Source organism: Oncorhynchus mykiss, chromosome 26 (genome assembly GCF_013265735.2).
Source record: "Oncorhynchus mykiss isolate Arlee chromosome 26, USDA_OmykA_1.1, whole genome shotgun sequence".
Classification (NCBI taxonomy): Eukaryota; Metazoa; Chordata; class Actinopteri; order Salmoniformes; family Salmonidae; genus Oncorhynchus; species Oncorhynchus mykiss.
In genome coordinates this window covers 25,838,616-25,968,094 of record NC_048590.1, presented here as the reverse complement: position 1 = coordinate 25,968,094, position 129,479 = coordinate 25,838,616, and the positions used below count along the sequence as shown (strand labels likewise).

The 129,479-nt window shown below is 42.0% G+C and overlaps 1 protein-coding gene and 1 long non-coding RNA gene across 3 annotated transcripts; one reads left to right on the top strand and one right to left on the bottom strand.

Moving 5' to 3' along the window:
• Nucleotides 1-22,093: 22,093 nt before the first annotated feature.
• Nucleotides 22,094-71,793, top strand: LOC118944449. Its single transcript, XR_005039790.1, has 4 exons — nt 22,094-22,329; nt 69,907-70,027; nt 70,950-71,014; nt 71,657-71,793. It is a non-coding gene; the product is annotated as an uncharacterized LOC118944449 (long non-coding RNA).
• On the bottom strand, nt 41,072-127,424 carry LOC110506485 (polypeptide N-acetylgalactosaminyltransferase 18). 2 transcript variants are annotated; one of them, XM_021586128.2, is made up of 11 exons: nt 126,803-127,424; nt 90,689-90,884; nt 89,801-89,967; nt 73,790-73,973; nt 72,341-72,538; nt 71,720-71,834; nt 61,185-61,370; nt 57,644-57,781; nt 55,456-55,551; nt 47,271-47,435; nt 41,072-41,783 (listed from the first exon to the last, which is right to left on the bottom strand). In XM_021586128.2, the coding sequence occupies exons 1-11, from the start codon at nt 127,038-127,040 to the stop codon at nt 41,637-41,639; spliced, it is 1,830 nt and encodes a 609-aa protein (XP_021441803.2). In that variant the 5' UTR covers nt 127,041-127,424; the 3' UTR covers nt 41,072-41,636. The 2 variants fall into 2 exon arrangements, with proteins under 2 accessions (XP_021441803.2, XP_036819750.1); XM_036963855.1 differs by lacking the exon at nt 126,803-127,424 and adding an exon at nt 95,433-96,032.
• Between the last annotated feature and the right edge of the window lie 2,055 nt (nt 127,425-129,479).

The following is a 129,479-nucleotide window of genomic DNA, read 5'->3' as shown; positions in this document are numbered from 1 at the left end:
TGGTAGTTTTTAGCTTATGTCAATGTTCCTTTTATCATATATTGTTTTGTATAATTGATGTTCTGTTCATACTGCATGTCCCCAGCAGGGGACTGAAACAGGTCTCTCACCTCTGCATTGTTTCTCCAAGGCTATGCGAAGCCATACCAGCTATCCTTGCTTTCCCTGAAATCTATAAATGGACCTCTATTTTTCAAGAAATGAGGTCACTAAACTTGTATTTATAATTTGACAAAATAGGATATATTTAGATGGTCTACATCATCTTTAATCATTATATGTGCTACCAAGACAAACACATAGGACATTTACAGAAACTGCAGTGTTAATTAAGATACGACGACTTAGGGATAAAACGATGTATCCCTTTTGAACATGTTAGAATGCTGTGATCAGCCACGAGCTATACGTGTATATCAAAGCTCTCTGGGGCCAGCCAACATCATGTCAAGCCTGCCCTCCTTCCTTCAATGTGTAACTGTTTTGCTCACTGAATTGTCTGATACACAATGTAGATATGTTCCTACATATCCATCCATCGTATAGTGTACATTTGCCATGTTCTGTCTGACTGCTTTGCACAGGTGTTAAGAGAGTCACATTGGGCTCTCTGGGTTATTGTTCACAGAGTGCATGGTAGCCTACATATACTCCAAGAACTAGCAAATGAACTTAAATGCCAAGTAGAGGAATGGCTCAAAGTTTGCATTATGTCCTCCCCTGTCTATACAAACAGTTTCTCTAAACATCACCAATGCCTTTCAAAACATAAATATAACAGTGCACTATCACCGTAAATGTCAAACATGGAGAAGCATTAAGACTCCGTTAATATTTGTGATTCATTATGCCTGTTGACATGATGATTTTCATGCAATTTCAATGAGAAAACAACATCTATTTTAGATTAGGAAAACACAATGAGAGGTGATATTACGGTATGAGGGACAGTAAATATCCACCAGCAAAATGACTCAGACCTTGAGGGACAAGGTCTGGGTCATGTGACCTTGCTTTTGAATTTATACTTTATCATCTGAAAGGAAATGAAGGCTGCTGCTGTGTGCTCATGAGGTACCTAAGGCACTTTTTATAAGTGTGTGTGTGTGTGTAAACATCCCAAATGCCTCTGCAACATCTGAAAAAGGTTTCAATCTGTCCAGTATCCCCCACAATAGCCACCATTAGCCATGGACAGGATATCAAACAGATGCCTGGGGCGATGTCTCTCTGCCATGCCATCCTGTCTGTCTGCTGTTTCTTAGGCACAAAACTTGCTTCCCTTTCCATTTCCACAGACACCACAAGAAGAGTCTAGCATAATTCTCTGCTTTCTATTCTCGGCACATAGTTACTCCCTTCGTTGCTTCCTTGCATTTCAGAGACCACAATTAGATGATGTTAAATTCTGCTTCAGCGGTGAACATTTGAAGAGGCAACAACTAGAACAATGAAAAAGAAAACACTCTAACATTCCAGCACAAATTTGAACGGAAGGGCTATGATCCCAGGGCAGCTTCTCAAAATGTAACACCTTCTGTGGACTTATACAGTTATACCAGCAGCACAGTGTGATCCTACAGAGACTACTGTAAACTCTTGTCAGTGTATCCTACTGTGAAGGAGAAGACAAGCTGTATAGCTAATTGAACTCTGATAACTTATGCAGTGTTAAGATTAGTCCACATCGGTCAAAGTCAGCTTCATAAACACGTTCTGCAGAAACGGAAGGTGCCTGCCTTACTGAAAATAAAACTTGAGAAGTAGTCATTGAGGCAGGGGAACGAAAAAGCATTACTCAAATGTTTTTGCACATGTTTTTGATACAAATTTCATTTGATGGAACAATTAAAAAAACATGAACATTTGGATAACTAAAATAACTAATTAGTGGTGATAAAAAAATAAAGAGGCATGTCTGTGTAAATGTGAGAGAAAGTCAGAGAAATAGAGATTTTCCCTTGATCCTGACTAAGTAATGAATCCAAAGTTAAGACACACTCAATCTTTCATTCAAAATTAACTGCTCCAAAAGGAGTCAAAGCAGGAACAAAGAATCCCAGAGATAAAGGAATGTCCTGTGAGCTGTGTGAGGTTAGCAGAGAGACTGTGGATTAAAAGCTTGAACAAAATGCTAGAAGCTTGACATCACAAGTATTTTTCCTGCATGCGAATCACTACCCAGGACGTGTGGAGGAAAAGGAGGGCAGGGAAAGAGACTAGAGATTTTAATTGCTGCGTGGTTCTGGTGCAACACAATAAAATACGTAACACCATTCTTTAGCCACAAGAGGTCAGTATGCTTCCACACAGTTTAGTGGAATCAAATTCACTGGCAAGTTCCATTATTTGACAACTAACAGTATGTGTTATGTAAGCGATAAACACAGACCAAGATGGAGAGAGAGAGAGAGAGAGAGAGAGAGAGAGAGAGAGAGAGAGAGAGACAGAGAGAGAGAGAGAGAGAGTGTGTGTGTGTGTGTGTGTGCGTGTGCGTGTGCGTGTGCGTGTGTGTGTGTGTGTGTGTGTGTAACAAGCCTGGCTACATCTGTAGGCCATGTGGACCCCAGAAAACACACAAACACATCAACGGGAGAAAACAGGGGTGCGGTTCTCGTGTGTGTGTTGGAAGTCAAGTGTCTTCTCTGCACACTAAAAAAAGCCTCTCTAATATTGGACCTGTAACATTGCACAGATTCTTTATTTGTATTTTTATTTCATCTTTACTTAACCAGCTAGGCCAGTTGAGAACAAGGTCTCATTTACAACTGCGACCTGGCCAAGTTAGCAAAGCAGTGCAACACAAACAACAACACAGAGTTACACATGGAATAAACAAACGTACAGTCGATAACGCAATAGAAAAAAATCTATATACAGTGTGTGCAAATGAGGTAAAATTAGGGAGGTAAGACAAGAAATAGGCCATAGTGGCAAGGTAATTACAATTTAGAAATTTAACACTGGAGTGATAGATGTGCAGAAGATGAATGTGCAAGTAGAGATACTGGCGTGCAAAGGAGCAAAAATAAAATTTAAATAAAAAATCACAATATGAGGATGAGGTAGTTGGGTGGGTTAATTACAGATGGGCTATGTACAGGTCCAATGATCTGTGAGCTGCTCTGACAGCTGATGCTTAAAGTTAGTGAGGGAGATATGAGTCTCCAGCTTCAGTGATTTTTGCAATTCGTTCCAGTCATTGGCAGCAGAGAACTGGAAGGGAAGGCGGCCAAAGGATGAATAGGCTTTGGACGGGTGAAATATACCTGCTGGAGCGTGTGCTACGGGTGGGTGCTGCTATGGTGACCTCGCTTCATACTCATCGCAAAACCCACTGGCTCCAGGTCATCTACAAGACCCTGCTAGGTAAAGTCCCCCCTTATCTCAGCTCGCTGGTCACCATAGCAGCACCCACCTGTAGCACGCGCTCCAACAGGTATATCTCTCTGGTCACCCCCAAAACCAATTCTTCCTTTGGTCGCCTCTCCTTCCAGTTCTCTGCTGCCAATGACTGGAACGAACGACAAAAATCTCTGAAACTGGAAACACTTATCTCCCTCACTAGCTTTAAGCACCAGCTTTCAAAGCAGCTCACAGATTACTGCACCTGTACATAGCCCACCTATAATTTAGCCCAAACAACTACCTCCCCCCCTAATGTATTTATTTATTTATTTTGTTCCTTTGCACCCCATTATTTCTATCTCTACTTTTCACATTCATCCACTGCAAATCTACCATTCCAGTGTTTTACTTGCTATATTGTATTTACTTTGCCACCATGGGCTTTTTTTTGCCTTTACCTCCCTTATCTCACCTCATTTGCTCACATTTTATATAGACATATTTTTCTACTGTATTATTGACTGTATGTTTGTTTTACTCCATGTGTAACTCTGTGTTGTTGTATGTGTCGAACTGCTTTGCTTTATCTTGGCCAGGTCGCAATTGTAAATGGGAACTTGTTCTCAGCTTGCCTACCTGGTTAAATAAAGGTGAAATAAAAATATATATTGTGCAAGAGTACTGTATACTATTTTATGCCTTTTTTTTCGTACTTTGTCACAAGACTATCTCTAAACTGAGAGCCCCAAAAGGAGGGCAGGGAAAGAGACTATGCTGCCCTGTTCTGTTGTTTTATACTGCCCACAACACTTTACATAAAATACGTAACTCCAATCTTTAGCCACAAGAGGTCAGTATGCTTTCACACAGTTTAGTGGAATCAAATTCACTGGCAAGTTCCATTATTTGACATTGATACATCTTATTTCAACAAGATTTTAAATCCTATCTTTTGCAATGCCTTTTTGTCAATATCTAGAATCCTGTCTTAACCACATCCCACATGCTTACAGCATAACTTTGGAGCCCTCTGTCAATGTAATGGGGAGGTACTGGTGATCAATCGGTGTCCAGGAATTGGATTTCTGCAGGCGAGGAAAGTGGTTTCGATTAGGAGTTCAGGCATTATGTTGCTTCAAGAATTATGATCTTATCCCCCCTCTAGAACTTTTCTCATCCCTCCAATGAATTAGCAGTCTTACTGTCTGGTCTGTAGTTAATGTACTGAAGTGGTCCTATAACTAATGAACTATTTCAGCTATGTCACAGCCTATTGGTTTTCATATGAATTTCTGAACGTTACTATTTTCCTTGTTCTACAATGTTGCAGAGCTGGTAAAGTGTAACAGATATAGGCAATGGACTGCAACCGGTGCATCAAAGTGTGTGTACACTTCAAATACACATTTGCGGCTGTGAGAAAGAAAGTTCTGTGGAGAAACTGGTATATTTCTGCACCTCTGGGAGTCTGCTCTGCCCGGGTGATTCCAGTGTGGTTCTTCCAGGATGAAGTGTTGCAGTGTGGTATGCCTGCGGAGGACTGAGGCACACTGGTTGATGACTGATAGGCAGGCTCTCTGACAAGCTGCACTCTGAGAGATGGAGGTCCAGCCTCCACAGTAACGGCCTGTCAACCACCTGACAGCATGACCCACCCTCTTAATATTGGGTCTCATACTCCAAACCAAACCTTGTATCCAAAATACAGTTGTGGGGTAAGTAGAAGGACCCTTCCCACCCTCTCCATAATCTGTACTGTATGGAATCTCTGTCCCTTTCTCTTGCCTCATAAATTACCATGCAGACATTTGTACATGCACACACGCTCATTTCAGAGTGTTACAGTAAGCTCTAAATTACGGTGTATGGTGTATGGGTCAAGGAGTTCAGAAATCATCCATTAGCAAAGGAAGAGTAGAAAAAAACTCTTTAGAATGCACATTTAATTGACTGAACCCTCAGCATGAATGACATGAATTACATTCAGAACAAAGGCTAGCTGTGCTGAATTATTCATATGAATCGGCTTATTGAAGCCCCTCAATTCTGGTCCTTAATAAATTAATTTCAGCTGTCTGAAGCGGCCAAACCTAGCCAATAGAACCATCCACACAGAGTGGTTCCTATAGGAGGTATCTCCAGGGAGTTTCCTATCAGCTCAGCCCAGCACACAGCATGTCTCTCTGGTATTGTGAGAAAGAAAGTGAGACAGCTGTTTATTTTCTGGGAAACCTTGCAGGGCATCTATTTGGCTCTCCTGCAATGAGCAGGGAATTCTCCAAGCATGCTGTTTGGAGCTGTTGGGGTCACGGGGTCAAAGTTGATGGACAGGGGTAGTCCTGACCCAGCTCCAACCGGTTAACATTCCACGCATATACACCTACCCGGATCTGCTGAGACACAGCAATGGCGGACATGAGATCTACAAATTGTGTGGGGGTTCAGGAACCGTCAGAGTCATTGTCCTCTGGCAGATTCCTGTGGCTGATTCCTGTGGTGAGCCCTGTGGTTGATTCCTACTCCACTCACACATCCAGGGCTTCCCACCTGATGAGCAAGCCTGTCTGCAGGAGGAATTTGCTGGCCGCTGGCACATTTTGAGATTAGAGGCGAGGCGAAATCTCTTGCTCTGAGGGGTCTCCGTGGACTGAGGTTCAAATGTTCTGTTTGAAGAGGGATGGAGAAAATGAAAAGAAGAGAAAATATCTTGTATTTTTTTTAAGAGAGAGCCCATATCAAATACTCTAGTTTAACCAACCGAGGCAGTGGGGATATTGTAACAATAAGACACACTTTTACATTGGTATTATGCCATTAATACACACAAAACACATCACATCAGCATGAAAACCAAATACATGGCTGGTATCAACCCTGATAGAGGTGTGCAGAGGCATCATGCACCCCAAAATCGGATGGGGAACAAAATGTGTGAGGATGGCTTCCCCGTCCGGATGTTTTTTTTTCTTCCTGCAATCCAGAGCCATAATCATTCTGCTTAATTCCTTGTAAAAAAATATGTTTATTTTTCTGCATATATAAGCGTACCTCTGACTGGTGGTTATTTTAGGTGGTTATTTTAGGTGGTTATTTTTTTTTTGTAATTAATAAGAAACTGCTTCCCTGCATCTCTGCTAAAATCTGGGGAAAAAGATGTCAAGGAATGTGAGTCTTATTCAGTACATTTAGTAATTGCTTGCCAACAAAGATAGTTAGAAAAGCTTGCTACTCTAACTTGATTTCTAGTTTGAAATCTCTTCTTGGGTAGCTAGTTATGAGGTTGGGAGATTGGGAACCTATCTGGGCTAGCTAAAACCAACTTCATAAAATTGCTAGGTGGCTAGTAGTAATACAGAGAAACAACAACAGCAAATTTAACCAGAAAGTGCTATATCTATTTTTAAAAGAGGACAAATCTGAGGGGGCACCTTCCCCTGTGCCCCTATGGGCGTGACGCCTCTGGAGGTGTGGGTGTATTCCTACTTTCCAACAACAGCATAATTACTCACTGATCAAGTCTATAGTGAAACACACATTTCCCACAGTCACCTCTCTACACAAACTCATAACAACAGAAGTTGTGATCCATCATCCTTTGTAAGAAATCAGTCAATGAAATCATACTCTCTGCCTGCCTTGGGTGGTGAAGGCTTTACTGATACAAACATTCTGTAAGGACAAACAAGTTGTACTGTTCCACTTATCAATAACAGCAGCAGTAAACTATAAGCTACATTTAGAACCTGCACAATAGCAAGAAATAAGGTGCATTATCAAATGTTTAGGATTTATAGATTTAAAGGAAGGCTACGGCCTATTTCCATGAAACGGTTGAATAGAGGTATGGCATTATTTGTGTAAGAGTAGACCTGTGTTATATAGTCCAAGGTTTCACATTCTCTACTGTACTCTATGTGCACCACATACTCTGCAGTCTCTGTGTTCGTTTTATTCCCCAAGCATCTCAATCTGTGAGGAGGCTGGAGAGAGAAAGATTTACCCTGTGCTAAAGCCACAGCCCATGACATTTAGCACATCCTTGAGCACTTTATGTATCAGGCCTTAAACGACTCTGTCTCCTCAGTATTTCATCCTCTCCACAGGTGTAAGGTGTAATGGGATTTAGCTCTGACAGCCTGATCATGTTATTGACCTCCATGAAGTGAGTCATTACTACCAGAGTCAAGATTTTCAACAGTGCAATTCACATACAGTACCAGTCAAAAGTTTGGACACATGTACTCATTCAAGGGTTTTTCTTCATTTTTAACATTTTCTACATATGGAATCATGTAGTAACCAAAAAAGTGTTAAACAAATCAAAATATATTTTATATTTGAGATTCTTCAAAGTAGCCACCTTTTTCCTTGATGACAGCTTTGCACACTCTTGGCATTCTTTCAACCAGCTTCATGATGTAGTCACCTGGAATGCATTTCAATTAACAGATGTGCCTTGTTATTGTGGAATTTCTGTGTTGTGACAAGGTAAGGGTGGTATACAGAAGATAGCCCTATATGGTTAAAGACCAAGTCCATATGTATTTTTTTAACCTTTATTTAACTACGCAAGTCAGTAAAGAAAACATTTTTATTTTCATTGACAGCCTAGGAACAGTGGGTTAACTACCTTGTTCAGGGGCAGAAAGACACATTTTTACCTTGTCAGCTCAGAATTCGATCATGCAATCTTTCGGTTACTAGTCCAACGCTCTAACCCCTAGGCTACCTGCCACCCCACATTATGGCAAGAACAGCTCAAATAAGCAAAAAGAAACAACATTCCATCATTACTTTAAGACATGAAGGTCAGTCAATCCAGAAAATGTCAAGAACTTTGAACGTTTCTTCAATGCAGTCGCAAAAAGCATTAAGCGCTATGATGAAACGGGCTCTTATGAGGACCGCCACAGGAAAGGAAGACCCAGTGTTACTTCTGCTGCAGAGGATACGTTCATTAGAGTTACCAGTCTCAGATTGCAGCCCAAATAAATGCTTCACAGAGTTCAAGTAACAGACACATCTCAACATCAACTTTTCAGAGCAGACTATGTGAATCAGTCCTTCATGGTCAAGTTGCTGCAAAGAAACCACTACTAAATGACTCCAATAAGAAGAAGATGCATGGGCCAAGAAACACGAGCAATGGACATTAGACCGAGTCCAAAGTGGAGATTTTTGGTTCCAACCACTGTGTCTTTGTGAGACACAGAGTACGTGAATGGATGATCTCCGCACGCGTGGTTCCCACCATGAAGCATGGAAGAGGAGGTGAGATGGTGTGGGGGTGCTTTGATGGTGATTTATTTCGATTTCAAGGCACACAACCAGCATGGCTACCATAGCACTCTGCAGCGATACGCCATCCCATCTGGTTTGCGCTTAGTGGGACTATCATTTTTTTTTGTACAGGACAATGATCCAGCACACCTCCAGGCTGTGTAAGGGCTATTTGACCAAGAAGGAGAGTGATGGAGTGCTGCATCAGATAACCTGGCCTCCACAATCACCAATTGAATAACCAATTGAGATGGTTTGGGACGAGTTGGACAGCAGAGTGAAGGAAAAGCAGCCAACAAGTGCTCAGCACATGTGGGAACTCCTTCATGACTGTTGGAAAAGCATTTCAGGTGAAGCTGGTTGAGAGAATGCCAAGAGTGTGCAAAGCTGTCATCAAGGCAAAGGGTGGCTACTTTGAAGAATATAAAATATAAAATATATTTTGATATGTTTATCACTTTTTTGGTTACTACATGATTCCATATGTGTTATTTCATAGTTTTGATTTCTTCACTATTATTCTACAATGTAGAAAATATAACAAATAAAGAAAACCCTTTAATGAGTAGGTGTGTCCAAACTTTTGACTGGTACTGTATGTTTTCCTAGAAACAATGATGACTCAACTTGCCCCACTCTCCCCTACGTTATAAATACTATTTTCCTTCCAGTCTTTCAAATGAATGTTGATGTAGATGTAAACACAATGTTGATGTAAACAAAATTAAGTTCAACTAAATTGGTTGAAAATGTGTCATTTAATGAGTATGAATGCAATACATATTATAGTATTTATGAGTGAATGAGGTTGTGAGGAGGTTGTGCCTTGGAAAATAACTATGATATTAACTTTGCCGCAGTGGGCGAAATCAGAGTGTTTCTTGGTAGTCTTAAACAGATTTACTTTGAAACAAAAGTATACACCCCACACACATGGTTACGGGCTTAATTAAAAGAAGACACCTGTACCATGTCAGACATAGAGTTGAAATGTATTACATTTTGAGTTTGATCCCAATATTTCTATCAGTTTTGAAGGTAAGCCCCAGGTGCAGACAGTGTCGAAGTAACAAAAATGTATTAAATTGTACACAGCAGGCAAAGGTATAGGACGGCAGGCGGACTCAGGGACAGGTCAGGCAGAGGTCGGTAAACCAGAGTGGTGGGGCAAAGGTACAGGACGGCAGGCAGGGTCAGGCAGGCAGAAAGGGAAAAGACTGGAAAATACACAGGGGATAATGGGGAGGATGGGCAACACCTGGAGGAGGGTGGAGACAATCACAAAGACAGGTGAAACAGATCAGTGTGTGACAATTTCACTGTATATACATCCCAGAAGACTGGAATATAACGAAACCGTTTGACATAGAAACACCAGATTGTAAGCATAAAAAAAATATAAATGTTTATTCATTATGAAATTATGAAAAATATGAATAACATTCCACCCTTACAATCATGTTTGGCTGGTAACTTATTCTTTATATGTTTGGGGCTGCTGGTGAACCATGATGTGAAGGCATAATCAAAGTTACACTGGACTAGCACACTTGCCAGAGTCTTTAGGATGTCTATGGCCAGGTTTCCATCCAATTGGCAACAGATTTTTCACGTGAATATTTAAAAATCTTCATAAAAACCAAATGCAATTTCAAAGTTTACTTCAGGACAATTTGTTGCCGATCAACATGACAGGGGAACATTTTAATTTACCAGACATTTGAGAAATTTAACGAACATCCACATGCATTCAGAGCCAACCTTGCGCAGCCAGCACCATCAATAAATGAGGGATGTGGGCCAAATGAGCAACAATTACGTATCCTTAAATATAGCCTTTAACAAATTACAAAAACACTATTCATTGCATTTTGATGTGTAGCATATGCAAATCTTTCTAGACAATTTTTTTAGGGGGGGGGGGGGTTAAGCTCCTTTGCTACTGTCCATCTCACGGTTCAGCTGTCAGAGATTTGAGTACAAAATGTATCAGGGCATTGCATGCAAAGTCTTAGGTGTCCACCGAATGCACTGTATATAAGGGAAAATAAGCTTAGCCTAACCCCAGAGAGATACATATACCGGTGGCATGCTATGACACCGACATGCACTTCTTTATGTCAGATGACTACTGCGTCTGCTATACAGATATAGACATACAGAAAGAGGGTAATTATTACATTTTCGATTAGAATATTTCATATAAAGTTAAGCATTGTATTGTTAGATTATAGGAGTCACTCTGGTAGGCCTGAAACAGTCTTCCTCACCACAAGGTCAACTGTCTCAGTCAACTGCACTGCCTTCATATCATAGGCCTGCTATAGCTAAAGCTTAATAATAGCCACAACACACCAAACCTTCAAAGGTAAGTCAAGCCATTGTTTATAGGGAAAATACGAGTAGAAGAGCTATGGTCTTGCCATAGCTTTTCAAGACGATTTAAGTCAAAACTGTAACTAGACCACTCAGCAATGTTCAATATCATCTTGTTATTTATATATTTTTTTATATTTAACCTTTATTTGGTAAGTAACTCCAGTGTATATTTGGCCTTGCGTTTTAGGTTATTACCCTGCTGAAAGGTGAATTTGTCTCCTAGTGTCTGTTGGAAAGCAGACTGAACCAGGTTTTCCTCTATAGTTTTGCCTGTGCTTAGCTCTATTCCGTTTATTTTTATCCTAAAAGACTCCCTAGTCCTTGCCGATGACAAGCATACCCATATCAAGATGCAGCCACCAACATGCTTGAAAATATAAAGAGTGGTACTCAGTGATGTGTTGCATTGGATTTGCGTCAAACATAACGCTTTGTATTAAGGACATAAAATACTCTTCTTTGCCACATTTTTTGCAGTTTTACTGTAGTGCCTTATCGCAAACAGGATCCATGTTTTGGAATATTTGTAATTCTGTACAGGCAAAAACCGGAGAAAAAATCCAACCAGGAAGTGGGAAATCTGAGGTTGGTTGTTTTTCAACTCATTCCCTATTGAAGATACAGTGGGATATTGGTCATGTTGCACTTCCTAAGACTTCCACTAGATGTCAACAGTCTTTAGAACCTTGTTTGATGCTTCTACTGTAAAGGAGGGAGGAATGAGGGCTCTTTGAGTCATTGGTCTGGCAGAGTGCCAGAAGCTCGTGACGCTCGTTCACGTGAGAGTTAGCTCGCTTGCATTTCTGAAGACAAAGGAATTATCCGGTTGGAACATTATTGAAGATTTATGTTAAAAACATCCTAAAGATTGATTCTATACATCGTTTGACATGTTTCTACGGACTGTAACGAACATTTTTGACATTTCGTCTGCTCCTAGTAAATGTGCTTCGTGAGTTTGGATTTGTTTACAAAACACGCTAACAAAATTAGCTATTTGGACATAAATGATGGACATTATCGAAACAAAACAAACATTTATTGGTGAACAGGGATTCCTGGGAGTGCATTCTGATGAAGATCATCAAAGGTAAGTGAATATTTATAATGTTATTTCTGACTTCTTATGACTGCACAATATGGCGGATATCTTTTTGGCTTGTTTGGTCTTTGCGCGCCGTACTCAGATTATTGCATGGTTTGCATTAAGGAGAAGTGTATCTAAAGTTCCATGTATAACACTTGTATTTTCATCAACATTTATTATAAGTATTTCTGTAAATTGATGTGACTCTCTTAAAAATCACTGGATGTTTTTGAAACTACTGAACATAACGCGCCAATGAATACAGAGATTTTTTGATATAAATATGAACTTTATCGAACCAAACATACATGTATTGTGTAACGTGAAGTCCTATGAGTGTCATCTGATGAACACTATCAAAGGTTAGTGATTCATCTGATCCCTATTTCAGATTTTTGTGACTCCTCTCTTTGGCTGGAAAAAATGGCTGTGTTTTTCTGTGACTTGGCTCTGACCTAACATAATCGTTTGTGGTGCTTTCGCTGTAAAGCCTATTTGAAATCGGATGTGGTGGGAAAAACAAGAAGTGTATCTTTAAAATGGTGTTAAATACTTCTATGTTTGAGGAATTTTAATTATGGGATTTCTGTTGTTTTGAATTTGGCGCCCTGCACTTTCACTGGCTGTTGTCATATCAATCCCGTTAGCGGGATCTAAGCCCTAAGAAGTTTTAAGCACATTCTTACTCCTGAACGTATTTAGGCTTGTCATAAGAAAGCGGTTAATACATATTGACTCAAGACATTTCAGCTTTTAATTTTAAATTAATTTGAAAACATTTCTAAAAACATAAGTCCACTTTGACATTGTGTGTAGGCCAGTGACACGAAATCTAAATTGAATATATTTTTAATTCAGGCTGTAACACAACAAAATGTGGAAAAAGTCAAGGTTCGTGAATACTCTCTGAAGGCACTCTATTTCACTAAGGGACTAAACCACTCAGGCTGAACTAATCTTGATGGGGGCATACATTTTCCACCCTTTCTCTCTCTCACTTCTGAGTTGATGGTCTCATCCTCCATGGTCGCGTCTCCCAATTACAGAATATTAATCTTCCACACTGTACATATAAAAATTGCACTGTACTGCAGCGCCAGCTGTGCCATCAGAGTCCCTGGGTTCGCGCCCAGGCTCTGTCGTAACCGGCCGTGACCGGGAGGTCCGTGGGGCGACGCACAATTGGCCTAGCGTCGTCCGGGTTAGGGAGGGCTTGGTCGGTAGGGATGTCCTTGTCTCATTGCGCACCAGCGACTCCTGTGGCGGGCCGGGCGCAGTGCGCGCTAACCAAGGTTGCCAGGTGCATGGTGTAGCCTCCGACACATTGGTGCGGCTGGCTTCCAGGTTGGATGCGCGCTGTGTTAAGAAGCAGTGCGGCTGGTTGAGTTGTGTATCGGAGGACGCATGACTTTCAACCTTCCTCTCCCGAGCCCGTACGGGAGTTGTAGCGATGAGACAAGATAGTAGCTACTACAACAATTGGATACCACAAAATTGGGGAGAAAAAGGGGTCAAAAATTCAAAAATAAATAAATAAATAAATATTCCAGAATATACTCTGAATTGAAATAGCTTGCATTACATTCTGAGTAATTTGATAAATCAGCATATAACTATTCCCATTTCCAATACCTCTTTCATAGGTTGGTTGCCCTGCCCAGTAATTGACTACTATCTAATACACCTCAAAAAGGGTACAATTAGATTGATTCCATAATCATTAAATAATTTACTTGAAAAAATATATTTTCTTACACTGTGCCATTAAAGCTGGAACTGCCATGTCTGTTTGGAATATTACAACAACGAAGAAATCACTGCAAACAAAAAACACTGTTTTTTCCCTATGTACAGAATTTATTAAAACATGCTGTTCACTTCCGTTAGGATGCTCCTAACCTCTGTTTAGTAAAAAAAAAATGTTTTTTACAAAAGCGCCTTGGGCGACCAGCGACACTGTTTCCACTTTTGCAGATCCCAGCTTTAAAAAGTTATGTATATATTCAGTATTGATCATAACACCCAGAGATTTACAGTGTTGGGCACGCATGTTTATCAAGGTTATCTGAATGAGCTGAAGTTTATTCATCGTAATTATCCAGAATCAGTAAGCACTGCATAAATTCTCTTCGGCATAAATTCACACCGCATCTCAAAGACCTGGCAAGCAGAACTGTCTGTCTGTCTCTCAAAACATAAACTTCATAATAACGTTTTACATTTCCTAATTAGTCTATTCAAACATGTTGATCCCATTCTCGTCTCAAAGTTCAGAGTTTGAATTAGTAGGCTAGAGTACCCTCTGACCTTGTTGTAAAGGCACCACTTCAGATAGCAATGCCTGCCAAATACTCAGAGGAAAACTAAGCAGTTTAGCTTAATTCCTTTTCTTTTTATCCTAAAAGTGCTTTATTGGCATGGGAAAAGCAAGTGAAATGGATAATAAACAAAAGTGAAAATGTCTAGTTAAATTAAGGTCAAATAAAATAAACAATAAAACATTTACAGTAAACATTACACTTACAAAAGATCCAAAGAATAAAGACATTCCAAATCTGTGCAGAAGTTCTAGGTGCTGCTGCAGGTCTTCTTTGGTTGGGGACAGAAGCACCAGATCATCAGCAAACAGGTGACGTTTCACTTCAGATTATAGTAGGCTGCATCCCTGTCTCACCCCCCGACCCTGTGGAAAGAAATGTGTTTTTTTCCAATTTGTTGTTTGCGTACATGGATTTTATAATGTCGTATATTTTCCAAAGCACCACTTTCCATCAATTTGTATAGCATGCCCTCATGCCAAATTGAGTCAAAAGCTTTATTGAAATCAACAAAGCATGAGAAGACTTTGCCTTTGTTTTGGTTTGTTTGTTTGTCAATTAGGGTGTTCAGGGTGAATACGTGGTCTGTCGTACGGTAATTTGTTAAAAAGCCAATTTGACATTTGCTCAGTACATTGTTTTCGCTGTGGAAATGTATGAGTCTGCTGTGAATGGTAATGCAGATGATTTCCCAAGGTTGCTGTTGATGCATATCCCATGGTAGTTATTGGGATCAAATTTGTCTCCACTTTTGTGGATTGGGGTGATCAGTCCTTGGTTCCAAATATTGGGGAATATGCCAGAGCTGAGGATGATGTTAAAGAGTTTTAGTGTAGCCAATTGGAATTTGTGGTCTGTATATTTTATCATTTCATTGAGGATACCATCAACACCACAGGCCTTTTTGGGTTGGTTTGTATTTTTTGTCCTGTAGTTCATTCAATGTAATTGGAGAATCCAGTGGGTTCTGGTAGTCTTTAATAGTTGATTCTAAGATTTGTATTTTATCATGTATAAGTTTCTACTGTTTGTTCTTTGTTATAGAGCCAAAAAGATTGGAGAAAGGGTTTATCCATACACCCCCATTTTGGATAGATCTCTTCGTGTTGTTTGTTTAGATTTTTCCAATTTTCCCAGAAGTGGTTGGATTCTATGGATTCTTCAATTACATTGAGCTGATTTCTGTTCCTTCTTTATCCATAGTGTATTTCTGTATTGTTTTAGTGATTCACCATAGTGAAGGCGTAGGCCCAGGTATTCTGGATCTCTATGTTTTTGTTTGGATGGGTTTCTCAATTTCTTTCTTAGGTTTTTGCATTCTTCATCAAACCATTTGCCATTGTTGTTCATTTTTTAGGTTGTCTGCTAGACATGTTTAGATTTGATAGGGAAGCTGAGAGGTCAAATATACTGTTTAGGTTTTCTACTGCCAAGTTTACACCTTGTCCAGGAAATTGTCTAGAATGGATTGAATTTGTTGTTGCCTAATTGTTTTTTGGTAGATTTCCACACTACTTTCCTTCTATCTATAGCATGTATTAATATTATTAAGTTCCTTTGGCTTTGATGCCTCATGATTAAGCAAAGCTCTGTTCAAGTAGTGTGATTTTGCTGTGATCTGATAGGGGTGTCAGTGGACTGACTGTGAACGCTCTAAGAGACTCTGGGTTGAGGTCAGTGAAAAAGTAGTCTACAGTACTACTGCCAAGAGATGAGCTATAAGTGTACCTACCATAGGGGTCCCCTCAAAGCCTACCATGTACATACCCAGCTTCGGACAGAGCTGCAGGAGTTGTGACCCGCTTTTGTTGGTTATGTTGTCGTAGTTGTGTCTAGGGGAGCATATAGGGGAGGGAATGCTGTCACCTCCACGTAGGTGTTTGTCCCCCTGTGTGCTGAGGGTGTCAGGTTCTTGTCCAGTTCTGGCATTTAGGTCACCACAAACTAGTACATGTCCCTGGGCCTGGAAATTGTTGATCTCTCCCTCTAGGATGGAGAAGCTGTCATCATTAAGGTATTGGAATTCTACTGGGGGGGATATAGGTGGCACACATGAGATAATTTCCTTATTAATTTCTAGCCAGATGTTCCTGTTTTGACTAATTTAATAGAGTGGGTTAGGTTAGCATACCCCTGAGTCTCTTCCCTGTTTCACACCTGGTAGTTTGGTGGATGGGACTACCAGCTCTCTATAACCTAGAGGGCAACCAGTGGGTCCGCCTCTTTTATAACATGTTTCTTGTAGGATGACAATGTCTGTATTTCCAATTTCTTTGATGAAGTTTGGGTTCCTGCACTTTAGGCCAAAGGCAGATGACCTCAGGCCTTGTATATTCCAGGATGAGATAGTAAAAGCTTTGTGTTCCATAGTGTCTAGTGTTGTTTTGTGTAGGTTAGACCCGGACAATCACAGTTGGTGTGAGCAGGGCACGTTGAGCATCTGATACATACAGTTGAAGTCGGAAGTTTACATACACTTGGGTTGGAGTCTAAAAACAAGTTTTAATAACCACTCCACACATTTCTTGTTAACATACTATAGTTTTAGCAAATTGATTGGGACTCCGGTTTGCAAATGCACATGGGGACAAAGATCATACTTTTTGGAGAAATGTCCTCTGGTCTGATGAAACAAAAATATAACTGTAACTGGCCATAATGAACATCGTTATGTTTGAAGGGAAAAGGGAGAGGCTTGCAAGTCAAAGAACATAATCCCAACCATGAAGCACAGGGGTGGCAGCATCATGTTGTGGGGATGCTTTGCTGCAGGAGGGACTGGTGGACTTCACAAAGTAGATGGTATCATGAGGAGGAAAATTATGTGGATATATTGAAGCAACATCTCAAGACATCAGTCTTGAGTTAAAGCTTGGTCGCAAATGGGTCTTCCAAATGAACAATGACCCCAAGCATACTTCCGAAGTTGTAGCAAAATGGCTTAAGGACAACAAAGTCAAGGTATTGGTGTGGCCATCACAAAGCCCTGACCTCAATCCTATAGAACATTTGTGAGCAGAACTGAAAAGCGTGTGCGAGCAAGGAGGCCTACACCTAAGGTGTATGTAAACTTATGACTTCAACTGTACCTCTTCGGTTGCATGACGGAGCTTGGACGGGTGTAATAGTGAGGGTTGGGCCTGTTGCTCTGCTCATGGCCTGGACATATGTTCTGCTGTCATCTTGAGGTCCTTACTACAGGGGCGGGGGGGCATGGGGTGGGCAGAAGGGGCATAGGTCTGATGTGGGGGAGGTGGCTATATAGAGTTTGGCCAGGGTATGCTTGAGGTGGTCTTAGCTGGTTAGGGTGTGGCTGGTGATGCTCTTTCTCGCTCTCATCGCCCTCTCGCTCTCATCGCCGTGTCCTGGCAGGCCTGTCTGGTTGAACTGCATTGACAATGACATTGATAGCTTGCTCCCTCATGGCATGCAGCTAAGTTTTGTTCCAGGAGTTTGCTACACATGCCGACAGATGTCACACAGCATAGGCACAGAAAGGGATACATCCCCACAGTAGCTGGGTGAGGGATCAGCTGAGCGACTTGGGGACAGGTTCCAGTTGAGTTACAGTAATGTGACTGTGTTTCAGACCTTCTGCTCAGAACAAGGAATGTCAGACATCCAGTAGACATGCCTGTGTGCCTGTGTGTTCAGCTCCCTCAGTCTGTTGCAGAGATTGTACACTGTATAGCCCTGCCTGCTATTGTAGACTGTCAGGAGAAATCAGACTCAAACATGCCCTGAATCTCTGACGCTCACTCACTAATTCAGCAAAGCGACTACATCCCTACAGGCAACCTGACCTGCCTCACATCATAAGAGTGAAGTCAAATTCACTTTTTTCTACCCAACAATACCAAACAACGACTGCTTTAAAGGCTAAGAAGCAGAAAAACTATAATGATTGTCACGTGCTCATACTCCGGCCTGAAGGTCACCAGGCTGCTCGTTATGGCGCACACCTGTCACTATCATTACGCGCATGTAACGGTTTTCTTTATGTGAAGGAGAGTCGGACCAAAATGCGGCGTGTCTATTGCAATCCATGTTTAATGAAGTAACACACTAAACACAAACACTATCAAAACAATAAACTTAACGAAAACCGAAACAGCCTATACTTGTGTAACCTAACACAGAACAATGACATCAGGACACTAAGGACAATCACCCACGACAAACTCAAAGAATATGGCTGCCTAAATATGGTTCCCAATCAGAGACAACGATAAACACCTGCCTCTGATTGAGAACCACTTCAGACAGCCATAGACTTAGCTAGAACACCCCACTAGCTACAATCCCCATACATACACACCACCTACAAAAACCCATGCCACACCCTGGCCTGACCAAATAAATAAAGATAAACACAAAATACTTCGACCAGGGTGTGACAGAACCCCCCCCCTAAGGTGCGGACTCCCGAACGCACCTCAAAACAATAGGGAGGGTCCGGGTGGGCGTCTGTCCATGGTGGCGGCTCCGGCGCGGGACGTGGACCCCACTCAATCAATGTCTTAGTCCCTTCTCCTCGCGTCCCTGGATAGTCCACCCTCGCCGCCGACCATGGCCTAGTAGTCCTCACCCAGAACCCCACTGGACTGAGGAGCAGATCGGGACTGAGGGGCAGCTCAGGACTGAGGCAGCTCGGGACTGAGGGGAAGCTCAGGAGTGAGAGGAAGCTCAGGAGTGAGAGGAAGCTCAGGAGTGAGAGGAAGCTCAGGCAGGTTGATGAATCTACCAGATCCTGGCTGGCTGGTGGTTTCGGCAGATCCTGGCTGACTGGCAGATCCTGGCTGACTGGCAGATCTGGCAGATCCTGGTCGACTGGCAGATCCTGGTCGACTGGCAGATCTGGCAGATCCTGGTTGACTGGCAGATCTGGCAGATCCTGGTCGACTGGCAGATCTGGAAGAGTCTGGTCGACTGGCAGATCTGGAAGAGTCTGGTCGACTGGCAGATCTGGAAGAGTCTGGTCGACTGGCAGATCTGGAAGAGTCTGGTCGACTGGCAGATCTGGAAGAGTCTGGTCGACTGGCAGATCTGGAAGAGTCTGGTCGACTGGCAGATCTGGAAGAGTCTGGTCGACTGGCAGATCTGGCAGATCCTGGTCGACTGGCAGATCCTGGTCGACTGGCAGATCTGGCAGATCCTGGTCGACTGGCAGATCTGGAAGAGTCTGGTCGACTGGCAGATCTGGAAGAGTCTGGTCGACTGGCAGATCTGGAAGAGTCTGGTCGACTGGCAGATCTGGAAGAGTCTGGTCGACTGGCAGATCTGGAAGAGTCTGGTCGACTGGCAGATCTGGAAGAGTCTGGTCGACTGGCAGATCTGGAAGAGTCTGGTCGACTGGCAGATCTGGAAGAGTCTGGTCGACTGGCAGCTCTGGCTGCTCCATGCTGACTGGCTGCTCCATGCTGACTGACAGCTCTGGCTGCTCCATGCTGACTGGCAGCTCTGGCTGCTCCATGCTGACTGGCTGCTCCATGCTGACTGGCAGCTCTGGCTGCTCCATGCTGACTGGCTGCTCCATGCTGACTGGCAGCTCTGGCTGCTCCATGCTGACTGGCTGCTCCATGCTGACTGGCTGCTCCATGCTGACTGGCTGCTCCATGCTGACTGGCTGCTCCATGCTGACTGGCTGCTCCATGCTGACTGGCGGCCCTGGCTGCTCCATGCTGACTGGCGGCCCTGGCTGCTCCATGCTGACTGGCGGCCCTGGCTGCTCCATGCTGACTGGCGGCCCTGGCTGCTCCATGCTGACTGGCGGCCCTGGCTGCTCCATGCTAACTGGCAGCTCTGGCGGCTCCTTGCAGACTGGCAGCTCTATGCAGACTGGCAGCTCTATGCTAACTGGCAGCTCTATGCTAACTGGCAGCTCTATGCTAACTGGCAGCTCTATGCTAACTGGCAGCTCTATGCTAACTGGCAGTTCTGAACAGGCGGGAGACTCCGGCAGCGCTGTAGAGAAGGAAGGCTCTAACAGCGCTAAACAGGCGGGAGACTCCGACAGCGCTGGAGAGGAGGGCTCCGACAGCGCTGGACAGGCGAGGCGCACTGTAGGCCTGATGCGTGGTGCTGGCACTGGTGGTACTGGGCCGAGGACACGCACAGGAAGCCTGGTGCGGGGAGCTGCTACCGGAGGGCTGGGGTGTGGAGGTGGCACAGGATGGGTTAAACCGTGAAGGCGTACTGGAGATCTTGAGAGCGGTGCTGGCACAGGACGTGCAAGGCTAGGGAGGTGCACAGGAGGCCTGGTACGTGAGACTGGCACCATCTTCACCAGCCGACTAACACGCACCTCAGGACGAGTATGGAGCGCTGACCCAGGTGCCATCAAATCCCCGACACGCTCCGTCGGGCGAATTCCATGTTTAAAACACCAACACAGCAACTCCCTCATTTCTCTCTCCTCCAATTTCCCCATTAACTCCTTCACAGTCTCTGTTTTGTTCACCTCCAACACCGGCTCTGGTTCTGGTCTCCTCCTTGGCTCCTCACGATAAACAGGGAGAGTTGGCTCAGGTCTGGCTCCTGACTCTGCCACACTCTCCCTGAGCCCCCCCCCCAAGAAATTTTTGGGGCTGACTATGGGGCCTCCGTCCGCGCCGCCTTGCTTGCTTCGCAAACTCCATTCTCCTATATCCTTCCGCGCACTGCTCCATCGAATCCCAGGCGGGCTCCGGCACTCTCCCTGGGTCGACCGCCCACCTGTCTATCTCCTCCCAAGAAGTATAGTCCATACTGTACTCCACTTTGGGCTGTTCTTGCCTGTTGACACGCTGCTTGGTCCCTTTGTGGTGGGTGATTCTGTAACAGTTTTCTTTATGTGAAGGAGAGTCAGACCAAAATGCGCCGTGTCTATTGCAATCCATGTTTAATGAAGTAACACACTAAACACAAACACTATCAAAACAATAAACTTAACGAAAACCGAAACAGCCTATACTTGTGTAACCTAACACAGAACAATGACATCAGGACACTAAGGACAATCACCCACAACAAACTCAAAGAATATGGCTGCCTAAATATGGTTCCCAATCAGAGACAACGATAAACACCTGCCTCTGATTGAGAACCACTTCAGACAGCCATAGACTTAGCTAGAACACCCCACTAGCTACAATCCCCATACATACACACCACCTACAAAAACCCATGCCACACCCTGGCCTGACCAAATAAATAAAGATAAACACAAAATACTTCGACCAGGGTGTGACAGCGCATCTGAAGCATCATCAGACTCACCTGGACTACATCTCCCTGATTACCATCCCTATATATTTCACTCCTTTTGGTTCCTTCCCCAGATGTTATTTTTTCTGTTCAAGTGTTAAGTCTGTGCGTTGTTTGTTTCTTGCTGTGTTTATTTAAAAAAAACACTCATTCCCTGAACTTGCTTCCCGACTCTCAGCGCACATCGTTACGATGATGTACCCTGATGATTTAAGAAGTTACAAAAATAAAAACTAAATCAAGGGAAAGTCTGGTAAGACTTCTTTCAGTTTGATGGAATTCATCTCCGGTCGAGCTGTAATGACATATAGATATCAGAAATGTTTACTCCCCATGCTATTCCTTTAAGGCTATGACAGCTCTGTGTCAAATTATTTCCTGTCATCATTAATTGGTTGAGTCATCAAGGCCAAACACAGCTTGAGTGGTGGATAATCAAAGAGATGGGGAGGCTCTGACAATCAAATCAAACCCACATCTTCAGATACTGAGACGGAGGTTCCACTCCCTGCCTGCTGGAAAAGGCTCCTTTGATGTTCACTGTGGTTGGGCTGTGCCGATTCAATATCCGGGAATGAGAAGTAGAGGAGAGGTGCTTGCTTAATTATTTCCTTTAGTACCATAACTCACTGCCGAGACAGGAGAGCAGAAGCTCCAGTCAAACATCGCCTGGTGAGAGAAACATTATATTAAATCACAGGTGGTGTTAACACAAAGTATGAGACTTGAGTATGAGAGAACACAAATGCAATTGCTCTGTTGGATGTTCAGTGTCAACCTTTTTTAAACAGATGAGGCAAAACAAGGTTTTGTCAAGTACCCCTCGCTCTGTGTGGGATTCCATTGCCTCTGTACTCTGAGACTCTGAGAGCTCCTGTCAGGCTGGGCCGGTGATATTCTTCAAATACAATGCCTATTTATCTCCTGCTTTCAACCCCCCCCCCCCCCCCCCCCCCCCCCTCCAGTTGGCTGGATTTAGGACCTTGCAGACACCACAGAGTGTGTGAACAGAGGCAGCTGTTTTCTGTGTATGTGTGGTGCTTTTTCTCCGAGATGTAAAACCAAGCAGAGCAGAAGCTGGCTACTCTTTATTTGACTGATGTAGCTGGCAAGGTAACTGCTGTTTGATTTAACAGAAAAAAAAGTATTTATTCCCAGTGCTGAGCTAGTAGTGTAACTGACATGTAACTACCAATCTCTCCGATTTGGTCCTGCCATACATACCAACAGTGGCTTGCAAAAGTATTCACCCCCCTTGGCATTTTTTCTATTTTGTTGCCTTACAACCTTGAATCACCCTCTCCCAAAGTCAATACTTTGTAGAGGCACCTTTTGCAGCAAATACAGCTACAAGTATCTTGGAGTATGTCTCTATAAGCTTGGCACATGTAGCCACTGGGATTTTTGCCAATTCTTCAAGGCAAAACTGCTCCAGCTTCTTCAAGTTGGATGGGTTCCGCTGGTGTACAGCAATCTTTAAGTCTTACCACAGATTCTCAATTGGATTGAGGTCTGGGCTTTGACTAGGCCATTCCAAGACATTTAAATATTTCCCCTTAGAACACTCAAGTGTTGCTTTAGCAGTATTCTTAGGGTCATTGTCCTGCTGGAAGGTGAATCTCCATCCCAGTCTCAAATCTCTGGAAGACTGAAACAGGTTTCTGGGCACGATAGCATAGATTCAAGGCATAGTGTACAGACAAAGGTAAGGTAGGATGTGAGTACATTGGAGGTAAACCTAGGCATTGAGTAATGAAGAGAGAGATATAGTCTCTAGAGATGTTTAAACCAGGTGGTGTCATCGCATATGTAGGAGGTGGAATAACATGGTTGGTTAAGGCACATTGAGCAGGGCTAGAGGCTCTACAGTGAAATAAGACAGTAATCACTGGGGACACGGCGATTCAGACAGTTAGCAGGCTAACAAGCTAACAGTTAGTAGGCCGGGGCTAAATAAGCTAGCAGCTAGTGGCCTGGGGCAAGCTAGCAGTTAGCAGGCCGGGTTAGCAAGCAAGCAGTTAGCATGGGCCACCAGTTACAGACCGGGCAGGTAAGCTGGCAGTTAGCAGGCCGGGGCCAGCAGCTAGCAGTTAGTAGACAGGGGCAAGCTTGCTGTTAGCAGGCCGTGTTAGCAAGCAGTTAGCAGGGGCTAGCAGTTAGCAGACCAGGCAGGTAAGCTAGCAGTTAGCAGACCGGGCCCGGCAAGCTAGCAGTTAACAAACCGGGTTAGCAAGCAAGTAGATAGCAGGGGCTAGAAACTTAGCCTTTGGGGGACGTCGCGATGGGGGTAAGTCTGTTTTTTGCCTCTTTGTGCGGTGACGTCGATAGACCAGTCATGGAATTAGTAGGGTTCCAAGTAGCTCTAGGTAGCTAGCAGGCCTAGCTGGTTAGCATAATGGGTCTTCAGCGGGCGTCGCGCCTGAGGGGCCTGTTGTAGTCCTTTGGCATATTATATCGGTATTCCGGTCGTAGGGGATCTGCGGGGTTCCATGCCCCCTACCGGCTGTAGAAGGGGTCCGGATATTGTAGCCCATGAGTATACTTCGGTGGTAGCACAGGGGCCCTGGCCGGGCTAGCTTCAAGCTAATTGGTGCTTGCTCTGGGATGGAAATGCTAGCCAGGAGTAGTCATCTGGGATTGCGGTTAGCTAGTTGTGAAGATCCAGATGAAAATGTTCAGTTTGCGGTAGGAATCCGGGGATAAAAATAACAGGTCTGTTATGCTCTGGTTACAGTCACGTTGTTCGAACTGACAAGAGCTTTCCGAGCTGAAGGTTAGCTGATGACCGCTGGCAATGGTTTGCTGACTGATAGCTGGTAGTTACCTGGCTAGCTTGTAGTTAGCTGGCTAGCTTCAGTTGAGGGATTCCGGATCCGAAGTAAATATAAATACTTTAGGAAAAAAAAGCAGATCCACGCCACATTGGGTGAGGCGGGTTGCAGGGGAGTATTTAGATGTTGAGGTTGAAAAAGATGTAAAACAATATACAAGGGACACGACAGGACAAAGACGTCTGACTGCTACGCCATCTTGGAAAAAGTAATTAATATAACGTTTACACATTCCTCTCACAATTCGTATCCTTTGTACGCTTGACAGATTTGAACTTTTTAACACAATTATATGAATGTTATCAATCTCTATCAACTAATTCTGAATGCATGATCTTTTTAACCTTATATGTTTTAAGATCCTCACATACTATGAACTTACTAATACTTTTTAATGTATAACAGGCTATGAGTATTTCCTTTAACCTGTCACACTACCTTGTCCCAGACCTGCTGTTTTCAACTCTCTCTCTCTCTACCGCACCTGCTGTCTCGAACTCTGAATGCTTGGCCAACTGACATTTACTCCTGAGGTTGTGTGTTGCACCCTCTACAACCACTGTGATTATTATTATTATTTCCGTTCATAGATGACCCTGCTGAGAGCCTGGTTCCTCTCTAGGTTTCTTCCTAGGTTCCTGCCTTTCTAGAGAGTTTTTCCTAGCCACCGTGCTTCTACATCTGCATTGCTTGCTGTTTGGGACTTTAGACTGGGTTTCTTTACGATGTAAAAAAGGTAATGTAAAAAGGTATTTTTATAAACATATTTAATTGGTTAGCTAATGTTTAATCCCCTCTCGACTGAAGTTCTGTCTGAAGTGAATGAACTCGCTAGCTAGTAGCTACCACAGCCAGTTCATTTCTTGGCTCTAGCTACCTATCAGGTAGCAGTATGTAGCAGCCTTTATTTTGTCCCTGTTACATCTGCTTCTGCCACGCCCTCTACTTCTTATCCTGTGTCTCTCTAACCTGCCTCCACTGCCCCAGTGCTCCCTCCCTCTTCAGTGAAACTGAATAACATGCAGTCAGAAATGTCATTCCTCTGCTGGAGGTGTAAAACACAAAAGGGGACATATTAGCATATGTTGTGTTCTTGTGAAGGATGGCCTAATTCTGGCAAAGAGTATGTAGTTTTATCTCAGCATGTCTACAGATCCTCCCTTCTCCCTGTTTTTGTTTGTTTGGAAATGTTGATACTGGAGACTGTTATCAGAAGAAAATGTGTAACCTAGCATTTAAAGTGGCTAAGAAATGCATTGCCATTAATTGGAAGGTTGTTAATCCTCCCACAATGTCACAATGGATGGCAGAAATGTCAAGTTATGTTTCACTAGGTTTTATATATTGCAAGATTAAGGGCATACTGTGCAACTTTCATAAGGTATGGATGCCTTTAATGGAATACTGTATGACAAAAAGAGTCTGCATTGAAAACATGCTCACATCTGGGGAGATTTTTTTATTTTTTATTTCACCTTTATTTAACCAGGTAGGCTAGTTGAGAACAAGTTCTCATTTGCAACTGTGACCTGGCCAAGATAAAGCATAGCAGTGTGAACAGACAACACAGAGTTACACGTGGAGCTTGTGCTGCAGGTGGGTGTTGCCATCGTGACCAGTGAACTGAGATAAGGCGGAGCTTTACCTAGCATGGACTTGTAGATGACCTGGAGCCAGTGGGACTGGCGACGAATATGTAGCGAGGGCCAGCCGACTAGAGCATACAGGTCGCAGGGGTGGGTGGTATAAGGTGCTTTAGTTACAAAACGGATGGCACTGTGATAAACTGCATCCAGTTTGCTGAGTAGAGTGTTGGAAGCTATTTTGTAGATGACATCGCCGAAGTCGAGGATCGGTAGGATAGTCAGTTTTACTAGGGTAAGTTTGGCGGCGTGAGTGAAGGAGGCTTTGTTGCGGAATAGAAAGCCGACTCTAGATTGGATTTTAGATTGGAGATGTTTGATATGAGTCTGGAAGGAGAGTTTACAGTCTAGCCAGACACCTAGGTATTTATAGATGTCCACATATTCTAGGTCGGAACCATCCAGGGTGGTGATGCTAGTCGGGCGTGCGGGTGCTGGCAGCGAACGGTTGAAAAGCATGCATTTGGTTTTACTAGCGTTTAAGAGCAGTTGGAGGCCACGGAAGGAGTGTTGTATGGCATTGAAGCTCGTTTGGTGGTTAGATAGCACAGTGTCCAAGGAAGGGCCGGAAGTATACAGAATGGTGTCATCTGCGTAGAGGTGGATCAGGGAATTGCCCGCAGCAAGAGCAACATCATTGATATATACAGAGAAAAGAGTCGGCCCGAGAATTGAACCCTGTGGCACCCCCATAGAGACTGCCAGAGGACCAGGCAGCATGCCCTCCGATTTGACACACTGAACTCTGTCTGCAAAGTAGTTGGTGAACCAGGCAAGGCAGTCATCAGAAAAACCGAGATACCTACAGTATTTAGGCAATCCATAGCTGCTGGGCTCCTCAGTCCTCGCCATGGGGGCCTGTCATATCGGTGGTTGTCACTCTGGCCTTGGCCAAACACACCTGAAACCATAATGAATGTTTCACTTAGATCATAAAGCTGAGTGAGGTGTGTTGGGTTGGGGCACTGCAGGGTGGTGACCACTAGGGTGCAGGACGGAGCGATCCAGCTATAGTGTGTTCAAGTAAAATAAGCTCTACATGTACAGTACTATTAGGTCTATGGTATGAATTACAGTGCCCTCAGTAATTATTGGGACAGTGAAGTATTGAAATCAAAGAATGACTACGACGTTAAAGTGCAGACTGTCAGCTTTCTTTTGAGGGTATTTTCATTCATATTGGGTGAACCGTTTAGAATTTACAGCTCTTTTTGTACATATTCCCCCCATTTTAGGGGAGCAACAGTATTAAGACATATTAACTTATACAGTGCCTTGCGAAAGTATTCGGCCCCCTTGAACTTTGCGACATTTTGCCACATTTCAGGCTTCAAACATAAAGATACAAAACTCTATTTTTTTGTGAAGAATCAAGAACTAGTGGGACACAATCATGAAGTGGAACGACATTTATTGGATATTTCAAACTTTTTTAACATATCAAAAACGGAAAAATTGGGCGTGCAAAATTATTCAGCCCCCTTAAGTTAATACTTTGTAGCGCCACCTTTTTCTGCGATTACAGCTGTAAGTCGCTTGGGGTATGTCTCTGTCAGTTTTGCACATCGAGAGACTGAAATGTTTTCCCATTCCTCCTTGCAAAACAGCTCGAGCTCAGTGAGGTTGGATGGAGAGCATTTGTGAACAGCAGTTGTCAGTTCTTTCCACAGATTCTCGATTGGATTGAGGTCTGGACTTTGACTTGGCCATTCTAACACCTGGATATGTTTATTTTTGAACCATTCCATTGTAGATTTTGCTTTATGTTTTGGATCATTGTCTTGTTGGAAGACAAATCTCCGTCCCAGTCTCAGGTCTTTTGTAGACTCCATCAGGTTTTCTTCCAGAATGGTCCTGTATTTGGCTCCATCCATCTTCCCATCAATTTTAACCATCTTCCCTGTCCCTGCTGAAGAAAAGCAGGCCCAAACCATGATGCTGCCACCACCATGTTTGACAGTGGGGATGGTGTGTTCAGGGAGATGAGCTGTGTTGCTTTTACGCCAAACATAACGTTTTGCATTGTTGCCAAAAAGTTCAATTTTGGTTTCATCTGACCAGAGCACCTTCTTCCACATGTTTGGTGTGTCTCCCAGGTGGCTTGTGGCAAACTTTAAACAACACTTTTTATGGATATCTTTAAGAAATGGCTTTCTTCTTGCCACTCTTCCATAAAGACCAGATTTGTGCAATTAACGACTGATTGTTGTCCTATGGACAGAGTCTCCCACCTCAGCTGTAGATCTCTGCAGTTCATCCAGAGTGATCATGGGCCTCTTGGCTGCATCTCTGATCAGTCTTCTCCTTGTATGAGCTGAAAGTTTAGAGGGACGGCCAGGTCTTGGTAGATTTGCAGTGGTCTGATACTCCTTCCATTTCAATATTATCGCTTGCACAGTGCTCCTTGGGATGTTTAAAGCTTGGGAAATATTTTTGTATCAATATCCGGCTTTAAATTTCTTCACAACAGTATCTCGGACCTGCCTGGTGTGTTCCTTGTTCTTCATGATGCTCTCTGCGCTTTTAATGGACCTCTGAGACTATCACAGTGCAGGTGCATTTATACGGAGACTTGATTACACACAGGTGGATTGTATTTATCATCATTAGTCATTTAGGTCAACATTGGATCATTCAGAGATCCTCACTGAACTTCTGGAGAGAGTTTGCTGCACTGAAAGTAAAGGGGCTGAATAAATTTGTTTGAAATATCCAATAAATGTCGTTCCACTTCATGATTGTGTCCCACTTGTTGTTGATTCTTCACAAAAAAATACAGTTTTATATCTTTATGTTTGAAGCCTGAAATGTCGCAAAGTTCAAGGGGGCCGAATACTTTCACAAGGCACTGTATGTGCATTAAAGAAGTATAAAGTAAAGTATTTGGTCCGACATTCATAGCACGCAATGACTACATCAAGCTTGTGACTCTACACGTGTTGGATGCATTTACTGTTTATTTTGTTTGTGTTTCAGATTATTTTGTGCCCAATAGAAATTAATGGTAAATAATGTATTGTGTCATTTTGGAGTCACTTTTATTGTAAATAAGAATATAATGTGTCTATAAACACTTCTACATTAATGTGGATGCTACCATGATTACGGACAATCCTGAAAGAATCGTTAATAATGATGAGTGAGAAAGTTAGAGACGCACAAATATCATACCCCAAAGACATGATAACCTCTCATGATTACAACTGCAGGGGGGTGGAGGAGGAGGGGGGGTTGATATTTGTGTGTTTAAAACGTTCTCACTCATCATTATTCACGATTCATTCAGGATTATCATCCACATTCTTGTAGAAGTGTTGAAAATAACCCCAAAAGGGTCATATTAAATTGTGTAGAAATGCAGGAAACCCCCAGACTCTCTGACAGGATATGTCCCCCCCCACTTCTAAAACCAAAGTTGCGCCCCTGGTTGCCAATAATGTTTTTCATTGAACGGGAATTGTTTGCTTCACAGTGAGACATTCACAAGAAGCTGCTATTCAGCATTGTACTGAGCCTCACAACAACTATAAAAGTCAATCAGAGCAGTTGCAACACAAAGAAAACACTCCTGTGGCCACATGCCCACTGTTATCACTGCAACCCCTCTATTGACCACTATCTCTGTCCTGTCAGGGAGCTTTCATCCTCCTGCGAACTCTACCCAGCCATGCTCCTCTCCCTCGTTATCTGACTGCCACGGAGGTGTGACTATCACGGATGACTGATTGTCTTTTGGGGGCGAGTTGTCCTTCAGTCCCATAGCAGCATCTAATCTTGTCCTTGTCCCTTGCTAAACTGCACTAGCAGTCAAGTGCATGAATACTTTTATTACAAATTGTTTACGATAGGCTGATCCACAGCTATAATTAACTGTATTTCTGGGTAAAATCAAACTCTCTCACCTTTCCTACTGTCTCATCAAGGACAAGGTCACTTTTATATTGTGATAGCTACTGACATGTACTTGTACTTGGAATCAGAATGCTACTCTCCCCTCCAACTGTATATGGGCTTTCTATGTCAAAACAAGGTACATTTTGCATATAGGGGAAGATGCTCTATGTTCCATGCCTTTATTGGTGGGCTTACAAGTTGTTACTTTTTAACATCTGATTCCATTGAGGAAAACATATAGGCTTCTTTATGGAAGATTATATGCATAAACAGAATGCAAATTATTTAGTATCCCCTCCAAGTAGGTACCTGAACAATCAGAGCAATGGTTGCCAAGGGACCATAGACAGCTGCCCAGCATAGTAGGCACCCAGAAGGCTAAGCTTGATTGGTGCATCTAAACACTGGCTATCCTTTTTCTGTGTTAGAGAGTTACATTGTATTTCAAATCAATATATTGGTTTTAGATCATTAAAAGGGTGGATTGTTTCTCTTAGCTCTTGCCGATTATACAGTGATGTGCTCCCAGCCACTTTACTGATGAACACTTAAAGTACAGTACTTTGTAGTGGTTTTTTTGTTAGTTTATTATAATCTCTCAAGGACAGATTCTCGTGGACAGATGAAACGGTGATAATCTGTCATGGCTCACGTTGAATTAAACTGGTACAGTGATGTTCAAGCCTGGGTGTGGATGATAAATGTTTCCCACTAAATTCCATAGCCACAAAGTCAAAATTGGCTATATCGTAAAAATTCATGAAAACAAACATGTCCTTTTTGACCATGATACATACAGTGAAATTAGTGGAAGGGAGGGGTTTGGCCGGGAGTTTCCGTTTGTGAGGGAGGAGACTACGCTTCCTTCCTTAGCACAAAGGTAATCACAATTGTTAATGGCATTCCCTCCAGAAGTAAAACAGGAAATGACAAACTTTTGCGAGAGAATATTAGGTTTATTCCAATTCTGCTCTCATGTTTATCTTTTCATTAACATGTTTCTCCCCCTGTTGCCTGAGTAATAAAGTGATCCCAATATTCCCTCATCTCACAAAGCTGGGGTAACATAGACATCAGTAGCTTAATCCAATTATAATGAAGAATACACAGACTGTGTAATGGAAAATTAGTAAAAATAATAATCTAGTGGATAACTCCTGCATTTAGTGTCCATCAGTTGACATTTCTGGGATGCATTACAATGAAAATGGAATAAAGTAATTTCTGGGTAGATCAAATATGTTAATTCATATTCCCAATTAGATGTGGAAAACATTTAAGATTTTACCTAATTCCTTATCTAATGAAGTCAATTACAAATCTGCACCCTCCGATTCGGGTACCTTACTCACAGTCAGAGACATCCACAACACTTTAAACACGTATCCAGTTTGGTGAAGTTCTATGTAAGAGAAACAAAGCTTGAAGACAATTTAACACTCCTCTTTCCTCTGGTTCAATTTGCTTTGCCCAGCTCCTATTGATTTTGTTTCCTCGAGATTGAGACTGATGGGCACTAAGGTTACATTTAAATGAGATGTGGAAAGTTTTGTGTACTCATTCCCTGGGTGGCTTGTCTCTCACTTTCTTCTGGGCTCTGTGCAGTCACTGTATAATTCATTTTGCTCAGTGTGTTTGCCTTTAGGAAACAATTTACTGCGGCTTAGGCTTTTCTCTCCAACAAATGAGTGACTTTTCTCGTGTCATTAAATATATTGTTTCAGATACTATTTTGAGTGACTCCAGGATAATTTAAAAAAGATGCATTGCAGTAGGGAACAAATGTTTTAAGCAAATGTGAATTGAACAGGAAGCAAATAATGACAAGACTCATGCTGTTAAACTGAGGAAGAGAGGAGGAGGGATGAATAAAACGTTATAATACACTTTAGTCTAGCCTAATATTTGATACTCTGTGCACTTAGTGATACTGTATGTATGTACCTAACTCTACAACAACAACAAAAACTGAGATGTGTCTGTTACCTTGATTATTACTCAACTCAAAACATTCCAAAACTCACCACCATTTATCGCATATTAGAGTTCATTCAAGTACAACAAACAGATTGTTTGACAGAATAAGACATTTTCAGACGTGGTGTTATGCTGTTGGAGTGGTGTGTCACTGAGCTGTCATCCCCCTGGCAGTGGCCTAATTCTCTGGGTGCTCCATTCCTGTAGACAGACAGGCGGTGTAGCAGGCAGACGCAGAGGGACCACCGTGTCTGCCTGCCTCTTCAAACAGCCACTTCTCTCACACACACACACACACACACACACACACACACACACACACACACACACACACACACACACACACACACACACACACACACACACACACACACACACACACACACACACACACACACACACAGTGTTTGTCAAGGCTGGCGATGCCTGTCACAATATCTATCTCACAATACTACAACAGGCAAAGAAATAATCCTGGCCCATCCAAACGAGCTCTCTCATGAGATGTGGCAAGGACACAATGTGCAGCTCAATGCAGGCTCAGTGATCAATATGTTTGATAAACTGCTGGGTAAAATCAAAGCCCATGCTGTCACTATGACCACCACTCTGAATGACCTCACAGCACTTGGCCTTGCACTTCATCCTTCCCTGGCTGGCAGTCCTTCTGGTCATTCCACAGTCCAAACTCCAAGGGCTTCCATTACTGTGTCTTAGTGCTGATATGAGCACATCATCCCAAATGAATTACAGTAATGACTTCTTCTTTTCTCCCCTCTCTCTCTCTGTGTCACCCAGAGAGACACATTCTTTGTCTCTCTGGGTAAAGTGCTGGCATGGATCAATATTTTGTACTTGCATATTGGTGTGTGTGTGTGTGTGTGTGTGTGTGTGTGTGTGTGTGTGTGTGTGTGTGTGTGTGTGACCTTGCCCACTGTTGTGCAGTAGCAAACACCCTCCTCTGCTTACAGTTTTCTCCTGACAGATATCATTAGCATATCAAACTATCTCAGCATCAGTCGCATCCCTTGTTCCGGCCAAGGAAACAACATCAGAGCTGCTCACTGTTAATGCCTCTGTGTTTCATGCTACTCAGGTCAAATGGTCTCAGTGAGGAAGGAGGAGTGAGAGGCATATTAAATCTATGCCAAGTGTTTGTATGGTTTTGACCTAGAGGCTTCTCCTATTTGACTCTATTCTTCTACCCAACACTAAAATGATCGGCATGTCTGTAAATGAATGTTTAGAGAGTGCCATTTCTGTTTTCTTTAACATTGTCAAACCATAACTCCTTTTCATAATCAATACAATTGCATTGTTAACCCCGAGTACAGCAATGTACAGTCGTATATATATACAATATACACTGTATACTGTATGTTTTGTTCAGCGGAGGTAATAAAACACAATCTCACACACTGAAATCTCAATAGCTATTATATTCTATAATCTAATTGTATTTATGGGTAACAATGGGCAACACATAGTTTAAGACCTGAACCTTCTTTTGTCATATCAAAAGCTATCATCTTCTGGCTTGTGGGCAATTTGCTCCCTGGGAAACTGCTAATCTGAAACAATGTGTCAGAGGGCAGGTTTGTCTGCAGGCAGCCTAATCAGTTCTGCAGCCAGGTTGCATTAGCGGGATGAGGATGATAAAACCTGCACCGCGGAGAGTAATACTGCAGCATCTATGAGGCATGGAGCTTGTTATCACACATAGTTCTATCAGCATATTAATACAAAGGTAACGCTCCGTCCTCCATGCCACAGTTTCCCCTATTGTGTTTTGGATCGCAGCCATCAGACAATCATCGAAAGTCAGGAGAAGCGACGAATGAAAGAGAACCTGGGGTGATCACACTTGAAATTACCCATATAGACACTACCTCATAACACACACCTCCTGGCTCCTACTGAGGCATCTGTCTCTGTGGAATTGTTCATATTGTTTGACAATACAAACCACAATATGAATGTGATTAATGCTGTGGTGAGATTTGGTCCTTGTCTAGTATACACAGTGAGCATGATTACTCAGGTTGCAATATCTGTCCAAGATTAAACCTAAATCAAATCATATCATACATACAGTACACAGGCAGCCAATTTCTATTGTAGGCTAAGTTTCTAACCTCTGTTTAAATCTTTTGGCTCCGGGTCATGTCAGCCTTAGAAGGCCAGCCTAGTAGGAGGCATCATTTAGTGTTGCCTTCTGTTTGTATCTGTTCATCCCATATCACTGTTATGTGATCCCTACTTGACACAAGCATGGGGATGTGCTGACAAATGTATTCCTGACCTATCCAATTAAAGCAAATCTTAGCTCAGCTGTATGAAAACACTGCCTCAGTGATTGAGCTGACCTGCCCCCCTATCTACTCCCACCACTATGAAAACTGTCAGTCTTCTTATGGGGGGTTAGACCTCCCCTGTACTCTGAATGTATAAACGAATGGATTTCTTCGAAGTTGCAGTGTATGGCTTTCAGTTATCATCTATCCATGATAAAGGCCTGTTTTTCTTTCCCTCGTAAATTGCAGGTTGATGTTTACTTTCATGAGTCTTGTCCTGGAACTGAGAAATGACTCAGACATTTACAAATCATTGTGCAAACTAGGACTCTAAACCGTATTGCCAGGAAGCACATTATGAGTTTCAATGCCATAAGCAATGTATTTTATGAAGCTGATAATTGAGTCACAAGGCCTTTCAGAAGTATTGATGGGTTTGCAACTGCAATATACAGAGGATTAGGACTTATTGTATTGTGTGCACAGCCGAGAGAAGTTCACCACCAGGTGGTCATAAAATGGGTCTTTATCCCTGCAAAGTAAATACCATTGAAATATTGAACTCCAACTTGAAAGGTGCCGTTTGCCTAAGAGGTAATCTATGATTAATTTTGAATTTTGGGTCAGTGTATTTGAGATCAAACATTTCAGTACAGCAACAAAGTCTAAAATATTCCTTCACACTAATTTCAATTGATATTTGGTTGTGTTGAGAGGTTTTCTGAGCTGTGTGCATGTCTATTTATTTCAATAAAGATCCACTCACTCTTTATATTGCCTCCCAGGATAGTCTCTCCAAGTGATGAGCTCATACTGAACAGAGAAACGCTGACTCTTTTAAAGATTCTCTCTCCTCTCAGTATGTAACGAATTCAGTTTCCAGACTTGCTCCAAATCTGTCTGCTTCATGACGCCAAGATACCTGGGTAATTTACAGCTTGATTTATTCACACAGAGCTTAACACAAGGTGTGGTTATATACAAGAGAAAAGTAATTTCACAACAGTCCATAGGAGGGTTTGGTGCAATTGGAGGACTGGTACAGTAACTATAGAAATGTATACAGTAAGACTTGGCAAAATAACAAATGCAAAATGCACTGGTATAAAAAGACAAGCCAACCTTTATTTAGAGGATTGGAACTCTTTATTCAAACACCATTCCATTGGGCAATGGCACAATCCATCACTGCAGGCGCCGTCAAACAGCAAAATGGTTGTTAGGCAGTAATTGAGGTGTACAGACATACTGTCTGTGTATTCCTTGTGTAAATGTACACTGTCATCCAACCTTACTGCTGTAATCCATAAGCATAAATAAAGTGTGGCACAGGAAATTAGCCTTATCACTTATCGGGGCTCCCTCTGCCTCTGTGATGATCCAGCAGTCTGACAAATACAGAAAGCCGTAATATTCAGCCTCATTGCTCTGTTTGGAGCAGAGAAACTGACACTGGCTGCTTCAACAACTTGCTGTATCATTCTTCTGATCATGACAGACAATCTGACATTTGCTTTGGAGGAGCTTTGAAGTTGCACTAGTGGATGTCCAATCGAAACGAGCACTGTCAAAACAGTGAGGAAATGGGAAAGGACTAGAAAAATACTTCAGAGTAGTTCATGGATGAGTTGCAAGGCTTCAATTCACTTCAGATATGGTTTGTGTCTGGTCTGAGATGTGCAAGGGGTGCCTAACCTCAAACAAGCTGATAGTACTGCATGCTATTGTGGTTGTCTTTTTAATAATTGTGAACCTCCGGAAAGCTATCCATCAGCGCATAGCACACAGCACGCCTCGTGAATGCTCTTTTACTATCTCCATGTCCCTTTTGTACCACACACAGACCATAGTCTATGCAGATATAAGATGTTTGTCAGTCAGTTGCTGTGCATAGCTCAAGGCATTCAAGCATAATATTAAAAGGTCAGATATTAATCCTGTATCAGCAGGAAATATGGATTTGTTGAGTTTGTATGTTCACCTCTGGTGTGACGGCTTGGGATCTGAAAATAGGTGACTTAAATTAAGCAACGTTACTATGGCAACATGCAGTGGTTGAAAAAGTACCCAATTGTCATACCTGAGTAAAAGTAAAGATACCTTCATAGAAAGTTACTCAAGTAAAAGTGAGTCACCCAGTAAAATATTACTTGAGTAAAAGTCTAAAAGTACTTGGTTTTAAATATACTTAAGTATCAAAAGTAAATGCAATTGCAAAAATATACTTAAGTACCAAATATAGGGCCTCCCAGGTGGCGTAGTGGTTAAGGGCGCTGTACTGCAGCGCCAGCTGTGCCACCAGAGACTCTGGGTTCGTGCCCAGGCTCTGTCGTAACCGGCCGCGAACGGGAGGTCTGTGGGGCGACGCACAATTGGCATATCGTCGTCCGGGTTAGGGAGGGTTTAGCCGGTAGGGATATCCTTGTCTCATCGCACCAGCAACCCATAGACGGGCCGGGCGCAGTGCGCGCTAACCAAGGTTGCCAGGTACACGGTGTTTCCTCCGACACATTGGTGCGGCTGGCTTCCGGGTTGGATGCGCGCTGTGTTAAGAAGCAGTGCGGCTTGGTTGGGTTGTGTATCGGAGGATGCATGACTTTCAACCTTCGTCTCTCCCGAGCCCATACTGGAGTTGTAGCGATGAGACAAGATAGTAGCTACTAACAATTGGATACCAAGAAAAGGGGGTAACAATAAAATTAAATTAAAAAAAAGAAAAAGGATCAAATGTAGAAGTACAAGTACAAATAATTTCAAATTCCTTAAATTAAGCAAACCATTTTCTTGTTTTAAAACTGTACAAGGGCACACTCCAACACTCACACATTATCTACAAAATATGCATTTGTGTTAGTCCACTAGACCATAGGCAGTAGGGAATATCACGTGTTCTCTTGATAAGTGCGTGAATTAGACAATTTTCCTGTCCAGCTAAGCATTCAAAATGTAACGAGTACTTTGGGTTGTCAGGGAAAATGTATGGAGTAAAAAGTATATTTTCTTTAGGACTGTAGTGAAGTAAAAGTAGTCAAAAATATAAATAGCAAAGTAAAGTTCAGATACCCCCAAAAACTACTTAAGTAAAAATATTTTAAAGTACTACTTAAGTACTTTACACCACTGGCAACATGAAACATCCTCGAAGAGATGGTATGGGTAAAATGCACTTTAGATTTGGAAAATAACTAACAGGGACATTTCACTATGTGTTGGATGTAGGGTCACACTAAACCAGAGTAAAGCTATTTGACTATAAATCTGTCTCTTTTACAGCTCAGTAAGCTTATGATATATATGCGAAATAGAGATGACAAAGGACTTTACTTTGAGCAGGATTTAATTGAATTTTCAATTGAAAGTTGGCCCCCCATTACCAGCCCCAGTTCTCGTATCCCCTGGGCCCTCCTGTGGTGGTTCTTCTACTTCACTTAGCCACCTGTACCTTACCTGCAGGATCCACAACTGATAAACTCTCTCCTCCAGTGAGTCCTGTGGGACATTTATTATTTCTCAATTCAGACAAGGCTCCGACTCCTTCCATATGCTACCCAAACCTTTTCTGATTCCCCCATAGTGGGCTTGTTTTGTGCCAAGAATATATCTCTCTCAGTCTGTTTTATTGCGGCTGTGTCAGGGGCAGCAGTAACTGCGAGTGTGCATGATTATCGAGGTGCACTCTCTCATTGCCTTTCTCCCAAGAGGCAGAAACCTGAATTATAAATGTGGGTAAGGGTAATGGGACTGTCTCACGCACACAGACCAAGGACACCACTGCTTTATTGGGTTAGGAATTCTAGATTTCTCAGAAAGCTCTGGTTTTCAGATGAACTAAAAAACAAGGAGCGATGCCATTCATAGAATCATCAAACCCGCATTTTGAGATATTGGAAGAATTTTTCAGTGTTCAAAGCAAGATGGTTATTACTCAGTGACGTATCCAGGAATGCAACCAGTATCTTTATGTAAAGTTTGTACGATATCTGTACGATAACAATACCATTTCTCATATGATGCACGTGTTTTTTTGTCATCTTAGAAACACTGTTACTGGGATTGATTGAACAGGTCCATGTTATTGTCATGTAATAAATCACACTTCCATTTATTTGGCTTTAATTCATGAAATGGTATGTAAATCCTAATGCTTTTACTGTGAGTATGAAGAGGCCATTTCAAAGCAGGTGCTATCTCATCATTATGGTCATCTGAAAGGTTTTAATCATTCATGATTAACATTATGCAAAAAAGCCACCTACTGTATGCGTTAACAAGAAGAGCTCCAGTGTCATAAATAACTCAATGTCACGCTGAGATTTAAAGATTTGAATATCTCACTTGGTGAAATCTGTTTGAAGAGTTCACTGTATGTGGTTCCGCATTAGTTTATGAATTTAGAGCAATACAACTACAATACAACTACTGTGACAAGATTATGGTATTCCAGATATGAGAACGTTTGTGCATATCAACTCCCAACCTTTGGGAAATCAATTCCGTTTTGAATTTGAGAATGCACAAAAATATTTTCCGGATTTAAATCTGTTAGCGAAGGAAGTGGGTTTGCATGTACACTACCGTTCGAATGTTTGGGGCCACATAGAAATGTCCTTGTTTTTGAAAGAAAAGCACATTTTTTGTCCATTAAAATATCAAATTGATCAGAAATACAGTGTAGACATTGTTAATGTTGTAAATGACTATTGCAGCTGGAAACGGCAGATTTTTTTATGGAATATCTACATAGGCATACAGAGGCCCATTATCAGCAACAATCACTCCTGTGTTCCAATCGACGTTGTGTTAGCGAATCCAAGTTTATCATTTTAAAAGGCTAATGGATCATTAGAAAACACTTTTGCAATTGTGTTAGCACAGCTGAAAACTGTTGGTCTGATTAAAGAAACAATAAAATTGGTCTTTAGACTAGTTGAGTATCTAGAGCATCAGCATTTGTGGGTTTGATTACAGGCTCAAAATAGCCAGAAACAAATAACTTTATTCTGAAACTCGTCAGTCTATTCTTCTTCTGAGAAATGAAGGCTATTCCATGCGAGAAATTGACAAGAAACTGAAGATCTCATACAACGCTATGTACTACTCCCTTCACAGCGCAAACTGTCTCTAACCAGAAGCAGTACCCGCAAAACACCAGTCTCAACATCAACAGTTAGGAGGCAACTCCGGGATGCTAGCCTTCTAGGCAGAGTTCCTCTGTCCAGTGTCTGTGTTCTTTTGCCCATCTTAATCTTTTATTTTTATTGGCCAGTCTGAGATATGGCTTTTTTCTTTGCAACTCTGCCTAGGCCAGCATCCCGAAGGTTGCCTCTTCACTGTTGACGTTGAGACTGGTATTTTGTGGGTACTACTTAATGAAGCTGCCAGTTGAGGACTTGTGAGGCGTCTGTTTCTCAAACTAGACACTAATGTACTTGTCCTCTTGCTCAGTTGCGCATCGGGGCCTCCCACTCCTCTTTCTATTCTGGTTAGAGCCAGCATTGTACGAGATCTTCAGTTTCTTGGCAATTTATCTTCATGGAATAGCCTTCATTTCTCAGAACAAGAATAGATTGACGAGTTTCAGAAGAGAGTTCTTTGTTTCTGGCCATTTTGAGCCTGGAATCAAACCCACAAATGATGATGCTCCAGATACTTAACCAGTCTAAAGAAGGACAGTTTTATTGTTTATTTAATCAGCACAACCGTTTTCAGCTGTGCTAACAGAATTGCAAAAGGCTTTTTCTAATGATCAATTAGCCTTTTAAAATTATAAACTTGGATTAGCTAACACAACGTGCTATTGGAACACAGGAGTGATGGTTGCTGATAATGGGCCTCTGTACACCTATGTAGATATTCCATAAAAAAATCTTTAAAAAATCTGTTGTTTCCAGCTACAATAGTCATTTACAACATTAACAATGTCTGCACTGTATTCTTGATCAATTTGATGTTATTTTTATGGACAAAAAAAAAAGAGCTTTTCTTAAATAGAAATAAGGACATTTCTAAGTGACCCCAAACTTTTGAACAGTAGTGTATATTGGCATGACTCCCCTGGCCCAGCATGCATGTGGATGCTAACGAGGACTGGCATGTTGAAAACCGAATGCGCCACTCCTCTCCTCCCCTGGTACACACAACAGTCAGAAGAGAAAGGCTTCGACAGAAACAAGCCCTGATTCTAGACTGCTGTCTGCTTCTGTGAGAAACTGATTAGATGCCAGTTCTCAAATGTTCTCCCTGTGCGTATGTGTGTGCTCGCAAAATGTTGTTACATTACTGCACAAAACCATAAAAAAATGACACATGTAGGATATTCATTTGAAAATAATCCTGCAGCAACAGAAAATGTGAATAGTTAAGTGGATTATTTTTCGTTAGGGCAAATCAAGTCTGACATTTTAGAGAGGCAATTACACACTTCAGAATCTTTTTTAAACCTTGAATACACTACAAGTTCCTGCTGTGCAGGAAAATTCTCAGCAACAAAAGAGTGATCAAATTAAGATCCTACATCTGTATGTGATCATTAATATAATTTGTGTAATCAGCTACCATTAAATAGTGAACATAAATTATTAACTTCTGTATGTTGAGAGAGCTATAACCTTAAAGGCATGAGCTTTAGGGGAAAAACACACATTCATTTTGATAACATGACATTTGCCTTGTGTCACATGGGACCATACGCACATATGGGACAGCTGGTGGCTGTTTACATGGAAAGGGCACACTCAATATTGTACCATTGGAAAAAAAAACACACTACCACACATTCATGTAGTATCAGTTCTTTTACTGGCATATATTATAAATATTTTGAATATTTACACTTAGAAAATAGTATATTATTTTCATATATATATTCCAACATGTTGGCATTTCCCCAAAACTGTACAGCTTAATCGCATAATAAACTTATCCTACAAACCTGAGACACTAGAAGAAAAGAAAACAGCAGAGAACTTTTTGAAATGCTTGCTACACGGTAGCAGTTATGTACCAAGTACAACAATGAACATATAGAACCCAGTACAACCTTCAAGTCAACAGAAAACCAACTACACTCTTCACAAAATATGTTTCATAACGTTGTAGTATCTCATAATGAACAATATCAACCATCTATGGCTGATCCATAGGCAAAAGAAAATGTTTAACATTTATCATGTGATGTCAACTGGTGAACAAAAGACATCATGGTGCTCCAATGACTGTCATTAACCATACACCATTCTCCTTTATCCACAACAGAAAATCCAGAGGAGTAACAGAGTAAGCACCCCATCCAGTCCAGTGTGCTCCAGTATATTTGACCAGTGTTCTCTCAGAGGGGCTCATCATAGGGCACTGCCAGGCAGTGTGTTGGTGATGGACCATTTCTGTCCAGTGCATTTTTGAAGGACAAGCTGGTACCCAAACTCGTTGTCATTGCTGGCCACCAGCTCAAGGCATCGCTTCGATTTCCTGTTCTGAACGGAACCTCCCTGAAAGGAAAAACGGGTAGATCAAATTACAGTGGGATGCTGTCGCATCATTGGTGTGCATGTCGTTGATTGCTGTGTCACCTTAACCCCACAGTGCTATGAATTAATGGATGGGGTTGATGTGTATAGCTTAACAAGCACCCGCAGCTCTGTTTTGTACTGATTTCCCTTCGGCACCAGCACTGGGGCCTTCCCAGATAGCATCAGCATGCTCATGAAGCAAGAACAACACTATCTACCATTATACTCAGTAGCACTCTCAGTAGGAATGCCACGATTATGTGATAACAGAAGAAGATAACATTAGATGGGAAGAAAACATTTTTCACACGTCACCTGAGAAAACAACCCTCACACTTACAGGAAGAAACTCAATCTTTGTCACCTAAGGAATCGTGTGCTTCGAAGTGTCTCTCCATCTCATCTCTCTTTCCCATTTGTTAGAGTGGAGAGTTTCTCACATGTACGTGGAGGCCTTAAAGCTTTGTGTTGGACTCAACTGTTGGGACCAGTGTGATGGGAGTCACTGCACAGATCAGATAAGCTCACTATCTCTAACTTCAGGGCCTGGGATCAGAGAATCTCCCCTGTCACCTCTCAGTCAGGAGAACGAAGACTCAAGCTGGAAAGGCAACCGTTTTAAAATGGCCTTTAATTTTGGATCAAGACTAGATGCTCTATGGGAAATAGGAATGAGAGATGAGATGGAGAGACACTTCGAAGCACACGATTCCTTAGGTGACAAAGATTGAGTTTCTTCCTGTAAGTGTGAGGGTTGTTTTCTCAGGTGACACGTGAAAAATGTTTTCTTCTCATCTTTAAAGAAAGAGGCCAAGGGCATGTTAAGGTTCAGAAATTCAGACCAATACACATCATTAAGATTTGCACTAACCAATTGACAATTAACATAGCTTTTTATGCGGGATTCATCCTTATGTGGAGTCAACAACCACCTGTAAGCAATCTCGTTGTCAACTTGTCATCAATGTTTTGTTGCACATTCAGCATACGGATGATTTGGTCAGGTTAATTAGAAAGTGAATGAATCAAAATGACAAGGAGTCTAGTCGATGTCACTCTGATTCAGGGTATGATAAGTTTTCATTAGAATAGAATAGAATACTGTCTGTTTAGTTAAGAGTGCTTGTCAGGTCTTGCATGCCTAAAAGCTATGGAATGAAACAATTATCTGCTTGAGTGCATTCTGTAAAATACATGGGGGACGGATACAGTTTACATATTCACTAATAGTCTTTCATCAGTAATCAACATCTCCACGTGTAGTAATGGCTGTCAGATGTAGCATGAAATATAACATGGTGGATTCCATATGTTCAACCAAATGAAAGAACCATTAGCCATTAGATACACCTCATTGGCCACATGGTACATATAGCCTGGAAGGAGTCCCAGGAAAACAACATTACCTGCAAATAAGATAAGACAAAGAAAACAAATTGAGCTACACAATGCAGTAGAACCAAAAAGTCCCTATGAACAAAGTTGTACATGTACTTTATGTTATCATTGCTGATGAATTTATTTCAGCTCATCAATTGTTAAGACTATGTATGAAATTGAAGTTGTTTCAAAATATAAAACAATAACACATTTGTTTTTCATTCTGTCATTATCATACTTTGCCAGAGGCGCATCCCAAAATATTTACGAGGCATCTACCAAGCAGCTAAAACACATATTTATTTACAGAAAATATTCATAATTTCATCCTGATTCTATTCATATTTGCAAGATTACCATCTTGCAGCAGGAAGCCTGCCAAGTAACCTCAAGGCTTCGGCATAATGTTCTTAACCTGATGTTTGGGCTATACATGGCTAAATAGCAAACATTTTCTGAGGCAGTTGAATTCCAGTGGGTCACTGAACACTTCAGAACAATTTCACACAATAAAAAATATCAGCATTACTCAGCCTTTCTCTATCTGGGAAGTCAACATCAAAAGATGCTAAAAACCAATAACCATTATAACCTTCAGGGTGCTTAAAAAGCCTGCGTTCTCTCCAGGAGAAGATGCATTACAATACGAGGCCTGAGGTTGAATTCTGTACTGGCAGAAGACCAGTCCTGTTTGCTCCCTGTGCTTGATCCTGTGGGCTGCTGCCAAATCAACATATTGACTTGCTATAGAGAGTGAGCCATTGAGCCAGAATGATAATGGTTCTGGGTTCACAGGCAGCGGTGAAAGGTTAACCAACTCTCCTGTGTTCTTTCATCTAATTGATTATTTTTGAGTTTTTTGAGTGAACAGTTTGGGAGTCTGTGTGTGCATGCATGCATGTGTTTACGTGTTGTGTTACATAAGGAGATATTATGGGCTGTAGTATGGAGACACAGAGGGTTTAGGTGTAAAGAGCCCTGCTTGGGAGACAATCTTAACACGCCGATTAAACACATCTAATTAGCTTTCTGTTCAACCTCAGTGCTTTTACTGACTCGATGACATCACCTTCCCAAGTGCTTCTGGGAAGTGTTTACAGTGTGTAGGCCGACATGAGAGGTAGAAGATACACCATGTAGTAGAAAAGCACAAAGGATAGTAGAAAACAGAAGCACTTGGGAAGGTGATGTCATCGAGTCAGTGAAAGCATTGAGGATGAACAGAAAGCTAATTAGATGTGTTTAATCGGCGTGTCAAGATTGTCTCCCAAGCAGGGCTCTTTACACCTAAACCCTCTGTCTCCATAATACAGCCCACACTACAGCCACCTTAACTGCTGACAAAATCTTTACAAATACAAAACACCCACTTCTTTTCTTCTGCTTCCCAAGATACATAACAATTATTTAACTTGAGGAGAGCATGTTGAATTTCCACTATAAGGCTCTAAAGCGAAGAAAAGTCACAAAATTGTCAGGCACATTCAACCAGAGAGATTCATCGATTGCTGCTCTTCTCCTCCTCTCCACCTCGTAGAATTTAAGTGTGGTAACGCTTAAGCTAGAATGGGAATAGGAACATTCCTCCTCGCTACAGTACTGTACAACCCTATGCTTGAGTTGTATCGATGCATTTCCTTTTGAGGTAAAAAACACATTTCACACTATGTCTAGCAGAAATGTGCTCAATAATCCATGGTGTCTGACTCTATTCCTTCTTAAATTATACAATGCTAAACCAAGAAACCACCTACAGAAGAGCCATGTAGATATGTGAAACGTGAGATCAAGCATTTCAATCCTTTTACACTCCAGAGCTACCTATACTTCACCCCTTTTTCTCCCCAATTTCGTAGTATCCAATTGGTAGTTACAGTCTTGTCTCATCGCTGCAACTCCCGTACGGACTCGGGAGATGCGAAGGTCGAGAGCCGTGCGTCCTCCAAAACACAACCCAACCAAGCCGCACTGCTTCTTGACACAACGCCCGCTTAACCCGGAAGCCAGCCGCACCAATGTGTTGAAGGAAACACCGTACACCTGGCCACCGTGTCAGCGTGCACTGCGCCCAGCCCGCCACAGGAGTCGCTAGTGCACAATGGGACAAGGACATCCCTGCCGACCAAATCCTCCCCTAACCTGGACGACGCTGAGGCAATTGTTAGCCGCCCCATGAGTCTCCTGGTCGTGGCCGGCTGCAATAGAGCCTGGACTCGAACCCAGAATCTCTAGTGGCACAGCTAGCACTGCAGTGCCTTAGAACGCTGCTCCACTCGGGAGGCGCCAACTAAGAATTTTACACAGTTCCATCAACAATGATCTCCCCAACATAACATCCTTCACTCATGCTGCCAAACATATCCTTGTAAAACTGACCATCCTACCAATCCTTGACTTTGGCGATGTCATTTACAAAATAGCCTCCAAAACCCTACTCAACAAATTGGATGCAGTCTATCACAGTGCAATCCGTTTTGTCACCAAAGCCCCATATACTACCCACCATTGCGACCTGTACGCTCTCGTTGGCTGGCCCTCGCTTCATACTTGTCGCCAAACCCACTGGCTCCATGTCATCTACAAGACCCTGCTAGGTAAAGTCCCCCCTTATCTCAGCTCGCTGGTCACCATAGCATCTCCCACCTGTAGCACACGCTCCTGCAGGTATATCTCTCTAGTCACCCCCAAAACCAATTCTTTCTTTGGCCGCCTCTCTTTCCAGTTCTCTGCTGCCAATGACTAGAACAAACTACAAAAATCTCTGAAACTGGAAACACTTATCTCCCTCACTAGCTTTAAGCACCAACTGTCAGAGCAGCTCACAGATTACTGCACCTGTACATAGCCCACCTATAATTTAGCCCAAAAAACTACCTCTTTCCCAACTGTATTTAATTAATTTATTTATTTTGCTCCTTTGCACCCCATTATTTTTATTTCTACTTTGCACATTCTTCCATTGCAAAACTACCATTCCAGTGTTTTACTTGCTACATTGTATTTACTTCGCCACCATGTCCTTTTTTGCCTTTACCTCCCTTCTCACCTCATTTGCTCACATTGTATATAGACTTGTTTATACTGTATGTTTGTTTTACTCCATGTGTAACTCTGTGTCGTTGTATCTGTCGAACTGCTTTGCTTTATCTTGGCCAGGTCGCAATTGTAAATGAGAACTTGTTCTCAACTTGCCTACCTGGTTAAATAAAGGTAAAATAAATAAAAATAAAATAAATAATCAAAGAACAATTGCATTAAGATGTAAAACTGTGCTTGGCAGCATTTCAATAAAAACCTTTGAACGGAACATACGACATGATTTCCTTCTCAGTAAGTTCACAAGGCATCACACTAATGTCAAAGCTATAGAAGCAAATAGGTTGAATCCATCATTGACAATACCTTGACTTTTAGGAGGTTAGTGACAGAGATTCAACCAATCCCGGCATATCATTTTTTGGAGGGGATACGGTACAGAACCTACAAGTTTCTAACTTGTGCGGGCATCCACTCAAAATAAATAAGTGATCCACCAATGGAGAGAAACATACGTCTTTATCTGAAAACAATTCCTAGAAGTTGAATTCAAGGTTAGCACCCCGCCATTTTGAGTGGATATTTTGAGCGCATACATTATGATGACACTGAACATGATCAGAACGGTTTTAATTGCACCTTCAAAACTGGGTGAAGTGGGTGACGCACTCTTCAGACCATGTTGATGTAGCCCTCATTACAGGCCACTGTGCTCAGTGAGCCAGTCCAATAATGGAGACCGAGAGAGTCATTATGATGCATTTACTGTTGTGGAGAGGTCTGTGGACCGTAAAACTCTGTTATATCTGTGACACTCCTTAATGGAGACCAATCCAATCCCACAGAGCACTGAGCCATAGATTTACGCGAATATTACCCCCTAAAATGTACCCAAGATACCTACCTCCACTGGTGCCACATTTACTAATGATCCAACTCCCTTACAACAAAGTATTAATTTAGATCATTGACTTGCCATTTTCTATCGCTTGCTGGTCTATTTTCAGTGAGCAGTCTGAGTGTGTTGGTCAGGTCTGTATGGTTTCTTACCTGAGTAAATAGCCAGTGGAGCTTCATGCGCTTGGCTGTGGCGTAGCTACACTCGATGAGGCGTGGTCGGCTGTTCACATCCACCAGGCACTTGTTGTCATCGTCATCGATGGTGGGACTGAGCACCCCTATATGTAACTGCTGAGTGCTGGTGTAGTACACATTCTGGAATGACAGAAGAGACAGCACATACATAAGCTACTGAGAGCTGGAGGCATTCAAGCATTTCACAAAATGTTGATTTGTTTTAGGCTTTTCACTAGGACTTACTTCACCCATATGGCATGTCTATTCATGCAGCTACCCTCACTGAACTGAAGCACAGGGCAGGAAATGGCATAGTTTGGGAAATGGCTTATTGTTTATTGAGAGGAGCGCTCTCCATAAACAATACAAATCAATCAGCTAGCCCAAACACTTCTAATTGCACTCTCTGTGCGGTCCTTCCAGCCCGTATTTTCTAAGGGCACTTGAGTGCCCATATTTAGCTAACAGGCCGTAAAACACCACTGGAAGGAAAAAGCATCTGTTTGAACTGAGCGGAGCAGCAGAGGTAGTTGTGTGTGCTACAGATGGCAGCTGCATCTGTGCTCGGACTCCATCGGCGTGCATATGAGGGATGAGGAGGCTTGTCTGCACATGTGGGGTAGCTAGACATGTTGGGTAGCTAGAACCCTGGGGGAGGCGGGGGAATGTAACAGCTGGAGGGGAGGGAGGACATCACAGCTGGATAGGGGTGGGGATAAAGGCGGTAGGGAGCACAGGGTTACATTAGGAGGTGTTTAGTGCTACCTTGTCGTTCGCAAACAGTTGTCATAAATACACTGTGTATGTCACCTTAAACTACCCCATCAATCATACAGGTAGAATAAATCTCTTTAGAATGACAAGGCTGCCAATGTTTTTGTATTGTATCTTTTTACATGTCTATTTTCAAAAGGATAAAGCTATGAACATTAACAACTTCATAGTTAAAAAACACTATAACGATATGGAAGAAAATAAAACGGATTTTACAGGATCCAAACCAAACAGACTGAGTGCTCACATCCCTATCATTCAATACATTCGCTTACGCAGGATCTGTAGTACACAGAGTGACTATGACAAACAAGCCGACTGTCTGGACGAGCTTTTCAGACAGCAGGGTTACCCAGAGGAATGGCTGCATGACGCAAGGGATTATAAAAAAAACTATGACCAAGAATGACATCCTCACACCCAAATCACCCCTCCCCCCTGACCAACGAGTTCAGTGTTCCTTCAATACTCCTCACTTGGCAAACAGTTTGACCATATCATAAAAAAACACTGGCACATCTTGAGGCCTGATTCACAAATGGAAAAGACGTTTAAAGAACCCCCGCGGGTCGTCTTTTGACGCGCCCCCAACATCAGTCAAATGGTGGTGACGTCTGATCTTCCACCGGTGCCACGTGACAACTTCCTAGACGATGTGCCGGACGGACGGTAATTACAGATGTGGCCGATGTACCCACTGTAACTTCACGAACAATGCACACAATGTTCAATCACCCTATCATGGGCAAGGCCATTAAGATTAAGGGCATCATTACGTGTTCCACCAAAAATTTGAGACAAGGATAGCATAACACAGGAGTACTATCAGGACTATTGATCAGAGAATCCCTGTGGCTACGGATTTCATGGATTGCTCTCTGAGATACATTGGTATCGAACATGTTAAGACTCTTAGGAGGGGGGAGATACTGATCATCTACTACTAAGAAGAGAATTGTATTGGATTCACCATTTGTCGGCCATGTCTCCTAAAGGTCTAAACCAAGAGATTGATATCAGACCATTCCATGAATATGTCACGTAGATTTGTCCTGCCATATTGGTCTCAACTTGGTCATTTTGTAAATATATTTGATTTTTTGTAACTACTGATACCAAATTATTAGAGGTACACAAGTTGTTTTTGAAATAGGTCACTAATTATATCTATGGCCACTGCGCGTTCCGCATGTAATGGTCATTTGGGCGGGTATTCCAACAGTAATCTAATTACTGTTGCCTAGGTTTGAACTTGGACCCATTTGTATGTATATAATACTTTATGACCATATGTACAGTACTTCTGTGATTAATTATGATTGAATATGCGCAAAAGGGAATATAATTGTTTCCAGATGTAGCCATGTGTTGTGTGTGTCTGTAAGTTGATGATCATATGTATAAGTTTGTTTAAAAAAAGACGTTTTAAAAAAGGGAAAATTAAATATTATAATAAAAAAAGTGTAAACTATCCTCACTATCAGTGGGAGGTAAAACAGGAAGAAAATGACATCAGTAGTGGTATGAAATGAAAACGGATTCTAAAAGGAGTAACAGCACTGTAACCCGACAACTATTCAACAGAGACATCTGAACAGATTTCTAACATTAATGAGTTCTTAAATTAGCCTGCTCTCGGGATGTGAGATTGGGTGTTACAGTATGTTTTCTCTGGAGCTATCTGTTAAGAAAAGTGTGCAAGGCATCTTGGGAAAGATCAGCTCCGACTGGCTTTCTTTCTTGTAAGAGATCACAGGAGATTCCTCCAGAGCTTTAATTTGTAAACCAGCGTAAACATCAATACAGGTGCAATGAGTATGAATGGTTTACCATGGAGATGTTTGAATAGGCAAGGATGACAGTGGATGCAACTTTTTGCTTCACTTTCAAGGATTAAACCACTTTTTACTACACATCTGGCTAAAAGATTACTGTAGCTCTGTTGGAATAACTTTTATAAATAACGTTGACACCTTTTGGAAACAGAAGATACTCTACAGGAATGATGGAGTCCATCTAAATCATGTTGGTACTTGGACCCTGTCCTCCCATTTCAAGGCTGTGTTGAGACAATGACATACCGGTGACCCAAGCCCTGCTCAGATAATCCCTACCATTGTGATGCTGAGTTGTCGTCGTGCTGCTGCAAATGTACAGTTTCCCAAGAGAGTTATCAGTCATAATGTAAGTAACCTAATTTATGTTCCTCTAACTCCCTTGAATGCCTCTGTCAATCCGACAGCTATTGTCAGCAGTAATCATGCGCCTAAACGAACCTGAGTTATGCTGTAAGCACTGATACGGTTTGCCCTAGTAGGAAGCCCACTGGGAGTAGTTCACCTTGCACTATCAGCTCAAATATAAACATCACTGTCATGTCTACTTCTGATAAGCCTCCCAGTAAAGCAATAAAAACAATAACGCAACACAGAAAGGTGCTGAAAATAGCCCACATTACCATACTGTATGTAGCCAAAGAAACAAGGTTGATGAAATCAATACCTTGCTAGTAACAGATAACATTCATATACTGGATCTCTGAATCACACTTGGATAATTATTTGATGATACAGTGGTAGCAATACAAAGCTATAAAATCTGCAGAAGAGACAGGAATACCAATGGGGGAGGTGTTGCTGTTTATATTTAGAGTCATATTCCTTTAAAACTTAGAAAGAATCTCATGTCAAATGCTGTTGAAGTAATATGGCTACAGGTTCAATTGCCTCACCTAATGCCTATTCTTGTGGGAAGTTTCTATAGACCACTAAGTGCTAATCGTCAGTATCTGTATAATATGTGTGAAATGCTTGATGATGTGTGTGATATCAACAGAAAGATATATTTTCTGAGTAACCTAAATATTTGACATCAAGCTGTCAACTGAAAATAAAAGCTTCAAACTAACCAGTGCCTGCAACCTGGTTCAGGTTATCAGTCAACTTACCAGGGTATCTGCTCTAAATGGAATGTAGTGATCTAAGGCGTAGGCATATCTAAGAAAACCAAAGTGTGAGCCTAATATAGCGTTTAAGAGATCATAAGAGGTTTTGTACTGATTCCTATGTTGAAGATGTAAATAATATTTACTGGTCTGTGGTTTTTAATGAGGAGCAACCAGACACTGAACTTTAATAATTTATGAAATTGCTTATTCCATTTACCATTAAGAAATGACTGTAAAAACCGCACTCAAAGAGCTGTATAAGGCCAAAAGCAAACAAGAAAATGCTCATCCAGAAGCAGCTCTTCTAGTGTCCGGGGACTTTAATGCAGGCAAACTTAAATCCGTTTTTACCTCATTTCTACCAGCATGCCACATGTGCAACTAGAGGGGGAAAAAAAACTATAGACCTCCTTTACTCCACACACAGAGACCCATACAAAACTCTCCCTCGCCCTCCATTTGGCAAATCTGATCATAATTATATCCTCCTGCTTACAAGCAAAAACTAAAGCAGGGAGTACCAGTGACTCAATACGGAAGTGGTCAGATGACGCGGATGCTACACTACAGGACTGTTTTGCTAGCACAGACTGGAATATGTCCCGGTATTCATCCAATGACATTGAGGAGTATACCACCTCAGTCACCAGCTTCATCAATAAGTGCATCAACAACATCATCCCCACAGTGACCGTACGTACATATCCCAACCAGAAGCCATGGATTACAGGCAATATCCGCACCGAGCTAAAGGCTAGAGCTGCCGCTTCCAAGTAGTGGCACACTAATCCGGACACTTATGAGAAATTACGCTATGCCATCAGATGAAACGTCAAACAGGCAAAGCGTCAATACAGGACTAAGATTGAATCGTACTAAAACTGGCTCTGATGCTCGTCGGATGTGGCAGGGCTTGCAACCTATTACGGACTACAAAGGGAAACCCAGTCATGAGCTGCCCAGTGACTCGAGCCAACGGGCTAAATGCCTTTTATGCTCGCATCAAGGCAAGTAACACTGAAGCATGTATGAGAGCACCAGCTGTACACACCTCCAAGCTGTGTAAGGGCTATTTGACCAAGAAGGGGAGTGATGGAGTGCTGTATCAGATGAGCTGGCCTCCACAATCACCCGACCGCAACCCAATTGAGATGGTTTGGGATGAGTTGGACTGTAGAATGAAGGAAAAGCAACCAACAAGTCCTCAGCATGTGGAAACTCCTTCAAGACAGTTGGAAAAGCATTCCAGGTGAAGCTGGTTGAGAGAATGCCAAGAGTGTTCAAGGCTGTCATCAAGGCAAAGGGTGGCTACTTTGAAGAATCAAAAATCTAAAATATATTTTGATTTGTTGAACACTTTTCTTGTAACTACATGATTCCATATGTGTTATTTCATAGTTTTGATGTCTTCACTATTATCCTACAATGTAGAAAATAGTACAAATAAAGAAAAACCTTTGAATGAGTAGGTGTGTCCAAAATGTTGACTGGTACTGTATGTGTTATGGCTTTACATCATCTTTAATTAAAGCCTCTCCCACATAGTCCAGGTAGAGTCGCGAATACCCCAGGGCAGCTGTCTAGGCCACTTACCTTTTTCAATTTTCACTAATGACCTGCCACTGGCACTGAGTTAAGCCTGTGTGTCTGCTGATGACTGAACATTATACATGTCAGATACCACAGCAAGTGAAATCACTGCAACACTTAAAGAGCTGCAGCCAGTTTTAGAATGGGTGGCAAGTAATATGCTAGTCATAAATATTTCAAAAACTAAAAGCATTGTATTTGGGACAAATCATTCACTAAACCCTAAACCTCAACTATATCTTGTAATGAATAATGTGGAAATTGAGTAAGTTGAGGAGTCATGGTCAACTGCCATGGTCAAAACATATTGATGCAATGGTAGCTAAGATGGGGAGAGGTCTGTGCTGCTCTGCTTTCTTGACATTGCTATCAACAAAACAAGTCCTACAGGCCCTAGTTTTATCGCACCTGGACTACTGCCCAGTCATATAGTCAAGTTCCACAAAGAGGGAAATAGGCAAATTACAGTTGGCCCGCAACAGAGCAGCACAGCTGGCCCTTTCGTGTTCACAGAGAGCTAACATCAATGACATGCATGTCAATCTCTCCTGGCTCAATGTAGTGGAGAGATGACTGCATCACTACTTGTCTTTGTGAGAGGTATTGACATGTTGAAAGCACCGAGCTGTCTGTTTAAACGACTAGCACATAGCTCAGACACCCATACATACCCCACAAGAGATGCAACCATGGGTCTCTTCACAGTCCCCAAGTCCAGAACAGACTCTATAGAGTCATAACTACATGGAACTCTATTCCACATCAAGTAACTCAAGCGAGTAGTAAAATCCAATTTTAAACGGATAAAACTATCACATGCACTCCACACATGTACAATGTAATGTTGTAATTATGTTGTATTGTGGTATTATACATTTTGTATTGTAGATATGTAGTGGTAGAGTAGTGGTGTAATAATGTGCTGTATGATGTACTGTTTTTTTGTGTGATGTAACTGCCTTAATCTTGTTTGGATCCCATTGGCTCACAGCGAAAACGTTACCTTATTCAAACAAATGTTTTGTTGTCTGTTTTAGTCAAGTACAAAACTACATTTAAGAAAAGTACATGTCTAAAGATGACTTTTCAATATTGCCTGTTCGCTAGTGTTCTCACTACTTAGAAAAACACATTATAAGACTTCCCTCCATCCCCTTTTTATGACGGTGCTAGCAGCCACTAGTGCTAGCTAGCTAGTTACTAATGACCGAAACATTAACCTAGCCAAGACCAACAACACAAAGAAATAGACTATACAGCTATAAGTAGTGAGTGGAGTTACAAACAGACTGTACTTAACAAGTTAAATGTTTTTTTCGATCTTGCCCCTGTAGGTCTACAGACCTAAGTGGAGTCCTGCTGTGCACGAAAAAAAAAGGAAAAAAAAAAAGAAATCAATATAACTTTTCTGATCCAGGCCAAATTATGCAACAATATTATTATCTTGAATATATCCAATTAAATGTCAATACAAAACCTATAAAAAAAAACGAAAAGAATTTAGCATTTGCTGCCCTTCCAGCTGTAGAGTTTGTAGCTTTAGTTGGCTAAGTGAGAAGACATTAGCCAGCCTGCATAGCAACCATTTTTTTAGGCATAGCAACCAAGTATTTTGTTTTTTGTGCTCAGATGGAGGGTTTAAATAGTATGAATTTACTAAATGATGTGCAGAATGCATTAGAGGCATCATCACAAGAATATGTCAATTAGGTGACATTGCAGATTTTGTGATTGGACAGTGAGCATTCCAGGCATTGTCCTTGACCCTGTTTCACACTGGCTATTTTGGCACTGTGTTTTCTGGGGCTAGCCCCGAAAAGTCAATGCTAACCTTAAATGACTGAGCAGGGCCAGCTAGGCCTGGGCTAAGGTTGGTGCTAGCCCACTTTAGGATGTGCAAGTGTAAAGACTTGCTTAAGCCCGGGCTAAAATCTCACCTTCTGCAAACTTGAGAGAAGTCTATTCAGAAACAATAGAACCAAATCTCTAAAAAGAAATGACTGCTGTGCATATTTATGGCCGAAAAATATACAACTAGGTAGCCGTTGTAGAAAGTTATTTTAGTTTCCATTTTGGTTTTGGCTTAACATTTACATAGTCCAAGGTATTTCAGTTTTCAAAACATTATGGAAATTGTTAGAGAAGGTGAGGCTGATAGTGCAGAGGCAGCAGTTGTGCTGAGATAGGACTGTATCAGGCTGCCAGCCTGACCCAGATAGAAACAGTGTCAGGGGATGCTCTCCATCTCAACAGCACTGTAGTGGCTTCCTGGAATTATCTACTAATGCCTGTCTGGAAACCGGGAAAGTATACCTTTTATAAAAAACTATTGGATTCCGTTTTTTTTTTCTCTCTCTCTCTCTCTCTCTCTCTGATGATAACGAATACAAACACAAAGTGAAGAAAGAGACAAGTTTTGTCTAATCTCTGAGGAAGCTTCCTGTAAGTTTACTCCTTCCTGCAGACTTGTCACTTTTGAAGTAGAAACTATCTACAAATGGATTCCACTTTGCATTCTGTCAATACAACACAAATGCAGCTTAGGCTGAAGTTCAGAAACATAAAGCCCATGGTGGATGGGGGCCCTTGGCAGCGAGGTGAATGATAAGTGGAGTCCTGCTGGTCAGCTGGTAGATCATGACGGCTGCTGCCATTACTAAGCCATAAAAGCGACGGGTTGTACTGTAGCAGAGTCGTGGACTGCACTTCATTGATAAGCCTCATGCAAGATAAGAAAGGGTCAAAAGGAGGGATAAGAAAAGGCGGACTATACACGTGGGAGATTTGACAGAGACAGAAATGATGTAGCAGCGATGTGGGCTGAAGAGGGCTCGAGGGGGTTCTAACCTGAGGTGTCATCCCATGACAGAGGTACAGGATGGGGACATTGTCGGTGTCCGGTCCCTGGTCCAGACACAGGTCACTCTTCAGAGAGTTCTTCAGCTGAGGGAGGACATGCACACAAAGGGAGTCATAATTTGATATGTCACTCAATCGTCTAGTTCAGGGAGAGGTTAGCTGTGTGACAGAGAATCAATGAGACCTTGAATTGATTACATTCCCACCTATCACAACGCCATATTTAATCAAACCAGAGAGCAGGTTTCTGGTATAACTTCAAAACAACACATGGAGAGAACACTTTCTGTTCTTAGCAGAACAACATGACATAAAACATAAATGGGATTTTTAATTCAAACATGAAGCCTTGTGTTTGCACAGTTATTTCAATCTGTAGCAACATTTATTTTAAAGATCTAATCAACAAGTTTGTGTGAGGAGAGGGGAGGTACTCTTGAGACTGGGATTGGTGGCTGGGAGGATTAAGATGTGTTTGCCTTGCTGTCCGTGAGGACAGGATTAGGTACGGATATGACATTACAAGGACACAGCCAGAGACTGTGCCTGTCAACTCCCCACTGGCACAGGAAATGTCTCATTCTGTCTGCTGATCATTAAAAAGCCAGGCAGGGAGTGAACATGATGGAATAAAGTCTAACAGACAATGTATTAAAAATTTCACTGACAATTATAACGTGCAAGGTTCATGTATGAGTGAATAAAACCTGGGGCTGCTTGTCAGTGTGGTGTGTAGCATAACCTTTGACCTGAAATGCTGTGCTGAACACAGTCTGCATTCTGGATAACGAATTCTCTGACAAAAATGATTGACAAGTTCATGAAATGCACCTAGCAAATGCAGTGTAATGAGGATATGCTATTTTCGAACCCACTTACTCCTTGAATTAATTTTAATAAGGCTGACCTATTTTCCTCTCTGTATCTTTCTACCTTTCATAATAAATGGAAATACAGAGAAGGAAACCAACCATAAAATGAAGACTGTACTCCAATGAGACCACTTTTTGGGTGTGTCACTGTAGATTCAGGCATATTGCACTGATGCACTGTGGCCACACAGAAATAAAACTGTTTGTGTTGAACATGAATTGCTAATATAAATACCGCCAGCGTGCCCTCATGGCCAGAATACAAATTCAGAAACTTTTGTCTAGCATTGCTGAGAATTCCATTTGCCACACAGGCAGATCTCTGTGAGAGGAGGTGATGTAAAACAAGCTCTGCTCACCAGCCCCACCACTGCACAACAATATGTGCATACTCAGTGGTATACCCTCATGAATACACATTTCACTGTTTCTTACACGACAGTGCACAATGCTCTATTCGTGTGTGCATAGACTACACAATAGACAACCTTTTATATACTATGTATACCAAACAATATTGAGTTGTGTGTGTACCCCCCCTTGCCCTCAGAACAGCCTCAATTTGTCGGGGCATGGACTCTACAAGGTGTCGAAAGCGTTCCACAGGGATGCTGGCCCATGTCGATTCCAATGCTTAACACAGTTGTGTCAAGTTGGCTGGATGTCCTTTGGGTGGTTGACCATTCTTGATACACACAGGAAACTATTGAGCGTCAAAAACCCAGCAGCGTTTCAGTTCTTGACACAAACCGGTGCGCCTGGCACCTACTACCATACCCCGTTCAAAGGCACTTAAATCTTTTGTCTTGCCCATTCATCCTCTGAATGGCACACATACGCAATCTGTCCCAATTGTCTCAAGGCTTAAAAATCATTCTTTAACCTGTCTCATCCTGTTCATCTGCACTGATTGAAGTGGATTTAACAAGTAATATCAATAAGGGATCATAGCTTTCGCCTGGATTCACCTGGTCAGTCCATGTAATGGAAAGAGGCTTCTGTTTTCTCCCAGAGTCTGAGTTCCTGCACCTTTTCCACATCATGCCCACATCATGTACAAGCTTTAGCGTGCCAACCCTGGCAGTGCACACAAAGACTGAGGCTATGGTAGGCATGTCTACATGTTTCAGAGCCAAACTGCCACAGAAATGCATCTCTCTGTGAAATGAATGTATTCCTAACTGCAGTCATCCAAATCGTAACTCAATGGATGATTATTTGTTCAGGCATGGACCGCATGGTTTGTTCTGTGGAGACTTTACTTGACATCGCATTTCCATGTTTGCAGAGGGCATGTTGCTTACCACTCCATATGCAATGGTGTCTGTGTACATCCTCATCTCTGGGTAGATGTTGACCAGGTACCACCGAAACGTCTTACAGTGGAGCCTCTTCCTCAGGGCCTTCCTCTCAGAGATATCTCCAATGTCTATTCCTGAGTCCTGCACACACACACACACACACACACACACACACACACACACACACACATGCAAACACAGAGCTAAACAGTTCGGCAGTGATTGCTGTAAAGATACAAATGCATAAAGGTATCGTGCATAGGAAAGGACATATGTGCCAAGCTCTTAGGTGGAAAAAGGAATCAGATTCCCAGTTTCCCTGATTTCAGAGAGGCAAGACTCACTGAGGAATAGTTAAGTCCGTTTCAATGTGACATAACTCCTGCGAGCCCTTCATGTTCCCTGTATAAAGAACTGCAGGACTAAGTGACTGACTTCAACATCATCTGCCATTTCCTCTGAGTCCTCACGCTGCCACAGTCACACTCTGGTCCAAACTTCCTTCTGCAGCAAGCTGCCGCTCCTGTCCACTCTACCCTAATTATCTTAATTGCTGCCTCGCTGACAAACTTAAAAGCTGAAGCAGACCTGATAGATCCAACATCAACTGCAATGGAGGCAACTTGCAGCCGACTGAGATACGATAAATGGACTGACGAGAGTCTAATAGACAAAACAGCAACAGCTGTGACTTGAAATAAAGTAGGTTTCTAATACGTTTGGACAAAATAAATTCACGAGACTAATCCTGAGACCAAATTTCCCTCCAAGCTTGTTGAGTAGAATTGCAGAACTCAGTTTATCGATATCAATTTAGAGATTTGCCTGCTGATGCTCATCTATTTGAAAGGAGTTTTTACATAATTGTGAGTATTGAGTGCAAACAAGAAAACTATTAAGCATCTAATCAACTCAGCCTTTGTTCAAAGAAACACCAGGCATCCCTGCTAATGTACTACAACATCTATATGTTACACAGTTGAAGTCAGAAGTTTACATACACCTTAGCCAAATACATTTAAACTCAGTTTTTCACAATCCTGACATTTAATCCTGGTAAAAAAAAAATGCCCCGTCTTAGGTCAGTTAGGATCACCACTTTATTTTCTGAATGTTTAATGTCAGAATAATAGTAGAGAGAATTATATTTCATTTTTATTTCTTTCATCACATTCTCAGTGGGTCAGAAGTTTACATATACTCGATTAGTATTTGGTAGCATTGCCTTTAAATTGTTTAACTTGGGTCAAACGTTTTGAGTAGCCTTCCACAAGCTTCCCACAATAAGTTGGGTGAATTTTGGCCCATTCCTCCCAACAGAACTGGTGTAACTGAGTCAGGTTTGTAGGCCTCCTTGCTGACACACACTTTTTCAGTTCTGCCCACAAATTTTCTGTAGGGTTGAGGTCAGGGCTTTGTGATGGCCACTCCAATACCTTGACGTTATTGTCCTTAAGCCATTTTGCCATAACTTCGGAATTATGCTTAGGGTCATTGTCCATTTGGAAGACCCATTTGCGACCAAGCTTTAACTTATGATGTCTTGAGATGTTGCTTCAATATAAACACATAATTTTCCTTCTCATTGTAAAGGCCGTTGTTGGTGGAAGAAGGTGAGGACCAAGGTGCAGCGTGGTATGTATCCATATTTATTAGAATGAACACGGAAATAACCAAAATAACAAAGAGAAACGACCAAAAACAGTTCTGGCTGGTGCAGACACAACAGACAACAGAAAATAATCACCCACGAAACACAATAGAAAACAGGCTACCTAAATATGGTTCTCAATCAGGGACAATGATTGACAGCTGACTCTGATTGAGAACCATACCAGGCCAAACACAGAAATAGCAAATCATAGAAAAACTAACATAGACAACCCACCCAACTCACGCCCTGACCATACTAAAACAAAGACATAACAAAAGAACTAAGGTCAGAACATGACACTCATGATGTCATCTATTTTGTATAGTGCACCATTCCCTCCTGCAGCAAAGCATCCCCACAACATGATGCTGCCACCCCTGTGCTTCATGGTTGGGATGATGTTCTTTGGCTTGCAAGCCTCCCCCTTTTCCTTTAACGATGGTCATTATGGCCAAACATTTCTATTTTTGTTTCATCAGACCAGAGGACATTTCTCCAAAAAGTATGATCTTTGTCCCCATGTGCAGTTGCAAACCGTAGTCTGGCTTTTGTATGGCGGTTTTGGAGCAGTGGCTTCTTCCTTGCAGAGCAGCCTTTCAGGTTGTCAATATAGGACTTGTTTTACTGTGGATATAGATACTTTTTTTACCTGTTTCCTCCAGCATCTTCACAAGGTCCTTTGCTGTTGTTCTAGGATTGAGTTGCACTTTTTGCACCAAAGTACGTTCCTCTCTAGGAGACTGAACGAGTCTCCTTCCTAAGCGGTATGACGGCTGTGTTGTCCCATGGTGTTTATATTTGCATACTATTGTTTGTACATATGAACGTGGTCCCTTCAGGCGTTTGGAAATTGCTCCCAAGGATGAACCAGACTTGTGGAGGTCCACAATTTTTGTCTGAGTTCTTGGCTGATTTCTTTTGATTTTCCCATGATGTCACGCAAATAGGCACTGAGTTTGAAGGTAGGCCTTGAAATACATCCACAGGCACACCTCCAATTGACTGATGATGTCAATTAGCCTATCAGAAGCTTCTAAAGCCATGACATAATTTTCTGGAATTTTCCAAGCTGTTTGAAGGCACAGTCAACTTATTGTGAGTAAACTTCTGACCCACTGGAATTGTGGGTCAGAGTAGATGTCCTAAACGACTTGGCAAAACTATAGTTTGTCCACAACAAATTTGTGGAGTGGTTGAAAAACGAGTTAATGACTCCAACTTAAGTGTTTGTAAACTTCCGACTTCCGTCTTCTTCACAATACAGGTGTAGGATCTTAATTTGAACCAGTTAACTACAGCAGTAAAATAATCCTTCTGCAACAGTTAATTTGAAGAATTTATTTTTTATTTAACTAGGCAAGTCAGTTAATAACACATTCTTATTTACAATGACAGCCTAGGAACAGTGGGTTAACTACCTTGTTCAGGGGCAGAACAACAGATTGTTACCTTGTCAGCTCGGGGATTCAATCTGGTAACTCTTCGGTTACTGTTCCAACAGCTTTAACCACTAGGCTACCTGCCGCCCACAAGGCTACCTGCCGATTTATGTGGTTTATAATTTATAATTTTGTTTAGGGGTTGATACATTTTTGATAAGGGAAAATTAAGTCTGACATTTCAAAGTGGAATTTACAAACTTCGGAAGCCTTTTAAACCTCAAATACTCTACAAGTTTAAAATGTCCTGCATTGTAGGAAAATTCTCCTGGGTGATCAAATTAAGATCCTAAACCTGTACACTAACGCACTACACATCACTCTTTATTTACAAATTACCACTAGCGAGACAATATTCCCCACCCTGACCACTTGCCCACCCTCCATTAGACATGGTTCAGTAGACATGTTTCAGTAGACCACATCCAGTTAGCAGCTGTCAGACTCTCACCTCCTGGGGGATGTTCCAGGCCATGTAGACATGGCTCTTAAACTCATCCATCCAGACCTCCGCCACCCTCAGGGCGTTCCTCCTCACGTGAGACGTCAGATCCTCAGTGTAGGGCTTGTGGGCACGCTCTATATGGGCGATACGGGCACAGGGCAGGACTTCCACACTGCCCCCACACTGCCACACCTGGTGTCACACATAAAAAGACAGAGGGAACAACTTGGTTAATCATCAGTTGTGCTAAAATCATGTTGCCAGGCAAGAAAAGACCCAGAGCAGATCTAGAGCTCTAGAGGGTGCTCCAGGAGATAGACTCAGATCTGAAGCCTCTTACTCTGAGGCTGACAAGGCTACATAAGCGCCACCTCTCTACTTGATCCAAAAAGCCTGTCAGATCCAACCAGGAAGAAAACCTGGAGACACCGCTCCTTGGTCCAGATAATACCTCACAGTACTGAGGGTGCCAGAAGCCTCATCAAAAAGGAGCACCATGTTTTCACTGACATCTGACATGCTGTGTCTGACTTAGTGGGGTAACAGTTTTAATTGCTGATGTGAGATGACATTTGGAGTCCCAGTGCTTTATGCTTAATGTCATGATTAATGGCTGCTAGGAGAGGGAGAGAGATAGAGACACACACAGCAAAAGCGAGAGAGGGAGAAAGAGAGTGTGTGAGAGAATGAGAAAAAGGGAGAAGGAGAATTCAGAGTATGTCAGTAACAACATTCCTACAGTATGGCCATATATCCTGCTCTTTCTTAAATCTAGTGTAATGCTGTGAATCACTGTTGTGATAAAACTGTCTGCTCTTTGTCCCCTGTGGCTCTGTATATCTGTGCTCTGCCTGCTTTTATCTCTCTGCTCCGGCCCTGAAGAGCTCATAGCCTCCAGCCAGGAGCCTCTCTCCTCTCGACTCCCTAACACAGCACAGCACTAACTGACATCCAACCGAGCTCCAACGGGCTAACATTCCATCCTGAGAATTCCTGCACACCGACATTCATTCCACATCTCCTCTTGTCAGGTTCAACGCGCAAAAATTCACTACAAAGCTCTGATGTTCTTCCAGAGTTCTTCCAGAGTTTCTGGAGAGGTAATGCTCATTCCACAATGTTAGCATTTTCCTACATTGCTGCCCACAGCACTGCCTGAACTGGCATGGAGAGTAGATCCGCCTCAGCTGTCTGCAAGGAGTTTTCCTTCCTCTGTCTACCTATAGCACTCAGGGACAGCCACAGAAAGCTCTAAATCAAATCAAATTGTATTTGTCACATACACATGGTTAGCAGATGTTAATGTGAGTGTAGCGAAATGCTTGTGCTTCTAGTTCTGACAATGCAGTAATAACCAACAAGTAATCTAGCTAACAATTCCAAAAACTACTACCTTATAGACACAAGTGTAAGGGGATAAAGAATATGTACATAAAGATATATGAATGAGTGATGGTACAGAGCGGCATAGGCAAGATACAGTAGATGGTATTGAGTACAGTATATACATATGAGATGAGTATGTAAACAAAGCGGCATAGTTAAAGTGGCTAGTGATACATGTATTACATAAAGATGCAGTAGATGATATAGAGTACAGTATATACGTATACATATGAGATGAATAATATAGGGTATGTAAACATTATATTAGGTAGCATTGTTTAAAGTGGCTAGTGATATATTTGACATCATTTCCCATCAATTCCCATTATTAAAGTGGCTGGAGTTGAGTCAGTGTGCTGGCAGCAGCCACTCAATGTTAGTGGTGGCTGTTTAACAGTCTGATGGCCTTGAGATAGAAGCTGTTTTTCAGTCTCTCGGCCCCAGCTTTGATGCACCTGTACTGACCTCGCCTTCTCTAAGTCGTCTATCAGGGGATACGAAGCAGGACACATACATACATGCACACACACAGACAGACCCAGAAAGAGAAACAAGAGCACACAGAACAACACACAATTACAGACCACAACAGTCAGACTACAGCGTTAGAGGAGTGATACAGCTCAATGACGCAAGTCCTGTAATTGATGATGTCTGTGACTGCTGTGCTATGATCTACTTCCAAGGATGAGGCACTCTGTCACATTCTCTCACAGTGGCGTTCAGTCTTGCTTTCCAGAGTTACCTCCTCTCCTCTGTTTGCTGTGCTCATTTCTCCATGGTAAACTAACCAACTGGCAATGTCAACACCCACAGTCCTATTTCCCCATTCAGAGTTTCTACTAAACAAACTGAAGGGGCAAAACAGGCATCTGTGAAAAAGTAATGTACATGTATGTCAATATTTTCCCCTGACCTGAGTGAACCAGGTGAACTGGTGTTAATACACTACAGACAGAGAACAGACAGAAATCTGCATCAGTCTTTGATTGGAGAGGTGCAGTATAGGTCCTCAAGAACATCAAACTGCTCTCATCATCATTATCCTCCAATCTTCTCAGCCCTTATGGCATGGGGCAGAGTATGGACACGCCAGATGATGACCTCAGTGAACCTTCTTCAGGAAAACCATTTCACAACCCACTCATTCTCTCTCCCACATGTCAAGACTGTATTTCATGCTACAGGAGCTGTGCATACCAAGCATCACAGAGAATGTGTTATGACATATTTTTCCAGCCATTGGCTTATTACGTCAACATTGTGAATAGGGTGTTGAACGGAGCAGTTCACAACATACAGAGTACAATTGGCTTTGGAATCTATGGAATATGTCCTGACTACAATAGCTAATATAGTAAAACAGTCTCAAATCCTATGGACCTTAACATTAATAAAAAGTAAATAATTTTCTTTTACCTGACATTTTCAGTAAATTACTTCTGTGTGACACATAGGCTACATTAGTCATTCTATGCAGTATGTGTTAATTTCCATGCAGTCTGCAACTACATTTGCAGTTCCAGCACGTACTTATCAACCAGAGATACCTGTTGCAGAGCATACTGTTAGGTGCATGCTATGTCTCCTGTTTATACACAACATGACTGTATTGTATACTGTTTATATGGATAGGGCTAGGATATAAAGCTAGTTATGTTTTATTATGAAAATGTTCATGCTTTCCATACATATCCATAGTCATTCAAAAACCTTTATTTTAACAGGGAGTCCCATTGGGTTATTCATAAACAGTCTTAGAGAGCGTATAACATTTGCATAACTGATCTATAAGCTTCTTCACAGTGTTCAATGATCCCAATTTCTCCATCCAAAAGAAGTCACAATGGCTACATCTCCAAAATGTGCAGGTGTTATGAAAGAATATGCATACAAAGCCATACATTCTCAATAGGGTTGAATGGCAGGAACCTGGTTACCGGTGAATTATAGTAAATTATTTATATGAACAGCATGGCGTGAAATGGAACTGTTAAATTATATGCAATGTCTAAAACTGGTTTCTCTACGGCCTCAGCATGATGAATCAACGCTCAGGGTGGGGACAGACAGTCCATCTCACAATGCATGTAGACCTATCATTTCTAGGGATGTGCGATATATCGGTGAACATATCAGCAACCAACATCGGTATTGGCCAGATGTCAAATTTAACGCGGATGTGAAAAACCGATGTCAAAAGCTGATGTGCATACCTATATAACGTAGGCACGTGACGTAAAGAAGCTACGTTAAATTCCTCACTGTCTGCTGTGTGGATTGAGCAGTCAACAAGTCAAGCAGTCATTTGAAAGAGTAAGAACATTTCAGCGACACAACTCAAAGGCGAAATCCATTAGCGGCAAGATAATGGAATTCATTGCCCTTGAAAATCAACCATCATTTGTCGTGGTGATGTTGACTTTCGTGACTGGTTGAGCACCGGTACACTTTACCAAGTGCACTATTGTTCAGATGTTGCCCTACCATAGTTACACAGTAATAGTGTCACTGCTATTAGCTTCACGACATACTATGGAACGCCGTTTGGGTCTTTGCGTGTCAAAAAAGATACACGTCAAATAAAAATAAGTTTTTAATTTGACACGTCAAATAACACAGTTCTATTATAGAATGTTGTGTGTCCTGAATTTGCACGTGCAAGCCAAGCGCCACCACGATTATAAGTAGCACTGTTGACAGCAGTACAAAAAAAGTATGCAAAGAACCAAACAACAATGTATTTACAATAACGCGTTGGTAATAAAGCATTATTTGTTTGACCGCAACTTCTGGGGTAGCTAGCTAACTTTAGTTTTGTACCTAGTTAGCACCAATACAACCAGCCTGAAACAATGACCAGTAGAAACTGCAGTCATTTTCACTATTCTTAGCAATGATTTAGGAATCCTTGTGAGTAAGTATTAGATAGGTAGCCACTTGTTGTTCACCTATTGAAACTGAACTTCAGTTCATGAAAATAAATAGCTAGCCAGCTACTTAACCATGTAGCCCAAAGCTAACGTTATAAGCAGCCTGCTAGCGTCATTTGGCTAGTGAGGCTCGACCTGAACGGGGCTGTGTTGTGAAGCTAGCCACAATAAGGACTAGGCGGAATTTGCGGCTTGCCTTCAAATGTACCTCTTTGAAAGTGATGCAGAAGTTTACAATTGGTGGAATCATGCCATATTTAGACTTGATAATGTTAAACAAGATTGGAATGTGAGGCAATGAAATGGGATATCAGTCTACTCGGTGACCCCCATAGAACACAACTGAAGAGATTAAGCAAATATTATCGTTGTAGCTCTTATCAAAAAGGCTTCTCAAAAGTTTTTACCCCCAACCATAAGACTCCTGAACAGGTAATCAAATGGCTTCCCGGACTATTTGCATTGTGTGCCGCCCCCAACCCCTCTTTTTACGCTGCTGCTATACTCTGTTTATCATATATGCATAGTCACTTTAGCTATACATTCATGTGCATACTACCTCAATTGGGCCGACCAACCAGTGCTCCCGCACATTGGCTAACCGGGCTATCTGCATTGTGTCCCGCCACCCGCCACCCGCCAACAACTCTTTTACACTACTGATACTCTCGGTTCATCATATATGCATATGTAGCCGATGTGAAATGGCTAGCTAGTTAGCGGTGGTGCGCACTAGTGGCGTTTCAATCGGTGACGTCACTTGCTCTGAGACCTTGAAGTAGTGGTTCCCCTTGCTCTGCAAGGGCCGCGGCTTTTGTGGAGTGATGGGTAACGATTCTTCGAGGGTGACTGTTGACGTGTGCAGAGCGTCCCTGGTTCGCGCCCAGGTCGGGGCGAGGGGACGAGCGTAAAAAGTCTATACTGTTCCATTGATGCTGTTGACCCGGATCACTGGTTGCTGCGGAAAGAGGAGGAGGTCAAAAGGGGGGTGAGTGTAGCCGATGTGAAATGGCTAGCTAGTTAGCGGTGGTGCGCACTAGTGGCATTTCAAATCGGTGACGTCACTTGCTCTGAGACCTTGAAGTAGTGGTTCCCCTTGTACTGCAAGGGCCGCGGATTTTGTGGAGTGATGGGTAACGATGCTTCGAGGGTGACTGTTGACGTGTGCATAGCGGCACTGGTTCGTGGCGAGGGGACGGACGTAAAAAGTCTATACTGTTGCACACAGTCACTTTAACCATATCTACATATACATACTACCTCAATCAGCCTGACTAACCGGTGTCTGTATGTAGCCTCGCTACTTTTATAGCCTCGCTACTGTATATAGCCTGTCTTTTAACTGTTGTTTAATTTCTTTAACTACCTATTGTTCACCTAACACCTTTTTTTGCACTATTGGTTAGAGCCTGTAAGTAAGCATTTAACTGTTGTATTCGGCGCACGTGACAAATAAACTTTGATTTGATATCGGGTGACTGTAACAAATTCCCTCCCCAGTCAGCCTATTAAGTGTATTGACATTCATATGCACTATACAGATTGCACTTCACCTAAGGATTGGGGTTCAATGAAATGGGGCAACAGTCTACTCAATATATTTTTTCCCAACGTCCTCCTCAGAGTTATCTCCAAAACATCCACGCAGTATTGTTTTTCCTCGGGAATAGTGTTCAATACACATAGGTTGACAATAAATGTGGCTCGATTCACAGTTGTTTCAGAGTCCCCAATAAGAACTACGATGCTAATGTTCTCTGGGTGTCAATGAGTAGACTGATACCCCATGTCATTGATCCACATTCCATAGGTAAGGCTGTACAGTGAAATAAGTATGCCCCCAATGCAATTCTAAAGTATAATACATCCAGTGTGATTTCAACAGATTTTTGTCAAATTAACAAATTATTGTCTTTTGTTGATTTTATATAACAACATTCCAACCTCGTTTAGCATGATCTATTAAATTATGGCATAATTCTACTATTTGTATTAATTTGCATCACTGCTAACCGCAACGCTCACTATTGTGGCTAATCCTTATTGTGGCTAGCTTCACATAGATGGGTCCGACAACCGTTAATCAAATAAGAACTGTGTTATAAATTAGGGTTGTTTTAGATGAAACAGATTGCCATTTTGCTATATTTTTGGGGAAGAACATTGTTTGCATCCTAGAAGGCCAGCATCCTGGAGTCGCCTATTCACTGTTGACATTGAGACTGGTGTTTTGCTGGTACTATTTAATGAAGCTGCCAGTTGAGGACTTGTGAGGCATATGTTTCTTAAACTAGGCACTCTAATGTACTTGTCCTCTTGCTCAATTGTGCACTGGGGCCTCCCACTCCTCTTTCTATTCTGGTTAGGAATACAGGATCTTGAGTTTCTAGCCAATTTCTCACATGGAATAGCCTTAATTTCTCAGAACAAGAAATGACTGATGAGTTTCAGAAGAAAGTTATTTGTTTCTGGCTATTTTGAGCCTGTAATCGAACCCACAAATGCTGATGCTCCAGATACTCAACTAGTTTACATAAAAGTATTCAGACCCTTTGCTATGAGAATCGAAATTGAGCTCAGGTGCATCCTGTTTCCATTGATCATCCTTGAGATGTTTCTACAACTAAATTCAATTGATTGGACATGATTTGTTAAGGCCCACACATGTCTATATAAGGTCCCACAGTTGACAGTGCGTGTCAGAGCAAAAACCAAGCCATTATGTTGAAGGAATTGTCTGTAGAGCTCCGAGACAGGATTGCGTCGAGGCATAGATCTGGGGAAGGGCACCAAAAATGTCTGAAGCATTGAAGGTCCCCAAGAACACAGTGGCCTCCATCCTTCTTAAATGGAAGACGTTTGGAACCACCAAGACTCTTCCTAGAGCTGGCCACCCAGACAAACTGATTGAAAAAATAATTTAAGCAATTTTAGGACAAGGCTGTAACCTAACTAAATGTGGAAAAAGTCAAGGGGTCTGAATATTTTCCGTAGATGAAATAACCTACATCTTCAGGTCATAAATGAAATGCAGTATTAGCTTTATATTTTGAATGATGGGTTATGCATAATAAGCTTCTAACTTATAGCGTCTGTCTCTTGTGATATACACACGCACCTGTGCTCCGCTGTCCTCTCTCCTTAAAAAACGCTCCTTAGCTCTTGGAGTCCCATGCAGGAAAATCTAGACTCGAATAGTTTGCTGGATTAGCATTTCTTATACCAATAGACTACTCGAAGAGGGACGGTAGCTCTTGTTTGCTGAGTTGAATAGAGCAGCCAGAAGAGTGAACGTGATATGGCGGTAGGCTATAGCAGTTATTTATTCAGACCCACAATCATTCAATCTTCGTGAAGAGAAGTGAAAGCCTTCTGTATCTAATTCTAGTCCTATATTATTCATGGGCGTCATTAGAATGACGAAGGTAAGGACAACAAAGCTTATTTAATTTAACTGTTAAACTTTAGGAAGGAATGAAGCAACAATAGAGAGAGAAAGAGGAGGCAGGCTAATAACATTAGGGAAAATATAATGAAAGGTATATGTGCCAGCCTAGTAATTTGAAAAATCAAATTCTTTAGCTTATACTTGTAACTTTGTAGGCCGCATGTGCTACACCAGAATTGGATGTTCTGTCCATGCTTTATCATGGTTTGATGTGCGTAAAATAGGCTACAATATAATAGGCTACAGTATAATACAATACAGTAATACAGTTCACAATCAAAAGGATTAACCTACTGGAGCTAGTTTCATTTATTTACCTAAGAGAGCATATAGCTAGCTACATCTATGGGCTTTTATGTTTTTCTGTCTTGAGTAATGTGCAGTAGCTTATATAATATCTATTGAATAACGGCACAATCATTAGGGCTTTTTGGGGGCTTGGGCTCATTAAATGTCTAATGTAGGGCCCATAAAATTGATTTAATGGCTCAGGCTTGAATTTTTCGATAAAAGCTATAATCAAATCCAGACATAGGCCTATTTATATACTTTATAATGGCACTCCCGGTTTTGGCGGGAAATACTCAGGATGCAACATTTGTAAAATACCAGGAAAATATTCAAACCTAATTCTCACCCTCTAGCAAAACATTTCTGCTTGTGTTTTATTACCGAATTAGCCTTGAGGGATTATCTTTCAGAAATATAATTTAGATTTGGCCGTCGTCTACAGCTGGGTTTTCATCAGAAAGGACAGAAACATGTTGTGCCCTCTAGCTCCAACAGCAGCCAGTCAGCACTACTGTATACTTCCATTCCCTAGCAACACATTCTGCAAGCTAAAGCAGCACACAGGGGACGGTTATGTTAAATCTCTAACACATACAATAAATAAATGAACACCATTCATTGTAAATGCCCTTCACATGACATTTCATGATCCTTGTATATTTTCTTCCAGTGAAAGAATGAAAACATGGTGCAGCTGTCATCCTGATACACCCAGGACATCTCCCTACAGATTAAGCCCAAGCCTGGACCAGAGAGGTCCAAAGCGCTGTGCAGCAGTGTTGGCCTTGTGTGTGAGTATCTCTGTGAATGTCCCTTAGCGCTGTTCTGGTGTCAGCCAGAGTGTGTGTAGGTAGGTGGTCTGCAGGCAGGACCAATATGCTGCAACAGGCCGGCCCTGCTGGAGCTCAGTGGGGTTGCTGATCTGGGACCAGTTCCAGGGCCTCTATGGGCTCCAGTCCTGCAGCTCTAAGTTCACTGCATCACCTTCTGTCAGACCAACGCCTCCCATCAGTCCACACAGCCAGGACACAGAACAGGGCTGCAGGCTACGCCACATTAACCCTCAAACCAGGGACCAGGGGTCAGGGCTGCTGCTCCAGTTTCAACTATTCTGCCTTATTATTATTCGACCATGCTGGTCATTTATGAACATTTGAACATCTTGACCATGTTTTGTTATAATCTCCACCCGGCACAGCCAGAAGAGGACTGGCCACCCCACATAGCCTGGTTCCTCTCTAGGTTTCTTCCTAGGTTTTGGCCTTTCTAGGGAGTTTTTCCTAGCCACCGTGCTTCTTCACCTGCATTGCTTGCTGTTTGGGGTTTTAGGCTGAGTTTCTGTACAGCACTTTGAGATATCAGCTGATGTACGAAGGGCTATATAAAATAAATTTGATTGATTGATTGACTTCCTATACGACTCTGTCCAGATACAGACCCCAGCCATTAAAACAGCACATGGCTCAAGCAGCACATCCGGAGGCACAGATTTCCTTTGTCTCTATTTTTAGAGGTAGAGTTAACTGAAATGATTCATCAACTGTTTGTACATAGCGGTATGCAGGACACTGATGTATTATGTAGGTGATAAAATCACCAATGTTTTCAGCAGAAAGCAATCAGCAGGGCCATTATCAAGCCCCAAATCCTGAAAGCATGTAATTTTTTGAAGGAAAATTACTTATGGGACTAATCTCCTCCTCTTTCCTAAAGAGTGACTGTTGATTACATCTCTGTCATTACCGAGGATGGATATTTCCCCACGTTGGCATCACATGGTAAGCCTTCTCTCTCTCTCGCACTGTCTCTGTCTCTGTCTGAGGCTGTACTGTAATCTACAGAGTACAGCTGGAGGAAGACTGTGTTTGTCCCCTGTCTCTGGGTGTTATTGTTGGAGTTGTTTGCTGTTTTAGTGGCGGTATATGTACAGTGAGTGTAGCAGGGTTATTATTAGACCTCCCTGGGGAAGTCCTGCCTCCTCTGGCCCATCTGCTCATTGTACTGCTGAGATCACACTGACTCTGCCTCGGAGACAGAGCTGAGGCAGGGGAATGGCCCGTCACTCACACATACAGGGGATATACTTGACTGGGGGTATTCTCGACAGTTTGAAAATATGACGTAAGATTAACACAGATAAATATAACTGGCACAACCCAAAGCACTCTTTGAAGTGTATAAAAGGTGTTGATTTAAAATCGGACATATTTTTCTTTGCTAGGAACTAAGGGGGCCTTTAAAGACTGAAATAGAAAAGAAATATGACTTTGGGGTGGTATAACTCCTCCTAGTCCTCTTACTACACATTGATAATGTGTTCTAATTACAGACCGCACAATGCTTTGAGCCAGAGGACACTTTACATAAAAAGGTAGGGCTGCCAAAAACAGTGTGGGTCATTATAGCTGTTAATTCTCCAGGATCAGAGCCAATGCCTAAATGAACGATGCCCTGTGCCTGCTGGAGGTGGCGTCATTACTCACCCTGACCCCCAGCTCCACGTTCTCGCCCCCGTACACCTCCATCCCCTCGTCAAGCAGGCCAATCTCCTCAAAGTACAGCCTGTCCACCACGAAGCAGCCAATCAGAGAAGGGCTCCTACACCATCACACATGGAGTAGATACAAAATGTGTTTACATGTGTTAGTCGACCTACTGGATACTTTGCTGAACTAAAAAATAATAACTTGGGAGTCATGAACACAATCAATCAATCAATGTGTATTCCAATGTGTTTTCCTATGTGTTATTTCCTGTTTTTGTCCTACACGAGGAAATACGTGTTTTTACGCTTTCATGTGTCATCGTCTCGGTATCTTGTACTTAAATACTGTATTTTTTAATTTGTACAAACTGTTTTACCCCAAATAAAATATAGCAATCAATCAATCAAAATAATATTGTGTTCACATGACTTACAGTATATTCTAATACACCTGGAGGCTTAATTGGCATGTATACTGTATGTATGCATTTGCCTCGTAAATCAGAAAACACACGGCATGTTTTAACAGGTGTTATGAAACAACACAACCATCACATTCTGCCTGCATGCAAAAGATCTGAAAGACTCTATATTCATAAGTCCCCATATTTCTACCTACCTAATTGGAGCACTGTTGTTGGCCTGGTGAAACCAGGACTTGGGTGGGTTGAGGTAGCGGCACCACAGCTCCCAGTCGAAGCCCTGAGCAGACAGTGGGTACTCTTCAATCTCAAACGTGTCGTATTTGATGTTATCAAACGACGGAGAGATGATGCGTGTTCTGTCCTCCTGAATTCTCATGAGAACAGGCTCAGCCCTTCAAACACATAGTAGAACGCAATTAAGTTTGAGTATGTGAGAAGCTATCTCAATTACCTACCCTACACATGTAAACGAGGACCATGGGCAATATATAAAAGTTCTGCAACTGGCTTTCTGTAGGGTCCATTGTAACTAAGGGTCCAAAAAATTAAAAATATAAAAATGTGTATTTTTCTACTAGCACTGACTTTGCTGATAACTACTTTATTGAGGGAACATGTATTACTATGACTGTGATATGTGGTTGTCTAACCCAGCTATCTTAAGATGAATACACTAATTATAAGTCGCTCTAGGATAAGAGTGTCTGCTAAATGACTAAAATGTATATGTAAAATATAAGCTACTGAGAAAACAGAAACGTGAGAATAGAGCATAGATGTGTTAATGATTCATTCATACACAAAAACAATGCGAACAGTATACAATAATTGTGCAATCATGCTCAGTAATGGCTTGGATTAGCCACATACCGATAGTTACAGGTTACAGGGTGGCAGGTAGCCTAGCGGTTAGAGCGTTGGGCTAGTAAACGAAAGGTCGCTAGTTCGAATACCTGAGCCAAGAAAGTGAACAATCTGTTGATGTGCCCTTGAGCAAGGCACTTAACCATAGTTTGCTCCAGGGATGCTGTACTACTATGGCTGGCCCTATAAAACAACACATTTCTCTGCACCTATCAAGTGTGTGACAATAAAAACAGATTAGATTGTAGAAGCTGAGTTGGAAAATGTATCTATTGTATTCTGAACAAACCATGTGCGTAGGCGCTCCTGCCAAGTATTCAGACTGAAACAATGAATCAGCCTGTAGCAAGTGCACATCTAGGTAAAAGCATTCCTGAGGGATGCTATTTGTGCTATGTAGGTTTAATACCGAATCAGCACAGATTAAAAACAGAAATACTTGGGATGCTGTTCAAACCCCCCTGACAGATTTGGGTCAGGCTGTTGAGACCACAATTCGACGGTATGAAAACTCTGTCAGAGCAATGATCGTTGTGCCCCAGGGAAGTATGGGAAGGGCCTACAGAAGGCCTCACACACTTCCTGCCACATTGTCATCATAGACAACATGCCGTGCCAACACACTGGCAACTCTAAGCTATACCTCAGAAGGCAATAGTCTTCGATCAAATGTGGCTTTGAGCATGGCCATAGAGTGCTGTACCTGAGAACCCATATGCTTCACAAATCAGTGTATTGAAGTGTGTTAATGTACTTTGTGTGTATGTCATGTGACTCACCAGCCTATATTGAACTCCACGTGGGCGTCGAACAGGGCCACAACCGGAGCGGTGGCCGCCCTCCACCCACTCACTCTGGAGCGGATCAGACCCTCCTGCTTATCATGGCGCACCACCTTGATGAAGCCGGGCCGCTGGCTGTTGGTCGCAGACACAAAGTCCTGTAGCTTCTCCTTCAGCTCGTCTAAAGAAGAAACACACATGATTACGCACACACACATGCACACAATAATGTGTTAAACCTTGAGTTTCCTCATAATCTTTGGTGAGGTAAGTAAGAGATGCTACTGATGATACATAGACGACACCACACCCAATAGACTCCATCTTATCCACCTTGGGGTATTTAAGGGTAGAGGGAGGCAGCCAAAAGCACTCATGCTCTACTGGTTTGATCACTAGACCAAAGAACTTGCCTCCAGTTGTAGGGCTCCATAGGGCTTGCTGTACAAGAGGGGATATTGCAATCCTGAAGAATCAGGCCGCAATTCTATCAAAAGCGTGAAAGTAAAAGCAGGAATTGGGCACAGTTCCTCAATACAGTATTTAACTTTTTGACAAACCAACAAGTCACCTCATAATCAGTTCAATATTATGCTTTTGAGTCACACAAACTGTAGGTTAATGGAAACGAATAGGCCTAAATAAAGATGGTGACATAGTGCCACAGGCTTGTAAAGTGTTGCTATAGAGGTCAACCAAAGACAGTTTTTCTCTTAACCCCTTACACTCATGGGTATTGGCCTATAGGGCTAAATTAAAATGTTTCTTACAGACGAAATATGGAAAGAATTCTGTATGCATTACCATGGTAGCAATTAAAAGGGAACAGATTGGAGATTATGGGAAAATTATTAGACTAAACAGTTCAACTGACACAAGACTCAATCCAAACATTACACTGTTGATTTTATTTACATTTTACATTTACTGTACTTTTTGCCGCATTTGTTAATAACGAAATCTTAAAATACTCTGGATACATTCAATAATATAAGAAAATTCACAGGAAATTTGTGGTAGATTCAACATAATTACAAGGGTTTGAGTAAGAGGTCTATTGTCACGACTTCCACCGAAGTTGGCTCCCCTGCCTGTTTGGGCGGTGCTCGGCGGTCGTCGTCACCGGCCTACTAGCCGCCACTGATCCCTTTTTCGTTGTCTGTTTGTTTTGTCTTACTAGTTGCACCTGTCTATTTGTGTGCTTGATTGGCTTCCTTATTTATAGTACGTTTACTCGTGAGATTACTCATATGTTACGTGTGTATGTTTTTTTTGGTGTTCGTGCTCTGGACCTGGTGCCCTGTTGTGTTGGTCCACATTTTCCGCGCCCTGTTTTGTTGGGAATTATTTTCTGTGCGATGTCTTCCTGTGGAACTATATGCTCTCTGCGCCTGATTCTTCCCACACGCACCAAGTTACCTGTGACATCTATCTGGTGTCTCAAAATGGCCACACACCTCTCCAAAGTGTGCACAGTTCGTAAGTTATTGCAATGCACTTTTATGACTCAAAAAATAATCAAGTATAAAGGTGCATTTTTTGCACTCCTAGCCGTGAGGTTGAGGAACTAGAGCAAGCACACTTGTAGTGGTTTTTCTTGGAACACAGACCTGCATCCCTGCCTTCACACAAATACTACTGTTGTATACGCAATCAAAAAACAGTCCATTATAAATCACAATCTGGGTTAGGTTGGGCATAATATGAAAGCTTGTTCTATTGCCAGCATACCTAGCTAAATTCTAAAATATGATCTTACAGTGTTAGCTTTTCACAAGGCAATTCAGAGAAGCAGATTGTCATTTGTATGGGCATAGAATGGAATCACAAGTGCATGACTCCATTCTAAACTCAGCAAGAAAAGAAATGTCCCATTTTCAGGACCCTGTCTTTCAAAGATAATATGTAAAAATCCAAATAACTTCACAGATCTTCATTGTAAAGGGTTTAAACACTGTTTCCCATGCTTGTTCAATGAACCATGAACAATTAATGAACATGCACCTGTGGAACGGTCGTTAAGACACTAACAGCTTACAGATGGTAGGCAATTAAGATCACAGTTATGACAACTTAGGACACTAAAAGAGGCCTTTCTACTAACTCTGAAAAACATCAAAAGAAAGATGCTCAGGGTCCCTGCTCATCTGCGTGAACGTGCCTTAAGCATGCTGCAAGGAGGCATGAGGACTGCAGATGTGGCCAGGGTAATAAATTGCAATGTCCGTATTGTGAGACGCCTAAGACAGTGCTACAGGGAGACAGGACGGACAGCTGGTCGTCCTCGCAGTGGCAGACCACGTGTAACAACACCTGCACAGGATCGGTATATTCGAACATCACACCTGCGGGACAAGTACAGGATGGCAACAACTGCCCTAGTTACACCAGGAGCGCACAATCCCTCCATCAGTGCTCAGACTTTCCGCAATAGGCTGTGAGAGGCTGGACTGAGGGCTTGTAAGCCTGTTGTAAGGCAGGTCCTCACTGGACATCACTGGCAACAACGTCGCCTATGGGCACAAACCCACTGTTGCTTGACCAGACAGGACTGGCAAAAAGTGCTCTTCTCTGACAAGTCGCAGTTTTGTCTCACCAGGGGTGATGGTCGGGTTCGCGTTTATCGTTGAAGGAATGAGCGTTACACCGAGGCCTGTACTCTGGAGCGGGATCAATTTGGAGGTGGAGGAACCGTCATGGTCTTGGGCGGTGTGTCACAGCATCTTCGGACTGAGCTTGTTGTCATAGCAGGCAATCTCAACGCTCATCTCACAGCAAGAACTGTCAAATCTGGTGCAGTCCATGAGGAGGAGATGCACCACAGTACTTAATGCAGCTGGTGGCCACACCAGATACTGACTGTTACTTTTGATTTTGAACCCCAAATATTTACACATGTTAATTTTGCTGAAAATAAACGCAGTTGACAGTGAGAGGACGTTTCTTTTTTTGCTGAGTATATATGTGGTCTGTGGAATTTTTTTAATTCACAATACAACATAGACTCATTCTGTTTAGGACACACCAGGGTATAATGCCATGGCATCTTGTAACTGATCATAAACCCCTGTATATTACATGAGTTTTATGATATGGAAATGTGAAGTGCACATGGCTTGCTTGTATGGCATCAAAGCAGTATTTATTATAATCCTCAACATCTCATATTTCAAAATACATTGAGTCCTCGTCATACACACACACCATTTCCATCACTCAAACAACAAAGAAGTTGCAAGTTGCTCAATTAGCGGGAGTGGTGGAGGCAACTTTGACCCTTTTCACACTATGACAGATTCTCTAGAGGTTTTGGGAGAACACCCTTGGCTATACTGTTTAATAATGTGAATTCGCTAACTCTCTACCGCAACCTTCAGAAGTAGCGCACAACGCTACTTCAGTAGCTACGAGTTTCCCCCTTTGAAACAAGGCAGTATGAACAGAATTGATTTGTTCAGCCCAACACTCCTAGAGCAATAATTTTGAAACAGCTGAAATGTATAGACATTGTCCTCAATTTTGAGACACATTTTATTGAGTTTTTACCTGCACGGAGCCACTTAAAATTATGGAGGCCCATCCCCACCACCAAAATAAATGTAGAATGTTGATAGTAGATCATACAAAAATGATTTTTTTCCCCCCTTTAATTTTTAACATTGTGTGGTGATTTCAGAGGTAGCATCACAGGTCCCAGAGTAAGTTAGTAGCCTTGGCATGTGCGAGCTGGAACAGCACATAGCAGCAGGAGCCTACCGTTGAAGTCAGAATTTTACATACTATAACCTCACGGCTTCAACCGGGGGGGGGCAGATAACCGGATGTTCATTCCTGATGCGGTCCACTCCTCGATCCTGCCACCTGGGCCCCCCGGCGGACCATGGCCTTTGTGGGACAATATTTTTGGTGGACTTCCATGGTTCCTGACCTCTTTGCGTTCGTCACTGCATACACGATCTGTGCACAGAACAAGGCTCCGGCTGGTCTCCATCAACCTCTGCCTGTCCCTCACTGTCCCTAGTCTCACATATCCCTGGAATTTGTCACGGGTCTCCCACGTCTGATGGCAACACCGCCATCCTGAATGTAGGGGATCAGTTTTCCAAAGCCACCCACTTCATTCCTCTCCAAGCTCGGCCCAGCTCATGGTGCAGCATGTCTTCTGGATCCATGGACTGCCTGTGGAAATGCCTCTGACTGGGTCGTCAGCCAACCTGTCCTACAGGGTTCCGAACCCCAGTCCAAAGGCCAGTCGGAGCGAGTCAACCAAGACCTGGAGACGACTCTACGCAGCCTGGTCTCCGCCAACCCGACCACTTGGTGTCAGCAAGTTGTGTGGGTTGAATATGCCCGCAACACCCTTCCTTGCTCTGCCCCAGGTTCTATTTCCCTTTGAGTGTTCCCTGGGATATCAGCCCCCGCTCTTCCCTGAGCAGAAGGAAGAGGTCGGCATACATTCGGCACAGATGTTTGTCCGCCTGGAAGGCTCTCGTACCTGGAAGAGAGCCTGGTCAGCCCTTCTCAAGACCACCTCCAGGTATCGAGGGGGGGGGGTCACATCCTGATCTTTGCATGTCTTTGTGCAATCTTCCCCATTATCCCCAATGTATTTATACCTGTGTTCTCTGTCTGTTTCCGGTTCGTTTTGTTTTGTGAAACCTACCCGTGTTTTTCCCCTTGCTGTTCTGTTCTAGTTCATGTTTTCTAGTTTTTCCTGGTTTTGACCATTCTGCTGAGTCTGCCTGCCATTCTTTACCTTGCCACACCACACTGGATTATTGACCCCTGGCTGTTCTGACCCTGAGACTGCCTGCCGTTCTGGACCTGTTGCACCCTATCTGGATTACTGACCTCTGCCTGCCCTTGACCTGTCGTTTTGACTGCCCCTGTTCAAGTAATAAACTTTTGTTACTTCGACACCGTCTGCATCTGGTTCTTACCTGAAACATGATACCCTAGAGCCATTTTACCACATGTAGACCAAATTATTTGCATGATATTGATACAAATTAAGCCTGACTTGTAATGTTGTAAGGTAGGCCTACTGTACTTTTATATTTGTATGAGAGGGGGTAGTAGGCCTAAGCTTTCATTTTTGACAGGCTAAAGTTACTTGATAAAGACATGCTGTTAAAAACTGTGCTTATGTCTTGAAGCTAAAATGTATTGTGTAGGGGAAGGGGATATTAACTGTTGGGTATTAACTGCACTGCTTAAGGGCAGAACTGCTGACTTTTCCACCTTGCCGGCTCGAGGAGTTGAACCAGCAGCCTTTCGGTTCCTGGCCCAACTTTTTGTCTGCTACTGGCCAACTTGCACATGCTTGTGAATTGTTGCCTTATTCAAGAGTGTAATGTGGTTTGGTTCCTTTTTCAAATGTGTTATCTGGTTAAGATAAAAAGTCACTTGCATAGTTAAAGCATACTAGTTGTGGCTATAGCATACTGGGATAGTTCAGAGGAATATTTACAGTAAATGTCCGTTGTCGAGCGCTGAATCTTCTTGCGGCACATGACCTTCTGTTGCTAATGTGAAACATCACGCTGCCTCATTTTTTATTGTCGTGCACGGTGCTCAAGTTCAGAACGGCAGTCATTCAATAATGAGCTGTAAAGAACCTGAGCTCTGGCGTCATGTATAGCATGCAACTGTACAGCCACTGCGTTCCAATTTAGGTGCTTATCAGTGTCCAAATCTGCCATTTTCAACTTGTATCGGGGTACGAGTGTAAAGGGCCACTAATCAACATAATGTCAAGCCAAGTCTCAGACTGACGGAAACATGAGGTCAACCACCTGATATCAACTGATGTCAGCGGACAGATAGTGGTTTCACCTGTGTGCTAACTGGAACTCTGTGGTACCACTGACTTAAAAACCTGAGACATTACAATTCCCTCTACAGGACAGGAAATCTTTACATTCACACTAATCACACATTGGGGAATAGCAGCCTATGAAATGCCAGCCAATCAAAAAGGTTTCAGTCAATTACAAAGAATATTAAATACACTTTTATGAGCTGTGTTGTGTAAACCTCCAGAGAAATGCCTACAGTGTGAAGAAGATAGTTAGACTTTTCCAAAGTGCTGTTGTTCAAGTCTCAGCGTTCTGCAGCATCATTATAAAGCAGAGAGATGTGGTAAATTCATTCGCACACCCCCACCAGGCACCTGCTTGTTTGCATCTGACGTGCTATCAGTCATCTCTCGCAATATTCACCAGATGGTACGTCTACAGGCCAGGAACAGAGGGACCCCTAAACAGTACAGCTACTGTGCTCTGTATGGCTGACAGCCATAATCCAATAATCACACATTTCACCATGTGTAACACCACACCAAACAGTCCACCTGGGAGTAATGACTTACTGTAAACACTAATGGATCCACAGAGAATGGGACAGAAGGCCTCCCTGCCTACATTTTTTTGGGGTGGTTCCCTTTCAGTCAGTATACTCATTACAACACACAGCTATGCGGATTGCGCTCCACCGGGATTCACTGAAGAACCTTTGAAAAAGCATTTGCAGCTACCCAGCAAACCTGGGAACCTTCTTAGAACATTAGCTAAGGTTCCCATTAAGTTCTAGTTTGTGTTTTATCTAACATTAGAATGATAACATCCCAAAAGCATTCACTCAAAGAATGTTTTAGATAACAAAATGTTGTTTTTTTCAGAAAATGTTTGAAATGAAATATCCTAAAAACGTCTGTAACAACCACCACAGAACATTCCCCAAACATTCGCATTAGGTTACCCGGTTATGTAATAACATAGAAATGTGTTCAGGGAACGTTCTTGCAACATCAGGCAATTGTTTTATACAAACATTGTATACTCATCAGCACAACTGGGCAGTGTTTGTGTTATGATAATTTTTGCCGCACCCTAACAAATGTTCTGGGAACATTCACAGAACCAATTTTGGTATTCTGGGTAGACACTACACTGTAGACACTGCACAGCTACCAGCTTATAAGACACTTTGATGGTCATCCTGTTCAGAGGGATAGCATTGAGTGTCATTAGCGTGGTGTCACACAACGTCAACAAAACAAAGGAGATGATTGTGGGCTTCAGGAAACAGCAGAGGGAGCACCCCCCTATCCACATCAACGGGACAGTAGTGGAGAGGGTAGTAAGTTTTAAGTTCCTCGGCGTACACATCACGGACAAACAAACTGAATTGGTCCACCCACACAGACAGCGTTGTGAAGAAGGCGCAGCAGCGCCTCTTCAACCTCAGGAGGCTGAAGAAATTTGGCTCGTCACCAAAAGCACTCACAAACTACAGATGCACAATCGAGAGCATCCTGTCGGGCTGTATCACCGCCTGGTACGGCAACTGCTCCGCCCACAACCGTAAGGCTCTCCAGAGGATAGTGAGGTCTGCACAACGCATTACCGGGGGCAAACTACCTGCCCTCCAGGACACCTACACCACCCGATGTCACAGGTAGGCCATAAAGATCATCAAGGACAACAACCACAAAACCGCCTATGCCGTTCTGTACCATCACTCATTCATATATCTTTATGTACATATTCTTTATCCCTTTACACTTGTGTGTATAAGGTAGTAGTTGTGGAATTGTTGGGTTAGAGTACTCGTTGGTTATTACTGCATTGTCGGAACTAGAAGCAAAAGCATTTCACTACACTCGCATTAACATCTGCTAACCATGTGTATGTGACAAAATTGGATTTGATTTGATTTATACTCAAAGAGGCATTGATTTCATTACAACCCAAGCAGAGGTAAGTAGAGAATGGAGAGTGTTAGCTTTACTTGGCCATTTTGCTTCCTCATTGTTTTCCATAATGCAGCCGTAGTTCCCCTCAAGCAGCAGTCTCCATTCTAATCTTCTCCCATAGCGAACAGCAGCATACTAAACATTGTCTGAGGGAGTTGAGCTCCAGGTACCATAGAATCTCACTGAATAAAAAAGCACATGAGATCTCTACTAGACGTAAGAGACTTGTGATTTCAAGGACAGCATACATTTCCCAGCAAATATGAGAATAATACATGGAGCAGAATCTGAAAAAAAGTCTATGAATCCTACATGATTAAATTAGATTATTTTATAATACAATGGTTACGTGTGTTTATAATAACCACTCCAGCACCATGCAGTCCCAGTTCAGGTCAAGTAGATTGTGTTCTGAGAGAACCTCGTTTGCTGCCTTGAAGCGCAACACCTTGCCCTTGAAATAGTTGTTCTTTTTTGGCTGAGCACCCTAGCGTTTTGTTTATCCTTGAGCAAAATGTGTCCCTCATCAATCATTGGGTAAAGTTCAATAGCCCAACTGGACGTGCTGTGAATGGTGGTGCTGTTCCTTTTCAGAAAAGGAGCGTTGGTTACAAGCTGCTAGATGTTTCACAAATTGTGTTAATGCTTTCAGAGTGGCACATATCAGTTCAGTGATGGAATGGGGAGTAGCTAAATGACATTCTCTGTTCAGATCATTCCCTTTATCAGTCTCCTCAGGAAAGCAATAGGCACCTTATGGGCACGTGCTGATGACGTTTCATCAGCCGCATTAAGTCATTTGTTTTATACAATTAATAATTAAGAGATTCAGATGTGTGTGAATTGAGAAGAATAATGATGAAGTGTAATGGTTTCTAATGAATCATAATAAAGCACATGGAGTTACAGGTTCATTACCCTGGGAACGGCTGATGACCAAGTATATCAATCTTTTATGACTGATATCCTAACTGAAGCTTCCTAAGAAATTCTCATGTTTGAATGTAATAGGCACAGTCCTACAGTTAGAGCTGTGGGAGTACCCAGCTGCACAAAACTGCAACATCCTCTCGATTTGTGAAGTCATCAAGTGCAAAGTGTTTTTCATATAGATTCAAAGTTCCTTTTATAAATATTATTCTGTTTTGTACATTTGTGGAAAAAGCTAATGAAGACAACTGCAGAATCATGGACATAATAGGTTTCTATAAAAACAAAATGCACAGTACAGATGTAGGATCTTAATTTGATCACCCTGTTGCAGGACAAGTTTCCTTTAAAACGTGTAGTGTATTTGAAGTTTAAAAAGTCTTTGGGATTTTTAAATTTCAGACATGATTTTTCCCTCACGAAAAATGTATTAACCCCTACAAAAATGTCCATTAATTATAATACACATAATAATTCACATTTCCTGTTGCTGCAGGATTATCTTATATTATTATCTTATCTTGTCATGTCCCGTGTATATATATATATATATGTATATATATTTATATATTATCTTTTCTTCACATATCTTTTTCTATATAGATTGTTTTTCTTCTGCAACCCGCCTCACCAATTTAAACAAATAAAATTATTCACCTCAAATCTGAAATCCACAACAGAAGCTAGCCAGAAGCTAGCCAGGAATCAATCACCTATCCGGACCCGTTTTACTGCCGATACGGAGCCCCACCGGGCCTTCACAACTGGACTACTGACGTTATCTGCCCGAGGGAGTTATCCAACTGGCCCCTCTGTCGCGATGTAACCTGAACACCCATCTGCGGCCCGCTAACCGCTAGTCTTATCGGCTGCTATCTGAATAGGTCTATCAATTTTCTTGGGTCACTATAACTATATCTTTTTTTGCCAATTGTATTTGTCCCCTCTACCACACAGAACCCCACAAATCTACCGACGGAAACAGACGAGGTGGCTAAAAACAGACCTCCATCCTCTGCCAGCTTGCTACCCATGGCCCGGCTAGCTGTCTGAATCGCAGTGACCCCAACCAACCTCACTACTCACTGGACCCTTATGATCACTTGGCTAAGCATGCCTCTCCTTAAGGTCAATATGCCTTGTCCATTGCTGTTCTGGTTAGTGTTTATTGGCTTATTTCACTGTAGAGCCTCTAGCCCTGCTTATTATACCTTATCCAACCTTTCAGGTCCACCACCCACACATGCGATGACATCACCTGGTTTCAAATATGTTTCTAGAGACAATATCCCTCTCATCATCACTCAATGCCTAGGTTTACCTCCACTGTATTCACATCCTACATACCTTTGTCTGTACATTATACCTTGAAGCTATATTATCGCCCCCAAAAACCTGCTCCTTTTACTCTCTTTTCCAGACGTCCTAGACGAACAATTCTCATAGCTTTTAGCCGTACCCTTATCCTACTCCTCCTCTGTTCCTCTGGTGATGTAGAGGTGAATCCAGGCCTTGCAGTGCCTAGCTCCACTCCTATTCCCCAGGTGCTCTCTTTTGATGGCTTCTGCAACCATAATAGCCTTGGTTTCATGCATGTTAACATTGGAAGCCTCCTCCCTAAGTTTGTTTTATTCACTGCTTTAGCACACTCTGCCAACCCGGATGTCCGTGTCTGAAACCTGGCTTAGGAAAAAAAAAAAAAACTCTGAAATCTCCATCCCTAACTACAAAATTTTCAGACAAGATAGAACGACGAAAGGGGGCGGTGTTGCAATCTACTGAAGAGATAGCCTGCAGAGTTCTGTCCTACTATCCAGGTCTGTACCCAAACAATTTGAACTTCTACTTTTAAAATTCCACCTCTCTAAAAACAAGTCTCTCACCGTTGCCGCCTGCTATAGACCACACTCTACCCCCAGCTGTGCTCTGGACACCATATGTGAACTGATTGCCCCCATCTATCTTAAGAGCTCATGCTGCTAGGTGACCTAAACTGGGCCTTGCTTAACACCCCAGCCATCCTACAATCTAAGCTTGATGCCCTCTCAATCTCAATCAATCAATCTCAATCAATCAATCTCAATCAAGATCTCAGCAATCATTGCCTCATTGCCTGCATCCGTAATGGGTCAGCGGTCGAACGACCTCCACTCATCACTGTCAAACACTCCCTGAAACACTTCAGCGAGCAGGCCTTTCTAATCGACCTGGCCGGGGTATCCTGGAAGGATATTGACCTCATCCCGTCAGTAGAGGATGCCTGGTTATTTTTTTTAAATGCCTTCCTCGCCATCTTAAATACGCATGCCCCATTCAAGAAATGTAGAACCAGGAACAGATATAACCCTTGGTTCTCTCCAGACCTGACTGCCCTTAACCAACACAAAAACATCCTATGGCATTCTGCATTAGCATCGAACAGCCCCCGTGATATGAAACTTTTCAGGGAAGCTAGAAACCAATATACATAGGCAGTTCGAAAATCCAAGGCTAGCTTTTTCAAGCAGAAATTTGCTTCCTGCAACACAAACTAAAACATGTTCTGGGACACTGTAAAGTCCATGGAGAACAAGAACACCTCCTTCCAGCTGCCCACTTCACTGAGGATAGGAAACTGTCACCACCGATAAATCCACTATAATTGAGCATTTCAATAAGCATTTTTCTACGGCTGGCCATGCTTTCCACCTGGCTACCCCTACCCCGGTCAACAGCACTGCACCCCCAACAGCAACTCGCCCAAGCCTTCCCCATTTCTCCTTCTCCCAAATCCAGTCAGCTGATGTTTTGAAAGAGCTGCAAAATCTGGATCCCTAAAAATCAGCAGGGCTAGACAATCTGGATCCTTTCTTTCTAAAACTATCTGCAGAAATTGTTGCAACCCCTATTACTAGCCTGTTCAACCTCTCTTTCGTGTCGTGTGAGATCCCCAAAGATTGGAAAGCAGCTGCGGTCATCCCCCTCTTCAAAGGGGGGGGGGCACTCTTTACCCAAACTGCTACAGACCTATATATATCCTACCCTGCCTTTCTAAAGTCTTCGAAAGCCAAGTCAACAAACAGATTACCGACCATTTCGAATCCCACCGCAACTTCTCCGCTATGCAATCTGGTTTCAGAGCTGGTCATGGGTGCACCTCAGCCACACTCAAGGTCCTAAACGATATCTTAACCTCCATCGATAAGAAACAATACTGTGCAGCCGTATTCATTGACCTGGGCAAGGCTTTCGACTCTGTCAATCACCACATCCTCATCGGCAGTTTCTCAAATGATTGCCTCGCCTGGTTCACCAACTACTTCTCTGATAGAGTTCAGTGTGTCAAATCGGAGGGCCTGTTGTCCGGGCCTCTGGCAGTCTCTATGGGGGTGCCACTGGGTTCAATTCTTGGGCCGACTCTTCTCTGTATACATCAATGATGTCGCTATAGCTGTTGGTGAGTCTCTGATCCACCTCTACGCAAATGACACCATTCTGTATACTTCTGGCCCTTCTTTGGACACTGTGTTAAAAAACCCTCCAGACAAGCTTCAATGCCATACAACTCTCCTTCTGTGGCCTCCAACTGCTCTTAAATACAAGTAAAACTAAATGCATGCTATTCAACCGACCGCTGCCTGCACCTGCCCGCCCGTCCAGCATCACTACTCTGGACCGTTCTGACTTAGAATATGTGGACAACTACAAATACCTAGGTGTCTGGTTAGACTGTAAACTCTCCTTTCAGACTCACATCAAACATATCCAATCCAAAGTTAAATCTAGAATTGGCTTCCTATTTCGCAACAAAGCATCCTTCCCTCATGCTGCCAAACATACCCTCGTAAAACTGACCAGCCTACCAATCCTCGACTTCGGCGATGTCATTTACAAAATAGCCTCCAATACCCTACTCAATAAATTGGATGCAGTCTATCACAGTGCCATCCGTTTTGTCACCAAACCCCATATACCACCCACCACTGTGACCTGTACGCTCTCGTTGGCTGACCCTCGCTTCATACTGGTCGCCAAACCCACTGGCTCCAGGTCATCAACAAGACCCTGCTAGGTAGAGTCCCCCCTTATCTCAGCTCGCTGGTCACCATAGCAGCACACGCTCCAGCAGGTATATCTCTCAGGTCACCCCCAAAACCAATTCCTCCTTTGGCCGCCTCTCCTTCCAGTTCTCTGCTGCCAATGACTGGAACGAACTACAAAAATCTTTGAAACTGGAAACACTTATCTCCTTCACTAGCTTTAAGCACCAGCTGTCAGAGCAGCTCACATATTACTGCACCTGTACATAGCCCATCTATAATTTAACCCAAACAACTCCCTCTTCCCCTACTGTATTTATTTATTTTGCTCCTTTGCACCCCATTATTTCTATTTCTACTTTGCGCATTCTTCCACTGCAAATGTACCATTCCAGTGTTTTACTTGCTATATTGTATTTACTTTGCCACCATGGCCTTTTTTTCCCTTTACCTCCCTTATCTCACCTCATTTGCTCACATTGTATATAGACTTATTTTCCTACTGTATTATTGACTGTATGTTTGTTTTACTCCATGTGTACTCTGTGTTGTTGTATGTGTCGAACTGCTTTGCTTTATCTTGGCCAGGTCGCAATTGTAAATGAGAACTTGTCCTCAACTAACCTACCTGGTTAAATAAAGGTGAAATAAAAAAATTTAACATTTAAATCTTGCTGTAGGAAACTCATATTAAGATCTTACATCTGTATAAGAAGCATAATGAATAGGTGATGATATACAGTGAGCTCCAAAAGTATTGGGACTGACTATTTTGTTGTTGCTTTGGCTCTGTACTCCAGCATTTTAGATTTGAAATGATACAATGACCATGAGGTTAAAGTGCAGACTGTCTGCTTGTTTATTATGCTGATGAAAATACCCTCAGATTAAAGCTGACAGTCTGCACTTTAGCCTCATAGTCATTGTATAATTTCAAATCCAAAGTGCTGGAGTACAGAGCCAAAACAACAACAAATTTGTCACTCTCCCAATACTTTTGGAGCTCACTGTTAAGCCGTTTCCTATATTCCAAATTTGTCTTTCTAAATCGAGCACAGTTGAGGAGTTTATAATCCAGGGGGGATGGACCCAATCCTTGTTGTTGAGTCAAAGTTTCTGTATGTTCTGTAGCTAAAAGCTGGGAGTTGGAGAGACACAGAGGCTGCCATCCATCACTCAAAATGAGCTCGGGTTGGCAACTCTGTCAGGGCTGTGAATGTAATACATGAACAAATCCTCATCACTCCGCCCAGACCAAGAGACAGCGAGGGAAAGAGAAAATAAAGTGTGAGAGAGAGAGTGCGAGAGAGAGAGAAGGCAAACGTTAGAGAGACTGATGTATGTAGTCTGAGAGAAGATGATGAGGGACCCGAGAGAGACAGAGAGAGTGGACAGACAAAGATGGTTCCTCCTTCATGCTTCTTTCTCTAGTCCTGTGATATACAGCCTTTCTCCCTGCAATGGAGAGTAGCTGGATAACAAGGCTGTTAGGATGTGCCTAAGGGGTTCTCATTGCCTGTTTGTAAGGATAATTATTTAGAAACTCACTCTGATACAACCCTGTCAGATGACCTCATACTGATTTGAATACAGTGAAATACACAAGATGACAGGTTCAACTAAGGACCGACAACATTCCAAACAATACTGTAAGTTATGCTGTTTACAATTATCCTAAAATACAGTAGTGTGTAGTTCAATGTTGAAACATTGAGGAGTCATTGGCAGCCATTCCAAATTCTGCTTGGCTTCCAATGAAATCCTGAGCCTTCCTCCAATCAATCAGAAGATTGGACACCTGTCAGAGTCCCTGTGGCACGGAGACATGTCTTCCTCAGGCCGGGTACATCATCCAATCAGCCAGGTAAATTGGCCCTTCTTCCTCTCAATGGTCACAGTGTCTCCTGCATGCTAATGCTGGGTGGAGGAGAACTCTCTCTGCAGACAGAGATTCACATTATGATGCTCCTGGTGCTGGAGGACAGCAACTAGATGGTGACCCCCTGAAACGGCCTAAGCAGCACCATGGGTCAACAGGCTGACAACGTTTAGTAGAGATAAGATTAGCAATCATGACGATAATGATAAGGATAAATCTATCAGAGTGAATCTGACAGAATGCTCTGGCAAACAGGTTGCAATGCCATTAGCAAAATGTCACGGCGCAACTAGCTTTCCTGAGGGACCTCAGGGGCTGCTCTCTGCCTCCCAATTACATGATAAAATCAAAGATTCCATGGGACACGGTAATCCACTTGAGCTGAGGGAGGACGGCAACAACCTTTGGAATTTCACCTCACATAGGTGGGAAACAGATGGCATCTCCAGATAAGGGCACTCAGACTACCCCCCGTACCCAGGTAATAATGGACTGTCCCAGGAGGCTGTCAGCTCGCTGAGGCAATAAAGTGTGCCTCAGGTACCTAGGGATTAGCAGAAGGGTGCAGGAGGTTGAGTGCACAACCGGATAGAGAGGAGAAAAGAGACGAGGGAAAAAAGGAAAGAGGGGTATCTTTAAATTAGTTCTTATCCCAGCAGGGAGAGTATGAGGTTCTTCTGGCTGACCTCAACCCACTGACCCACCCATCAGCATTCTCTCCAATCACCAGTCTACACCAACTGATAGCTGGCATTATTGACTTTAAGTGATGTAGTCCTGCACAAACTCTACAACAGCAGGATGTTTGCTTCCACCTCACAGCTGGCGTCATCTTTAATCAGCCTTCTTCTCCACACCAGACAGTGTGACGGTGGTCATTAGTAACAGTAGACACAGGCCGCTCACCGATATGGCTGCACTGTTTTAAAAGACTGTGTGCTTGTGGTGAGACTCCATAGGATCAGCTGGTGTTTTAAACCACAGTTTGAGACAGATCTCAGAACCAGTGGGCTCACACAGCTGGGAGGCCATAATAAAATTCAAAATACTTAATTACCTCTCTGGATAGTAATCTACCATCAGGCAAATCTCCCTGCTTTTCCTGCTAATTAGTATTCTTTCACCTATCCTTTAAATCCAGTGAGCACAGCCCATAATTAAGGACATTAAAGAGCTAGATTATAGAAAGATAGTAATTACCCCTTTGTTTCCTGCAGACTAAGACTAGAAGATTCCCACTTATAAACTGGAGGCCAACAGAGCCAAGACCCAGAGCGAAAGAAAAGTACCGCCGCTCTAGTTCTCAAAGGAAAAGGCAATCAAACAAAATATGGGCAAGCTACGGCTGCTTCAGACAAAACACTTGGTTGCAATACACTTTCATCATGGGTCATTTCAGTTCAATACAGTCTAATGATGCTCACCGTTGTCACTGTAGTCGTCAACCAGGATGATCTCTTTGAGGAGGTGGGAGGGGGTCCTGTGCATGGCAGAGTGGATGGAACGCAGGATGACGGACAAGGCCTCGTTCACAAAGATGAACACAATGCTAACTTGAGGGAGGTTAGATGGATACGTGATGTTTTTACACCTGGGGAGAAAACAGACCTGATGTGAGCGGCGTGTGGAAAGAAGGGACCTATTTTAGAGAAGTGCACATTTAAAGCAATAACATTCTAGCTATATTAAAAATATGTGTCTGTTTCTCAGACGCCTGGGCAATTTGTGGTCTCAATGTTGAGGTGGTTGTTATGTTAATGTCCCTGGCAGACCTCCAAACCCAACAGCAGATGTGACAGTAACAATACGTGTATTTCAGTGTGATCCAGATTAAAGCATCTGAAGCAAATAATGGGATAAGATATGACATTTTTCACAATGTAACGTTATTGTATGAGAGCCGCAGATAGACAGAGAGGGGGAGTGAGGGTCTTTTATGCTCCTACTGGGTAGACAAGAGTTGGTAATTATGGGAGGTAAAATTGCACCCCACTGTTTTGAAGTAACACTTCCCTTCTGGGTTGCCAGTCAAAACAGGGCTTGAGTCAAATGCAGAGGCATATTCTCAACATGAAAACCCACTAGGCAGCTATGTTTTTTATGCTCTCCACAAAGTCAAACAAGTGGGGACTCTAATGTGTGCTCTTCCGTATAGTCTGTATCCCAAACTTTCACAACTAGTGTGTTATAGTCAGACCATAGTGAATTCAGACAGGTCCTGTTAGCCCCTAGGCTACTGGTATGACTTGGGGGGACAGCAGAAGTTTAAGTGGGTGATATTCTCAGTGCTTCATTCAGATAGCTCAGCGTACCCATCAGGTCTGAGGTCTGGGATGGCTCTGTCCAGGGAGAGGCGGTCGCTGAGGTAGCCATTGTAGCCGTAGTACTGGAACATCTTCAGGGCCACCCTGCGGCTGTCAGCGCTCAGCTCCTGACCCCAGTGGGCAAACAGGGACGAGTCAGAAAACGATTTGTCTCCTAGAACATCTTCTCCTTTCACAGGGGTTTCTGTGGGAGCCAGAGAGAGAGAGAGAGAGAGAGAGAAAATGAATATTTGTATAAACCAGCCACACATAGATCCTGCCTGTTAATGAGGGTGCATGAGAGGTGAGAGCAACGCCTCAATAACAAGGTCAATGTAACCACCGTTAGAAGACATAGTAGAGCTCTTGCATTAATAAATGAATTGACGTTACACTGCTTATGTTCACACAGCTATCACACCTTAGAAAGCAGTAACAGTACTCATATCAATATACAGTTCTGAATGTTGAGTAAATAATTGTATAGTATTTCATTCATATACTGCGATAGAAAAGAGACTGTATTCATTTATACAGCTTTTCAAGATAATAGATTTCCATGGTCACTGAGAAAGATGTAGTCAAGCATTGTGATGTGAGCCTTCAGAGAACGCAGCCAGAGGCTAGTAGTTTGTAAACCAAAGACACATTTAACGAAGCCAATAAAAATGAAAGCTCCAGTGAGCGTGATAAAGTGAAACATTAAATCTGTCAAACAGACAGACAGTTGGTACATGTGAATACACTGTTTACTCCTGGACTCCAATTGAATTTAAATAGATCCTGCGTCTTCCTCTATGACTCTCACAGCCACACACTGTATGCCCCAGGGCTGTCATTTAATGCACTCATTCCTTTAAATCCCAGTGTGGAGGGATTCTACGTTAGAGTGAGGACAGAAGGATACATCTGAAGGCTCTGTAAAGCTGAACGCTGCAGTGTGATTTGAATGTGACATTGTTGTACAGCTCGATGACATTTATGATCGCTGTGAAGACAATGAAAAAAGACTCAATACATTTGTGCAAATCGTGAATGTCGCTACATCATAAATTACTCTAAAGGGGATCAGTGGAAAAGGTTATGTTATGATGGTTCAGTGTAGTGTGTCTATCTAGGAGCTTTCAATAGATCCAGAATGATCCAAGAGAAAACTGTTGAAAATCAAACTGAAATGCTGTAGGTTTTCAATCTGCTCATTTTGTTCTGGCCGCTGTGAAGACCTTAAACCTACAAGGTCTCCTATTTCTTCTCAAATACACATCTCACATGGTGACCACAGTGGGCTCAAGTTTACCAGGAGGACAGTCATTGTTTAAGGGATTTAGCCAAAGCCTTGTAACACAAGGGAGTTGGGGATGTCACTGAGTAGTCATTGGTTTCGCCGTACACATCACAGACAAACTGAATTGGTCCACCCACACAGACAGAGTGAGAGACTGAAGCCCACTGGTTCTCAGGAGACTGAAGAAATTTGGCTTGGCCCCTAAGACACTCACAAACTTCTACAGATGCACAATCAAGAGCATCCTGCCGGGCTGTATCACCGCCTGGTACGGCAACTGCTCCGCCCACAACCGTAAGGCTCTCCAGAGGGTAGTGAGGTCTGCACAACGCATCACCGGGGGAAAACTACCTGCCCTCCAGGACACCTATACCAACCGATGTCACAGGAAGGCCAAAAAGATTGTCAAGGACAACAACCACCCGAGCCACTGCCTGTTACCCCGCTATCATCCAGAAGGCGAGGTCAGTACAGGTGCATAAAAGCGGGGACCGAGAGACTGAAAAACAGCTTCTATCTCAAGGCCATCAGACTGTTAAACAGCCATCACTAACATAATGAAAAAATGTATGTAATACATGTATCACTAGCCACTTTAAAACAATGCTACTTTATATAATGTTTATCTACCCTACATTACTCATCTCATATGTATATACTGTACTCTATACCATCTACTGCATCTTGCCTATGCCGTTCGGCCATCTACAGTGCCTTGCGAAAGTATTCGGCCCCCTTGAACTTTGCGACCTTTTGCCACATTTCAGGCTTCAAACATAAAGATATAAAACTGATTTTTTTTGTGAAGAATCAACAACAAGTGGGACACAATCATGAAGTGGAACGACATTTATTGGATATTTAAAACTTTTTTAACAAATCAAAAACTGAAAAATTGGGCGTGCAAAATTATTCAGCCCCCTTAAGTTAATACTTTGTAGCGCCACCTTTTGCTGCGATTACAGCTGTAAGTCGCTTGGGGTATGTCTCTTTCAGTTTTGCACATCGAGAGACTGACATTTTTTCCCATTCCTCCTTGCAAAACAGCTCGAGCTCAGTGAGGTTGGATGGAGAGCATTTGTGAACAGCAGTTTTCAGTTCTTTCCACAGATTCTCGATTGGATTCAGGTCTGGACTTTGACCATTCTAACACCTGGATATGTTTATTTTTGAACCATTCCATTGTAGATTTTGCTTTATGTTTTGGATCATTGTCTTGTTGGAAGACAAATCTCCGTCCCAGTCTCAGGTCTTTTGCAGACTCCATCAGGTTTTCTTCCAGAATGGTCCTGTACTTGGCTCCATCCATCTTCCCATCAATTTTAACCATCTTCCCTGTCCCTGCTGAAGAAAAGCAGGCCCAAACCATGATGCTGCCACCACCATGTTTGACAGTGGGCATGGTGTGTTCAGGGTGATGAGCTGTGTTGCTTTTACGGCAAACATAACGTTTTGCATTGTTGCCAAAAAGTTCAATTTTGGTTTCATCTGACCAGAGCACCTTCTTCCACATGTTTGGTGTGTCTCCCAGGTGGCTTGTGGCAAACTTTAAACAACACTTTTTATGGATATCTTTAAGAAATGGCTTTCTTCTTGCCACTCTTCCATAAAGGCCAGATTTGTGCAATATACGACTGATTGTTGCCCTATGGACAGAGTCTCCCACCTCAGCTGTAGATCTCTGCAGTTCATCCAGAGTGATCATGGGCCTCTTGGCTGCATCTCTGATCAGTCTTCTCCTTGTATGAGCTGAAAGTTTAGAGGGACGGCCAGGTCTTGGTAGATTTGCAGTGGTCTGATACTCCTTCCATTTCAATATTATCGCTTGCACAGTGCTCCTTGGGATGTTTAAAGCTTGGGAAATATTTTTCTATCCAAATCCGGCTTTAAACTTCTTCACAACAGTATCTCGGACCTGCCTGGTGTGTTCCTTGTTCTTCATGATGCTCTCTGCACATTTAACGGACCTCTGAGACTATCACAGTGCAAGTGCATTTATACGGAGACTTGATTACACACAGGTGGATTGTATTTATCATCATTAGTCATTTAGGTCAACATTGGATCATTCAGAGATCCTCACTGAACTTCTGGAGAGAGTTTGCTGCACTGAAAGTAAAGGGGCTGAATAATTTTGCACGCCCAATTTTTCAGTTTTTGATTTGTTAAAAAAGTTTTAAATATCCAATACATGTCTTTCCACTTCATGATTGTGTCCCACATGTTGTTGATTGTTCACAAAAAAATACAGTTTTATATCTTTATGTTTGAAGCCTGAAATGTGGCAAAAGGTCGCAAAGTTCAAGGGGGCCGAATACTTTCGCAAGGCACTGTATATATCTTTATGTACATATTCTTATTCATTCCTTTACACTTGTGTGTATAAGGTAGTTGTTGTGAAATTGTTAGATTACTTGTTAGATATTACTGCATGGTCAGAACTAGAAGCACAAGCATTTCGCTACACTCGCATTAACATCTGCTAACCATGTGTATGTGACAAATAACATTTCATTTGACAAAACAAGGCAGAGTGTGCACGGCCATTGTAACAGAACAGTAAGGGAGAACAGCTCCAGAGGCACCGGTCAGGACACTGAGACTGTGGGGTCAGGGAGGTCCCTGGGCTGAATGGTCTGTCAGATGTGAGCATGTGATAGGATGCACACTCCCCAGACAACTACATGAAGAAAAAACAAGGTAACTCATATCCAAATGTACTATTATACAGTGTTTTATTCAGAAACCTGGGTAACAACATACTGTAAGAAAACAAAACAAAACAAATCTAGATTGCCTCCAGCTATTTCCAGATCAACTCAGCAGACTAAAACAATTGCTTTGACAAGCCAAATTAAATATCCCCTAACATGAGGTCATATGAAGAAAAAAAACAGGGTGAGAATTAGACTAGAGTTGAAACATCACTATGAGAATCTGTTTGAAGGCAGCACGACAACGAACCATCATTACCCTTTCACAGAAAGGATGTTAAGCTAAACAGTGGGGGAAAAAACATTTCAATTTCTTTTCCAGGTATCAAAAATGTGTTTTCCAAACCAAGAATAGATAAACATGAACAAGTAATGCTACTGTTATACATTCAACAAATTCAGAAGGAAATATGTGCTTTTAATGAATTATCTAAAACTCAAAATAAACATAGCAGATGGTTGATTATTGTTTACCTCAGATTGAATGGTATACTTTCAGAGACAGGAAACAGTACCTCCAATGGTCTGTCTATCTGTAGGTAAAGGTCTTTATCAGGAACACAGTACTGCATTATAAATCAGTGCAGCATCTCTGCCCTTGCTAGCCTGCTATGGTGACAAAGTATAGCATTTAATCTTATTACTTGAGTCAGTGGTATGTATGCAGAGCGGCATTGGACTTTCCTATGAAACAAACAACCTTGTTATTCTCTGCGTTTCAAACTCATTAAAAGACACACCCTCCTCCACTTACCCTGGCCTTATACCCTTGGTGGAATCCCCACGACCATCTTTGCCGTCAGTCCAAACAGTTAGCCAAGCAAGGGAAGTTGGCAACTGTGCGAATGTACAATTCTGTTCACTCTGGGGCCTGAAACGCCGCATAATTCAATTCGCGATGATTGTAGATCCGCTAAGAAAAGTATACCAAAACTTAAAACCAACATCTACATACAAGTGTAAGTATTTAAAAAAAAAAAAAAAAGTTAGAAACTGTGCTGTTGATGCGCATGACGGCAAAAACACGAATCATAAAAGTAATTATGTTTTAGTTTGGCTAGCTTTTGGAAAAGTTAGCTTGCGCATTGAACTTTCCCTGCTATCACACTTATACATTGTAATTTTCGATTTACTTCATATCTTCGGATAGTATGCGTTGTCTTCCAGCCAAGATATGAAATGCAAATCATAATTGATTAGCGCATATAAAGCACACACAACACTACTGGTGGTTCCATGATGACTGAAAACACAACCGTGGGACGAAAGAGTGACACATTTCCATGCAAGGGCGGTCCATTTAAAATTAATTAATTCTTCCCTCGCCCCTTGTCCTGCAAGTGTCAAATCCTCATACGTCATTAGAAGTGTCCAAGTAATTTGAGGTCTGAGGGGAAGGGTGTCTTTTACGTGTTTGCAATGCAGCCAATATCTACTGTAAGTACTGTATTTGGTCACATGCTAATTAGAAAGAACATTGTGAATAATGGTGTATGATTATGAACAATCACGAGAGTCGCTTGAACAACAGTTCAATCACTCAAAGTGCAGTGTTCACTAATATTGGCACCCTTGGTAAATACTGTATGAGCAAAACGGGCTGTGAAAAGAATTCTCTGCTATTTATCCTCTTGGTCTTTCATTCAAAATATTCACAAAAATCGAACCTTTAATTTAAGTATAATGATTGAAAAAAAAGTTTAATATTTTTCTCTGAAACATGTGCGCCACAATTATTGGCACGCCTAGAAATTCTTATGAGTAAAATCTAACTTTAGTATATTCCCATTCATATTCTACATTTTTTAAAGTTCACTAGAGTGATTAGGACACTTAAGTGGTAACCCATGACTTCCTGTTTGACTGGGGTATACACTACTGGTCAAAAGTTTTAGAAAACCTTCTCATTCAAGGGTTTTTCTTTATTTTTTACTGTTTTCTACAATGTAGAATAATAGTGAAGACATCAAAAACTATGAAATAACACATATGGAATCATGTAATAATCAAAAAAGTGTTAAATCAAAATAAATTTGAGATTCTTCAAATAGCTACCCTTTGCCTTGATGACAGCTTTGCACACTCTTGGCATTTTCTCAACCGGCTTCATGAGGTAGTCACCTGGAATGCATTTCAATTAACAGGTGTGCCTTCTTTTAAAAAAATATATTATGTTTATTATTTTCCAATGAAAATCAATTTAAAAAAGACAGTGATACAAACATTGACATTCATTGTACTGTTGAATGGGATGGCCATATAGAGGACAAAACAAAACTTAACTCACACATACACAAAATAAAACTAAATCCTATTAGGTGGTACATGTATAAGAAGACAGAATATAGTAATTATAAGCAGTGTAGTTAAGCCAAAAATAAATATTGATTGGAGTACAGCACAGAAATTAATTTGTGGAATTTCTTTCCTTTTTAATGAGTTTGAGCCAATCAGTTATACAAGGGGTTTACAGAAGATAGCCCAATTTGGTAAAAGACCAAGTCCACATTATGGTAAGAACAGCTCAAATAAATACGTCAGAGTTCAAGTAACAGAAACATCAACATCAACTGTTCAGAGGAGACTGTGTGAATCAGACCTTCATGGTTGAATTTCTGCAAAGAAACCACTACTAAAGGACACCAATGAGAAGAAAAGACTTGCTTGGGTCAAGAAACATGAGCAATGGACATTAGACTGGTGGAAATTTGTCCTTTGGTCTGGAGTCCAAATTGGAGATTTTTGGTTCCAACTGCCATGTGTATTTCCCACCATAAAGCATGGTGAAGGAGGTGTTATGGGGTGAGGGCGCTTTGCTGGTGACACTGTCTGTGATGTATTTAGAATTCAAGGCACACTTAACCAGCATGGCTACCACAGCATTCCGCAGCGATACGCCATCCCATCTGGTTTGGGCTTATCCCATCTGTTGTTTTTCAACAGGACAATGACCTGACACCTCCCGGCTGTATAAGTGCTATTTTACCAAGAAGGAGAGTGATGGAGTGCTGCATCAGATGACCTGGCCTCCACAATCCCCTGACCTCAACCAAATTGAGATGGTTTAGGATGAGTCGGACCACAGAGTGAAGGAAACGCAGCCAAAAAGTGCTCAGCATATGTGGGAACTCCTTCAAGACTGTTGGAAAAGCATTCCAGGTGAAGCTGGTTGAGAGAATGTCAAGAGGTTGCAAAACTGTCTTCTATGCAAAGGGTGGGTATTTGAGGAATCTCAAATATATTTTGATTTGTACACTTTTTTGGTTACTACATGATTCCATATGTGTTGTTTAATAGTGTTGATGTCTTCACTATTATTATATAATGTAGAAAATAGTAAAAATAAAGAAAAACCCTAGAAATGAGTAGGTATGTCCTAACGTTCGACCGGTAGTGTAAATATAAGATGACACACAGACCAAGTTTCCATAGTCATCCATCACTATGGGAAAGACCCGAGAGAATACAGTAATGATGTGAGACAAAAGGTTGTTGAGCTGCACAAACAAGGAAATGGCTATAAGAAAATAGCTCAATGGTTGAAAATGCACATTTCCACTATCAGGGCAATACTTAAGAAGTTTAAAGCAACTGGAGGTGTTAACAATCGCCCTGGAAGAGGACGTCCTCTTCCAGGGCGATTGTTAACACCTCCAGTTGCTTTAAACTTCTTAATTATTGCCCTGATAGTGGAAATGTGCATTTTCAACCATTGACCCCACGCACAGTGAGGAGGATGGTTTGAGTTGCCCAAAAAATCTCTCAGGATCACAGCTGCAGACGTTAGTTGGGTCTTGGGGTCAGAAAGTCTCCAAAACTATGATCAGAAACTACCTACATAACCACAAGTTGTTTGGGAGGGTTGCCATAAAAAGCCTTTGCTGTCATTAAACAAACTGAAGCGCCTACAGTTTACCAAACGTTACTGGATCTTTCTATGTGACCGGGTTCTATGGTCAGATGAGACCAAAATAGAGCCTTTTGGAAACAAACGGCAGGGGTGGATTTGGTGTAGACAGAAAGACAGCCATGCAGAAAAGTACCTCATCGCAACTGTGAAGTATGATAGTGGATCTTTGATGTTGTGGGAGTTTTTCAATCAAAGGCCCTGGACACATGGTATCATGGACTCCAAGTACCAACAGATATTAAATCAAAACCTGACTGCCTCTGCTAGGAAGCTTAAACTGGGCCATGGTTGGATCTTCCAGTAGGACAATGATTCAAAGCACACCTCAAAATCAACACAAAAATGGTTCACTGACCACAGAATCAAGGTCTTGCCATGTCAATCCTAGTCCCCTGACCTAAACCCCATAGAAAACCTGTGGGATGAGCTGAAGAGGATTGTCCACAAGTGTGGACCTCGGAATCTGAAGGATCTGGAGAGATTCTGTATGGAGGAATGGTCTCAGATCCCTTTCCATGTGTTCTCCAACCACATTATGCATTATAGGAGAAGACTCAGAGCTTTTATCTTGGCAAAGGGAGGTTGCACAAAGTATTGAATGAAGGGATGCCTATAATTATGGCACACATATATTTGAGAAAAATAAGTTTTATTTAAATTGAGATTTGTGAATATTTTGAATAAAAGACCAGGAGGATAAAAAAATACAACAACAAAATTCCCCGCCCGTTTTGCTCATATTTACCAAGGGTGCCAATATTAGTGGAGGGCACTATAATGCCTGGAGATGGGTAGCGTAAGTGTAACGAATACTCAGGGAGAAATAGGTGTATATTCACACGCAGAGTGCAGCAGATGTTAATTAAGCCTTCGCAGAAGGCAGGAATCGTGGTCGCAGGCAGGCAATGGTCAAACATAGGCAGGCAGGCAATGGTCAAACACATGTAGGCAGGAATCGTGGGCGCAGGCAATGGTCAAACACAGGTAGGCAGGAATCGTGGTCGCAGGCAGGCAATGGTCAAACACAGGCAGGCAGGCAGGCAATGGTCAAACACAGGCAGGCAGGCAATGGTCAAACACAGGTAGGCAGGCAAAAACAAACAATACCTCACAACCATACAAACAGAAAGAACTGAACTAAATAGGGAGCTGATGAGACCAGGTGAGAAACGAACACAGGTGAAATCAATGAACAAAAATGAAAGCCAGGGCTACGTTCCAGAACACAAAGAAACAGGGCTACGTTCAAGAACACAAATAAAAAGAACACAAGGTTGACTAAGAAAAGACAAGCAGAACCTTACAGTAAATTAAACATATAGCATTGAAAGTTTCAGTTGCTTTGAATAGCAAGGGAATGCCTCCCTTCTTGATGGGAGAAGAACACAGTGATTAGGCTCAGACCGGGATGATGTTCTAAAAGTCTGCCAATCCCAGCAAACATGCCTCCAGGCTCATTCATGTGACTACTTGTGCTGGTGATTAATTAGGCCTTCTGAGACGCTTTCCTCAGGAGTGAAAGGCTAGAGCGCCGGCTGGGTCAGGGGTTGATGTTTTGCAGACAGGGTAACCTAGGCAACTTGTAATAGTATGGGCAGTGTGTCATCCCAAAGGCTCTTTTGTTGGGACAAGAACTCAGAAACCCCTAAAACATGTAGGCAGCCTCATTTGCCTATTGAACACATTAGAGGAACCACTCAACTGCTGCATGCTCAGTGCTCTCTGACAAAAATGGTACAGTAATTCAGTGATGATCGCCTCTAAGACAAAGGAGAGTGTCGAGAACTCAGTAACACTATGAACCAAGTCTGTGTAATGAATTATAAATGAATGCATTAATATATTTATAAATGCTTATAGCTAGTCGTTTTATCCCACTTTCGTCTGACACACAAGTCCCAATCGCAGTTCAACAAAACAAGACTTAAAAAATATAGAAGGCAGAAGAAAGGTATCTCAAAAACATGACACGAAGCAGATAAACTGATGTTTCAGTAGGAGAAGGAGAGGGAGAGTAGAAGGAAAGGAGGATGCATGTCAATACATGTCTGGCTGAGGAATGCTGAGTTTTGATAGCTGGTCATGTGATTTGTTAGCAACAACATTGAGTTACCAAGCGCATTCACGCTGAGATGAGCAACACAAATGAGGAAAAATTTGGTGGTTGAATTCAATAAACGTTTTTATTAAAAGTATGAATTTAAGCACACGTCGGAAGGACCGCAGTGGTACAGGACAAACATAGGTACAGGTAAGTGTTTTCAGAATTACATTTTTACAAGTATCGACGGATGTTGGCTCAATGTTGTTGATAGCAAATCGCGAGAACAGTTGTCAAAACTGAACTCCGTCTCAATACAAGAGAACAGAGTTGAGCGTTCCTCAGCTAATACTGAGCGGTTCCATTTAAGTAACCTACAACTGCAACTCCTATAATAGGAAGAGGAACACCCTGCCTGTCTCTCTCTCCTGGCTTGTTTCTCTGTGGGTGGGAGTGTGTGTCTGTGTGTCTGTGTGTATGCGGTGGGTTTTGAAGGGCTCAGGAAGGGGGACCCAGCGGGGTTTTGCTTTAAACTGTGATGGCTCTGGTCCAGACACAGAGAGCAGCAACATAGGCCCAGAGCTTATCAGCAGCAGCCCAGCCTGGTGAAGTGAGTCAGTCAGTGCGCTCCATTGTGTGCACATCAGGACAAGTCAGTTAGGGCCATGTACTTACGGTGGCACATCCACAGAGGAGGAAGGCTGAGAGACAACATGAAGAGGGAAACAGGACACACAAAGTGCCTTTATTCCTGGTTCAGGAAGGCAAACGGCACAATATAGCGAAGGGATTATGGCAACGAGAGGCGAGGGGGAGGTTTACAAAAGGAGGTCCACCGCAGAGTGAGAGAAAGTTAGATACAGTGAGCAGGTCTGTACGCTGAAGCAAAACGTGTTCCCTATGCTAACCTCCATGACAGAACACACAGAACCAACCCAGGGCAAACCGTATGAGGGAAGATTTCTGCTGTTTTATGGGAAAACAGGGATTTCAGGACAATAAGACACATTGCACCAGAGCTCCACTCTTGCCTGCCGACCGCTGTTCTCCTCAGTTGTTCAGTGAGATGAATGTCTCGTCTGGGGTATAATAGGTAATTAAGACTCAACAGCTCTCATCTGTGCTGCTGTACCATGAGGCACCATATCAAACACTATCAGATGATATACATGACGATGGCTCCCCAGCAGAGTGAGGGGAGGTCAGCAGAGGGAAGAAAACACAATGAAGGTCTACATTAGCCCTTTACATCCCCTTTCCAACCCAATTAAATCATTATGACGGACTACAAAGTATTATTATATTTTTAAAGCTATCGTATCATGCGATCATTTTCAATTACACTTTCCCCACAAAACACTAACAGTATCCTTTCTGAAGAAATCACCATTATAAGAGTACTCTGAAGATGAAAAGAGATCACATTACATCTCCTTGTGGCCTCACAGGGAGAACATATTTCAACCAGGGACCGTTTGTCTTTGACACCTCCAAGTTGAGGCACTGCATACATGGTAACTGACTGAGGCAAAGTTGTGTTGACAAAAACACTAAATCTTTGCCTATCGACAGAAAATATAGGAAAAATGTACACCCTCAGTACACACCTTAGGCCCTTATAAATTGCCCTTGTGTGTAACCTTATTACCCCAAAATCCGTCCGGTATGACGCAACATTGTGACAAAGTCACTCTCACTACACGGGAAGTTAATAGGAATACGACTTTTAGATTGCGAAACGTCTATCATACATGTCCGATTTCAATACTGGCCGATGTCATAACTGGAGGATGTCTTCTCTCGAATGAGCCATTGATCATATTTTTGCGATATTCCAACCTCGAGAAATGTATAATTTAATGGAGGGCTTAGGACATTTTTCCTATTTGTCTGCCTCTTTTGTTCAGGGTGCATTGCATGTTGCCATTGCCAGAGATATTATAGAAAGGAGATTGGAATCCAATGAACGATGGACCTTATAATACTCCACCCAGCAGACTGTTGACCAATCGCGCTTATGTTGTCATGCTGCGCCATGCAGTTGCTAAGCTAATGGTCACACAATCCCTTCTCAAAGACAGTGTTATGTCGAGAAACGTGCCTATTTTCCTTGAAAGCCCCTTATGTAACGATTCCAAAGCTATACGATACTACAGATTGCAAGTTAATCTCACATCTTGGAAAATATTTATAATGTTCTTGTTGATGTCTTGCTTACGAAATTCCTGCTAATGTTGGGTTTTTGAGCTAGTGCCCAATAGTGCCCATTCACTCCTTGAAGGAGAGCACTCCTTGTACCAGAATCGCCCAGAATGCACCGCGTTGCTCATTGACGTAGCATGGGCAACGTTTCCAATCTTCTCAAAAGTATATCTGCTGTTGCGAATGTTGACCCCACTCTGTGAGGCGCATCGATCTGCAGGTTGAACATGATTTTAGACTAAATTGATAGCTGTAAAATCGCCTAAACAAACTGCACCAACTACAGCAGCTACATTACATGCTGATATTGTCTTTGGTGTTATTGTGTCTAGCTACGTTTGTTAGTTACCTAGCTAGCTAGCCAACAAGTCCATAGAGAGAGCATAGCTTTACTCCACACAGGATTACAGGCAATATCCGCACCGAGCTAAAGGCTAGAGCTGCCGCTTCCAAGGAGCGGGACACTTATTCGGACGCTGATACGAAATCCCGCTAGGCCCTCAGACGAACCATCAAACAGGCAAAGCGTCAATATAGAACTAAGATTGAATCCTACTACACCAGCTTTGACTCTCGTTGGATGTGGCAGGGCTTGCAAACTATCACGGACTACAAAGGGAAATACAGCCGCGAGCTGTCCTGTGACGTGAGCCTACCAGACGAGTTAAATGCCTTTTATGCCCACTTCGAGGCAAGCAACACTGAAGCATGCATGAGAGCATCAGCTGTTCATGGATGACTGTGTGATCATGCTCTCCGTAGCCAATGTCAGCAAGACCTTTAAACAGGTCAACATTCACAAGGCAGCAGGGACAGAAGGATTACCAGGACATGTACTTAGAGTGTGCGGGGACCAACTGGCAAGTGTCTTCACTGACATTTTTAACCTCTCCCTGACCGAGTCTGTAATACCTACAGTACATGCCGAACACCATAGTCCCTGTGTCCAAGAAAGCGAAGATAACCTGCCTAAATGACTACCACACCATAGCACTCACGTCGGTAGCCATGAAGTGCTTTGAAAGGCTGGTCATGACTCATATCAACACCATCATCCCGGAAACCCTAGACCCACTCCAATTCACATACCCCCCCAACAGATCCACAGATGACGCAATCCCAAATCCAACTCCACACTGCCCTTTCCCACCTACATCTTAGCGTTCAACACCATAGTGCCCACAAAGCTCATCACTAAGCTAAGGACCCTGGGACTAAACACCTCCCTCTTCAACTGGATATTTTCTTAACTCCATTTCTAGAACTGCATTGTTGGTTAAGGGCTTGTAGTTAATAATTAGGTAATAATAAGGTCTACCTACACCTGTTGTATTCGGCGCATGTGACAAATACAATTGTATTTTATTTGTGGATTTTGTAGTCGACTTAAGCTGCAACAGATTTCCACAACAATTTTCCATGTTCCTAACAACCTTATTATAATACCAAAATGAAACATTTGTTCACATATTAGTGTTATTTAACACTAAATTAAAGGAATTTGTGTTTTTGGGTGGATTATTTTCAGGTAAACTGGGGTGTTGAATAGACACTAGTGTGCTACTGAGACAAGAGAAACACCTGGCTCATTGAACAGCATCAGCATCCCATGTGGATAGACAGATGGAATACTTTGGCTTATGCACACTGACAAGAATTATTACCCCCAAAAACTTGGACCAGAACACAAACATTACCTTCAACATGCGAAATTGCCACTTAAATAAAGAACCAATGGTGCTGCTATTTTAATGTACTGCATAATCACCTCTTGACATGGAAAACTCTAGAATGTGTGGGATAAGGAGGCGGAGAAATGTTGTTATTCCCTGTGTGTATACGGCCACTACTTCTACCACTCGTCATCTATTCATGCTACAAGGTTACATAACTCCAATCCAGCCATCAACCCCTCCCCCCCTTTCAACAGCAGTCAAAGCTCTTTACAACTCGCATCTTCACAGAACAAGACTTCTCCTGTGAAAATAAATGCACAATTAGCTTACACTCCAACTCCACACAGCTCAGCTCAGTGCCATGACATACTGTATCACTTCTCTCTCAACGACTGTAGTTTGGTTGGTGCCAGCGCCCGCTTGCTTGAAAGCACATATTACAGCTAATAGCCAATTAACGTGCTCACAGGTTGGGAGGCTGTGTACTCTGTCATACTGGGCCCCAGTGGAGACTGATGAAGTTCTCTGACTGGGTCTGTAAAAGGGGCACTCTCTCATTAGAACACATCAGCGGCTGACACGTCTTCCTGACATTGTTCTTTCTCTGGGAGTAGGGGAGGAAGAAGGGTGTGGTGGGGAGTAGGCCTACTCTCTGGGTTTATTCCTGAGAGGGGAAAAACACACTGCCAAAGTTTGGATGTAGGGTGGCCTCTGCTCCCCACAAGCTATTGTTAACCCTGCTCCTTCTTCCTTTCTGCTCATTAAAGTAATACAATCACTAGGCCCTTCAGGAAGGCACTCACATGTCTCACACTCACCCTGACATCCCTTAGGAAACCAATGGGTGGTTCACAGATGATAAATATGGCCTATTCCAACAATTCCAGGCTAGAAAATGAAAAATAACATTAAAAAAACAAGAGAACATCAGAAGGGGACATTTTTCTCTCTCCAAAGTAAAGTACATGTTAAAAAAACAGCACAAAAACATTGTTTTGTTTCTTGTGTTTGGGTACATTTTTCAGTCTCTTAGAGACTAAAAGAGAGAGACTAGATGAGAGACTAGATGTTAGATGTGCCACTCTATTAAACCAGTCAGTGGAGGTGCGTCTCCTGTTGCCTCCTATCATGTTGATCTGACTCCCACTACACTTGGTGCCTGTGGATTAGCGTTCACTCTCTGAAGAGGGAGATTTCAAAAGAGATTCTGTTTGCTTGGTGAGTCTCATCTGCACAGCGCTCTGAGCATGATTTCTCCTGAAGGGTTTCTATTTTCAGTGTAGGGTATGGCCTCTGCTCAGGAACAAACTCACCACCGCAGGAAACAAATCAAAACATTTCTCAGCAACACATTAGTGTCCGAACAACAGTGGTTGCCAAAGGCATGCAAAGACAGTCAGGAATCAATATGAAAATACTGTGCATCTTCTTACCTAAGCATAGGCATCTTTACAGTACATATCTCAAGTACCATTGATGATTGCCTCTCATCAGTTTTTGATGGTAGAGCAGCCACTTAAGCAAAGGTTTTTACAGTGAAATCCCCTGATCAATGTTTGTATAGAAATCAACAAGCGAGTGATATTTTTTCAAACAAGGAAATGTATTTCAGATCGATACATGTTTATTCTAGGACAAAACGGTCGAAACGTTGGACATAAAACATGTTTGCATCTGAGCTCCTAGAGTGTGCGGCTCTCCTTTATTTTTTTAAAAGTATTCTAGGACAAAGACCAGGAAATACAGCGATAGATGCATTCTTCAGGAAATAGTCAGGCAACTATTTCTTCACCATTTGACAGGGCTTAAACAACTGCTACAAAACCCTTATACATTGATCCATTCTAGAAACTATAGAAGAAATATTCAGCGGTCTCAAGTTTAGAACCCCAAAAGCTATGTCTAATATCACATATAGCAGCTCATTGTATTCTGTGAGACGAGGAGTTGAGTATGGTACAAACTACTACCTACTAAATGCAGGAGGACAATTTAAAGAAGTATATTGAAAATGTAAATGAAATATGGATAGTGTGGGATAATGTGGGTGGGCGATGTTAAAAAGCTGTTGCACTGGTGCTATTTATATCTCCTTGAATCATTCATTAGGTTAAATGTCACATGGTCACAGATGGAGTGCATGGAGCATGCTTTAGTGAGCGCAAATTAGCATGGAAGTGTGGTTACATTTTAAACTCTAATTTCCTTTGGCTACTCCACAAAACTGCAAACCTAGAGGGGTATCAAGAAACACTGCTAACTTTATGGGACAGGCATATCCCCCAAAAGACTAATTTCTTATGTAAATGATCCTGTGTCTCATTTGCTCAGATCTATACTAGCCTGTTGGGAATCATCTATCTGATTTAATGTCCTCAGTTGCCGGACAGTCTGACTCACAGCACATCACTCAGCTAACAAGTTTGCCAGGGCCAGAGCAATTACACCAATGACATACAATAAGCTCTAGGGACGCACTGTCTGAATATTCTTCAACGTAAGACCTATAAAAAGTCAACATGGCTCACATTTGCTTTATATCAAATTAAGTTCTAGTGTGTGTGCCTTAATGTTGGACTACATTGATTTCCAGTAAGCTATTACTTGCCTTGATTGTTCACCACCTAAATTGAAAATGTTTCTCCTCTACCACAAATTAAGTATTGTAACACTTTTTCCAAATTTAGAACATAAATCTGAATGTCACACCATAACATTTAGAGAGAAAGAGGGATAAAGAGAAAGAGAGAGAGAAACAGAGAGAGAAAGAGAGAGAGAGAGAAAGAGAAAGAGTGAGAGAAAGAGAGAGAGAGAGAGAGAGAGAAAGAGAGAGAGAAAGAGAGAGAGAGAAAGAGAAAGAGAAAGAGAAAGAGAAAAGAGAGAGAGAGAGAGAGAACAAGAGAAGGGGAAAGAGAGAGAGAGAGAGAGAGAGAGAGAGAGAAAGAGAAAGAGAAAAGAGAGAGAGAGAGAGAGAAGCGTGATGTGCCTCCCTAAGCATTTTGAATATTTTCCAATATGGTAACAAGACTCTGAAGCTGGAAAGAGACAGAAAATGATTATCATGCCCATAACATTTCGCCTTCCCTTCCCTTTTAGATTGGATCACAAGATTCAGGAAATAAATACTTGGCTGAGCCAAATGAAATGAGATCAAGGCAGCTTGTCTGATGATAATAGAGAGTTATCTGGTCAAAATATATGATAAGTACAGAATTATGGTGCTTGATCCATTACAGAACATGAATTTCCATCAACTTGGATCAAAGCCCTACAGGTTAATAAGTTAGATATTTTTATCACAGAGATAATACTGAGATAAGATAATACAAAGATTTTGCAAAGGAGCCTGCTTAAGCAAAGTTCATCTAAGAGCAAGATAACTTTTTTTGTGGGTGACATTGTTCAAATAATGGGTCTGCATGTCTGCCATGATATCTAAACCATAACTACATCTTAATTATTGTATCAACCAAATGAGACAACATAATATTTTCTAAAGAAAAAACCCCAGAAAGAACAAAAAAACTCTAAAATCTCCAAAACATGCTCCAATCCATGAAGACACCAGTAGATAAAGTAAAAAGGAAATTGAGAAGACTCCTTTTGACACCAGTAGATAAAGTAAAAAGGAAATTGAGAAGACTCCTTTTGACACCAGTAGATAAAGTGAAAAGGAAATTGAGAAGACTCCTTTTGACACCAGTAGATAAAGTGAAAAGGAACTTGAGAAGACTCATTTAGACACCAGTAGATAAAGTAAAAAGGAACTTGAGAAGACTCATTTAGACACCAGTAGATAAAGTGAAAAGGAACTTGAGAAGACTCATTTAGACACCAGTAGATAAAGTGAAAAGGAACTTGAGAAGACTCATTTAGACACCAGTAGATACAGTAAAAAGGAACTTGAGAAGACTCATTTAGACACCAGTAGATAAAGTGAAAAGGAACTTGAGAAGACTCAAGGTTTCTTCTACCTGCTGTGTTAAATATTTCAGTAACAGACTGCTGTCTTTAAACAGCCATTCTACAGATGTAACACCCACTACTTGTGATGTGCACCTGAACTTGAGTTGTTTCTCACTGCATCTAAAAACAGACTTCACTGGCCTATATGCTAGAACACTATGTCCACATAGATTTCGATTGCAGGCCCAATCACTGGGATCTCTCATCATCATAACATCACAGTTATTCCAGCTGGTGTTGGTTTTCAATGAATTATTCAAGTTGGGAGCGCTCAGATTTTTACTGAGGGAATGTTGATGGGAATCTGGCACAGGTCAGTGCAGCCTGAGCCTTTTGCAAGTACTTCAATCAGATGAGCTGCTGCTTGCTTGGTGATTGGCTTTTGGCTTTTGGCTAAAGTTCCTAGGCTGCACCTAACTCTGAATGGAATAGATGATACTCTGTGGCAGAGGCTAGGATCACACGTACACCGCCCTTCTTCACCAAAGCACAGAGTTGATGGAAATACAGTAATGTGATTTATTTTTATTTATGTGATTTATTTGTCTGGCATTATATTCTGCTAACCCAGCTCTACTGAACCAGCCTCCTCTGTTCTGCTGCCGGTGTGAACAGGGGTGCCGCATCAGGGAGAGATGGGATGGGTGGAATGATAGCCTGAGGTAGTAGTGTTGTTGTTGTTTAATGGCAGAGCCTTCTTTACTGAACCAGCTGGCTGAATGTGTCACCAGCCATTGAAGGTGGAAAACAAGCCCCAGAACCCAAGAAGTCTCCCATAAGGGTACATGATGGAAACAGGCTGCCAACCAAATTCAAGACATCAGGATGGGAGCCTGGGAATAATACAACATAGATGGTGAGCTTCCCTATTATAAGATGTATTTTCTGTACCGGACCATCCCACAGGCAAACAGCAAGAAATATGTCCTCCATCTTTCTATTCTCCAGCTCGAATACAGTCCTAGCCTTTTCCTCCCACGCATTGACAGAATAGATTCATGATGAAAAATGACAAACAACAGCTGAATGGAAGTGAAGGGAAAGTCAGTCGTCTGTTGTTATCTATTGTCCTCCCCTTGCCTTTATTCATCACTTACATTCCACTCCAGTTAGACTGCAGACTGAAAATAAACAGTTTTCTCTTGAGTCCTGTCTCCACATCCTCCCAATCTCTCTGGGGGAGTAATATGGGCACAAGGAGAGCAGGATTGAAATGGTTACCTATCTCCAAATGAACCTGCCCCCTCCCCTCTACCACAGAGCCTCTTTAAGGAGCGTTCTGGTGACTGTGGAGACCCCGTGACAGGAACAGTGGACCCATGAGTACTTCCATTACCCCCATTTCCTTCTCAATGTGGCCCAGATCCCCTCCTCTCCACAAGCTTTTAGATCTCTAACCAGAGGGAACAGGACTAGAGGAGACTGAAGGAGACTGGGTGAGGCTGGGAAAGACTGAAGGCTGGAGCAGGAAGAAAGTGGCTGAAGCAGGAAGGGAGAGGGCGGAGGCTGGGGGTGACTGGATGAGACTGGCCTTTAAATAGGGCCTGACTGATTGGGGGGCTCATTGCTGCTGAGCGTGCTCAATCTGCGTGCTGCAGAGACAGACATCCAGCAGGGAGCTTTAGGCTCCTCTCAGAGGGAGAAGTGCTTGGCTGACTCTGCATTATGTGTACCAGACAAACACCATTACGCTTTGTTTGCCTGGGGTGGAAGGCAACTCAATGAGGCCACAAAGATCTGCATTCAGATGTCTTGTATTTTTTTCCATAGATGTTTTTCCTCTCTAAATATTTATGGCAAGGTAAAAGCTTTCTCATTTGTGATAATTACCATTCACCAACCTTGCTACAGCAGAGCACTTTTATTTATCTCAAAACTGGTGGGTTTGGCCTCTCTACTTAGAAAAGTTTTTCTCAGACACAACAAACAACACATTCTCATTCTTTAGAGTGAATCACAACAGGGAACGGCAGCTGCATGGACCACAAGTTAATACCGCGTTCGTGTGCTAGTCGGAAGTAGGAAACTACGAAATGTCCAACTTGCTAACTGGTTGAACACGGCACATGTATAACTACAACCTGTTAGCAAGTAAAAAATGTACGAGTTTCCTAGTTGCGGCATTAGATTATGGGAGTGCTGAAGAGTTTGTGAATAGGTATGAAAACAACAAGCTTATATTGGGTGGCAGGTAGCCTAGTGGTTAAAGCGTTGGGCCAGTAACAGTAAAGGTTGCTGGATCGAATCCCCAAGCTGACAAGGTAAAAATCTGTTGTTCTGCCCCTGAACAAGGCAGTTAACCCACTGTTTCCCGGTAGGTCGTCATTGTAAATAAGAATTTGTTCTTTACTGACTTGCCTAGTTAAAAAGGTTAAATTAAACATATTTATCCACAACCTATGTCTCATGAAAACAATAGAACAATAGATAACCATGGAGGAAAATGCATTTCAATTGTTGACTTTAAGGTGAATCGCCTACGGTTTACAGTCTAATTCATTGATGAGACTTTTGACAGTATGTAGTCCCTGGAAGTCTCTGCATTTTGGAGAAAAAAAGCATTCTACATCACACACGTCTATGCTGATTCTATCTCCTGGCATAGAAAACACTAGAGCCATCGTTCTTATACTATTAAGAGAAGTGTTACCTTCAAAATCATCAAACGAAGTAAAACTCCCATGTGAGGTGAACTTGATTAATTGAAATTGACTAGGGGATGTGGAATTGGCAGTAACACCGATACTCAGATGTGATAAGATTAAGTTTAAACTGTAGCTCTAATTCATAGAAAATGGCAGAGTCTCCTGGCATGTGCAGCACAGTGAGAGGAAGAAATGCTTAGACGTTCAATAATTCTGTAATCAGAGTAAAGCACATCCATGCTTACCTTACTGTTTGAGGGGTTTATGACAATAAACCCAGCTACCATTTTACAACATGTGCTATCACTATCACGACTGGGGTTGCAAATTCATAAATTCTGAACCAAACAATTGCCCTAACTTAAATTCCAGAAAGTGCTATGAGAGATTTAATGGACTTGAAAATGTCTGCAGTGAGGGAAAAATTTAAACAGTCCACTCCTTATCACCACTCCGCAGATGCCCCACTAAAGCACATGAGAGGGAAGGTTTTCGCTGTGCAGCTTCGCTAACACCTAAGGTCAGACAGAGCGGTTGGCCGCTGATGGCTGCCATTGCCCTCTGTGCCAGACTGACAAAGCCCAGCCGGGTGGCTATATCCTTCCTGTCATGTTTTGTCAGAATATCTGTTTTCCAAAGCTTCAAACTGGGTTTTTATGAAAGGCAGCTCAGAAGTAACCATTTAGAGCTGTCAGAAGTAACACACAATGCCCTGTAGCCTTTTAATTCAAGACCATTCTCTTTTCTGTTCTTCTCAAGCTGCTGGTGGCTGGACAATATTCTCCAACCATAGCATGAAGACATTCAAAGCTGTGAACAAAGAAATAATATCTTGTTACTAAATAGGCATTATTTGCATTGTGCTCTGTGCAGCATGCCTGCTGTAGAGTTATTACTAGAGATGGGGGGAAAACATTTATTCAGTTTAATATCAGGATATTATTTTTTACAATATATTGTATCGTATCAGTTTGAATATATCGCAATATTAGTTTTGCACTAGTTGGCTGTACCTGCACCAAAACTCCAGTTTTTCCTTCATAGCTGTAGTGGTTATTTCTATATTATCACACAAGTCAGAGTTATACTTAAACTAAATCTTTATTCCCGTATTAATAAGGAGAGCAGGTCACACACACACAAGTGAATGACGTGAGTGCCCTGCAATAACGATGGCTGGTCGACAAACCACCCTCCGACAAAGAATACCAAAAGCTTTTATATGGCAAAGATACACCCCCTTAGTCTACATGACAAACAACAGATGTGTGGAATGAGTCCCAAGGTGAGACTTGATATATGAGAAAGGGATATCCCCCAGGCAGATAGCATTTGCTATGAAGACTGTACAGAGTTTGTCCCCTAAGACAAGGCTCTGATCTTGTCCCTGGTACTTCGCAGTACAGAAACACCAACTCATTCTATGGCATAAATCAATTGTCAGCTCCAGATACCCCTATCTCAAAAGCTCCTCTCAGTTCACACAGACACAACAGAGTTCTAAGAACCCTATTATATTGCATAAAACAACGTAGCTTGTTCTCCATCTCATTTTTTAAATAGGGAGCTAATTTGTTTTTAGCATGTTTATTTCCATGGCTCACTCTTGTCCCTCTGCAGCAGATGTATCAGACAAATAGTTATTTTATTACAGAGCAGTACTGTACTATCCTTTCTACAATGGGGAATTGTCGTCAGAATTGATATAAACCTGTAACAAGCGAATACAATACACTGTTGTGGAACTAACTTTAGAATGTAATACCTGCATCAGGTTTGTTGTTAACATTCCTCTAACCTTCTCAACGCCGTGCTATTTGTCTTCAAAAAAAATATGCGTCTGAATAATTGCGGATTAGGAAATTGATTAAATAGCTGATAGAGAGCGGGAGTAGCTAATGAGGCTGAACCTGAGGCTGAACCTGAACCTGTGACCTGAGGTCTGAGGGGTCATGTCATGAGTGTGAGAAGTACTAGCTGATGCACATCATACACTTCAGGCTATCCTCTTTGATGAATGCACCACTACCATTTCAAGGAGCCTTTTGTGGGTCCAACAGAATCAGACTGCAGCGAGCCAACACTATCGCTGTTGGAATGCTCAACCTGAGTTCATGAGAGTTCTGTACAAAATTCAGTGGAGGGGGTCTGATGCGAATGCAAACAACATTTTAAGTATATTTTGGGAGAATGTGTAATGACTTCAGTCCTTCCAGTATCACCACCTTAAAACATATTGGATCTATTTTAACACTTTGCATTTGCATTCTAAAGGCAGCAGTGAATATTTGATGGCTTGCACTTGTGCAGTGAGGAGGCGGAGCAGAGAGGCAGAGGAGAGAGGCTGGTAGAGCAGAGCAGAGCACTCCTGGCATAAACTCATTTTATGACCAAAGATTCTGGCTCCACTTCAGCCTCTGACTGGCGTGGGCTACTTCTCTATACAAGCTGATGGCCTTGATTCTAAATCAATCGAAAGAATAGCAGCTCTTTGAGATACAAACATTCACAGATGAGGTTTTGAAAACAAAAACAACACCTGCAGAAGATGAAGGTTTCATGAGGAAGTGGAATATAGAAACCACACATGCTAAAGATATCAGTAATGAGGTTTACAGATCAATGTCTCTCAAATGTACAAAAACCTCATGTTAATTGAGCACACATCTGTGATGCCTGTGTGTCAGAGGCAGTTGTGGGAACAAGTAATACATCACTCAGACTATTTCAGGAGTAGAGATGCCATGATTCAGAACACCACTCATATCTCTGGGCATTCCTTCAGGGATGGCCTGCAGTGACTTAGTGACAGCTCTTGAGAGGTGGACAGGACTTAACCAGTGTTGACAAGTTGAAGAGACCTTTTTAACATTTAAAACAGAAAATATTTGAAACTTCTGAATATTGTGTATGATAAATACCCCCACATTGTTTCTGCTGATGCACCTGCTGCAGTCAATGTGGAAGATGTCCCCTGTGACACTGATGCAATTCAGGTGCAAGCTCTGAGCTTCAAAGGGCCTGATAACTTCACCTAGCATCACGTCCTACAGTAACACAAAGTCGTCTCTGTAGTGGTTCCCTGTGGAAACAGATGCATAAAGGGCTCTCCTCCTCCAGCCCTGTGGTCTGTGCTCTTCAACATGAGGCATCTGACACCAACACCCCAAGTCTAATAGTTTACTGAAACAGCAGAGGACAGGCTGCTATCTGTCCTCGGATCTGACGTATGCTAATGCAAATGTCACAAGGGGCTTTCAAGTTCAACTGGAGAGAAGAGGAAGAGTGAGTTGAACTTGGAGGGTAAATACATTATCATTCTCTTAAAATTATAATTTAAGGCTACTGTCTTTCATGCTAATGTCACAACTTAAAGTGAAAATAATTAGGGTTTCTCTCTGACGTAAGGTGAATGAAGTTATCAAAAGAGGATGGGATAATGAGAGTGGTTGATATTCTTTGAAGCAATTTTCTCTCGATTCAAAGGTTACAAGACGCGCCTACATGGTAATGCCAGAGGCGAAACACACCGACACAGGTTGCAAAGTTAACACAGTGGGAAGGTTTACACATCATTGGGTCTTCTTTCAGAGCAGAGCAGATTAGGGGCTTGCCTTGAAGCATACCTGAACCGTTCCTGGGAAACTGCTTAAAAAATCTTTAAAACACAACTATTAAACCCAATCCAACGTTATGTTTCAAGACAGTCTCTTGAGTGAGCTACACTTAATTTGAGTGTCTTGATAGGCCACTTTCTGCTTCTACAGGTCTGTCCTTCCATACGAGATGAGTCAGTCGATGAGACAGAGATGACTAAACCTCTGCCCTCCGCCCACTGGCAGGAATGGAGCGGTTTGATAGTGCAGGCATGGATGATTTCCCCCTCATAACAACATCTGTTCAAAGTTAATCTTTTGAGTCGTCTGTGGTTTACAACAAAAAAACAACAGCGGGTGCACTCAATGGGATTCAACCGAACCGTGCACGCTCCTCTGGCTTCAAAGCAAATCATCACTTCTAGTCTTTGTACCTGCATGCTTTTACCACTAACAGCATTTCAAAGAACATCATTGCTTGCAAATGTTTTTGGCTTCAGCCAAAACTCCTGACGCAATGAGGCCAGAATGACTCTTTGTCTTCACCTGCAACTGTCTCTTCTGGCCTTGAAACAGACAGAAGGGTGCTGTCTTATTTTCCCTTTCAGTATATGACAACTTCACATCTAGACTGCAATCATACATTACTAGTTTTACTACAACATGTCTATATGTCCACATCAATACAACTACAGTAGTATGGCTAATGATGGACATCGCTAATGCCCAGTGACAGTTGAACATGCTTGGGATTAGGGCTGTTTCGTTGACCGTATTACCACCAAATTCCACAAGACCATTTAGTCATGGTAACCTGGCTTCTCCAAGCTCTGATGCTGCTGATGGTCATTAGTAGCCTACCAAACTTGCTAACTGCCTGGTACTCAGCACTCTATTGTCCCTCTAATCACTCTGACATCAATGCAAATGTTTTCGAAAAATCAAATCAAACACTTCATGAGAGCATATCATGTTGCGCAACATTTCTATAGGCTATGCAATTGCGTGAGAAAACAGTTTTGATGGCCTCTTTTAAAAATAGGAGGATCCCATCAGCTTTCAATAGGCTAAGTCTACTATATTTATTTATCCTAATATTAAAGCAGATTGCTTTGCTTAACAACAGGAGCATAGCCTTCCTGGCTGGCATGAAAATGAACCATGGGAAAAGTGTCCTCCATTCACGACTTAAGTGCATGTTTCGAGACAGGAGCATGATAATGGTCTATTCTAAATCAAAACCAATTTCACATATATATTATTGAGAATATGAAAAGACAACATTAAGTTAAGAATCATCTGATGGGTGACAATACTTGTGAATGATGTATTATCACTTGTTAATGATGCCCAGTGTGTGTAGTAAGGCAAGAAACAGTGCATGCCTTTTTTTTGCTACTTTAAAAAAAATCACAGTCGCACACCTCATGTAGCTTAGTCCATAGGCCTATATGTTTGATACTTTTTGAATCACAATTAAAGTGAGGAGTATTTGTGTCTGCAATGAAGTCCTTTTGTGGGGAAAAACTCATTCTGATTGGCTGGGCCTGGCTCCCCAGTGGGTGGGCCCATCTGCCAAGGGTGCATCCCTGCCCAGTCATGTGAAATCCATAGATTATAGGGCCTTGTGAATTTATATCAATTGACTGATTTCCTTATTTAAACTGTAACTCAGTAAAGTCTTTGAAATTGTTGCATGTACCGTATGCATTTGCAGTCTCTTTTGAGAACAGTGTTTTCCTGCTAATTGATTGCATTTTGTAACATTCGCGCTTATAGCTTACTGCCGTGTATGCATCGCTGCAATTATGATTTGAAGAAATAGCCTAATTGTTTATTAACATTTTAAGTCAAATGTTGTAATCTGTTGTATCAGCCTCATTGCTTTTAAAAATGTTTAGGTCAACTTTTGTACTATTGGGGATAGTAGATTGACATAGGCTAGTGCTTTAGCTGTTCGGTAAGCCTAGTTCTTCTAACATCTTCAATATGCGCCTCGGAACTCAATAAGAGGGATGCGCGAAGTTGTGTCTCCAATGTGTCTGTCTTCACTTGTAGCCTACTTCTTAGCTGAGATGCCTGTGAGAAGGACCTGATAATGTGACGGGCATTGGCTAAGAATTGAGATATCTGAGAGAGCCACATGAGTGAGAGGCGCTTTGGAGTGCCACAGCCGGGAGAAGGGAATTATAATTGTTATATTCAGCCCAAGGGCACAATGTCCACCGCAAAAGGCATGGATTTTTTTAGGGGGCATTATGGCCACACAAGGGGGATGCTGCTGGGAAATTCATGGTCTGTTGAGAATATTATCAAGTGCTTGTCAAATTGAGAATGAGTGATTGATGAAGTTTGTGCAGCCTGCACAAGAAACAAATCAGAGCTCATGCCTTTCATGAGAATTTTTTCCAATCATCATTAGAGTTGCATCGTGCTGCTTCAGAATGTATTAAAATCTAAACATATAGCCCAAAGTTTATATCACAACTAAAGTTGCATAAATAACTCGATATTAAGCATATATGAGGACCTATTTCTTTGTGAACCGCTCAACGCAGAATTGCGTGCACTTCCTTGGAAATCGTTTGGAGAAAATATATTTTCAATTTTATTCAGCTATGTTCAATTGTAATCTTCATACTATAAAATAATAAAAAATAGTGTGGATTCTAAGGAACTCTTGTTGCTAAATGAACTAGTGTAGCCCACAGCCATATGGCATAACCAGATCAGGGCCTAACATAAGGACAACTGCTATTCTGTTCTGCTGAAATAGACTACATTTTCTTCATATCATGTTTTTTTTATACCTGTCTAAAATAAATCATTGATTTATTGTGAAGGTCTAGGCTATATTACATGGTTTTATTAACCTTTTTAAAATGTAGATGTTCCAAAGGTTGCATCAGTGGCTTGTAGGCTATGTGTGGAAGCCAGGAGATGCTAAGCGTGTTTATGTTAATTAAGTCAATTGCCGTGAGACCGGCAGTTATTTGCTTGACAATCACCGTCTGACAAAATTTCATGACCCCCACAGCCCTACTGTACTTGCAATATGTTCAATATAATGATGAATTAATTAATATAAAGAGAGCCTACACAGGAAGGCACATTACTATAACTGGTAGTATTAATGTGCACTATAAGAAAACACGACAGCATGAATGGGGCATGTCTTTAATGCGCACAGGGCAGATTGTGATTATATGGATTGGTAAAAACTATTATGAATAACAGGACGTGTTGCAGCCCAGTGGACAAAAGTGGCCAGATGCTAATTGCTGTAGTGATTTTAATGAACATCTGAAAATAAACCTGTGTGGTGTGTGTGTTGCCTTCAGGTGGTTTGTGAGGAATACTGAAAAACAATTAGATAACAGGAGAATTTAGCGGCACGAAGTAATTAAGTTCCAGGGTAAAAATTATCAAATGAGACATGGTGATAATTGAGGCTGATTTTCAACATCCTGTGGGTATGAGATGCCTTAGTAGCACTCTCTCCCAATACATCAGCACAAATGCCAGTCTGCAATGGAGCACTAATTTCTGTCAGGATCAGGGAATGTTCAACTCTGGCTGATTGGGCCTATATTCATAGCTCCTCACAGGTTCTTCATTCCCTCTAATTAACTAGCAATTAGGTCCCATTGCCGCTAATTAGAATCCGCTGCTCAAGATATGGGAGAAAAAAGTGGCTCCTCTGTAATTAGCTGCTTCATTCACTCAATAGTTAGTATAAGTTAGAAAGCCTCTCCACTCAGTACACTCCGTAATAAGAACACTGACGCAGGAGGGAGTTGTTTCACTCACTGACGGTTCAACAACAATGACATAGCAGCAACCTCAATAGCCTCACAGCTACGCATGTGGCAATGAATAACTATCATAGAATAACACACAATGACCCACAGTATAACAGTTAGTTAGGTCCATTCGGTTCACTTCTGGATCAGTGATGGATTATTAATGTTTTTTAAGCCCTGGGAGCCAGTGAGTAGGGGACATGATGAGACATATGCATTTTGATTAACATCCCAATTAGGGTTAACAGTGATGAATCCTCGGGCAGGCCACTGGTGATGCAGTCTCCTGCTGAGTCTCTTCCTTCCTTCCCCTCATCATCTCTCTCTGTCTCACTTCCTTCAGTCTCTGGGTTATCAATCCATGGTTTACACCAACCTTCAGCAGGATACATATGTAGGATATTCATTTGAGCCAGTTTGCTACAGTGGTTAAAATATCATGCAGCAACAGGAAATGTGAATTATTATGTAGATTATAATTAATATACATTTTTGTAGAGGTTGATACATTTTTCATACGGGTAAATTCAGTCTGAAATGTCTGTGAAAATGTCAAACTTCAGAAGCCTTTTTATACCTCAAATACACTACGTTTGAAAGTTCTCTTGCAACAGGGTGATCAAATTAAGATCCTACAACTGTAGTCTGCTGATTCATCAGGGAGAGGTGCAGAGGCATAGAGAAATATGGCATGCAACAAGAACAACTCTTCTTTTCCTCTTTGCCAATAGACTCCAGCGATACCCTACCTTAAATGTCTTAACCTGCAACACACTACCTACGGAATAAGACATCTTCATTACAGATATAGGATCTTAATTTGATCACTCTGTTGCAGTTGAACCTCCCTGAAATGCAGGACATGTATTGTATTTAAGGTTTAAAAAGGCTTCTGAAGTTTGTAATTGAACATTTCAGACTTGATTTTCCCTTTGAAAAATGCATCAACCCCTACAAAAATGTACATGAATTATAATCCACATAATACTTCACATTTCCTGTTGCTGCAGGATTATTTTCCTGCTGTAGCGAAATAGCTCAAATTAAGATCCTACATCTGTACATTTCTCCAGACCTGTTTTCGAATGCAGTCATCGACTGTTCTGTGCTCTGCACGACCTCGATTTGCACCACCGAGTTTCTGTATGAATTCCTAAATAAGAAAATGAGTTTGTGCATTTCCCCTGTGTAGTACATCCTGGTATGTTTCCTGCTCTATGAGAAAACAGTCCTACTCATAAATCAATACATTAAAGAATAATACAGTATTAGAAAACTAGAAAGACTGTAGAACTCCAGAAATAAAGGGCTTTTTCTGCTCAAACCAAAATGCTACTTTCTTACTCAGAGGCATGAATTATGAAGTAAATAGGATGGCAGACAAATATGGGTAGACAATCTAGCATGTAAAAACAAAGCACTCCAATTTGTCTAAGTTACTGTCACCTTCACTCAGCTTCCTCGTTTCGCCACATGGAGATGAGCCTTCCCTAAAAAGTCTGTATGGTGGAACACAAGCTGTCTTTGTGCCCATGTGTGCACTTAGCAAATAGACCGGGCAGATATGAGGGACTGAGACAAATTGCTTGGGATGATGGTTGGGTATAGAGGAGAGGCAGCGTCTGCATGGGACCATCTTAATCATGGTATAGCCAGAGAGGGCTGTCAAATGCTTTTGTTTCAGTGGGACACTTCTAAACGCTGCTCTGAATTATCTGTACGTTGCTTTCTAGATATTATAGCAGATACGGAGTAAACCGTAAAAATAACCTCCTCCTTACACTTCTCCAGAAATGAGACATAAATCTACCTCAGAATCACAGTAGTGACTAACAACAATTACATGAAGACACCATCTTATTAGTTAATTCAAATAAACAAGGAACAGCAGCCTTGAAGAAGTGCCATAAATAGTTTCCTGTTTAGAGTAAATTGTCAGGGGACACTCTTGGAACTGAATTACTTGCAAGGGAGGTTACAATTTCTCATTTATTTTGATTTTCTTCATGATGCTTTTGCCCTCTGGATTCAAGGTAATTAATTGTTTTCATTGGCAATCATCCTCCAGTGCATTTGTTTCTCTGTAACTCAATAATCGTTCCATTACTGGTAAAGCAAATCAACATTCTGGAGACTCCCTTTCCACACTCTCACACTCCACCCCTGCTTCAGCACCCTTTCACTGACACCACATTCCCTTTGGATTGGTAGATCTGAATTGTCATTCCAGTAAATTGTCAATCCCAAAACCACTACATACATTGAGGCTGTACTCTGTAAAGAACAGACACCCTGTAGAGAAAGGACAACATTTCTACTCTGTTACCGTGGCACCAATGCTACCCTGACACCCAGATTCTACCAACCCATAACCTGCAAAGGTAATTAACTGTGGGAGTTGCTAAGAGGCATTGAGAGTTAAAAGGCAGCATGGGAGAATGAAATACGGTATCTCCACTTCCCTTTAAGGGAAAAGGGTTACAGCATTTCTGCATTCTGCTCTGAAATGAGGATATTCATTGGTCCCTCAATAGTACATAAAGATTGTCAGTACAAAGCCGGGTACTTCCAGTTGAAGTCGGAAGTTTACATACACCTTAGCCAAATATATTTAAACTTAGTTTTTCACAATATCTGACATTTAATCCTATTAAAAATTCCCTGTCTTAGGTCAATTAGGATCACCACTTTATTTTAAGAATGTGAAATGTCAGAATAATAGTAGAGAGAATGATTTCAGCTTTTCTTTCTTTCATCACATTCCCAGTGGGTCAGAAGTTTACATACACTCAATTAGTATTTGGTAGCATTGCCTTTAAATTGTTTAACTTGGGTCAAATGTATTGGATACCCTTCCACAAGCTTCCCACAATAAGTTGGGTGAATTTTAGCCCATTCCTCCTGACAGAGCTGGTGTAACTGAGTCAGGTTTGTAGGTCTCCTTGCTCAGACACGCTTTATCAGTCCTGTCCACAAATGTTCTATAGGATTGAGGTCAGGGCTTTGTGATGGTCACTCCAATACCTTGACTTTGTTGTCCTTAAGCCATTTTGCCACAACTTTGGAAGTATGCTTGGGGTCATTGTCCATTTGTAAGACCCATTTGCGACCAAGCTTTAACTTCCTGATTGATGTCTTGAGATGTTGCTTCAATATATCCACATAAGTTTCCTCCCTCATGATGCCATCTATTTTGTGAAGTGCACCAGTCCCTCCTGCAGCAAAGCACCCCCACAACATGATGCTGCCACCCCCGTGCTTCACGGTTGGGATGGTGTTCTTCGGCTTGCAAGCACCAAAGTACGTTAATCTCTAGAAGACTGAATGCGTCTCCTTCCCAAGCGGTATGACGAGTGTGTGGTTCCATGTTGTTTATACTTGCGTACTATTGTTTGTACAGATGGACGTGGTATCGTCAGGCGTTTGAAAATTGCTCCGAAGGATGAATCAGACTTGTGGAGGTCTACATTTCCCAAGCTGTTTAATTCACAGTCAATTTATTGCATGTAAACTTCTGAACCACTGGAATTGTAATACAGTGAATTATAAGTGAAATAATCTGTCTGTGAACAATTGTTGGAAAATGACTTGTGTCATGCAAAGTAGATGTCCTAACCGACTTTCCACAAATTTATTGTTAACACACTATAGTTTTGGGGTGGATGAAAAACGAGATTTAATGGCTCCAACCTAAGTGTATGTAAACTTCCGACTGTAACTAAATATCTAATGAAACTGCTCGCGCGCACCAATGAGCGTCTGCATTGCCAAGGGCTAAAATATAAGTAATTCCTATTACTGACGCAGATCACGCTGCAAGTCCTGCTTCTCCCATCTCCTCATTGGTTTATAGAAGCAGGTACCCACGTGCCATCTCCTCATTGGTTATACCCACGTGGGTGATTGAAAGACTAAATGTTTTGTCGGTTGTCGTGGTAATACTATGAAAACGTAGATGCCAATCACTATGTAAGTTGAAAGATGAAAAAGCCTGGAAGGAGGAGAGATGACTAGAAAGTAGTCGGTTGGCCGTTTTATGTGTGGATTAATTGAGTAGAGGACCTTGTGCATTTCAGGTAAAATAACAACTCAATGTTTATATCACAGGACAAATTAGCTAGCAACAGCAAGCTAGCTAAATAGGACAAATTAACTAGCAAGTGCAAGCTAACTAGATAAATTGCCATACATGTTTAATGCTTTTCGACCTGTCCCCAAATTATTGTCATTGGTTCAGAGTTTGTTTTGATATTTTAACCTGCGTGTCGTGATTGCGTTTGGTGTCGGGGGACAAAGTAAATTTGAGCACGTTGGTGCACGCGCGTAGCCGGTTTGGGTTGCGTGTTAGTCTTTGATGCATTAAGTAACATTTACGAAAAACAAAAGTAACCTGGCATCGCCAATGATTTGATTAATATTTTGGGTAGCTTCCCAACAGTCAGCAGATCAGCTGAACACGGCCTGTGTTCTAATGTTAGATCAAGAGAACCACTTTTTTCGATCCATATTCAACCTATATTCAGCAAGTTAAGCATAATGTATTATTATGACACTTGGTCAACGCCTGCTGCCTCTTGCAGCCATTATGTCATTCAATATTTAATTGAAAGGATGTGGGGGCAAACTGACTTGGCATGGCAGAATACAGGGGGTGATATTTTTGTGGAAGCAACAAGGCAGATAGTGCTCTATAGCCAATATAAGTGCTCTATAAGTGCTCTATAGCCAAAACCATGCAAAAAGATAAAACCATCGGCTATACATGTCTTCTTCCATTATACAACATTTATTACCTGCCCTCCAGCAAGGAGTGTATAACACACACACACACACGTCCCCTCTCTCGCTCCTCTTCTCAAGAGTAAACACTCATTGTGATTTAGAGGGCTTTTCAATTGATTTGACAGGTTGATTTGATTGAGGCCTTCCAATCAAATAGCATCATCATCTCCCTCTGAATCAGCAACATAGCATTAGTTATCCCCCGGGGTAATATACAACCCCCGAGGTAAAATAAACCAGAGGACCACTGCCTTCTCACAAAAACAATCACCATTAAATACACCCATACTTTGTCTTTGCTTTCCTCGTGTTCAGAGAGGAGATCTATAGTAAAGTCTCTGAGGCACAGCTGTACTTTACGGAAGAAAACTCCTTTGAGTTCTGTCATGTCTAAATTCATATTCACTTTTTGATGACAGGAAGACCTCTCAAGTGAATTCGCAGTTACCTGTGTAGAGGAGCACTCTTGAACGGCTCCAAATGTGAGCGCTGGTATGCTCATAAAAAGACAGGTAAACACATTGCAGGAGGAAAGACACTTCACACTTACAATACAAACACCATCATTCTGAGTGGTTGACGCCTGAATGATGCCCAGTGTTATACAGCACAAGACAATTCTATTAGAGGTCGACCGATTATGATTTTTCAACGCCGATACCGATTATTGGAGGACCAAAAAAAACAGATACCGATTAATCGTCTGAATATAGATATTTGTAATAATGACAATTACAACAATGCTGAGTGAACAATGAACACTTTTATTTTAACTTAATATAATACATAAATAAAATTGATTTAGTCTCAAATATATAATGAAACATGTTTAAAGAAGAAAGTAAAAGTGCAATACGTGCCATCTAAAAAAGCTAACGTTTAAGTTCCTTGCTCAGAACATATGAAAGCTGGTGGTTCAATATTCCCAGTTCAATATTCCCAGTTAAGAAGTTTTAGGTTGTAGTTATTATAGGAATTATGACGCGTAGACTATTTCTCTCTATACCATTTGTATTTCATATACCTTTGACTATTGGATGTCCTAATAGGCACTTTAGAATGCAGTAGAGTGCAGTAACAGCACTTATGGTGGGCGTGTGTGGACTTTTTCAGCACCCAGCCAAGCCTCATTCAGTGACTGTGCTTAATACAAATCAAGGGTTGTGTGCAGTGCCTTATGCGCTCTTTAGACAAATGCAGACCACTGCCCTCAATCATCAAATACTGATATGAGGAGTTTTCAAGCCGTATTATTTTGAGTATGGAGGTGACATCAGTCAGACACATTTTAACGGACTGTCTGTGTCCAACATGGTGAAAATGTACCGGTGAAAATGTTCCCTTCCCACATGCAGTGACACACTGTCGGACATGGGGCATTATCTTTACATCTCAAGCAGCGCTTGAGGTGTGTGTGGTTTTGTTTTACTATCCTTGTGGGGACCAGAAGTCCTCACAAGGATAGTCAAACAAGAACATTTGGATAAGTGGGGACATTTCACCAGTCCCCACGAGGAAAAGGGCTATTTTAGGCTTAGCGGCTAGGTTTAGGGTTACAATAAGGATTATGGGTAGAATTAAGGTCAGGGTTAGAGGTTTAGGAGTTAGGGTTAGATTTAGGGTTAGGGAAAATAGGGTTTTGAATGGGAATACATGTGTTGGTCCCCACAAGGATAGTAAAACAAAAGTATGTGCGTCTGTGTGTGTGACAGTTACAGGGACAGCAAACTAGAAATGTTTTCATTCTTGGCAGTTACATTGGCAAGATAAACAGAACTCTAGATGTGTTCTGAGAAGTAGTCTTCCTAGTTTACTATTCTACAAAACGAATCCAAATTTTTTTATGCCTGCCCAAGCCGTGTCTTTAAACCTATCTCAAATATGAGGTCCTCTAATAGGCTAAGTGATGATACATTCTAAATCAACATGCATGTACAGCTGAGTTACAGTGCATGTTTTATCAGTCCACCCTTCATCCATACAGTATAGTGCTATAGACAGAGGGCATTCTGTCCTTCCAGTGTTTCCGTGTTCTGTGCCACATTGAATTGATCTTTACAATCTGACCTAATGCGACATTTCCCCTTTTGAGTAACACAAATAGTCCAAACATTTCCTGAGGAGATGAGACAGTTAGGCAGACACTCTTACACAGAAAACGTACAGAGCGCTGTTCAACAGGCTGCTCTCTGTCAGTGCCAAATAGTGAAATGTAGTCTTGGCACCACAACTGGCCAGCCAGGCTTGACTATGTATGGTGCCTCACAGCTCAGTGAAGACCACCTCTGCCTGTGACCTAGGGATGGGTTTCTCCCTGTAACTCATACTCTACCTGTCAAATCAGAGCCTGGTTCACATTATTCTCTTGTGTTGACAAGAGTGAAGCTCAAATCATGACACAGAGAGGGAGTGAGAGAATTACAGTATGAGTATGGAGTAACTGGATGCTGTAAGCTAGGGGCAAAGCCTGAAGGAATTTGAGAAGGGAAATCCAGACATTCCCAAGAACACAAGAGGAATCCAAAGTCAAAAGGATATTCAATGTTTTTTTATACCAGATTACCATTAGATTAATTGAATTCATGGCCCCATTCTGTAGCAATTGAGCTTGTGAGATAATACTATAAAGAACAGTATAACAAAAATCATGTCTGTGGAAATTCACTCGCTGCAAGTTCAACAGTATCTCCAACGCTATGTCTGGGGAAAACAGACCAACCTCTGTTTGGGTACAGTATATACTGTGTGTGACGTATTACATTGATATAACATCCTTCAAAATGTAGTCCCAGTACATTTGACATTGAGTTTTAAAGCTCAAAATAGATGACATTGTAGCAGATACGTACAGTACGCTGGGCTAGTTTTCACATTCACAGTCTACACTACAGTTTTCATGAGACTATTGGCCTAACAGAAAGACAAACGTCAATAGTTTCGCAATAGGCAGTCATAATACACCTGATGAGCAGATGCAAAAAAAAAAAAAATAGACAATTATGCCAAAATGTATATGTATGAAAAATAAGGTTTTAAGCTTCAGCATGTGAGAGACAGCAAACAATGAGGTTGAGTATAACTGCAGCTACACATTGACTATATGTATATTTCACGCTGTGGGAGAAGCCATTAAGTTCACCAACACTGCTCCAGTTATAATACATAGACTACTAGGAATTTTGCCTCCAGAGAGAATAAATGGCTTTTGCAATGATCTCATTGTCCTTTTCCCTTTCTGTCACATGGTCCAGACAGGCAGACCACTCAAAGTAAGGAGATGACAAATGGCTGTCACATTATTCATAAAGGAAAATGTTAGGGTCATCTTATGTTATAAATCAACAATGTCATTATTTGCTGAGTTTGGAGATATAGGCTCATTCACATAGGTCGATATCAATAATACATCGCAAACCATCCATTCAATGCAATTAAACATATGCAACTCAGAATCTATCAAACGGTACGTAAAGGATACTTGCTCCGTGTAGTGGTTACTTTACCTTGTATGTGCTGGTTGACCACATTCTCAAGTCGATCAAGTCTTTCTATGATCCGTAGGGTTTCCCCCTTCTTGTCGCCTTCTAACTTTTTCTCTGGGACAGGCATAGGGACTTTGATGTATACATTCGCGATATAATTAGTGACCCATCCAACATAGAGCAGACACACGATGTTGGTCATGCCACTCAAGATCACGCATGTAGACACCAAAGTTTTGGTTCTCCTGGTGCAAGCCATCCCGACATCCCTCCATACAGCCAACGAAATTCAATACACCAGAGGACAAGTGCGACTGTCGCCCACCAAAATCCTAGAATGTGCTATGCGCGTCACTTGAGAGCAACCTGGATAAATTACAACTCCACAACGATGCAATTCGTTCTGCAAATGCGGGCAACCATCGCCTCCGGATCCAATAACCGCACTCTGCCTTCACGCGCAGAAGGCTATGATTTAATCCAAATAGGTAGGTCAAAAATGGAGAAAAAAAATCTCAGTCGTTGGAAAGTAAAGGTGATTGTCTTGGTGACGAACGTTCTCTATTTCGCTTCATTTGCAAGTCCACACCAGTCGCGATTTCACCGACAGACAGAAGGCGTGTGGAACATGCGTTTCAACCGCTGTCCAATGAGAAACAATAGTGAAATTGTGTAATAGGCTACTGTGCATTCACTTCCACAATTACCCATTTAGATTAGAATGTGTGGGGGGGGGGGGGGGGGGGGGGGGGGGGGGGGGGGGGGGGGGGTTATTGTGAAGGTTTTCAATTGCACTAATAATTAATATATAGTAATTACTCATTTAAAATGTCGCAGCAATTATTAACTGTAATTGTTTCAAGATGTTCCTATTTTGATATAAAGGTAGGCTACTGTACAGTCCAAGAAGTCATACAATGACTGAAGTTTGACTTTACTGTTTTCCAATCAAGGAATAGATTAAACCTAGGCTACAATTTACATTGTGAAATGTGACATTTAAATTCTTGTCAAATACTTATTTCTTGTCACATGCATTCTTGTCATCTGCAACCTGTCACATACTAAGAGTAGGCCTAGTAAACATATCCTAGAGATGACAGCATATAAAATATTGCCACCTTTACAGACAATCAGACTGATTGGCTTGGAGAAAACACTCAGTTGGTATGTCATGTGTTGTTCTTGTGACAAAATTATCCCCATATCGCTTAAGGTAATTGTTGACACCTAATCTTTTTTGTATCCAAATAAATTAATGACCAATTAATGACCTAATAGCGTCTCCTTGCAAATTGAACGTTCAACTTTGTTTCCAATGGATTTGGCACTGAGTAAGAGCGTGAGAGATCACTTGCAATACTTTATCAAGCCACAAGATAGAGACACTGGGACCTAAATGGTAAGGTGTATTATAAGTGTTTGTGCACACTACTTAATCAGTTCGACAGGAGAGGTTCATGTTGGAAAATGAACACGTTTATCTCATAACAGTGTCCTGCTTGTTGCTTGTAGATTAAGCCTATTCTCTCTCCAAAGGGGGGAACACTGGATAACCCAATTACTACATTTCCATTGATCATCACAGTTACGCTATGTGAGGACACAGTGAAGTAGACAAACAGACGGCCAAACAAAACAATAAGGTGCTGAAACACATTTTCATCCTCATCATCATTATTATTATAATGAAAGTCACTTGGAATACACATTTTCCCTGCATGCACAACAACATATTTCATTGCACAATGGCACAGAAATCTATATTTGCTGTGTGCATTTAGGTGTCCCTGAGTGAGAAGCCTACTTGAAACAGGCTACAACTGTTAGAGTGGGGACCATGGTGAAAGCATTTGGCCCAGTTCTTCCTTCAATGGTCTTAGAACCAACCCCATCATGCACAGTGGCTCCTTCTGGAGGGAACCCAGTGTGCCCAGTTGCTCCTGCTGTGTGCATCAGACAGGGCCTTGATCCCTCTCCCCCTGTATTCCTCTGGAACATGAAAGCATGAGAGAAATGTCACCCCTCAGGCCTAAAAACGATTTCACCCCTGCAGGCCTGAAAACGACAATAAACACTGAAACATCTCAGCAGCCGCTCAATGGGGGGCATCATGGAAGGTGGATATGCAATATTATATTGTAAAGTTGAGAAGGCTATTGATCTCTGATGCCAGCGTGAGTTCAGCTGCACATTGAGACTTTGGTTTTATGCCTCGTAGGAATGCAAATGTACTGGTGGAAAGGCATTATTTCCTCCCCTCTAACAAGTGATTCAGCACTTGAACAATATGGCGTCATTATTTTGTAAGTTAATGGATTTACAGTAAAGCAAAGATAACATATTCAGCACCACAGCGATTCATTGATGCATGGTTTTGCATTGTCTTTTTCTATCTATCGACAGTGCATTTGCAAAATATTCAGACCCCTTGACTTTTTCCACATTATGCTACGTTACAGCCTTATTCTAAAAAGGATTCAATAAAAATAAATCTACTCACAGTACCTCATAATCACAAAGCGAAACAGGTTTTTAGAAAAGTTAGCTAATTTATTACAAATAAAAAACAGAAATACCTTATTTACATACTGTAAGTATTCAGACCATTTGCTATGAGACTTGAAATTGATCTCAGGCGCTTCCTGTTTCCATTGATCATCCTTGAGATGTTTCTACAACTTGATCGGAGTATACC

Bases quoted from the DNA above. Each gene is read 5' to 3' on its own strand.
- LOC110506485 (XM_021586128.2), bottom strand. From the start codon at position 127,040: ATGGCTTGCACCAGGAGAACCAAAACTTTGGTGTCTACATGCGTGATC. The intron at 73,974-89,800 runs GTGAGCATCATT...TTTCTTCTTTAG, and splicing joins TGACGACTACAGTGACAACG to ACGAGCTGAAGGAGAAGCTA. The intron at 61,371-71,719 runs GTGAGTAATGAC...GTGTGACACCAG, and splicing joins ACGTGGAGCTGGGGGTCAGG to GTGTGGCAGTGTGGGGGCAG.